The following is a 144179-nucleotide window of genomic DNA, read 5'->3' as shown; positions in this document are numbered from 1 at the left end:
AGACAAGAACGTTTACAGGTTAAGGAAACCTGCCTCTTAGAGAAAGACTCAAAAACACCTTAAGTGAACAAGCAGAACATATTGAGGAATGGTATGATCAGCCTAAATCTCAGCAAAGGGAGCATAAATTCAACAGCGTGAAGCTCTGCAGCTAAGTACTGACAAAAGCCATGCAGCTGGTTTCTTGACAAGTTCAGGATTTTTGTTTCATTTTTTCCAAGAGTATAATTAACTAGGAGAGCAATCTACCATGGTCTGTTCTGTGTTGTCCATCACTGACAATTTAAAATTAATGTTGGGCTTTTTTCTAAAATATATATCATGGCTTAAAAAGGAATTAACACCATAAATCCTATAATCAAGAGCAGACCTTCGGGGAAAAAAAAAAAAAAAAAAGGCAAACAAACCCCCCCCAAAACACCCCTGCAAATTAAAAACAAAAGAACAATATGGGAACTAGCCATTCTGACTTTTTCCCTTCTTAAAATCCCATTGGCTCAAAATTTCTCCACAGAAATCAGAAACCGTGTCCTCTGAAGCAAGCCTCCAGTATGCTCAGGAGGGTCTCTCTTTCCCAATTGCCGAACATCTTCTTGAAGTGAAGTTCCTCAGCTAGCATCACAAATTGCAGTATAAAATAACAAGAACAGTCAAGTACTGAGAAGTTCAGAAGTTATAACTTTTGCCACAGCCTGACTGGCCTTTTTCCAGAGCCTTGACAGCATGATCTTGAGCAAAACACATAAACTGATGCCCAGAGAGTTACCCACAAGAACAACCTCACTCTTTATTCGGTGACTCTTCAAAGATCGTAAGTTTTTGCTCAGGGAACCAAGTTACACAGCAGCTGAGCTCAAGTGATATTTCCTGCTTGAAACACACTCATTTAAAAATAATTCTTTTTTAAGAACACATTGCTATACATATCATAGGCTAATGTATTCAATAGTTGAAAGGAACTGTCACCACCACATCATACAAAGTCCTCCATGACAAGGACCAAAATATTTTATTTCCCATTCAACAATTCAGTGCAATTAATTGCATCAAGCCACTTATTGCAATGAGAATGTATTTCTGAGCTAAGAGTGACTTTTTTTTCATTGTTTCCTGGATATATCTGCAGAAAATGTATCTGCTGAGGCTAGAGGGACTTACCTAAGGATCCTGTTCTCCTTCACACGACTTATCTCTGCTTCTTACCTGTGTTTTGTTCTGAATGACCCCAAACACTCAGAGCAAAACTCAGGTTGAGGCTAATGAAGGAGAGCTGATTTCATATCAGGAGTGTTCTGTACTGTCACCCACCTTACTGAGCACAAATTAATACTAAAATATCCTAAACCTCTGACTCAGTGAACCTGCAGTTACATTTCTGAGCCTATATGACTAACACCTGTCATTTACATGTTTCATTAACATCGAATAGTTTCCTACTAGATTATAGGATGACTCCACAAATGTAGATAAAACAAGGCAGAACCATAGACAACATATCTCAAGTGATTAGTGAAGAGGGAAACATGAAGAATATGCCTCTGAGCTGTCCTGCTGTCTTAATTTTAAAACTTTTGCCTCATTCTATCAGCTTTATTGAAAACTGATTAATTTCTATAGCATGATTCTTTCTGATTCATCACTCAACTTCATTTTCCTCTTCTGATTTACAATAGCTGGTCAGAGGAGTTTCATTCTATTTTCATTTCCATCTTGAGGGCTAGCTGTAATTAATTCTGAATTGTTTGTGTCTTTTTTTTGCTCAAGTTGCCCAGCTTCCACATTTAATAAAAGCTGATCTTTCTTATTTTTGGAGGTTTTTTTAAATATCAACTCCTTTACCTCAAAAGCAATCAAATGAGGACTCACAATATTAACTGAACGGCAGAGGCATTAATGGGTTTTATTTCTGTTAATATTTTTCCATTTTATTTCACCCACTTAAACAACAGCAGCCTGTAGTATAAATATTGAGAGCTAGAAACACCATTTCATGCTTTTGTGTTTGCATATGGCAGAACACTGCCTTTTATAATGTTGAAGAGAATCTTGCTTTCTTTTTTTTTCCCCTCAGATGTAGCAAACTAACTGTATGTTCTCACTTTTCATGTTAAGTACCCCACTACTGCATAAAAGTTGAGTTCACAGAATCACAGAATGACTGAGTTTGGCAGGGACCTCAGGGGTCATCTAGTACAACATCCCTGTTAAACCATGGTTGCCAAGACCCTTTCGCTTAGGACCATGTCCAGATGGCTTTTTAATATCACCAGGGAGGGAGACTCCACACCCTTCCTGGGAAACCTGTTCCAGTGCTCGGTCACCCCCAAGGTGAAAAAGTGTTTCCTGATGTTCAGAGGGAACCTCCTGTGTTTCAGTCTATTTCCTCTGGTCCTGTCACTGGGCACCTCTGAAAAGAGCCTGTCTCCCTCTTCTTTGCACCTTCCCTTCAGGTATTCATATACATGGATGAGATCCTGCTTGAGTCTTATCTAGGCTGAACAGTTCCAGCTCTTTCAGCCTTTCCTCTTACGAGACAAGATCCAGTCCCTGAAACATCTTCATGTCCTTTGCTGGACTCTCCAGTATGTCCATGTCTCTTGTACTTGGGACCCCAGAACTGGACACAGTACTACAGAGGTGGCCTCACCAGTGCTGAATAGAGGGGAAGGATCACCTCCCTTGGCCTGCTGGCAATACTCTGTTTAATGCAGCCCAGAATGCCAATAGCTTACTTTTTGACAAGGAAGAATTGTTGACTCATGGTCAACTTGGTGCCCATCAGGACCCCCAGGTCCTTTTCTGCCAAGCTGATTTCCAGCTGGGTGGCTCCCAGCATATACTGGTGTGGGGGGTTGTTCCTCTCCCAGCACAGGACTTTTGCACTTCTCCTCACTGAACTTCATGAGATTCCTGTCAGCCTGTTTCTGCAGCCTGTCGAGTTTGCTCTGGGTGGGACCATCACCCAGTTTTGTGTCATCAGCAAACTTGCTGAGGGTACACTCTTATGGGTCTCATTCAGCAGCAGACCCACATTTTCCCTAGCCTTCCTTTTGTCACCTATGTACTTATAGAAGCCCTTCTTGTTGTCTTTGACATCTCTCACCAGATTCAGTCCCCACTGGGCTTTAGCTTTCCTAACTGCATCTCTGCATGCCTGAATAGTGTCTCTGTATTCCCTCCAGGTTATCTGTCCCTTCTCTTACCCTTTGTGTGCTTCCTTTTAGTGTTTAAATTTGGCCAGATGCTCCTTATTCAGCCACACAGGTCTCCTGGCATTTCTGTCTGACTTCCTACTCATGAGGATGGACTGCTCTTGAGTTTGGAGGACATGATCCTTGAATATTAGCCAGCTTTCTTGGGACACTTTTGCTTCCAAGATATTATCCCATGAGACTCTTCCAAGCAGATCTTTGAAGAGGCCAAAATCTGCTCTCCTCAAGGCCAGCTTTATGATCTTGTTTTTGTCCTATTCCCTGCCCTCAGGGAGTCATGATCACTGTCTTTGGCCTTACCATCCCCAACAAAACCCTCCTTGTTATCGAGTATGAGGTCCTGCACAGCACCTTCTCCTCACTGGGTCCTATTTCACTTGAGTCAGCAACTTGTCATCAGCACTCTTCAGGACCCTCCTGGATTACTTACGGCCTTTTGTGTTGTCCCTCCAACAGATATTGGGGTGTTTGAAGTCTGCCATGAGAGGGAAAAATGAAGCTACTTCTAGCTGTCTGTAGAAGACCTCATCCACTTGTTTCTCCTGGTCATGCAGCCCATAACAGACACCCACTACAATGTCACCTGTACTGGTCTGCTCTTTCTTCCATACCCATAATCTCTCAGTTATTCTTCACCCATTGCGAGGCAAAGCTCCACACACTCCAGTTGCTCTTTCACATGAAGGGCAACTCCCCCTCCTCATCTCCTCAGTCTATCTTTCCTAAGTTTCCTGTATCCCCCCCATGCAGGCATGGGACTGCCTCAGCAGCAGGAAGCCACAGCTCATCTGGTCTCTGCTCCCCAAGCCAGCAATATACAGGATATCTCAGAGGAAATGACACAACTTGGCAAGGCTAGAGAAAGCTGCAGTGTGGATGCTGGCTCTCAGGCATCAGTACCACAACCCTCTTTACTGAGGCTGGGTGATTAATTTCAATAATCAGAACTACCCAGGTATAGTAATCTCTGTCAAAATAATATGTTGCTGCCACTGCAACACCTGATTTTGCTCCTTCCATAGCTTAGGTCATCCTGACCTTTATGGTGGCAACAGTCCTCTTTGCCAGCATCAGTAAGAAGGTTTGAGCCAAATCTATGGGTGATTAGGACTTTAAGTCTCTTATTATTCATAGTGTCATTTATGTTGGGTTTTTTTTCCTAATCCACTGATTGAAAAATTATTTGCAAGCAAAGTATAAAATAGCTAGTGAAGGTGACCATATAGCTGGTATCATAAGTGTCATTACAGAAGTCTGAAAGCCATCTCTTACAGCAAGTGAAAAAACACACCAAAACAATGCAATCAAGGAAAGCCTGCACAGTACTGAAGGGACTTCTCTGGAGAAAAAAAAAGACCTCCCACAGAAGTAGCAGGAAAGGAGATATGCAAAGTGTGTAAATTTTTTTTTTCATTTTCACTGTAGAGAAACTGCCTTTGCTGGCTAAACAATGGAATAACCTCTACCACTAATGCAACAACAACAAAAAAAATTCTGTAATTCTACCTAAAAATATTAACAATGTCACATATTTGCTAAAATCATTTTACATCTTTCTTCTGCTTCTACATTAACTTGGTTAAAAGAAAACTTCTTTGAAAAACTCCAGCTTTAGTTATGAGTAAAACCAATGAATGCTGGTAAGTATATTGCATTATGAGTAGCATTGCTGCTGTTGCACATGCTGCAAATGTTGTGCTTCCATTTGGAAGTGAAGCTTTCCAAGAACCAGAGAGAGATATGGGCTCTTCTGGGTATGATCAGGTATACTCAAATGGGCAGCAAAAGTAAGTTTTGCAGAGTATTAGTTAGAAGTCACCACTGATACGTATGTTGGCTTGCTCTCCCAGAACAGAAGTCTCTGGGATTTAAGTATTGTCTAGCCACATTATACTGCTGCTATCACCAGGGTTGGAGCACCTTACCGTTCAAGTGCCCCCAGAGAGACAATAGTTTTGCAGGGTATTGAATACTGTTTCCTCACACTAGTCATAGAATCTAAGGTTTGAAGAATTAATTTCAAATTTTCCAGCTATCTGTTGTGCAGCAGACATGTTTCTAACATCCTAGGTTAGTGTCACAGCTAGTGAAACTTTCCGTAATCGTGTATTCCATTATTCCTACTCAGATCAGTTCTCCCATCATCGAGCTTCCATTTTGTGCCCGGATGCATGCTCAGCTGGAAAGTGCATGACAGAACCCTACTGGGCCTTTCTGAATGATGGAAGTGGCATCCAAATACACCTAGTAATAGCTAAAATGCTTCTTCTCATTTACGATACAAAGACCAGTTGCTCACAACTGAAAGAGTAATAGAGAATAACAGTATTCATGCTCCAAAGGCATTGTAAGCAGCTGTAATTGTTTTCCTCTCATCCTCTCCATGAATTTTTTTAAGGAAGTGCAGGCTCCAACATCTTTTCACACAGTGGCATAAATATATACAATACTAACAAGCCTATCATGTGGTATTTTTATATGTTAGGAAAGTTTGTGTCACCTGAAAGTAGTCATTTAAGCAAAGATCACACTTATACTTTCAAGTGCCTTTTCTTTATTTCCCTCTCTTGTTTAATTTTTTCTGCTTTGTCATTGCTCTGGACATGCTATACTCTTCTGATGAAAGATCCACCCTCAAGCCCGTAGGTTTTGTAAAGTGGTTAGGTACTCTGCAGAGCTATACCTTTCGGACATGTAGCAGGTCTCATTACACGCTCACTGGTCTGCAGTGGAACTGACATGTAGATTATTTATTTCTAACCCACCTCATAAAGTCAGCCTCTGTGGAGACATATGCAAACAGTAAGAAAAATACACCACACCCTTTTTAAGGATCCCGTCTGGGAAACAAAGGTTTTCTCTGCTCAAGACAACTCTTGTAATATAACTAGATTCACACAATCCTAGTGGAAATGCGCAACTAAGAAAACAGGCCCGTCTGTTCCGGAAATGTTATCAAGCTGAAACCAGCAGAGTTCACCCTGTCTTTGGTCTTTCCTCATTTTGATTTAAAGAAGGGAACCACAAGTGCAGTGCTTTAATTCCCAGAGGATTCTAGGGAGTCAAGCAAATGGAAAGGGAAGTACACAACAGAGCCTTTTGTTTGTTGTTTAACACTCCCTTTGTCAGACGCATCCCAAGAAGCAATAAACAAAAACAATGGGCTTTCCAGTTCACTTTGGTTTGCTTATTGCTCTTTTTTGTCCATGATTATATGAATAACACTTTCTATACAGAATGAATAACAAATTTTGGTCTATACTGTAATTTTTTAAAAAATAATGCCGTTCTACCCAGTTACCCAACAGAAGTAGTTCTCAGCCTCGGTTTTTGGAATAATATTACAGAATTACACTGTATCAGACACATTTTGGGAGCGCTACACATATCCCCAAGGTGCCTGGAATCAAACAGCCAAAGCACTTTTACAGTAACTTTCATTCAAAGAGAACAAAACTTTGTACAATGTTGTTCAATCCCATGATTTGGACAGTTAAGAACAACATCCAGTATTTAAATCCTCCAGACTTTGATACAGAGTCGCTTTCTTCCAAAGCCTGTAACTGTTATTAATGGCTTATCCTCACTTTTTGAGGAAGGAAATAAATTTTTAGTTGGCAATGTCACATGAGTCAGAGATTTTACACTCTCCTGTTTAAAGTAAATCAATAATATCAGCTGAGACATTTCATACAGGCAATGCTATCTTTCCTCCTTTTCAGACCAAGGACAGTTGTGTCGGGACTTAGTCCGTTGCCTTATCCATGGGTAACATGACTTTCTAAATAACATACCTCTCTCTGTGTGTGGAAGCAGAATCAGTTCACATGCATGGAAACATGTTCAGTAAAGATGGTGGTAGACATATTCCTGGAACACAGAAGAAACTGGGAAAACTCATTGCTTCCTACATGGGCTAGGAGGTAGGTACCAAAAGCAGCCCAACAACTGGAGTCAAAAGGAAGGATAATCTGGGGAGGTGTGGGGGGGAACACAAAGGGAGGACCTGGCATTTATTTAAGAAGGGACATAGAGAAAGTGATCTGACATCCTGGGAAAGAAGGGAAGAGCAAGCTCAACAGCAATGCTCTTGCCCTCCCTCATATTTTGTCTTTCCAAACCACAAAATTTTGCTTATCATAGCTTTTCTTTTTCCCTTCCTTCCTATCTCCTCCTTGCAGTTTGATCCCCAGTGTTTCCCATGTATCTTTTCGACCCAGCCCTCTTTTACATTGCTCACCTACCTCACTCCATTTCATTTGCCTCCCTGCAGATTTCCCAATGGCCCTGCAGAACTGCATGACCGTGAGATGTGATGGTTTTGGGTGGTCTCACACCCTCTGGAGCAGACTGCCTACAGGCAAGAGTAACCCTGCATGGACGTTATGCAGTGACTGGCTGCTTTTCTGCCTTGGTTCTCCCAAGCCATTCCCACAGGTTCACTTGGGAAGCATTTCTTAACTCATGTTTTCTATTTCCCCAGTTCCTTCCTTCCTTCCAAGAATAAAATACTTTAAGAGCTTTAACTCATGGACATATTGGTGCTGCCAGTGTTGACTTATTGTACCTGTTAGCTGAAAAGACACATACAGGCTCACATCTTAGCTCAGATGATGGTCAGCTCTCATTACACATAAACCTCAGTGAAGCTGGCCCCTCCATATTGACCCCACACGGAGGGAGCCAGTGGCTTCAAGACCCTGAGTGTTCATGGCCTGGTTTAAGGTCTTAATAATATGGAAATAAGATAAATGAGGTTTAACATTCAATGCAAGTATATCCTTAAGTCTTGGAACAGTTACTCTACCTCCTTTTACCACTGAGCTTTCTGTCTCCTTCATAAAACATTTGCAGTGTATTCAGTCTGTTTGCCTGATCATTCATTCACTCCTATACAATGAACCATTTTACTTCTGTATTAAAAAGGTTTTATCACTTTCCCTTGAAAGCACCTTATCTAAAGGGATTTCACCAGCTTTAAAAAGAGGCTTTTTAAAAGAAAGACTCAAATGTGACAACAGCCATTCTGTGCTTTATAAAAGCATTTGCAGTACTGCTGACCTCAAGTTTTAAAATATCACATGCAAAATCTTAGAAGATGTGATTTAAAAATAAAATTAATCTGTCGTTCTTGCAATCTGTCATTCTCATTTGTGACCTTCTGAGCTCATAGGCTAGAGTAAGACCAAACAGGGAACATTTTTCTTTGCAACAGCAACAGCAGAAAGGGTTAGAGTCTTTTTATTTCTAGGGACTATTAGGTTCTCATATGTTCACATATCAATAGATCACTAATTTAGCTGTATAAAGAATAACAGCTGGGAACTCTGCCCTTTCCTGTTACTGTACATGTTTTCCTCTCTCGTACTTGTGTGTGAAGTACTCAGTAAACAAAGAGGTGACTTTCATCATACTAGGGAAAACATTATCATAGCTATATTTAGCCAGCCTAAATGCACGAGGAATCCCATTCCCCCTCAAAGACCACAGTGTTGTAGTGTCCCTTTTCCCTCTAGTTCTCCTCAGACAAATCAGTCTTAGAGACTCCTTAAAATTTAGTGTTTATTTCCAAGCTGATTCCCAATACCCTTCCACTCCATTCTTCCTTTTATCCCTGTCTGTCCTGCACTACTTAGGATGGCTTTTTTACTTCCCAGCATCACAAATACTTTGCTTCTTCACAGGGCCTTCACTGTCCATAGAAGAAAGGAAATAGGGAATATTTTCAGAAGGAGCTTCTTGTGGGTCACTTGAGACTCAGGACTGCAAGCATTCTTTTCATGTGTAAAGAGCTTTCCATACACTGCTGAAATCTCAGCCAGTTTATGAAAGTTTTGCTAAGGTTCTTGTGCCCTTAACTAATCTCTTTACACTAGTGAAACTAGCCAGATGGAGAACAAGACCTGATCAATCTTTACACTCAGGCTGGAGGAAAACATACAGCTCTGGCTCTTGAAGGATGAATTGCACATCTCTTTTTGAAAGATTGATTTTCTTTTCATGTAGTGAAACTCTGATCTGATTCCAAGGAACAGGGAGCAGTTCAGAGCCCAAAATGTCATGGAGTAATGAAGAGAGAAAGGACAAATGGACAGGCCTAAACCAGTTGTTTTATGTGTGTATTGCTGTTATAATTAAATAGCTCTGTGAAGGATGTAATTATGTTATCAAGTAGAGGGATTTTCTGATTTTACAAAAACCTAAGTCCATTCACTCTTCCTGGAACTAGTTGTTACACTTGGGTTTTGTAAATAACATCTGGATGTAAAGATTAGAACTTTGGGAGGGGAAAGAAAACTGGCAGAAAAGTTGGACGTTTATGGCTTGCAAGAGATCCATGTGCAAAGGAGAAGGAGCTGCGATTCACCAGTGTTCCGTTCTCAGCATTATACTTCTAAATGTAACAAAGCATAATTGTTGAGAGAGTAAGATTTGTTAGCTTAGCTGACGTTACTGGAAGCAGCAAGGACAATGAGGAATGAATTGCAGCCAACAGAAAGTAGTTCAATCCAACAGTTAAACACAACTTAAATCAGACTTTGCTACCCAGCAAAGTCAAACAGCAGCTGATCTGCAGGAGAGAATAAGCAATCAGATAATCTAGAAGCTGCCTTTCCAGAAAGTAAGATTGTTATTTGTTACACTTTAGGAATATTAGTTTATCTATCTTAGAGTTTTCTTTCCTTCTGCAAAAACATTGCGGCTTGATTCATATATTAAAGTGGTAAAAATTATCTTGTGAAGCCCCAGAAAGGTTTCTCCAGTTTCCGGGTGACTCCTGTTTTCCCTAAAACCCTTTTAGTTTTAAATCCAACCCTTGCTGCTGCCCATCAAATCATGACATTATACAGATAACTGTAAGGAGAATAAGCTTGACTGAATATCCTGGTCTTCTGTCCTTGGAAGACATCAGGACAGCAACATTTTGACACAAGCATCAGATCCATGAGTTCACAGAAAAAAAAGAAAGAAAGAAAGAGAAATGAAGTAAGAGAGAATGGGAAAAAGATATCTGGAGCATGCACAGAGAAGGTTGATTTACAAGAGACCTCAGGTACAAAAGAACTTTAAGTTCTTGTACATAAATTGGTATCAACCTGAAAAAAAATCCCAAAATAAATGTTGTTCAGCCAGGCCCATGGTAGTTTGAATTTAATAACATGTGTTGCAGTAGCAAACACAGAATTTGTGACTTTAACAGAAAATCCTGCCAGAGATTGATAGGTAGATTTTGCTCAAGTGTATAATTTTGTGACTTCTACATGTGCTAAATGCATGTCTTCCTACATGAGATCACACTTTCAACATTAGCAGAGCCTAACTAAATGCACTGTGAGAAACCATGCAACACAGAGAGATGGGTTTGCTTATCAGGCATCCAGGCTGTGCAGAGCCGCCCTAACCAAATGAGCCTTTGTCTATTTTCTTTTCTTAAAGTACAAACTGCCTCTATACCAGAAGAAAATAAATGTCAAGAAAGCACTAGGTCCTCTTTGAAATTCGGACAGGACCAGCAAATCAAAGAAATTGTGAGAAGGGTGAGGCTCATACAAAGAGTACTGTACATAGTTCAGTAATTTGCAGAAATGTGATCTGCTTGAAAACAAGGATCAACCATGTGTTATACACTGCTTTATGAAAGGGTTTTTTTGCTATTAAATAAATGTTTTTTCAGTAGAATAAAAAAAAAACCAGCATGGACATAGTGTCAGAATAATCATTCAGGGCACTCAATCTTTTATGGCCATGCTTTGTGATGGTCCAGTTAAAACAAACAAGCCAAAAAAAGGAAATGTGTAATGTGGAAATTTTCAGTTAAAAATAACAATAGAGATACCTACCTGCTCAAATATTGATTACTATATGTAAAATTCTCAATTCACAAATTCTCGGTCTAGTTTTTTAAAAAAAAGCATATTATTTGCATACAAATGCCAGAACTTTTTGTTTTCAGCCAACTCTTTTACATAGTTATCAAAAAATTATAGAATCACAGAATGGTTTGGGTTGGAAGGGACCTTAAAGATCAACTAGTTCCAACCTCCCTGCCAAGGGCAGGGACACCTTCCACTAGACCAGGCTACTCAAAGCCCCGTCCAACCTGGCCTTGAACACTTCCAGGGAGGGGGCAGCCACAACTTCTCTGGTCAACCTGTTCCAGTGTCTCACCACCATCACAGTAAAAAATTTCTTCCTCATAGCTAATCTAATTATACCCTCCTTCAGTTTAAAACTATTACCCCTTGTCCTATCACTACACTTCCTGATAGAGTGCCTCCCCATCTTTCCTGTAGGCCCCCTTTAAGTGCTGGAAGTCTGCTAAAAGCTCTCCCCAGAGCCTTCTCCTCTCTAGGCTGAACAACCCCAACTCTCTCAGCCTGTCCTCACAGGGGAGGTGCTCCAGCCCCCTGATCATCCTCGTGGCCTCCTCTGGACCTGCTCAAGGAGATCCATGTCCTACTTATGTTGGAGACCCCAGAGCTGAACACAATACTCCAGGTGGGGTCTCACAAGAGCTGAGTAGAGGGGGACAATCACCTCCCTCAACCTGCTGGTCACACCTCTCTTGATGCAGCCCAGGATGCAATCAGCTTTCTGGGCTGTGAGTGCACATTGCTGGCTCATAGTCAGCTTTCCACTAATACCCCCAAGTCCCTCTCCATAGGGCTGCTCTCAATCCACTCATCCCCCAGCCTGTTTTTGTGCTTGGGATTGCCCCAACCCATGTGCAGGGCCTTGCACTTGGCGTTGAACTTCATGAGGTTCACATGGGCCCACCTCTCAAGTCTGTCCAGGTCCCTCTGAATGGCACATCCCTTCCCTCCAGCGTGTCAACTGCACCACACAGCTTGGTGTCCTTGGCAAACTTGCTGAGGGTGCACTCAATCCCACTGTGCATGTCTCCAACAAAGATGTTAAACAGCGCTAGTCCCAATACAGACACCTGAGGAATACCACTTGTCACTGCTCTCCGCTCAGTCACCGAGCCATTGACCGCAACTCTTTGAGTGCGACCATTCAGACAATTCCTTATCCACTGAGTGGTCCATCCATCAAATCCAGGTCTCTCCAATTTAGAGACAAGGATGTCGTGCAGGACAGTGTCAAAAGCTCTGCACAAGTCCAGGTAGATGAAGTCAGTTGCTCTTTCCTTATTCACCGACATTGTAACCCTGTTGTAAAAGTCCACCAAATTCATCAGGCACAATTTGCCCTTAGTGAAGCCATGCTGGCTGTCACTAATCACGTCCTTATTTTCCATGTGTCCTAGCAGAGTTTCCAGGAGGATCGGCTCTATGATCTTGCTGGGCACAGAGGTGAGACTGACTGGCCTGTAGTTCCCTGGGTCTTCTTTTCTTCTCTTTTTAAAAATGGGGATTATGTTTCCTCTTTTCTAGTCAGCAGGAACTTCATCAGACTGCCATGACTTCTCAGATATGATGGATAGTGGCTTAGCCACTTCATGCACCAGTTCCCTCAGGACCTGTGGATGTATCACATCAGTTCTCATGGACTTGTGCAACTTCAGGTTCCTTAGATGGTCTTGAACCTGATCTTCTCCTACAGTGGGTGGTTGTTCATTCTCCCAGTCCCTGCCTTTGTCTTCTGCATTTTGGGTGGTGTGGCTGGAGCACTTGCAGTGAAGACTGAGTCAAAAAAGTAATTGAGTATCTCAGTCTTCTCTATATCCTGGTTAACCATTTCCTTCTAGAGAGGGCCCACATTTTCCCCAGTCTTCCTTTTATTACCAATTTATCTATAGAAGCTTTTCTTGTTGCCCTTGACGTTCCTGGCCGTCAAGGCCATGATTTGATTTTATCAGGGCTTTGGCCTTCCTAACCTGTTCCCTGACTTTTCATACAATTTCTCTGTATCCCTCACAGGCTATCCATCCTTGCTTCCACCCTCTGTAGGCTTCCTTTTTTTGTTTGAGCTTGTCCACAAGCTCCTTCTTCATCCACACAGGCCGCCTGGCATTCTTACCTGACTTCTTTGTTGGGAAGGACCTCTCCTGAGCTTGGAAGAAGTGATCCTCGAATATTAACCAGCATTCTTAGGCCCCTCTTTCTTTCAGGGCTTCATTCCATGTTACCCTGCCAAGCAGATCCCTGAAGAGGCCAGAGTCTGCTCTCCTGAAGTCCAGGGTATCAAGCTCACTGTGCACCCTCCTCACTTCCCTAAATATCTTGAACTCCACCATTTCATGGTCACTGCAGCCAAGGGTGCCCTTGAGCTTCACACTCCCCACCAGCCCCTCCTTGTTGGTGAGAACAAGCTTGAGCATAGCACCTCTTCTCACTGGTTCCTCTATCACTTGGAGAAGGAAAGTATCATCAACACATCCCAGGAACCTCCTGGATTGTTCATGCCCTGCTGTGCTGTCCCTCCAACAGATATCAAGGTGGTTGAAGTCCCCCATGAGGACCAGGGTTCATGAACGTGAGACTGCTCCTATCTGTCTATAGATGGCCTCATCTTCTCAGTCTTCCTGGTTGGGTGGCCTGTAGCAGACCCCCACTATAATGTCACCTGTCTCTGCCCTCCCTTTAATCCTGACCCATAAACTCTCAGTCAGCTCCTCATCCATTCCCAGAGGGAGCTCCATGCACTCCAGCTGGTCATTGACATAGAGGGGGACACCCCCCACTCCTCATGTCTCCTGCCTGTCCTTCCTAAAGAGCCTGTATCTTTCTTTTCCAACACTCCAGTCATAGAAGCCATCCACCACATCTCCATAATGCCAATAAGATTGTAGCCCTGCAGGCATGTGCACATCTCTAACTCCTCTTGTTTATTCCTCATGCTACGTGTGTTTGCATAGAGGCATTTAAGTTGGGCCCCTGATGAAGCTGACTTACTGGCTGGAATTCCTTTGTGCTGCCCTTCAGGTGCTCTCCTGTTGACCTGTGACCTCTCTCCAGGCTCTGGGCATCTATTGTTGTCATTGGCATCAAATTGGTAGGAGTGGGATGGATTGAGATTCCCCTATCCTGGCAAAAAAAAATGGCACCTCAAACATGCTAATATGAACATTCAGAAAGTCCTGGAACAATATTACATTGTCCTGAATGCCCTTAAGTATGTATGTACCTTTCTGAAGATCCATTAGATCATCATACATATGAGCTAATCTCAAACAGAAAATTCTGCTTAGGTATTAGTTTTCATCTGAACTGGAGCAAAGAAAATATATGAAGAGAAGTTTCAAGAAAAATGTTCTTTGGATGGATTGAAATACTTGCTCTGTTCCATTCTCATTTTTGCTTATTTTACACAATGTTGTAATCTGTAATAAAAGCATGAAGTGAAAGTCATTCAGTGCTAAAAGAAAAAAAATCTTTTGATATGGTTGAAAGCTGTTTTTTTCCTTAAATATAATGTTGTCACGCTGATATGGAAAACTTATTTCAAAGGAACAGCAGAATACTTCTGAGCAGAAAAATAGTCCATCAGAAATATTTTGATTGTTGCAGAGCTCCACTGAATCAGCTCACCCCTTGTTAGAGTCTATGGGAATGGTGAGTTGGATACTGTATTGTCTGGCTCTTTTAAAACACAGGATGGAACCACCCATACTTTCACTAACAGTTAAAAACTGGTAATGACCAGAAAAGAAATCCATTTCTCCTGAGAGAAACTGACTGCACAGAACTGAGATCATTTCTCATAGAAAAATAAACAGGAAAGAGATAATTGAATACAAGAAAGGTGCCCATACCATGGCAGCATAATTAAGGATGAAAGCCTACAGGAAAGAAATTACTAGAAGAAAGAACAAATGTGCAAATATTTGTTACTCACAAAAACATGTCCACCTGGACTGCAAAAATTCTTAATGAATTACACCCCTGATCTTTCAGATATACTGTGTGTTCTTAATTTTACATGGATATGCAGATTTTCAAACGTATTGATTTAATTACTTATTGCTTAGAGGACTATAGCCTGAGTTTGGGCTTTTTCATGAACCCAAGGGATTTGTTAACTCAAATCCCATTTATGACTTTGGGTTCTTTTAAACAAGCACAGCTTAAATATATACTCCAATTAGAAGTCAAGTGAGTCTGAAAAGTGTGAGACATTCCCACACTTTGTTGAAAGTCCAAAATCAGACAGCTAACTTGTGTCTCCAGAAATGGCCTGGTAATAGTGGGAGAACCAGAGCCTTCACATGAGAATCTTTCACTTGGGAATGAAACCAAGAAATGCAAAAGAGGTGGAGGCTTGGAATGATCCAGAGGTGATGTCTGATTTGATCCCATACTTTTTTCCAAAAGCATCAAGTATTTGGTCATTTCATCTTGTGTGTCATCTATCATCTTTTCTATATGTATCTCATCCATATGCAGGACACTATTCCCTCTATATAGGTATCAAAGTCATTTAAAATATTTTCTTGATACAATCAATAACAAAAATCAGATGACTTACCTGATCCCATTTTCCACTTTGCTAAATACCTACTCATCTGCCTAGTATGGCTTTTCTGTAAGATTAAAAAAAAAAAAAAAAGTAATCCTTGGTTGCTTTCATCATGGTATCATTCCTGGCCCCAAACTCTAGTCCCAAGCACTATTATTCCTGCAATGGATTTTTGCTCCAGACCCAAAGGGCATAATAAGTCTCAGCTGAAACCTTAAACAGGCTCCTGCATGTCCAACTACCTGCAACTGCCTACATCTATTTGAAGATATTTAGATTTGCCAGAAAAGCATTATTACTAATGAGCCCCCCACTAGATTTTTTTCCTCTATCACCTGTACTGTTGTGACAAAACATAATTATTACAAACCATATCATCTGGCAAGTACACCAAGGATTTTATTACTATAACATTGAACATTTTAGTATATTCAGACTTTGCTGGTGAAAATGTGGTACTGCATCCATCATCTGGAAGAGAAATAGGGATGTTACCAGGAGGCAGTAACTTCTTAATGTCTACAGCCAGGTCTGCCAAAGGTACCCTGCCAGCACCACAGCGCACCAAGACAACAGCCATGCTAGTGAGTTGTTTGGAGCTCCACATAAAAGGTGTGTCTGATTAGACAAGCTTTTAGCTACACATACCAGATCTGAGGATTGACAGAGAAATGCTACTTTAACTTATATCTGCCCTGGATTGAAGCCAGACTTGCAGAACTGCTCAGGTAAATGAGACTTTGACTGTATCAGCCCAGCTCTAACTAGATGAGTCCAGTGGCAGCTAGAAAACAGAAGCAATAGCTGAACTTTGCAAAGTCAGCAACAGCTATATAACAGTTTCCTGAGACACATGAAGTGAAAGACCAGTAGGTGATGGAAACCTCAAGTGACACTGCTGATTGGCCCTGTATATGGAGAAAATCAAAGATACTGTACTGGAACTATGTAGTTAGAGAGACAAATTGCATTTTGTGTCAACAGTCCAGTATAGAAAGTAATAAATAGTGGAGACAATAGCCCCATGGGGAGGGGTGGGAGGAAGAGATGAAACAGGAACCCGACATCATGTGAAAAGCTGAGTCCAAAGAGGAGCACAAGGGTCAACCTGTCAGCCAGCATTTTGCCACATCAAGTGGTTAGAGTAAGTGTCCTGTTCCCCAGGGTCCATGCTGCCAGGCTGAACTGTACCAGAGTGGTTGAGGCTTGATTTCTGCAACTGAGTGAGAGCGTTATAGGACAGAAATCACTGCCTGCCTACAATACACATCCCACTTAACAAACAAACTTTGAATTTTATCTTACTCGGTGTTGGTTCTGTTCTTGTATCTACTCCACCTAAATTTCCTTTAGCAAGTTATCTAGAGAAGAAAGTATCATTTTTTCAGACAATGAGAAATAATAAGCATAATGGTTAATTCTGAAAGGCATTGACTAACATTCTTTGACAAAGGAAAATCTTAAATCTAAGCATACTTGTTAGGTGAAGAGGGTATTGGCATTCCTGATAGAGCTAGTTAGAAAATGTCTTTTCCCTGGATAAATTTCAATACGTCCTTCCATCTGCTTTTGCTTTTCTTCCAAAATATCTCTAGAATAAGCTGGGAAGGGGAGCGGCGGGGAGAGATCAGCAATTAGTTTTCCATGTAGATATTTTAACTTTCCTACCTTTCTAGAGAAAAAAAAGGCTAGACAATTCTCCCATCTGTCCCACTAGCTAGTGCTGCCCAACCATTGCCACCCAGGTGTAATGGTGCACACACCTCACCTGGGAGGTCAAGGTCTGAGATGCCTCACACATGCTAGGCCATTGCTGTTTCCATGCAAACTGGATCATTATTGAGGCTCTGCAGCTTACTGACAAAAACTTGCCTTACTATTAGTCAGGGAACTCAGGAACCATAAATCAGTTTATAAAAGCCTATCTGTTGTTTACACCAGTTTCAGACGCCTTTGTTTAGGTCAATGTGTTCCAGTGGTTTATTTTACATAGTTCAATTGATTTTGTCACACACACACACACACACACACACACACTTCACCCCCACCCCGACTCCCCCCAAAAAGCAAAAACTATTGGAGGAAAAAGAGGCTTTGTTATTTTAATATCATAGGAAGCCCCACAGCTTCCAGTTCCCAAAACACAATGAGAGCACAACATTGCCATTGATGTCTGTTGTATTCATGCAGGAGTACAAATCCCAAGGGACTGAAGTCTCCTATTCCAGGGGAACCTGGAACAGCAGTGGAATTTGCAGCTTTTTTTCTCACTTCTTTCACAAGCCTGCCCATACTATGGTAACTACTGGAAAGGATCTTTTCTACTTTTTTTTAGTATCTTTCCCTTTGGTGTGGCAGTAATAATGAAGCATTTTCTGTCAGTGTTGAGTACCCTCCCTTATGATGAGGGACATAATATGATCAGACACATTTCCCTACAGGTGTGAAAAGGCTTGCCAGTTTATATCAGCTGGACCATAAATAATGACTCATCTGCAGTGTCTGACCTTTACAAGTCCCTGTTCCCAGTTAATCAAATGAATTTGAGGGCTGATTTTGAATAAATGCTTAAACTTTTTAATTTAACCTTCCTTCTCCCTATTGCCTTATGAGATTCCCTTGTGGTAGAGCCAATATCGCTTTTTGATTCATAATTTATACTGGCTTCTTCCTAGATCAGAATAACAATACATTTCCATACGGTGCATCTCTTAATGTGAGAATTAATTTTCTTGAGAAATATTTTACCTGGGCAGTATTTCTTAACTTCATAGGTGCAAAATAAGAAGTCTCAAGCTAAAGAACCTGAGGGTTGGTTACTGCAACTCCTAGGCAGAAATGGTGGTACTGCCATTACACACATAAGGTAATAGCTCTTAAACATCTCTTTGGAGTACCACTCCCAACTTTGGTCTTTGGGAGGGCTGCCATTAATATTGGTGGTGCTAGAATTTCTCTCCTAACACTTGAAAGATTAGACACTTTTCCAGGTACAGACCTTAAAAAAAAATGTTGGAGAAAAAAAGAATTAAGAGCAGAAGTCTGGCCAATATAAACTGGTGTTCAGTTTACTGAAAACAAAGCAAGCTACATCAGCTGAGGTAACAACACATAATGCTTAGTGTATCATTCTGACTCATATTATACTCCTATAAATGAGATTTACTGAAGTAAACAATCCAACTGGGAAAACCTATGTGACCATGTCTTACATGTTCAGAGCCTATGAGGACTCTGCTTAAAATGATTCTACCTTGATTTTACAGGCTGCAGTTTAAGTTGATCTCAGGATGAAGTCTTCAGAAAGGCTGGCAGGGAGCTGCTAGACAGCTGATCTCATCTTCAAATGAAACCATTTACAAAAATGGGGAAGAGGGGGAGACACACAAAACCCAGCATGGAGGATAAACAATACCCATGGAAGGGCGCACTGTAATACCGCTCCTAACTCTTAGCCATTTGATGGAGAACATATGTGTCAGATTATAGTCCCAGGTTCCTATTGTTTTCTAGTGTTCTCTAGTTCTCATTAAACCATGAAGCTCAGAGTTTACATCTTGTACAGCATAGCTGGCTACATAAAATTCCTAAAGTTATAAATAAACACTAGATTTCATGTATAAATGAATTGTGTAACTTGGTACCTGGTTGCAACAGAGTTGCAATGATACACATTTTATAGTAGAAACAGAGAAGTCAGAGATGTGTAAGTAAAATGGTTAGAGGGCTAGAATGATTTCATATGAGGAGAGACTAAAAGCATAGAGACTATACAGTTTTAGGATGAGATAAATCAGAATAGACACAGGAGATATAATAGTTGTTATTGGGATAGTAAATTATTCACTGACAGTCATTCTTTCTTATAGTTCAAAGACACATACAGTAGAAGTCAACGTGTAGGAAAAATGTATTGCACATTTTATGTTAATCACGTGAAATTTATTGCCTCAAGATATCACCATATCTAGATTTGGGGAGGTCTATAAAAAGAGTTAAACATTCAGGTAGGTCTTAGTCAGGTATATGATGACAGTATTTGCATTTAGCAGTACTAAATCTAACTTTCTCCATGCTGGTTATTCCCTAACACTGTACACTTCCCTCCAACTGACTGTTAACATCACCTGCTTCTGATCTCTATACACAGGAAAGCAATTTCAAGTTCCTGAAATCCAAACTGGTTAAACTATTTCAAAAACTATTTGTTTGAAAGTGCATTCAGTTCTCATCCCAATCCAAGTAAAGTTTAGTAATTGACTGTACAATCACAAATCTTAGAGATGTTTAGGAAGTCATGCTTTACAGCCCGGTTTCAGATGGCTTTCTGTGGTTATTTGTTAAGTTTTTATTTACCCAAATGGAATTGCTCATACCTGAAACTTATTCAGCGTCAAATTTATATGTTTCCTTTGCTCAGTCAGAAACAGAATTACAGTATTTTTCTAGCTGTCTTGTAGTTCCAAAGAGTTGAAAACAGGTTTCTGCCTGTTTTTAGCACAGCTTTTTCCAAGCTTCCCAGATAAATTAATTACCAGTCTTTGATATTTCAAAAGTTCCTCCTATAGCATGTGTCATATCTTGCATCCATTAAATGCTTTCATCCAGGAGATTGATGGATTTTACATCTGAATCTTCATGCCAGAAGCTGAAGCTGATTTTTAGCCCCCTTTTTCTCATATTTTAGATAGTTTTGACTAACCTTTTACTAGAGGAGTAAAAGGAAATTTGACAGACATTTTTCTTTCTGTCATTCTGAGACATATAAATGCAAAAGAATAAAGATATTTTATGCAGCAAATTATACAAGTAGTCATGCCACTTAGGTAACTTGTGAAGCTGGGATTTCCAATTGCAAGTTTATTCTAAATTGCCTGGCACTGAGCCACAGAAGATGAAAACTTTTAAAGAGGTCTTAAACAGGATCCACCAAACAAATGCAATACTCAGAGATACTAGATACTTTTGAAAATCCTAGGTGTTAATTGCTGCAGTGATGGTCTTGTGATTTCGGTTTGTTCTAATGTCATCTTTGAATACATCTTTTCATGAAAACAGAGTTTTATTTTTGAACGCCACATGTTTATTTATTGGGGGATGGAGGCTAATTTCCCACATTCATGCTTCAAATTCAAGCAAGGTCTGTGGATGTAACATCAAGACTAATGCAGACTGTGGTTATCACTAACTAATTTTCAGTTGAGAATCTGGACTAAAATTAAAAGGTATCAAATAGATAGCCAGTATTTATCATTTCAGAGCAAGTAATGCAGTAAACTGGTATCCTAAATAGAGAAGTATCTGCTGTCCTAAATAGAGAAAAAAACATGGTTAATGAATGTACCTGATGAACATGGAGCTATATTTAATATTTCCCATATATCAAACACCAGAGCTCTCAGGCCACACTAAGACAACATCTGTTCCACACTGAACTGCTGACACTTTAATCCTCTATGATTTTCAAAGACATTCAGGAGAAAAAGATGGAGAAGAATGTGCAAAATTTTTAATGTCCTTGCTAAAATTCATATGGAGGGCTGCACAGAATCCATTAGGTTTAAGTGTATTGAATGTAAGCATAGGAAGTAAAGAAAACAATGAACTATACCATCACAGATTGCAGATTTTGTACCAAGGGGAAGTTGTGGAGCAGAATAACTGATACAAAACTGCTTGACTGTAGAAAAAAATTACCGTAATCTCTTGGCATTGAGGAATACAGCAGCAGTAAGCAGCATCTACTCTTCCCTGCAGTAAAACACATGCAACTCTTTTGAAATCATTGGCTACTGATATATGTGGCACAGCTATAATTTTTCAGGATTTATGACGGCTTAATTCAGTCCATTAGTAGTTAATGAATAAAAATAGCTATCAGATTTTGTAGACTAGTGAATTTTAAAATAAGCTAACCTCACACTGAACTTCCATTGGCAAACCTAACCATGCCAGCTCAAATTGCAGAAATCTTTGTCTATTTACATAAAGGAGACAAAGAATTAAATATAAATGAAATACAAATACAAGTGTATTAATTTCATTACTTGTTCTTGCCAAATGCCAATTCTCCCCATCCACTAAAAAGGTAACACAAATAGAAAAGCTGAATACCAGAAGGCAGTAAAGAGGCAAAGACTGAGGAGAATTGTATGGAATATTGAAGTTCCAAAATTCAGATTGTCTAGAGTAGTATATTGCTAACAAATGGTTGTGTAAATAGATGAGAAAAGCTTGATTGCAGCAAAGAAAGGATACAAGGTGAATACACAGTTGTTGCCAGTTGCTATACAGGTTTGACTAAATTTTGTTAAGGAAATTAAACTCCAGAAAGGTCCAAAAGAATAGAAGATAAATGCTTTAAGAAAATTGTTACAAAACTGCAACAGGAACAAATTATTTTGCTTGTAGGAGTTTTGGCACATTTTAGAGGACCACATACATGAGAGTCACATGAAATTCATTTCAAAAACATGGGAGTGAAGCACATGCTTCCACTGGCAGGATGGCATACAGATTGTGTCCTGGAAAAATCTGAAGCCTGCATGGAGGAGCCCATAGATTTTTTTGCCAGTTCTATCCTTTATTTTCTAGAAGTACAAAATGTCAGAGGTAATCTGGCAGCTCAGTGAATCAGAGAGCAGCACAGAGTACAAATTGTTCTGGTTTGAAGAGTTACATAAAGACTGCAAAGGATATATTTTGTCTCTATTTGTCCACCTCATCCATCCATTTCAGTGATTAAAGTATTACCTACTGCACACTGCCACAAGAAAACATGAGAAATTATAACTCCTTGTTAAAGCCCCGATGAACTTTGCACAGGCAATGAAAAGGCCCACACAACTACACTAGATAAGTCACCAGATGTGGAACTTGTCCCTTTCTGTAAGCCTCTCACAACTTGATTTCCAGATATTCAAAGTCTCATCACCTTTCAAGACTGGACCACAAGGTCTAGTTTTTCTTATTCTGTTTGATGGAAAAGGGACAGAAAGACAGCTAATTTTCCTCTTTTTCCATTTCAAAGCCAGTTTTCTATATGTATTACTTTGATTCAATATGATGTAAACACAGTCAGCTGAACAAACTGAATCCTTCATACCTCAAGCAGCCTACAAAATGGAAGCAGATTAAATAGGAAAGGTACAACACCTGAATGGTCCAAGACACTAGAGACCTGCTGAGACCCTTGAGATCTGGCAAATCACCCCTTATAAACATTTTCTCCTTACATTAGTGGGAAAAAAGAAGCCAACTGAGTTCCCATATATGCAATCAATAGGCGGCACACTCACCCCAGGTTATTTATTTGTTAACAGCACGGCATTGATAATACAATGTGATGCAATTTATTTGCTTAGTGCATTTTTTTATATATATATATATATATATATATCCACTTACCCAATGCATGGAGCTCTGAATTGTGTTCATTGTACAAGTTGGCTATTGCAGGCAAAGGTGTATTTGGATTAAAATGTATCAATATTGGTGGGAACATTTTCCCAAGACTTGCCCACCTCAAAGAGCTGAGAGCACTGGAAATCCCATAGAAAATTCCTGGGAGGGCATGCTTTAGGGGAGAACATGGAGCAGAGCTATAGCGTGTTTCTATGCTTGAAATAAGGTGCAAAAACTCCATTGAGTGTCAAAGCTGATTGAAGTCCTCAGGGATCAGTGAACTGAGCTCTAAGGAGTTTAGATCAGGCCCAAAATGGCTTCTCAAACCAGTGTGAAATTTCATAAAGGATTTGCCTCTTGGCTTCTATTTTTCAAAAGAACCCACTTACATACGCTTCAGAAATGTTGGAAATCTTCCTGTGGATATCAGTAATGTACTTACTAGGCAAGTCACTTTTAACATGTCTTAAGCTCATGAGGTCTAACATGTATGAATCTGTTTACATTACATTACCAATTTGGACTGTATTTCAGATTCTTTAGCCAAACAATGATATTATTCACTTCATAAATATATAAGGTCTCATGACAAACTGCTATTATTTTTTTAATGAGAATAACTAACATAATATTAAAAACTTCCTGAAAAGGAACTCAGACCTTGCTAAGGAGTTTTACTTCTTAACAGATATATAATGTTACATCCTCAGTGTGCTCCAAAACAACTCTGAAAGACAAATCTTTATAAAGTGTAGTAGATATGAGGTAAAATATCATGCTTTGCTTTGGGATTTGCCAGGCTTCTTGTCTTTGAGCTTTCATTTTTATAACAGTTTGTGAATCACTGGAAGGAAGCCAGGATTGCAAGTGTTTCAAATTACATAAAAACAAATATGTAAACACACAATTCCAGTATAACCTGAAGATTACAAGGATAATCTCCAGTTTGGTCCCTCTCTTGTTAAGACTGCAATTTCTTATGTCCCTACTTGATAAAAACATTCGCTTCAAAATACTTCTTAGTTTTTCATGCTATCAAGGTAAATAAATTTAAGACTTTTAGTACTAGCATAAAAAAGCACTAGTCCTAAAGCCTACTGTAGACAGCACACTCAAAGAGAGCACTAATCAAAACAAGAGCTGTTCAAAACTCAGCATCATGATCTGGGACAAGTCATCAGCAGTTGTAAATCATCGCCACCCTTGGAAGTAATTTACATCAGCTAAGAGCCTGGCTGGAAACATTGATTGGTTTGTGTTTAAAACCTTTTCCTCTGTCTTTGGGTTATGAAGCAAAGCACAAAATCTAAGCAGCAGAGTACACTGTCTTCATATTATAAGCTTATATGAATGACTTCCACTGGCTTTCATCCAGAAATACAGCTCAGGATGTGTTCATGTAAAACACAGCTCTCATTTGTCAATCACAGTTCCAATGCTTTAAAGACATTAACATACTTCAAAGTATGTTAATGATTTGACTGTGTTGTTCTAATAAGTCTGATTCTGGGTTTGTGTGCCCTTGCAGAGCATGTTTCACTCAGTTCTAACACTTCTTAGGCTAATCCAGTCACTTCTGCTGATAGAAATTATGGAAATTGTGAAATTTATTAAATTGTGCCTTGAGAAACATGAAATTTATTAAATTGTGCCTTGAGAAAAATACATATATGTGGCCAAGAAGTAAGGTATTAAATGAGAAGTCCTCTTACCAGGGCAAAATATTTAATTTCTAGAAAAATACAAATGAGTCAAACAACTAAGAAAATTCTCAGACATAGAACATAGCTAATTTAGAATTAGATTAAGGAATACTCTGTCCACACTACATCTGAAATAGTTTCATTTACTATAGTTAGAATATCAACACCAATTTCTTAAATGACATAATTTGTTTTCTTTTTTTAAATAACCCTTCCTTCCTGCATAGCTGAAGACCTCTTTTTGTATAGTTCCATAAACCAAGCCTGAAGAAAGGTAAATAAAATTAACCAATTAATTTCATCCAAGATTTTTCCTAAACAAATCTAATTTTGGGGTACCTACACCATTTGAAAATATCTGTAAAATTAAGTGAAAGCTTACACTTGAAATGAGGAAGAGAATCACAGAATCAGAGCATCACCATGGTTGGAAGATATGTATGGATATTGTCTGGTCCAACCCCCTTGCTCTAAACCCGATCAGCTAGAGTAGGTTGCCCAGGACCAAATACATAATCGCATTGTTAGATAACTTAACAGTTTAGATGTAATTACTTGAAGTCTTGGTTGACAACAGATGAGAATTTACAGCTAAAAACATAAACTTTTCTAAAAAGTTAAATTCTAAACTTAAAACATGGATGCTGAAAATAAGAATATATTTTAGTTTTAATAGGAACTACAATTCTTGAACAGAACACGTTTAATAAATATATTTAAGAACTACTAATTAGAAAGCAGAAATTGGTCAAAATTCCTTCCATTTTAAAATTAGGCTTCCATATTAAAATCAGCTTCTAATGTGGCCATGTTTTTGTTTTGCCAGGCCCATGAGGCCAGTTTCAAGATGCAAGCAGGAGATAATTCATACTTATTTCATAGCCAGGCTTCTATACTCGCACTCATAGATTTGCTGACAATTAAACCACCAAGCAATTCTCACACAGAATCCAAAGGCTAAATTAATCCATTAATTCTTAAGGTATTGTTCTTTATTGGGATCACATGCATATATGTTTTCTGTGTCAAAAAATAGAGATTGTGTTGTATTTCGTACCATGTATATCTGGACTATGGCAATAGCAGGAGTTCTCTACTTCTGAACAGAGCTGCCTATAAGCACTCTTCATGCACTGTTGAAAATGCAAGCATTAATTACAGCGGCTACTCAATACAGATATGTGTTCCCTGAGGAGGAGCAGGAAAGCACTGTTTCTAATTTTAAAGACTGGAAATTTGGAGCAATAAATAATAAATGCAACATGTCTGGCCAAATTCTTGAATAGGAGAGGATATATAATTTAGACAGGACATATACTTGCATTCAAATAGAAGGTGCTACTCAGAAAAAGAGGATTCCTCCTATACCAATTCAGTTTCTGTAATAATTGTGAGTAACAATGATAATCTAAAATGAGGATATACAGCCAATCTTCAGTTCTCTTCAGTGAAAAATTTTGGTAGAGTCTAAATAAGAAGACTTCAAAATAGTCATGTTTTGAATGTGTCCTATATCTTGATACACAGCTGACTTCGTATACTGCTTGAAGGAAGCTAATCAGATTTCTACCACAGCACAAAAGCTAAATAGGGTTGTAGCCGCTACAGACTCTAACCCTATTCTGGAACATCCATGTTTACTGTAAATTCAGTTTGCACCTGCAGAAGTAATCACTCTATGGTGTCACAGTTCTGCTGGAAAAAAGAAAAAGTGAAAAAGGACTGCAAGTGTTGTCATATGAATCATGCCGCCTAGGAAGAAACATGATGGTAACATCTAGAGATGTAGCTGAAAGTACTTTTGTAATGTAAGAAAGTGAATTGAATGTTTTATCATACAGTGTGCTCCTCACATAACCAAGAATGGGTCAGCTTGTTCTGAGAGTCTGGGCCAGATTATCAGAATGTAATTTGGTTTTTTGCATAGTTGTCTTTGCTGGTCATGTCCTATAAAATAAATTCAACACAAAGGGAAAGTCCTCTTGCCTCCAGTTAGTATTTTATTTCACTAGTTCTCCCAATACAATTTCACCTTCTGTTTTGCAAGCAGCTTCATTTTGTATTTAAAGAAAAAGAGAGAGACACAGAATACATATTTGCATGGCATTGCTTTGCTTACAACAGTAAAAATGATAATTATAATCCACTGTCAAACGTTACAACAGGAATATAGTAATTTCATTATTCCATATCAGGTGATGTCTGATTAAGAATTTCTTGTTTGCATGTTTGTTGAAACAAAACAACAACATGGCAAATTTGAAGTATTTGTTCAAGAGAACAATGGTCTTGGCAATAATGCACTATCAAACTTGGTTGTACTGCAGGGAGCAATAAAAAAAAAAAAAAAGTAGTTGTTTGAGTCTGATGAGGGAGATAATATGTTGAAATAATGGTTCTTTTGTTTCCTTACTTCCCTGCTAGCTCCATTAGGACATAAATTTCCCCCTTGTGATAAACTAGTATAGGGTCCTGTGGGTAGCCCAGTGCCAACTGCGAGTCTGGCTTTTTGAGGAGACCACACTATCAGACTGATGGAAGAATCAAGTATTTCGAATAGGGATTCAATCAAATAAGATGTTGCTATCCTTATCTGTAGGAGAACTATAGTTAAGACACTAAATAAAGCTGAAATGGTTCTATTTTACTGGAGGTTTAATCCCTTTAGGATTAGTTTTCATGCTGAGATAGGGGCCTTATTTCTTTTCTAACTTTGTGCTAAAAGAAAACAAATAAGTTTGCTGTTAGCCTCTGTAAGTATTGATTTTCTTTTCTTTTTGACATGTTTTCTTACAGCCACCAAGCTGTCCTTACCATTTTAATGAACCCCATTGGAAATTTTATTGTGGCGATGCTGTTGTACCTTTACACATAAGAATTTTTGGTGCTTTTGTTCTGAAACTGCTGGGATTTATAGGTCAGCTATAAATATTTATTGTGCAACCCCCACTTTCCCTAAAGTGACTGAATAACTATGGGATACTGTCTGTGAATGTACTGAAGTTAAGTGCATTCAGAAAGTCTGGAAGGTTCACAATGGACACATATATGAGCATGTTTCCTTTTTGGAACAAAAATAAACAACTCAAGTAGACTCAAGTTCAGAGGGATCAGAGATCACCCCTTTTCATCTACATATCCAGAACAACATATTAACCATGCAATAAAGACTAAATATTTTGTTACAAGCAAGTTCTTCAGTCATTTCAAAACACTTTTGTCAGATTAGGGGAATCTAAAGCAGAATTTGTCCCATTCAGGATCACACAGTCATTATGAGACTTTTGTATAATCTTCCTGCAAACTACTTAGCCAAACTATTACTTCATTTACATTGTAAGCTTCTAGAAATCGCAATATTGCCCCTTTCTTGTTTAATATCTTTTTTCCACTGCTTGTACATTGTTGTCATATGTCTCATACTCCATAATGAGATGGCATGTACTATGTTCGTTATTACCTCTATAATCTAATGGGTTTGATCTGGATTTTTCTTGGTGCTCTTAACTCAGGCTCTTTCCATTGCTCTTCTAATCTGACAACATTCTTTGTATGCATATTTACTTTAATAATGTCATCACCTATACCCACTTGCAATGCAACCAAACATTCCCCATTTCTTATAGGTTGCTGAATCCTTTCATTTTATTCTAAAGCAGAGAGACAGCAATTTATGATAAGGGTATATAGGTCTGTGGCCTCCTCATCTATTCTGACTTAATATCTATCCCTCTCATATTCTCAGGGAACCATGGAGGTAATCATTTCTGAAAACTGGCCTGTAGATTATATAGTGGTATAGTAATACAGTGAGAAAGATAGAGCAAAAGATATTATTCTGGAACATGTGAGTATCACTTAACCAAAAAAACCCCCATGATTTTTAATGACTCATACAATCAGATATTCTCTATTCCTACAATGGCTTGAAGTTACCAATGCTTTAGATCTTTTTCCAAGCTTCACCCTGTAAAATGCTGAGTGTTTTAATAGATGCCAAATAATAGAATGTTATTCTAAAGTCAGATGAAAATGAGATAACTCATCACTTCACAGAGCTGATTTTTAACACAGATCTTACCCTAAACTGATACTATGATTCCTGCATTCAGCCTTTGACTATGAATTAAAAAAATGAAATTAACCCAGTGTACAACTAAAGACATTTTTTTCCTGTTGCTGGAAACTCGGCATGCAATTCATAAATTAAAATGTAACATTTCCTCTCCCCATGTGGTTGCTAAGAACTATGCATATACTCAGGCTCATCAGTTCCACATAAAATTAACAGAACGCAAAGCCATACATTGTGCTTGGATCCATATACTCAGCAGCCACTGAAAAGCTTTCCAGAACATAATACCTAAAGACATGTGTTGTTCTTTTCAGACTCTGTGACAGAATTACAGTTGATCTATACTGCAGTTTTGCTATCCCCATGCAGCAGTCTGAGTACAGGATTTAAAGCTTAGCTTTACAGCTACTTCTGCTCAACTATGAACTGAAAAATGACAGTTGTTTTGCAGCATTTTCCAAAAGAGAATGGGTTCCAAAGCAAAGACATTATAAACTTTCTGAGAACAGTGAAATATTGTCAAATTACATTTGGATCCAGCTTTTCCATTATAAATCCCATAGGAAATTATAGTTTGCAGATGGGAAGTAAATGTCTCAATGAGATGTGATCTAAGTGGTACAGTGAGAGGTTTTTATGAAAAGAACAAATTAAAAAAATAACAAATATTTTATTGCTTTTCTCTAACATGGTCAGTGTTAGGTTAATGGTTGGACTAGATGATCTTCAAGGTCTTTTCCAACCTTGATGATTCTGTGATTCTGTGATCATCTGCCTAAAACTATTAGCTTGACTTAAATTGTCATACCTTTAATGATTCCCAGAAGACTACATTGGTAAAGACATATCACAGGGTTCTTTCTCATACATTGCAAAGAAGAGAATGGTTCATTAAAACTGTCATTCAGTCCCACTTAAATATTACATTTTTTTAAAAATTATAAAGTTTGTATCACTGATTTTGAACAGCACGAGGGAAGTTTTATGTTCCTTACATAACTGTCTGAATCCATACAGCCAGCTAGTAAAATACAGCTGTTCTCCCCTGGCAGACCACCTCAGTAGACAGGCCTAGAAAATCACAGTGTGGTCTTTGGGTAAGCAGAGTAGAAGCCAAATGAGTAAGGCAGTTCTTAGAAACATAAAGTCAAGCAAGACTAAATTGCCTGAAGTTTATTTGCAAAATTAAAAACTAATTAACAAGAGGAAGCTGAATTAAAACATAAAGAACATGTCTGTATTCAAGATGGAATGAAAGCATTGGACGTAATAGAATTGGAAAAATTTGCAAAGTTGAAAGATTAGTTGGAACATGCAATAAACACTCGAGGGAAGGTGGTCCTGGGAATAGGGCACCAGAGCTAGGCTCAGGAGGCTTGATTCCACCATTAGCCTTAAAGGACCCTAGTTTTAGGAAGCACGAGTATCCAAACTCTGAGAAGCTGGCCAATTTAAGGTAGTAGGAAATCACAGACCACAGTGGTTGATGCTGAAAGGTCCTTTGCTTATGGGAACAAAATATACTCAAGTTACAGTTCTGAATTCATTTAATTATAATCACTTCCCTAGCTCTGTTTCATGTGCCTCTTTCCCAAGAGATACATTAATTTATTTCCAAAAGGGTCCTGAGAGAAGCAAGAACGTCAACAGCAGCACTGCAGAGCAAATAATTCACTGAGCTATCCAACGCTCTACACTCTAATACTTTTAACTGCTGCCAAGTTTGTATCTTTAATATTCAGGAAAAGTATATTTCCCCTCATAGCTGCTCTGTAAGGAGCAAACATTATTTACTATACAACTTTTACACTCAGAAATAAAAAAATCAAAGACATAATTCTTCACCACTAAGTTTTACTTCATGGTTGCTCAGCTGAATCAGTAGAATGGCAGCGGAATAAAATTGGAGTAACTTGATGATGAATCAAACTCCTCGTCTCTGGAAATTTCAGGTGACTTGTGGCCTGTGAAATGGCAGCTGCTTACAAAATCACTGTAGCAATGAATTTTTTTTATCTTGGTTTCCCTACAATTTACAGCATGAATAGATTTATAAGAAAGATCACAAAGAAATTTAGGAAAGTATAAATTTAATGGAAACTGAGGATCATGTAGATTAAGTTATGTAAGCAAGCCTGTGACTAGGCAATAAAGAAATGATTCTCACAATCCATAATAAAAATTTAGCTTTCTTACTGAGAAGTTTTGAAAATGGTGAAGAAAAATCTTAAAAGGAAAGTCAATACCTGATCCACAGTTATACAGGGTTTGCATTTTTGTAAAGTCATAAGTAGATTACCTTTCTAAACATTGTTTCACATAACAAAATATCAGCATAAATATCTTGGTGAATTTGGGGGTCTCTTTAAGCCAACATAGTCCAGCAACATAAATATTAAATCACCAAAATCTTTGATCACCAAAAATGTGTATTTTTTTAAAATTGAAAAAAAATTAATCCAGAAAAGTTATAGAAACATAGATTCACAGAATAGTTTGGGTTGGAAAGGACCATCAAAGATCATCTAGTCCAATCATCCTGCCATGTACAGGGATATCTTGCACTAGATATGGTTTCTCAAAGCCCCGTCCAACTTGACTTCGAACACCTCCAATGATGGAGCATCCACAACTTTTCTGGGAAACTCTGTTCCAGGGTCTCACCACCCTTATCACAAAAAATCTCTTCATTATATCTAATCTAAACCCACTATCTTTCAGTTTAAAACTGTTACTCCTTGTCCTGTCTCTGCACATCCTGATAAAAAGTCTTTCCCCATCTTTCTTATAAGCCCCCTTTATCTACTGAAAGGCCACAATAAGGGCTCCCCTCTTCTCCAGGCTGAACAACCCCAACTATCTCAGCTATTTTTTCATGACCCTCCTTCAGACTCACTCTAACAGGTCCATGTCTTTCTTGTACAATCATTTGTATCTACAGTCCTGAGCACTGAGGCAACCAATTCCTTCTGAGCAAAACAAGCAAGCAATCATCAACTATTTTTCCTCCTAAGTGGCACAATTAATAGTGAGTCAAAGCCTAGGAAAGGGTAAGGAGTACCAAACACCAAGCAGCATTGCTTCATGTGGAAAATTCCTTCTTCAGGGCCTAAGCTCATTCACATTCCGTTTGTAAAATTTCCATCAGTGTGAAAGCCAATTCCTTGTGAGAACGTTAAGGGTAAGATGTGATCCCAAAGGGTTCCAAAAGCTCTGAAAAGATTTTTGATAATCCCTATGGAATGGTCCTGGCTGAAACAGTATAGAAAATAAAGAGGTGACTATCAGAATAAGCACTTTCAAAGTTTTGTAGGCCGAATTCAGGGCTTGACCAGTAATATCACAATTACACATAAATAACTCCAAGCCTATTAAAAGAGGGTTTGGCAACTTGCTTATATTTCTAGGCACCAGATATGTTGTCACCTTAAAGCAAATGCTTGTTCTTTTTAATACTTTAATTTGTATTAGAATTTAATTTACAAGTCCCACTGAAAGTAATGGCCTGAATAACAAGCAGATGCACTTTCCCTTCACAAATATCAATGACAGGTGGAATGACAAAACCCTGAGCTGCTCAGCAAATTACCTACAGTACAACATACAGTAATTCACCTACTCTACCATTTGCTGTTCTTTTTTCACTAGGCTGGGCCAATCCTTTACTTACATATTCAATATTGTTTACACTTTTGCAACTAAGTATATCATTTCTAGTCATCCCACATTTGCAAAGAACAAAGCACATTGCTTAATGAAGAAAGTACTTAAAAATAGATAGAGGTAGTTAGTAAGCAGTAGCTACTTAATAGTAGTTAGTGGTCACCAGAGCCATCCCATCCCCATTCTAGGATCGCTGGCACCTCAGTTACGCTGCAAACATATCAAAGCATTTTGGAAATTAGCTGACTTGTGTAGGAATAAACTTCAAACTGAGTTGGCAAAGCCAGGAGACATCGGTTTTGCTGTCAGTAGCTTTACCTTTGGAAAAGTAGGGGAATGTTGTAGGCTGCATTTGCTAAGAACTCTTCTCCCCTTCTCTACTCTTTCCTTCACCCTCACAGAAATAATTTAGAAATTAGCTGTGTCAAATAAGCCAAACCAGTTCCTTAAGGGAAAATTTCACTTCAGTTTCAAGTACAATCCCCTCTGGGCTAAATGGCAACTTACATTTTTCTATCCCAAGGTCATACTCAGAAAAGCTGGTACTTCTCCTCCCGAAACACCTTCTCAATCTCCAGCAAGGCAAAATGTGGATTCAAAAAACCAAATAAAAGTTGAAATTTATACATCAAGAACAAGAAACATACACAAAAATATCTGCTGCTCCTCCAAATCCAATTTCTTCATTGGATATCTTTTGATTTAGATGAGGGGTTCTCAATCTTTCCTTCACCACAGACCCCCTTTAAATATCTTTTGTGGGCGTGGGCCACCAAGACTTACTTCAAGATTTAAAGCACTAGACTGCATCAATATTTATTTCAATTTTCTCATGACGGGTCTTCAAATTTGGAGAGAAGGGGAAGTAAATTAATCTGTTAATGCACACACTCCTTTTATAATATCTTTATTGCAATGATTCCTGCTTGCCACCCATCAGACCAAATGTTTCTGGGCTTGACATTCCCCACCCCTGCTTTAAGCATTCGCAGACTTCCTGTGATGACCCCCCAGAGGTCTGCAGACCACAGGCTGAAAACCACTGATTTAGATTTCAAGGCAGAAACCTATATGGTCTCCAAAACTAACAAGGACTCCTGTATGCTTTGATAACATTAATATTCTTGATTTCCATACAGTAAGTCAACCTGGTTTTTACTGTCACTAAAATCTTGATCTCAACAACTTCCTGGAGCAGTAAATTCCACAATTTAACAATACTTCATGTGAAGAAGTTCACTAGATTAGAATTTTGTACCTGTTACATCTACCTAATTTTTCCAGCTCCTGTGTTACACACCAGGGAAAATGTGGTTAATAAAAAAATTCTAATTGGAAAACCCAAGACTTCTCACATCATCTATTGTGTTTCATGCAAAATCTGTGATGTATTCTTTGGCACAGTTCTGTCATCAGTGGTTTAAAAAACTTGGACAGAAATATAAATGGAGATTTTCCTACCAACAATGTGAATATACTTTCTTCAAACTGAAAGGAACTGTATTTTGAGCAAAATAAAGCAAATTATGACTATTTGAATTACTGTCAAATCTACTGTGTGTTTTTGTTTCCATTCAGTTAAAATTACCGATCTATTACATCCTCAGAACTCATAAAGATGAACTCCCAAAAAGTATCACTGCATAACTCTCATTTTTTGATCACTAATAAAAATTCCCCAGTAAAATGAATTTATTTTCTGTCATTGTACTGTGCAACTGTCTGGTACTGTAGCTTATGTACCTGGTAAGTGGCAAAAATCTTACCTTTCTTCTGCAGACTTTCATTTTAAAACAACAATAATACACAAATAATTAATTGTTTACTTTACTTTTTTGTGCAAATTTCCATCCCCTCACAGTTGCATTGGTTCACAAACATGTCAAAATTCTCCAGTATTTGTAACTGTGAGTTTGGTGAATATTCACAAACACACACACACATATAGCTAGCACACCAGGACTCTAATTTCTGACTATGGATTCTAGCTAAATGATAGCAGATCATGCTTCCCAGTAGCCATACCAGTTTACATAAATGATATGAAAGCAGGCGAGCATGGTAAGTGTTCTGTGGCCACCATTTCTTACCTTTATATAAGAAATAATTTTGGAAGAGTACTCAGGAATATAATCAGATAAATTCACAGAGCTTCTAAGAGAATTTGTAACATCTGCACTGATGAGTCCAGACCTGTAAAGTCAATACAAAGTGGTAGGCTCCCCTATTCAGATTATTTGCTGTGGGTGTATAACCTGGGTGTCATCCCTCTGTACTGACTGTATTGGCAGAGATACAAAACATGGCACTTTTTTGAGAGAGGTTCAACTCTCTCTTCTGAGCTTAATCGTTATATTACGCACATTAAATAAAAGCAACTTTCAGATACCACAGTGATTAACAGGGCAAACATATCCACCAGGCAAACATATCCTCCATCCTGGTCCATATGGACAAACTGATGCCTAGAAGACCTGGGGAGTGCCTGGTTTGGACTTCAACATCAGTGCAAAGAGCCCAAACCAGGGTAGAGGCAAAGGACATTCACATTAAGCATCAGTGGAGTGATTTGAACATTCAGAAGAAATCAATCCAAAAAAACCTGAGCAAGGATATGGTCAGAGTGAACTCTCCTGCAATTCTGCAGTTTCTTTGGACCCCTACAAAAACACAAGCCAGTTGAAATAAAAATGACCTTTCCCATGAATTACTAAAAGTGATCAAGTGGCTTCTTGTTAATTGCATTGTCCTTGTCAACTGCTTAGATGACTCCTTGTCAATCTAATGCTAGCCTTGAAAAAAGGAATATAAATAGAGCAGGATATAGTCACTGCATGCTTCTGATGTACTGCAGCAGCCAGAAACCCTGCTAACTACTTAAGAGAGAAACACATAACACAGTGCTATAAATATTTCCATTTTCTTCTTTTCTCAGGCACATTTTTTACCCCAGAGAGTGGAAATAAAACTGAGGAGACTGATCATATGTCCCTGGGAGTACTAAAATGAACAGTCTCTGGTGGGAGCCTAATGAACAGTATGCATTGGTGACATTAGCAGCAGTCATTAACTTTTAGCCTAGATCATCTGTGTCAGGAAATGTGTGGCTTGCAGCATGCTTCATAGTTACCACTGTTGTTCTCATATTTGGTTTACTACTGAAAATGATCTTCCATTTTGGAAGACTTGTGCCTCTCTCAGCTACATCGTGTTTAGTGGGGGGAAAGTAAGAGGAACTTGTAGTTTGTCATAAAAAAGGAGAAATATTTGACACAGACCTCTGTATCTGTGATTTCAGGTGTATTTTCTGTTACTATATGTAAAGCTGTAAGACAAGATACTGTAAGGGACAATAAACTGAGATTCGGTTTCAGATAATTTTTTCAGCTCTCCCTTTTCTTTGATTTCTAAATCCCATGTGTTTCCTTCTCCCAAAACAAAACTTTCCAGGAGGCTAATGACTGCTAGCACACACATTAACCATTTCCACAGTATCAAAGACTGATGCTAGAAGCAAATATATCTAGTTTGAAAGTTCCTCTGCAGCTGGCAATATCCGCTTCCCTTTTAATGCCCTTCAACCACCAAAAAGTGCAAAATAAATTTCCCACACTATTTCAGGTTTCATTTTGATGGAACTCAAGTCTCAATTGGGGTTATTAATGCTGAATTAAAAATGCAACATCAGTCAAAGTCAAACTTTATTTTAGTATTGCTCTTTCTCTTTCATCAGTGTCAGAGCTGGATCCAATTTTTGCTTCGTACAAATGTCATGTATCTGGCATGATCCAGCCAAAGGCAGGTCAGTGGATCAACACCTCCATTGACTTCACTGGTACATGAGTAGTTCCTTAAGTCATTTAAGAACAACTCCGGAAAGAACTTTGGAAATGTACAAGCTCACAATCCCATACAGCTGAAGCCATTGAAGATACTGAAATTCTGAGCCAAAATAAACAAACTTCCCAGGTCAGGGGGTTACAGCCACCCTAGAAGTACTGACCGGTAAATTGCATTTTGATAGACATGCACTTCAACTCAGGTTTGCTCTCTGGCTTCAATTAAATTAAAACATTCCCAGGTTCACCAGGTGATTTAGCCCTACTGCTCTTACTGACATTAACTTACAAATATCAAGTGACAGTTGCCCTGCAGATTGCTCTTAAGTAGTATATCAGTAATGTAACTTTTCACCCATATTTGTAGTGGTTTATTTAATGTAATGGGAATGGGACAGAAGCACCTCGTGGTTGTCAGTAATCACAGGCTTGTGAAAATAATATCTCTATGTGATATTATTTTGAGGTGTGAAAGTGTGTATAAGTTAATCAGTGCTTTCCTAGTGTCCAGGTGTCAGAGAGCCTGCGGCACCCAGCCAGGTGAGGTGGTGTGGGGCCAGCTGTGATCAGCAGGCCCTAGGGACAATCCCGGGATGAGGCCTGGCTGGGAAGCCATGCTGTCAAGAAAGACATTGCTAGGCACGGCCTGGCCATGTAATGTGAGCTGAGACTGAGGGCTGAGATTAAATCAGCTCCCAAGCAAGCAGGGAGGCCCCAAGGTGGCTCCTCAAAGCCCACTCCCACACAGCTCCTTCCAAGCCATCCTGTCCCGGCTGGAAGGCTGCCCCTGGCAAGTCTGGCTGGGCACCACCACCACGTCCCCCAGGACAGGAGGGACAAGGCCACAGAGCCCTGGGAGGCAGGGGAGACAACACTGGTCATTCTCAGCTATTCATTTTCAGGTTACATCAGTAGCAACAACATTTTTTTTTTTGTAGGTTGTGTATGCCGACTTCACTATCTTCTCTTTTTTAAAAGGCTGCCTCCCAAAACCCTGTGTGCTTCCCTAAGTGGTCAAACAACACAGCTCTGCTGAGGGAATGGTGATGTCAACACCTCGTGTACCACTACAGGGCTGGGGTTTCTGCAACGGCCACGAGTCCTTCCGTGTTGCAGTAAATGAGAAGCAGCTCACATTTGATGGTAGGAGTCTTCCTCCTGGCTGGACTGAAAAGAATTCAGAAGGACCTTCTAGAGAAGCTTTTACTCTTAATGTCATACTCAGTTTTGAAGTTTTGATCAAGGATATTTACTGCCTGGGCTGGCTATCAGTGAAATGCAACACTTCACAGAAGTCATACATAAAAAGATGACTTGGAAACCCTAGTACACCAATCACAAGTGATAACGATCTACTGTAAGTGACAGATTAATTCTCCACATCAATAAACTGCATTGAATAAGGACAAAATAGAGCCAACTTTTGTTAGATACTCACCATACTGTATAGCTGGCCATTTGTAAATTCCACCAAGGCCAGCTAGGCATCTATTCCCTTAGCTGTATCCTTGAACACTGAAAAAATGCTTCATAAAAAACACCATGAAAAGTATTTTTTTTATTCCAATGCTTATTTTTTGAGTAGTACATTACAGAAGGGGAAAAAGAAGTGAAGCATTCCATTTATAAGAAATATTTGGAAGATCAACAACCACATTTTTCCCTCCAATTAAGTATCCTCATGAGCTAGAATAGCTTATATTCAACAAAGAGAATGTTGCTTCTATTTTTGCCTGTGAGCTGGGTGGTCCAATTGGTTAGTACATTGGCCTTTCTCCTCTAAACACTTTGATTTTAATAATAGCTTTGGGCACAACAGAATAAGAGTATGAAAAATTCATCCTACTTGTGTTATAAAACCTCTGTACAATACTTTAATACACTGCAGAAATTTAGAAACCAAGGGAAAGCATCAGTGTATAATTATTTTTGCATAAATTAATTTTACTAATAAAATGAAAATTTAAATGAATACTTGCATTGATCATCTGATTTTTGACACCACACTTATTACAGCTGCTGTAACACTTCCATCAAGTTTTACATAAACTATTAATTTTCTCATAATTTTATTTTATCAAGGAAACACGTGACTGTTTCTTGTTACTTCTCTTTATACACATCTTTCTAACCTATCTAGAAGTCAAGATAAAGGGGGATAGATAATGTTTTCCATCTTCTAACATGTCATTAATATCAGCAACATTTTAAAAGAACCTTAAATGCTAATTGGCTTATTTCTGGAGGCCAAAAGTTTGTAAGACTCTGCAGTCTGCATTGAGAGTGGAGAAATGCAGTGGTGGAGCTGACTGACATTTGCTTAAAGCCGTTGAGCTAAAATGAAGGTTATCCTCTTTAAAGGAGGGTGTTAAGACAGTCACACACTGAAGTCCAAAAGGAAAGATCATGGAGCAGGTCATCTCAGGTGCCATTAAAAGTCATATAATGGACAACCAGATGATCAGGCCCAGTCAACATGGGTTTATGAAAGGCAGGTCCTGCCTGACAAACCTGATCTCCTTCTATGACAGGGCAACCTGCTTATTGGATGAGGGAAAGGCTGTGGACGTTGTCTACCTTGACTTTAGTAAGGCCTTTGACACTGTTTCCCACAGCATTCTCCTGGTGAAACTGACTGCTCGTGGCTTGGATGGGCACACGCTTCGCTGGGTAAAAAAATGGCTGGATGGCCGGGCCCAAAGAGCTGTGCTGAACAGAGTTAAATCCGGTTGGTGGCCGGTCACGAGTGGTGTCCCCCAGGGCTCGGTTTTGGGGCCACTCCTGTTTAACATCTTTATTGATGATCTAGATGAGGGGATCGAATGCACCGTCAGTAAGTTTGCAGACGACACCAAGTTGGGTGGGAGTGTTGATCTGCTTGAGGGTAGGGAGGCTCTGCAGAGAGACCTGGACAGGCTGGAGCGATGGGCTAAGGTCAACTGTATGAGTTTCAATAAGGCCAAATGCCGAGTGCTGCACTTTGGCCATGACAACCCCCAGCAGCGCTACAGGCTTGGGGAGGAGTGGCTGGAGAGCTGCCAGTCAGAGAGGGACCTGGGGGTGTTGATTGACAGCCGACTGAACATGAGCCAGCAGTGTGCCCAGGTGGCCAAGAAGGCCAATGGCATCCTGGCTTGTATCAGAAATAGTGTGTCCAGCAGGGACAGGGAAGTGATCTTGCTCCTGTACTCGGCACTGGTGAGGCCGCACCTCGATTACTGCATTCAGTTTTGGGCCCCTCACTACAAAAAGGACATTGAATCACTTGAGCGTGTCCAAAGAAGGGCAACGAAGCTGGTGAAGGGTCTGGAGCACATGTCGTACAAGGAGCGGCTGAGGGAACTGGGGTTGTTTAGTCTGGAGAAGAGGAGGTTGAGGGGAGACCTCATCGCCCTCTACAACTACCTGAAAGGAGGTTGCAGAGAACTGGGGACGAGTCTCTTTAACCAAGTAACAAGTGATAGGACAAGAGGTAATGGCCTCAAATTGCACCAGGGAAGGTTTAGACTGGATATTAGGAAGCATTTCTTTACAGAATGGGTGGTTAGGCATTGGAATGGGCTGCCCAGGGAGGTGGTGGAGTCCCCATCCTTGGAGGTGTTTAAGAGTAAAGTTGACTTAGCGCTTAGAGATATGCTGTAGTTGGGAACTGTCAGTGTTAGGTCAATGGTTGGACTGGATGATCTTCAAGGTCTTTTCCAACCTAGACAATTCTGTGATTCTGTGAAAGTTCTTGTTCTTTGAATTCTCCAGACTGCAGAGCATCTCCATCACTGGACTCAAAGGCATTTGAGCCAAGAAAGTGTACTGGAAGACCAGGAAAGATCAGATCCAGAAGTGTATTTCTTTGACTGTTCACAAGAAGAGAATGTAAAATGACTGTCAAAGTCTACACTCCTCTACTTCTTATCACGCTTGTCCCAGAACCTTCTCATCATGACCATAAGGGTGATATTAATCTGAACACTTAACATCCAGAGGCTGAAAACATTAGAAAGTACCATGTGTCTCCATTCAGAGAGCTGGTCCTCCCTGTTACTGCTCTGAGAGCAAAGGAGTCCAACTCTTATCTCTTACCATGAAGTACATTGAGAGAAAATTAATATTTTCATAACACTCTACAAGTACTATACACTTAGAGAATGCAAAGCTCTGCTTGAACCTGTACAATTATTCCCACCTCTAACCCAATGAAATCAAAACTTCCACATTTGAGAGCTTAAAGTGAGATACCCAACTTGAAGGTGACTTGATTTTCAAGTACAGAGCAACTGCAATTCTTAACCAATGTCTGTTTCAACTGGCTGATTCAAAAAATACTGTTCAGATGATGTCGTACTCCTGCCACAAAACCACATCATCTCTCAATCATACTGCAACAGAATTAAAAAAAAAAAAAAAAAAAAAAAATCACCGAATTTGTTCAGCATGGGAGCACAGGACTCTGCAAAGAGACTTCACAGTAAAGAAAGAAAGAACTAGAATTCAGATAAATTGCTTTGATTATTGTGTTTTTAAGAAGAATATTAACACTTTAAAAAAAAACAAAACACCTCAACCCTCACTTACTGCATTACTGCAATGTCTTAGTAGGTAGAATTTTGGAGAATTTTCAGAAGGATGGACCACAACCAACTATATAAAGCAATGGTCTTCAGTAATATACTCATTCACTGCACATAAATTTATATATTAGCTATACAAATCACTACTTGAGGAGGGATTTATGCATAGATCTCAGGATGCCTGTTGTACATCATTGATTTATATGCAACATGCTGTGAGCACATTTATTGTCTTTTGTTAATGATTTTTTAAAATGTATTAATCTGGGAGAAGCAGCTCTCAATGTATTCTTTCTTTACCATAACTTTTCAACTTCAGTTATATTACATACACTTTGTAGTAGATCTTATTAAATCTTTCCATTCTACCCATGAAATGTTACATAGTGTACTGTCTAAGCAAGATCTAAACCTTTATTTGCAAGATTTTCATGCTCCTTGGAGAAGTATGAGATATTTTTAATTAGATTTTTAAAAGACTACTGGTACATGCTTTCTAGGATTCAGGTGTTTTCAATAAGACATAGATTGCTTCTTTCCAAAATCACCTTTTTTATTTCTTCCCATAATCATGTTTTCATGCTGAGTTAACAACAATCAGACATTTTGTCTAAGTTCTCAGTGTCTGCAGCTTTAGATTAATCTGAATACTTTTTACCCACTTTGTTTTCTTTCAGCCAACCAATCACATAGATTTTTTTAAATTAGAATTACTGTCAGCAGAAAATTATAATGACTGACATATTTGGTCTAATTGTACAAGTTCATTACAGAGAAAAAAGGAATGTTGTTATTATTATTATTATCAACTATTTTTAATGCAGTAGAACCTCATCGCTAAGTACTGATACAAGAGATATTGTAATTCCCCCATGTACATTCACAGCTGATGATATTTTCAGATAATTTGATTTGAAAGACTAGATGAATGTTGATCCTTTTCCAGTGTGCATCTAACTCTGGCACTTTTACAGACTGAGCAGCAGTATAATTGAAGAGTATTATCACATTTGCATACACAGTCTTCCAAGTAAACTTTGCCATTATGGTGGGTACTGACCTAAATACTCGTATCTCACGCTAAGGTCAGATCCTTTGGTTTTCAGGTTTCACTTCAGATCAACAGACATTCAGAGGCTAAAACTGTAATACAATAGATAACACTAGGAGAATGTGAGAAGGGATATTTGTGAAAAAAGAAAAAAAATAACCACAAGATGAGCAATGTGGAATTTTTAACAATGTGGCATTTTTAATTCACTGCATTATGGTCTCTGGAATTCACATTACTTAAGCTGCACTTTGTTTTATAAATTTTGCTTGATTAGCTGTGTTTGCTCTCTTGAATTGAATGTTCTTAAAACTTCTGGAACCTAGGACTATTAATTGTAGTAATCCACAGCATGGCAAAAACATTTGACAGACTCAAATAAAACACTGTTTATATTTAGGAAAATTCATAAGTTGATGCAGATCTAGGTCTTTGCTTATTCAAGCATTCATCTAACTGCATTCCTGCTCTTTACAAGGGTTTGGGTTTTGTTTATTTTTAATAAAAGCCTCAACTGGCATAAACTACTTACTGGATCCTTGATATATCTAAGCAAATATTATGGCTTTTTTCCTCAGGAAAATCCTTCGGTTTCATTAGTATACTTTTGCAGTATCGGAAATATTTGTGGCCTATGACTGTCCTTTATTTCTATTATTTCTAAACTGCCACCCTACAGCATAAATTGACAGTACTGCATATTACACAAAACATTGTATCTTTCAGTCTTATAATCTGCCAAATTCACTGTATGTAGCCAGAGGCAGAGTTATTTTCCTTCACTTTTTGCAGTTAAATCAAAATTATTCAACACTATTTCATAATTATTTCAGATTATATACAGCATGCAGATGGAGAGGATCCAGTAATCAATCACCACAATTGAAGGACTAGAATTATACTTATTGGTTTGACTTTCTTCATTGACATTTCTTTCATTTCAGGAAAAGTATATTTATGAGAGTATTTTGCATTAAGTATTACAGCTTTAGTATTACAAAGGTGTTTTTAAATTTGGACTGCTGGTTTTGCTAATCTGCTAAAGAAAGTACTCCTAAAATATGCTATTTTTACCAGTAAAATCAAATTTTTGAAAGACAGAAAAAAAATGGAGTGTCTGCAAATATTCTGCCAACATGATTGTCAAGTACTGGTGTTTCTCCAAAGGTTTTCAGAACTAGTTTTAATGACCAGATTAGTTCCTAAAAAAGAGTAAAATTTGCTGGTAGAACATTTCCCTTTAAAAATAATCCTGGAGTCCAAAAGAGCAAGGAGTCACTCATTGCTCACAGGAAAATTCATTGCAACCACCTCATAAATATTATACTCTAAGGAAATATTTCTCCTTAGAGACTCAAGCTTATGGGAATCTACTTATTCACAACCTCAGCAAAGGTACATAGGTCTCTAATATGCTGATGCTATAAAACTTGTATAAACTCTGACCTCAATTATTAATAGTTTTCCTTAGAAATTATTCTCTTTGTCAAAACCCAGCAAACTGAAGCCTTCCCAAGCGAGGCTTTTAAGTCTGCAGACTGACTCCCAAGCTGAACGAAGCACTCCTACCTATTACAGTGTCCCATTAGGACTAACAGGATTTCCTCTAAAATTTAACCCAGCTCTTTCTTCAGTTTTACTGGCTCTGACCATGACCCTGCCACAACTGTCTCCAACATCTTCAACTAGAGGTGTCCCAGAAGACTAACCAGCAAACAACAGTGACATCTCACCATTTCCTAAACAGAAAGCAAGACACCTACATTTCCAACGTTGGCTGGGTTAATAGCTTCATGCCTTTGAAAAAGTACACGATTGACCTTAAAAAAAGTAATGTACTTTTATACAGTCTACGCTGCAGAGTAAACCAAAACAATTACAAAATATTTATTTAAATAAATAAATAAAATTCTTGATACTTCATAGACTATTTTGGCATTTCTATTTCTCTTTCTTCTTTACCCTTCTCTCTTCACTGAGGTTAAAATTCATGCAAGTGGTGAAGACACTTAAGAATCAATGTGTAACTTTGTATCCATCATTTTATTTAGAAGTGAAGTTTAATTACATTTCTACAACTTACTCAAATCCAAGCCTTTTTCCAGTCATTTGGAATAGGAATGATTTAATGTGACTTCACCTTCAAAACTGGTTCCTATTCAAGTTCCTAACAAAACCACTTGTTTGTTCAATTCTGATAAAGTACATATCTTTGCTTTTACAGCAGTTGACTGAATATAAAAATCCTAACAGCCCCTTCCAGTTCTATCTCACAAGATCTGAGGTAACGGTGTTATAGGAATCTGATCAGACACAGGCATGCTTCAAGACTTGTATCAGTTGGTCTCCCCCGAGTATTTTGGTTGTATGCTTGGCTCTGTGTTCCTGCTAGTGGCTGAAACGTGCTGAAATGGCATATGTGCCTCCAACGGCTGTCACGCGGATAAAGTAGTGGGATTCCTTCTTTGCAGTGATGAGCACAGCACACACCTGACTGTTTGGAACAGAGTGTGTTTGTGCATCAAATGTTGAACAATGCCATTCACGCACAATCATACACACAGTTGCAGTCTCCACAAGGTATATGCAAACTATTACCCCAGCTGGAAACCAGCAGCACATCCCCTTGCAGCTATGTTACAGTCCTGTTAAAGGGAAGGGAGAAATAAGGTAGTTTCTTACATATATGATGGAAATAGGCTTTCTTCAGTTGTTTTTGAATTACTAAGCTGAGCTGTTTGTATGAGGTGTGCAATTAAATGCATCATAGCTTCCTAGGATTTAAAGTGAAGTTTCGCCAGTGAAATTACCTGTGTGTTCCCACTCACTGTCTGTAGATACACATATGCAGTCACTTGGTGTACTCCCCAGGACAGTTCAGTTCATTTCCAAACCAGTCAACATATTTCAGTTTTAAGCAGCTATGTGCTAAAAAGCTTCCACTGTTGTCATTCTGTGTCTTTAATGCTACTGAAACTGTCGGACAAAAATTGCATTTTCCTGCTGCTCTGAGCAGCGGGAGGATGAAGATGACAAAAGACCCATGCTAATGTTAATCATAGAGGGAAGCACAATGGCATTTTTCAAATATATAGGGCTGTGCTTTAACAGGCATAGGCTCTTTATTTTTCCCTTCTAGTCCATTTATTGTTTAAAAAGAATAACTGCAAAGCAAATAACAGCAAATAATAACAAAGAAAAACAATTAGCAAAATTGACTGAATCCTGAAAATTCTCCCTGCATGTATTTCCCGTTGGTTTTTTTAATTGTTGTTGTTTTGAATCATTAGATGTTGTAAATATGTTCTATGTACTCAGTATTCTTTAAGTAACTTGTGATCATTTGTGTTTTTACCCTCTTAACACCCCTCTGAGATTATTCCCTTTTCAGACAGGGCACTGAAGAATAGAGGACTAAGGCACTTGGGAGCATGATTAATGCCCTCTGTCATTTAGATGTCTACTTTGTAGCGACGACTACAGTGAGACTGTCACTACAATCCATTTGATGGTTACTAGAGAGTGTTTCTGACTATTAATCTGACCAAAATCAGGTGTCTCCTCAGAACATGATGAAAATGAGATTAAAGAGACTGCTCTCATGTAGGTACCTACACTTAGATATAAAAACTTACAAAAAAAAAAATATCCCACCTTGAAGGATTCAGACAGAATTCAGATATCTCTGAATGGCAAATCTTATGGAATAATGCCAGCTACACTGCTGCCAGCCCTGCAGGTTCCAAAAAAACCCAGTAACATACCTGGTAGTCTTGTCTGTATATGCATACTCGGGAGAATTTACAAAGGCACATCTTCTCCAGCCCCATGTTACAAGCTGTCTCCAGCCCAGCAATCAGGTCACTGCATTAGTAGGGCTCTATGCATAGGCAATACAATAAGGCACATCTCTCAAAGCAAAGTACAGCATCACATTAATGTGGCTCCAGACACTTTAGAGCAGAGTTAGCTCTCACAGTGAGCACTAAGCAGATTAGTGCCTATATGCTGCCTGTGACCACCCAGGATCCAGAACCATGGCATTTTCTGCCTCCATTCCTTGAGCGTCTTGGCCCAGTTGGTGTTGACAGAATATGCCCGTTATGCACCATTACTATTTGTCTCCTTTCCAAATGTTCTGCTGAGTTCGTTAGAGCCTTGGTCCTCCAGAGCCTCTAGTACTCTCTAGCTCTCAGTACCTTAGATTTCCTACTATGCAGAAAATCTGTTTCTTATCAAGTTCACAGGAGTATTTTGGGGTCTCAGCACATTCTTGCAAAGTTGTGTTAAAGTAACAGAGACACAGATTCTTTAACTAAAATTAAATAGCTTGTGCTATGTCCTGAAGTACTTCTCAGTATTAAGGCAACACTGCATGCTCTCAGGTATTTCTGTCTAAGGACCCACAGAGCTTCATTCTTCCTGTATTCAGAAGTAATGGCAATCATTAATTGCCCTTATCCTCCCAACAAACACAACATTTTGTTTTCCCTTTGGAACTCAGACACTGCAAATTCAGGTCAAGATCTTTCATTGCCTAGGAACCCTCATGCCTTTGAAGATTAAGGCTTAAGCAAAATAATGTCCAGCATTGCAACATTACCTACATTGTCTTGCTGCCTCACAAATTCATACTTCGCATCAGGTTCCAAAAGATCCAAACAATGTATTGGAGCAGATAGACACCTGCCACCAGGATCCACAGATGATATTTAGATAGGTAGAAACACCACCTACACCAGCCAAAGAGATGATCTTAAGTCTCATTCCCCAAGGTAGCAAATGACGATCTGTCAGGCAGAGGGCTTCTCGGCCACAACTAACCTGCAGAAGTTACTAAACCAGGCCAGCCTGAAACACAGAGACTCTTCTCAAATCAAAAATCTGTAAAGGTTAAGTAAGGCTTATTTTCAAATCTCCACTTAGCCTTACCAGGATTGCAGATTCAATCCAAGGTTTAGTCAAGCATTGCTGGATTTTGCACCTGGGATGGCCGGGCACAAGTATAAACTGGGAGAGGAGTGTCTGGAGAGCAGCCCTGCAGAAAGGGATCTGGGGGTGCTGGTTGACAGGAGGCTCAACATGAGTCAGCGGTGTGCCCTGGCAGCCAAGAGGGGAAACTGCATCCTGGGGTGCATCAAACACACAGCTTAACCAGCTGGTCAAAAGAGGTGATTATCCTGCTGATTATCCCACTGATAATCCTACTAATTACTCTACTGATTATTCTGCCCTTTGCATTCCTCTTTGCAAAGGGCCCCCACAAGGCAAATGCATGCTGAAGTAACACATTGTGAAATAATTTACTATAGCTGTACTAATTACATTCCCTTGCTGTGAGGCATCACAGTATGGGAATGCAGTCCCATAAATTGGGCCCCATGATTTAAAAAAGATGTTAAGGTACTTCAGTGCATCCAGAGGAGAACAATAAAGCTGGATAAGGGGCTGTCAGGCATGTCCTCTGAGGAGCAGCTGAGGACACAGGGTTTGTCTAGTTTGGAGAGAAGGATACTGAGGGGTGACCTCACTGATCCCTACAGCTTCCTGAGGAGGGGAAGTGGAGAGGGAGGTGCTGATCACTTCTCCTGGGATCCAGTGACAGGATGCATGGGAATGGTTCAAAGCTGCAGGGAAGGTTTGGACTTGACAGGAGGAAACATTTCTTTACCAAGAGGGTGCTCAGACCCTGGAACAGGCTTCCCAGAGAGGTGGTCGATGCCCCATGTCGGTCAGAATTGGAGAGGCATTTGGACAATGCCCATAGCATGTTTTAACTTTTGGTCAACCCTGAAGTGGTCAGGCAGTTGGACTAGATGGTCATTGCAGGTCCCTTCCAGCTGAACTATTCTATTCTATTCTATTCTATTCTATTCTATTCTATTCTATTCTATTCTATTCTATTCTATTCTATTCTATTCTATTCTATTCTATTCTATTCTATTCTATTCTATTCTATTCTATTCTATTCTATTTCTATCCTATCCTATCCTATTCTATTCTTCTTCCTACCTCCTTCTTTTCCCAAGAGTACAATACTGAGGAAATCTCTGATGACATTTCTCCCCAGCCCTGCACTAGCAGAAGGGATTGCATGGGCAGTCATGTCCCATCCTATACATTGGCTCTGTCACTTTGTGGGAAGGAGACCCTCTGATGAGGGTGAGCGCTATGGATCGTCTCAAGATCATTTGACCATCTGAACAAATTTGCAAAAACATGTGTGAAGTGTGGTTTTTCGAAGTCTTCTGTGTTCATCCAGTTTTGCTGGGTTTCCACAGGATGGCAAAACCACATCTATGACCCTACTGAGGCTCAAAAATCAAGCCCTGAGTCTGAAGTCTGAAGGATGTGCTGCTGAACTAAATCGTTGCAAATCTTTTTGAGGTGAGCAATACCTGTTCATTCTCCTGTGGATTTTTTCATCCTTGTACTCATTTTTAGAAATGCTTGAGCTCTTTCCCTTGGAAAAACATGGTAAAACAGAAGAGTCAGAGAACAACAGTACTCCATCAGAGTGAAAGTCTATCTGGCCCAGTACTTGGTCTCCCAAGTGGCCAGCCATCAATGTCTAAAGGAGAGTACGTGAGCAGTGCAGGTCTACTTCTGCCAGGTACCAGGGGGTGCTCGTAGGCCTCAGTGGGTGGGACTGGCCTCCCCTGGGACCCCGACTCCCACCATCTCCTGCCAAGGGCCCAGGGGACGTGGCGTCTCAGCTCAGCCTGGGGCCTTCAGTCCCTGCCTGGGCGATGTTGTAAGTGTGCCTGTCTCTGCCCCTGTCTCCTGGGTGGGCCTGGGACCTGTTCTGCAGGTCAGAGCTGGTCATGCAGAACCATAGGCATAACATAGCATAACTATTCTATTCTATTCTATTCTATTCTATTCTATTCTATTCTATTCTATTCTATTCTATTCTATTCTATTCTATTCTATTCTATTCTATTCTATTCTATTCTATTCTATTCTATTCTATTCTATTCCTATTCACCGCACTCACCATGACTTGAATAACTATGAGACTGTTATCTGCCTGACATGCCAGGCGGTTTTTAGCTACAAAGACACTTTCAAGGACAAATATCACAAAGGTTACAAGATATGATTTTATGTTATTTTTCTGAACCTGTTTCAGAGCTGATGCTCACAAGCACTACCACAATGCACACATGTAGCCACAAGCAGGCAGATGCAATTCTTTAGTTTAGCTTGAAAAAACATCCCTTGAAGTCTGGCAAAGGAAATCCACAGAGCCACGGAAAGCAGCAGCAGAAATACAGGCCAAGCCATCCCCGTTTCCTGAGGAGTGAGAACTTGAAGAATGAGCATCATTCTTCACACAGAGTAGAAGAGGAGGTGTGGTACTGTGGGGTATTTTCCAGAGTATGACACAGATCAAAGCCAAACACACTTTTTGCCTTTCAAAACATTCTCTGCCACTGTGCTTCTTGGCCAGTGATGCATGAAAAGGGCTCTCACGCCTGCCCTGCTCTTGTATTGCACGCAGGGAGAGCTGGAAAGCGGCAACTCTAGATGGTGCAGCAAGCCTGGAGCCCTTCCAAGCACAGGCTGTTTTGCACAGGCAAGAACCCCTGGGGAAATGGAGCCAAGGGAAACGCAGAGCTCACTCCTGCTACAAACTGGTGATGGGCAAGAGCCCAAGAGAGCCAGAGCACGAGTGGCACCTTGGAGGTGCAAGAGCCGCAGGCAAGAACCGAGCCAAAAAGGCCCAGAGGAGGCCTGACAAGGGGCTGTGCTCAATGCTACAGAGGACAAGCAGCAACCCCTGGGGGCCACACTTGAGGCCCGCCCTGGGAATCTAGAAAGTTTCCTCCCCCCAGATGTGGGGCACGAGGGCCACCTTCATGGAGCAGGAGCAGCAGGCACCTGGCCAAAATGGCCCAAAGGGACCCTGACAAGGGGCCGTGCTCAGTGCTGCAGAGGAAGGCAAAAACCCCCCGGGGACACTTGCTAGCCCACCTGGGGGAAAAAAAGCCTTCCTCCCCGCAGCTGCAAGGCATGAGAGGCCATCTTTGTGGTGCATGAGCAGCAGGCAGTAATGCAGCCAAAATGGACCAGAGGAGCCCTGACAAGTGGTCATGCTCAATGCTGCAGAGGAAGGCGAAAAACCCCCAGGGACCAGTGCCAATCTGCCCCGGGGGAAAATTCCTTCCTGACCCCAGCGCTGGCAATCGGCTACTCCCTGAGCATGTGAGCAAGACCTGCCTCCTCCTCCCACAGGCTGGTCACGCATCCCAGGAGATGCCCAAGCCCTATTCTCCCTCAACCTGGAGCCACCTCAGGAGCTTCCAAGAGTGGCAAAAGGCCCCGGCCTGACCGACCTTGGGGGCAAGAATCCTTCCCGTGCCTGGCAGGGCACCACTGGGTGCTCCAAACCACTGGGACCCCCGGCAACATCTCTGCATCCCATTTCTTACAGCTGCTGCCCCTGGCTCCATGGAGGGCGAGGACGGTGAGCTCTGCAGTGCTCCTCAGGAAGGCATTCCCTTGGTCTTGCCACTGCTGTCCAGATGAAAAGACTTGACAGCCTCAGGCACCTCCAGATCTTCCTGCTTCTTCTCCTCTCCAGCACCCTTGTCCAGCCTCCTGCCTTCCTCCCTCAGCCCTCTCCAAGTAATTCCACCAGCTCTCCAAGGACTTCCTCTCGGATGTTTACAGGCTGCCCCCAGGCCAGCTCTGACAGCAGGACAGGGAGGATGCGGCCTTTTATACTTCCCCAGGGCACTGTGACCGCTGTGTTGATGGGTGGTGGCACTGTGACATGGGAGTGACAGCGCATGTGGTTCTGGCCCCTAGGCAGTCCCTGTGCCGGGGGGGGCCCATGGTGTCCCTGCCCCTTGGGTGGCCGTGCACTGGGCACAGCTGCTGGGCATCCCTGTGAAGTAACCTGGACATCCAGGCTATGTAAAGAAGGGCATTTATACACTACACCTTCATGTGGTTGTGGGGATGTCAGAGGTGAAATACAGGCTTTTGGTTCCCTCTGCATGAACTCTGCAGAGACATAGAGAGTCACTCCTTAGCATTTGCTACTACCCTGTTTATGGTGAGGTCATCCTCTTGGAAAGAAGTCCCGAATTGTTTTGTGTTCTTGACCATCTTTTTTCTTGCACTTCAGTAGCTCTTTTCCTCCTTTGGCCTTCACCTTTGATATCTTTTTTGAAAGAGGTGGCAGCCCTATCAATATTTGTCTTTCTCCTGCATCATCTTCTGTTAATTCTTTGCTGAAGCTCTGATACCCCATGGAAATACACACTTTCACAGTTGTTCAGTAATGCAAAAAATCCCACAACTCACAGAAATTAAGCAATGTCAGCTAGTTGCTTAGGAAGCCTGTCACTTTTCTTCTGGCATAAGCATCACTTGGGATCAACCACTGTTCAAATTCGAGGAAGGATTTTGAACCAGTTATTTTCCTTCTGTTTGAATGTCTGCCTATTTTCCTCTGAGACTCTGTTGTAACATAGAATTAATTCACAATTACAAAATGAGCCAGATTCTTGGTCCCAGATGTGATTTTCTTGGCAATGGAAACAGGCTTCGGGGGAAAGGTAGTAAGCTTCATGCAATAGAAAATAACCACTAACTCTCACTAACACATACAAATTATGTCAAAAGATCCACTAGTTACTATTCTAGTTCCCTATTAATGTACACAGCTGTTAAGAACTGGACACTGTAGTTGCTTTTCTTCTTCAGAGCACTATAAATGTTCCTCCAGATTTAACCACTGAGGCTGCATTAAATTAGCAGTGTCATTTCCTATGTACTGTTTCAACTTATCTGCCTTCTATCAAATATATAAAAAAAAATAGTGGAAGATCACACTTTGGATGGGGAAGACACACAAAAAAAGGTTATATTTTCACATCCAAAGCACACACAGCAGCAGAATACTTCCCCCTCCCTCATAGCACATGAAGGAAAATCCAGTTTTATTCTTTAACTCTTACATCTCTCAGTCTCTTTGAAAAGTTCACACTAGATTTTATTTTCAAATTAAATAGAATCCATTTAAACATGGGATTTGTTTAAAGACCACAATACACATATAGTATTATGATGTCATCAAGGTGACAGTTTGTTCTCCATTTAGTACCCAGGCCAATTTATTTTATACTGAATTAAGCTGGCTGATATCTCTCAGATGACCTGTTGATCAGGTGAACACAGTTTCAAGTGAGCCAGAACTGGCCAAGAATTTGCACCAAATATTTCAATGAGATTGAAGCGAACATGTTTTTGAAAAAGACAAATTATTGCTAAGGGGTTTCCAACTGAAGTTTTGAAACTTGCTTTGAAGCTTGTTGAAGTTTAAAGTAAAATGAGGATTAAAATGAAACTCTATACAGAACATAAAATTGTTTGGTTTTGGCCACACAAAATGCTTAAACAATCTTTTGGATCAAATGAATGGGTTGGTTTTTTTTACTTCACCATTAGTTTTGGTGCATCAAAACATTTTAATGCAGAAAATAATAAGTAGAAAACTAAACCAAAATCCTTAGTACATGTCATTCTTTTTTACATTGAGCAATTTTTGCTAGCATCTAGAGAATGAAGAAGTATCTTCGGAAAAACACACAGGAAACACCTTAGAAAATTAATCATTCTAATATTAGGGTAATGCAAAAACAAGCCGGTGCCTTCAATCCCTGTGAACGGATGTGAGAACAAACCAGTACAGCTACAGGTGTTCTTTATCTATCTACATATAAGCAATTCTAGTAAAGGAGGCACTTCTAATTTGATTCAAGCCTGGAAATACTTCTCATACACACAGAAGTCAGTCTCAAACACTGAGCCAGAATCTTAAAGGAGAAAATCTAACTAGCAGAGATACGAAACACCATTATTTGGCCACTCAACCTGTATTTTATTTGTGTGCATAAGGTATGGAAAAATGAAGAGTCACTTGTAACAGATACTGGTCATTTATAATAGAAGTACATTCAACTGAAAAGCATTTTGTGAAATGACAGAAAAGAAAGGTTACAACACAAACATAAAAATTTTTCTTATTTTGGGCACATGTTCTTTATTTAAACTGTTACATAGGAATAGCTTTATAGAATAAGATTTCTGAGTAGAATTTTTTCTCTTTCCTCCTATGCCTGTTCCAAGCTTTTATGTTCATACATACTTCAGTTCCTACATGTTTCACAGGATGAAGAATTATTTATGTACAAAATTATACTCTGAAAGGCACCTCAATCAACATGACACCTTTATATTTATTTGTAGGACATCACCTGCACAGATTGAAGTGAGAGTGGGGAGTACACAGTGAACACAAGTCGTCAATAATAATAATTATAAAAGATGAAAAATAAAGTCTGGCATATGAAAGTTTCTTCATTACTCCTTAGTATATTTATAATCAACCAATTTCCCCTCATATTTTCCAGCTCTGTAAAATAAGACCTATATATCTTCCCAGAGTTTGTTTGTAAGCTATACAATTCCAAGTAGCCATGCTTAAAGGCATTTTATAAACTATTTTATAACATGGCATGATAATTTCCCATGGGGATAGTCACTGGACACATAAATTGTTCCTTTGCCAGGACAATACTTCCAGTTCTTGATAATGATGTTTTTGACTAGCTTCCAGGAAAAGCTGTCACTTCGTTACATCCATGTTCAGTTCCTTTGTCCTTGTATCCAAGTCACATGGTTCACAGATGAAAACCTCAAGTGTTCTGCACAAAAAACTCAAGAGATGTCATCTCCCCTGCAGTTAATGTTACACCATGCATACATACACTTACATACAGCTTAGTTTACCAATCAGCTTTACCCATAGGAAAGTAACTTTATCCCTTTTGCAGCTAAGTGGTCTGTTTGGCTGGGGACATTCCTGTTTCTGGGAGCTGCCTGTGGATTCCATGATGATGAGGCCCAATGGAAGCAAAGAGCTTTGCACCAGCAACACTGATGGCCAAGCTCAGAAGCAGTGACTTTCAGCAGCAGCAGCAGGCAGCTCTTTGTACACAGGAACACTTCTCTGTCTCAGTATCTCACAGGTTCCATTTCAGCAGATCTGAAATTTTTATGGTGATTTTCTCTCTTCGTCCTCCTCTCTTAATGTTTTTGGAAGAAGGAAATGGATAAAAAGAAAACCCAGAGGAACAACTTACACCAGGATATCACTTCTCTTGCTGCACCATACCACTAGTGTTATCATGGCACATGTCAACATGACGGGGATCAAGATCAGAGTTATGAGAATTTCATCTGGTGGATCTTCCCAGTGAACCTTTTCTGAAGTACAGTTTGAAAAGAATTGTTTATGAATTCCAGTGATAAAGCCCTCTGCGAGGGGGTTTGGCCAAAAGCAACTCGCGTTGTTGGCTTCACGTTCAGTGCACTGGGTAAAGTTGTCATAATACCTAGGAGAAGAAGAAAATTAAGGGAAGTTTAAATAGAACGCATATGCATATCACACTTAGACAAAGCTACACAGGGTTCCATATAAAGTCTATAGAAGTGGGTCTATCATGTAGATACTCTGCTGAAGGACCTTTAATGGAAGCTGTGGGTACCAAATACAATGCAGTGAGCCAGAAGAATTGACTCACATGTACTCATATAACAGAGATTTCATGTGAAATCCTGAGATCCCAGATAGACAGTGGTCAAAACCCTGTCTTTTGGGTGCTGTTACTATAGCCAGGATCTCCTGATGCCACTTAAGTAGAATTAGAAACCCCTCAATAGAGATATCTACAGTATCTTTAAAAAACATACACACAAATGTACCAGAAACAGGACATTTTGATCAAAATATGGATAATCTATGCCTCATCTGCTATTGGACATGATGTTGTGGCAAAAATGATTATGTGATGCTGGAACAGAACCAAAACATGTATTACTGTGTAGAAATTTCGGTTCTGTTGTACCCTTAGGCAGTAAGAAGATAATAGGACAATAAACACACAGAAAGTTAGCTTTTGACAACCTTTATCTTTCTCCCAACTCCAACAAGTGCCCAGCAGGAAAAAAAAATAATTCCTAATTACACATTTTTGCAATGCTCATGAAAGATTGGGAACACCTTATAATACCTAACACTTGATTTCAACACAGCATGTGCTAAAATTTACCTGTCCAGGGATAACTTGTATTTATGAAAACTGGCTACCCCTCATGAAAAAAAAGGAAACAATAAGCCTAAATAAGTAATTGGATGGGTTTTGTAGTGTTATCATAAGCAAAAGAAATTCAGGAAGTGAATGGAGTATGGGGGAGGAGATTGGAAATTAGGAAGAAAAGGGTGTCTGGTCAGTACATGAATAGGGTAAGAAATACGGAAGATGAATTATTGTCTGTTGCATTTAAAAATATTTCTTTCAGTCTTGCATGACTCAATGAACTCACTTCAAAGGGAAATTAAAAATAGAAGGGAGAGAGCAAGAGACCACATGACACCTCAAGGGATAGCATTCTGCACTATTATCTGAAGGCCCCACCCTCCCTTTCAGTATGTATAAATATGGTAACTCCTGATGAATGACTTGTTCTGGCAGTAAGTACCACAGGGCACTAATGCTGACTCAATCCTTTGCTGTGAAGTAGTGGGGGTGAGACATTCAGTGTTTGGGTCAAGACTGAAGTCCACTGTCTATTGTGGGTCTTTTAGGGGAAATGTCTGTCTGCCCATGCTACAAGCACATACATTGAGAATACAGGCTGCACAGCATCTACGTTCTCAGGGCTGTGTCCACAGAAGAAGTAGCAGCCTCACAGAAAAGTCCTTCTGCAACCTACTCATAGTTCTCATTCTCAGGGAGTTTGAGCTGATGCTGCTTTATTCATAAGCAAATACACTGGATGATCTGACAAGTCCATTCCCAGATGCTCTGGCATGCAGATGCATATATGCACAATGTATGTATATTTTAAGCAAAGTAACTAGAAAGGAAGCCTTTATGACAATGTCAGCAGCTGCAGGGAAACAACAGGAAATAAGCTAAAAATAAAATACAAATATTAGCTGTTTCTTATTTTAATAGTCATTCTTCCATGCGACCCGGTAGCATCCATTCTTTATAACCTTGGACTAAATTAGAAACTGAAGATGTCTTGCTCAATATGGGAGAGACAGTCCCAGAGGACTGAAGAAAAATACATCTAAAGGCGTGCCTACAAGGTTCAACAGACTACAATGCAGAGGCGGCAGAGCTAGCGTGCAGTTGCCCAGACAGGTCAGTCTAGCACAGACACCAGGCAGGGCTCCAGAGAGCATCGGGCTCTGCTCCAGCCCTGCTCTGGGCCATGCTCTGGTGAGCAAGTTTGTCCCCTCAATGGCTGCTTCAGCTCCCTGCTGTCACAGCCACCTCAATTCGCCCATCTATTCATGCCAAATAACAAAACAATAAATCCTGGTGACCTGAGCAGACTTCATATGAAAGTATCCTAAACTGAGAGATTTAACGATATAAAACCTTTTTCTTCTTTTTTTTCTTTTCCCTGGGTGTAAAATCCTATAGAAAGTTCACTGTTCCTCCAAGAATTCTGTAGATTTTTTTTTCATAAATGTTAGATGGTGCAAACAAAAACATTTCCCACTGGTTTTGCATTTCAAGTACAACATAGCTAGAAAAATCTGGTTAAACATTGCCAAAAGGCCAGATAAAAATAATTAGGGATATATATTGTATTTGAGAAACTGAATGCCTAAAAGCCAAAACAGAACAAAAATGTTATCTTAACAGTTTGAATTCCTTACGAATTTCCCTTAATACCCACTCTCTCAAAAAACCAAAAAAGCTACCTGCACTGTAACTGTTTTTTCACACAATTGTGAGGATGTAGATAAGAAAAAAATCTCAACTACTTGAGAATTACATGTCTGCAGTAAAGCTCAATTCACTTAAATATTTATATAATTTCATAAAATAGAGTTTATGCACTGCAACACAAAATTAAAAAAATAATCCTCCGCATGGTACTGTGTAACAGCTACCTCAGACAGGAGCAACTGAATCCTCATTACTATGACATGAGTGTTTTGTAGTTGATCAATTGGTTTGCATGTTGTTGGGCTTTTTTTAAGAGGTAGGGTTTAATAGATATTTCATTCCAATTTGATTCTCCTATGCTTAATTATCTTATGCCTTACACAATTCTCTTTATTCAAATGGTAAAGGCTAGATTAGGAAACCCTTCCATTCTGTATAATAATAAAATGACTATCGCAAAGATGCCCTGGCCTCTGACTGAAAATACTTCAACACAAATGCATAAAAAATACACACTTTGTGGAAGAACGAGAAATTACATTTTCTACTTATTCCCAGAACAAGTAATTGGAGACCTGTATAATAGTACAAGCTCCTTCACCTCTTGGATTATAAGGAGGTGCGGGAAGATGATTATTCTCTGTGCTGAGTCACATTTTTGTCTCTTTCAGGATAATACAAGGACCTAATTAGTTAGTTAGTACTCAGAAAAGGTATATTCACTGGGAACCAGGTCACAAGCTTTGGGATCAGTGGGCTGAAAAATTAATTTATCTGTGAGTTTCAACTCAGTTCAGTAGGCCAGTACCAAAAAACAAAAACTAAGCATAGCCCGAGCACCAAAATTCATATAAAGATATGCTTTCCCCTGATATTCTCAGGAGAATCATCATAAGTTTTATTGAGGAACTAACTACTTGGTCATACTGCGTATTATTGAAAATACTTACTTACAGACAACATGAAAAATACTTAATTACTCTTTGGAGCAATCTCTGAGCTGTAACACATTTGTCATGAAAGACAACTTTCAATAATCTAGAACAATACTTCATTTTCAGAGCACAAACACTTTTTCTTCTGTACTTTATGTTCCCACTAAAACAGATAATAACAATTATGTGGTTAGTTTTTGTAAAAACTGTGGAAAATTTTATTTTGTGAGTTATTTTACCCATGAGAAAACATTTACCTATAACCAACAACCTGGACAATAGGCAGTTATCAGGAATGCTAGTGCACACATTTGCCTCAATGGGACAGTGTTTCATGGAGTGGGACAGTGTTTCATGGAGTGCACACTCAAACTATTTAAATAGGTGCCTGGATGTATTACATCTCACCCATCTCCAGGTACCCAGTTGCCTACCACTCAGGGCACTACTCAGTCTAAGTGGGGGCTTAAATCTCATCCATAGTTTCCCACATCCCCAGGGAGGAACGTGGTAAATTCTTGCTCTTTCTTCAACATCCCTAAACAAAAAAACTGCAGAGATGATTGGTTTGCAAACACACAAAAAATACAACTCTTTCCTCCAAATTTTCATGAGACCAAGAAAAAAAATAGATTGTTTAAGACTTTCAACAAATGAACACTTTCCAAAGAAAAATTGTTCTTTCAAAAAATCTCCAACAATTCTCAAAAAGCAGAGTACCATATATCATGTTACTGAAGACAAATTTTTGAAGGCGTTCACAGGCTGCAGCCAGCAGACCCACCGGCAGTTCCAGGAAGAGAATTCTGCCACCTCTCCAGCACTCATGGATAGACCACCCCAGAGACACTATGCACACATGCAATCACGGATTTTTTTGCCGTTGCTTTATGAGCTGGATCAGAAATTAAAAACCAAAACAATCAACACACTTTCACTATCCCATTTTATGTAAATCAGCCTCATCATTAATGATATAATACATACATTATGAGTTAATTTTTGTTATTTTGAGTCCACTAAGTATTCAGAAAATATGGGGAAAATTCTCTCCAGCATAAATGAGTTTTGATGTAAATCAGGTAATAGATACTCCAGGGACACTCACTCCTTCTGCTACTCTGCAGTCCTGGACAGGAATCTAGAGGCACTGTTCCAGGGTAGTACAAGTTATGTGGTATATTTTAATAACGATGTTTTAAAACTCTTTTATTTTTTTCCCCCAGATGGTTCAACCAAGAAATTTCTTTATACACAGTCATACATTAATCAGAGTTCAAAGTGAATGATCATCCTTGTAACCTCCACCCAGTCTGAAATGAGAAATGCTGAAATAATAATAATTATAAATATCATATGATGAGAAAGGCTCTTCTTACAGCATTTCCAGATGAAGTGGAGGCAGGAAGTACCAAACAACCTCACCAAAAAAAAGCCTATTCTTGTGGGATAATGCCACCAGATTTTATAGAATTTAAGGGTGTAACAGTCTGGATGAACTTCAAATAAGGATACAAACCTTAAGATCTCCTGGCGTTTCAACATCATATTAAAGAAAAGCTTTAGTTTTATAATCAGCTATGAGCCTACACATATGGTGGAATATTTCTGAGTTTTTTCCATTCAACATCTCTCCCAAACAGATTTTTGGCTGTATCTCACCATTCCTTTAATCACATATCTTCTGCCAAGAGGAGTATCCTCACAGACACACATCTACCTCCCTAATCAGATCAGATCTGCTGTTGTGCATTTCCAATATAGAATACAGCCAGAAGAAAATAATCCACTACAAAACATAAGGAAGGAAATGAATGTGGGGGTAAAAAAGAAAAAGGTAAAAAAACCCTTGCTGGTTTAATGACAACATCATAAAGTGCACTTTACTCTCATGCCACCAAATAATGGGCATTGTGACAGGTTTACTTGCTTAGATTGAAAAGAATAAATACATTCTTGTGTCCTTTGAAATAATTACAGATCTCCACCCTTGGCTTCACACTAACAGCTGTCTGGAAAATGAAAAATGATTGAATAAACCTAACTGAAAACCCTAAAATACATAACTATTACTAAATTGTTGCTAATTGCCTAAAGATGCAGCAAGAAAATGTAAATATAAAGAGCAACTGTAGATTTAAGCAGTAGTTTATATACCTAATATCCATCTACAACAACAGAGCAACAGAAAGTACTACATTAAGCAAATATAGAACAATGTTGGAAATGTAGCCTGACACCAGGTACTATGTTATGAAGAACAAAATTTAGTAGCACTGGAATTTTACCAAGCCAGAAGCTTCTACTAGCAAATGGGTTTTGCCTGCCACCACTCCTGAGTTATATTTTAATGATTACTTGTAAACTCAGCCCATCTTTGGTGAACCAGTTCAGAGGGGAAGTACTCTCTGAAGCCATCACTACACCACGTCTATAGAAGCCAGTCCCATAACTTCCTTGAATTATACAAAAATCAAAAGGCAAATCCTAATCCCACAACATTTAAGCGTAAGTATCCAACTTCTTATATGCACAGCACCTCTGAAGTAGCCATCACCATCAGTGATGATGTGTGGAAGAAAGATGTACTTAATATACTGAAGAGTCTGTACTGAGTCTCAGTGTCAGCCACTCAGCCACCTCACGAATACCCACCTCTCCAACTGAGACAGAAACAGAGCTACAGGGAATGCGCTGCAGGAAAATGCAGGATGCGAGAGCAGCATGTGGCACTGGCATCCTGCAATCTGAATGCTGAAATGCTCTGTAAATGTCTGGCTTGCAAAAGTTCATTCATGTACTGTATCTTCCAGATAAGAGTTTGGTTTGCTCCTCAGAGATGATTACAACATTGCAGTGTCACTCTGCTCTGTGCAGTGATCTGGCTCAAGAGCTGCGGCTTTAATATAGTTTGTCTAAACTGTTATTTACTATGCTATTGCACAAACAATGAATTATGTGACAATACATTACTTAATCATGAACTCATGAGGGACAAAGACTAAAATGAAGAAGGCTGAACTTCTCCAAAAAAATCCTTTCTGAGATAGCTTTCAGATTAGCAATGAAGAAATACATGCTATTTTAGTAGTAAACATGAATTCTCCTGGAAGTTGCCAAGCTGAGGCAAACCCCTTCACCAGTTTGACACAACTGATATTAAACTATGTTAATTGACACACACATTGGACACTTTGCATTTCTGGCTTAAAGTTATACATTTCTTTATCGTAAGAATAGGGTCATCTGTGACTTACTGTTTTTAAATCATCACTGCTCAGTTTCTAAAGTTTACTTGAATTACAACTGATGATAGAGCAGCTGATAAGAGATCACAGTTACAACTGCAGCTCATTTCTGCAATAAGCTCCTGAGACAGCAAAGTTGCTTGTTAGCAAGTTCCTTAGTAAACAGATGTCCCCAGGTTTGCAGCAGCAACCCTGCTATCTCAATTCAGAATGAGCTTAACATATAACAGTACAAACAGAACTGGGGATTTGGTACTATTTTAGGAAGTCTGATGCCTGCTCTCTGCCCTAGTCCAACACCAACAGCTATTGTAGTAACACTGACATTTGATGGAAAACAGAGAGAATGGCAAGGGGGAAAGAAGGGCCATTTGTTATTCACTGAAAGCTGAAAGAAAGCAGAGTAATTTTTAAAACAGACTTTAGTGCTGTGAGCTAAAAAAGACACCTCCAATTCCCAAACCTTGAGAAGAAAGCTTAACCACAAAATGGTATTTGGAAAGAGAATGAGGCTGTATGTAGAGGAGAAAGAGGATTAATGAAAAATGTACCTTTTTACTATAATGTACCTTTCATTTTAGAAAACTATGATATTACAGCTAATGAAAGATAACAGCAATTCCGGTGTATTTTCTCAATTTTCTCCTTTCTTCTGTCTTCTGTGAAGGGTTGTTTGAAACATATTTGTTTGTTTAATATATATTTTATGAGCGGAGCTTAAGTGTGTAGTGTTGGGTCTGGAGGGACATGAGCCCTTATGAGATCTACAGCAGTTACTGAGAGACAGATTTTTAAAACTAGTGAAATCCCTAAAGACAGTCACTAAAAGCCCTTGAAATCATGTGTGTTATTTGTAATTTCAGCTACAATCATTCCAAAAGTATTTGAGAATTCAGGTCATATAACCAAAAAGCAAGGGTGGTTTAACTTGGCAGAGATGACAAGGTTTCTACAGTCTGCTGTATTCCTCCTCCTCCAGCACCACAATACCCACTCTTCATGAATCAGTTTCTGAACCATCATGCTGTAAATCAGGATGCTAGAGCAACACAAGGAACCGTGGTGGTTTGTCATGCAAATGCTCATGAAGGAGATGTGTTGCCAACCCAACCTGCATGTGCTCATGAGTTAGATATCTCTGTCCTTTATTTGTCCCTCTGTAAAATGAGGCTAAACTAGATTGTCCAGCCTCAGAAAAATACTGTGTAATAAAAGAGAATACAGTCTCTGATGGCTACCTTAATAGGGACCATGTGTCATATACAAATAGTTGGCACCCAGTTTAGATGTCCAATACTTCCTAAGTATATAACAACAATTCCTGTATTATTTGATTGACTGCCTTGTAAGTGTTAAAATGAAGCCCACAGTAGCTGTATCTGTTTCTCATTCTCAATCCTGTTTGCTGTGCTGCTCAAACTGTAGGTAGGAGGTTAAACAAAGCAAAGAAAGCCTTCCCTTTACAATTTCTGCTATAAAAGAGCCAGACAAATTTGGCATATTTTCTGTTATCACTTCACAACATCTGTACTCCAAAACTCACACATGTAAGTACCCCTGCAGTGACAATGAGAGACCAGATACCACTGAAAAATCAATACACAAATAAAACCAGTATCGATAACTGCATAGTTTTGGTTTCAAAGTCAGAGAGCAGTTATGAAACACTAGCTAAAATACAACAACTAATTTCTAAATAAGGGATGGTAACACAAAAAAAAGCATGTAAGACTGCTATTTCAGACACTGGCTTCTACATGCAAACATTTTAGTGGTTTCTATTTTTTACTAATGGATAAAGGTTAAAAAAAAATATTGCTAATAATGCCTATGTGCCATCTAATACCTTTCATTCATTAATTTGCAATTGAAGCAAATGTCCTTACTGTTTTCTAGATGAGAAAACTCAACCATAATACAGAATCACAGTTTGCCCACAGCAGAGTTCATGGCTGAACTGGGAACAGAGCATGGGTCTCCTGGGCTCAGGACCAGGTTCTAGATACAACCCACACTGCTTACGAGGACTCTAATTCTTATTCTGCAACTAAAGTACTAAAACCAACCCGCTCCTTGTGAAATCTCCACTGCTTGAGCTATGCACACACAGAACATGACTAAATATGACTTAATTCATTAGGAAACCAGGCCAGAAAGTGGCCTGTTTTTTCAGAGAAAGTGGAGCTCCAGAAAAGCTCAGTCTTCGGGGATTACTTGGACAACAGAGCACCAGGTCTGCCAGAACCTGACAGAGGGGAACGGAAGGATGACCTGAACTTCTTTCTGCTCTTTCCCCTGCACCTGACATACACAGGAAAGGAAAATGCTGTCCACTCTGAGCTCAGGGATCGGAAACAAAGCACAAAGTTACACCTGAGCAATTATCTCAGAATATACATAAAACTGCAACAGTCTGAAGGAGATCCATGAGTGACTGACACCTGAGCTGCTCATTTGCAACTAAGGAATATATGAACTACCATCTTTAAATCAATGTATAAAAGACACCCTGTACCTCAGTCCTGAGCACATGCAAGAGGCTCTGCTCCTAGAGAGTTCATGCAAGCTTTGATATAAAACCCACTTTCATCTATGTTACTGAAAACTGCAGCGCAGTTCCCAGATTAAGGGGAACTCAGTTACAAACTACTTCTGCATAGTTACCCACCTCCTCTCTCCCTTTTATTTCCACAAAAAGCCAACCTCAGCCCACAGGCCAGATGAGACGCCTGACATGGTTCAGCAGAGCCCTAATAATGGGCTATCAGAAGAGAAACCTTCTGGAGCATTGGACAGCAAGTGAACCACACCACAACACCAGAAATCAGACACAAATGAAGGTGGGACTCATTACATCTTGATTTCATTTCACTTCATTCCCCTGCAAAGGCATCAAGTTTGTATTTTTCACCCAAAGATCAAACCCCTGTCTACCTTCAACAAATGGCTTGTCAATTTTAAGTTCTGTGCAGATCCTGCAAAATTCACTAAAAGAAATTTATGTTACATAGACTTGCATATCCTGACAACTTGAAATCATACTTTTGAGTCATGCTGCAAATAAGTGCATAAAGGTGCAAAGGTAAAACAGATTTAAGAATTCACAATACTTTTGTGACTACTTTAAACTTTATTTTCACACCTACTGTTTCTCCCTTCCACAGTTTCTCATTAAAACAATGACCTCGTCAAAGATCTTTGATGTCTGGTAAAATGCATATTTCATAGCAGAAAATAATAAGTCAGGAAATAAATAGTTCCATTTAACAACAGACCAGACATTTGAGTTCAGCTCAGCCACACAAGAAATCTCAGTGTTCCTTATATACATGGAACCAGAAATGTTCCTACGAGACCAATAGCATTTATGTGCCCTAAAGAAGGTGATCTTTCAGAATAAACTCTGGGCAGATTCCAGTCTTAAATACAGAAAAATATGTTGACACCTCATAATAGTTTACTCCCTAGTACAAGGCAAATTTTTGCTCCTGGCAATACCTGTGCACCAGGATTGCTGTCATCTATGGAATCTTGTCACCTTCAACTCATCTGTGACTATTCACCACCTCTCCAGGTACTGCAAAAAGGGAACATGGTCCTTCACAAATGAAAGGCAGGTTTTGTACCTGCTCATGGGTAGCTAGGTTCTGTATTTTCAAAACATATCAGACTACTCACAAGATGGGTTTTGCAGGCCTGTTTGTCCTAAGATTATATGAAGTACAGCTGTGGTGGGTGTTACCAACTGATACTGTCTTCTACTCTCTCCAAGTGTTACTGGCTTTTTTCTTTCACCCACAATGCAGAAGCAAGCTTTGCTTTTGGAAAGACATACTGTGCTGCTAGCTTTAAAATAAGCAAAATGATGCATGGGAGCAGCTTAAAAGACAGAAACCTGCATGAGCAGCAGCAGAGTTTGCAGTTTGTCTGGAGCCCTGGTCAGAGTCAACTCTCTTGAATAACTAAGTCTCAAGAGCAAAACAAATGCATACAAAACCACAAAGACACCTTCCCTAACATTGTAGTTCCCAGCAAAACTCCTGCTGATTTGCAAAAAAAAGATGTGTTCCTTTCCATCAAACTCTGCAGCAATGAACTAGCCCCTAATCCTTTAAGAATTAATCCCACTATTAAACTAAACTATTATTAATCTATTTCAAAATGTAGATGAAAATCTAGATGAGCATGGACATTAACTGCTTTACTGGCAAACCAATGTGGGAGTAGTCACCGCTAAATTGCAGCAATGTTCTGCTAAACTTAGGTCTAATGAAACGTAGTGTTCCCATAGGAACAGAGTTCCTCCTCCAGCCAAATCACTGAACACACTGAAAAATCCTAACCCTCAAATTCAGCAACAGGAAAAACAAAATTACAGCTAAACCACAGACCTATAATGGAATTCCTCAACATTAATGTTTTATTGCTCTTTAAATAATCACTTCCAGACCTCGATAAAGGAGGTGATGTTCTAGTGGGAACGGCAGTAAAAAAATCCTCCTTGTAAACAGCCTACATAATGTTGTCAAAAAAACCCTACCTTCAATACCATAAAGTGGCAAGGGACTGAACTGTATTAATCCAGCCAAGCAGCAAGATAATAATTTCTCACTAATCATTCCCTGGAAAGAACTTAGGTAACTCTAACACAGCAACTTTCCCTGTAATTATAATTATACAATATTAGTCCATAACCTTTATTCCTATGGTAAATGGGTCCCAAATAAAAAGATGCTTTTTTCAATCTGTAGATCAGTAAACCACTAAACCAACACAGTGCACAGTGGTATACAATTATACCACTGTAACTTTCAGGAAGCCACCCTGAATATGAGAAACAGTTTAGACTTACCTACATGCACCTGAGAACAAGCTCAGGTATCTCATTTTTGCAAGACAGCTTTGCTCAGCCCCATTCTCCTGGACTGGACTGGCATCATTCCCAATCTACCTGGTTTTAAAGGAAGGCAGTTGAGCTGACATTACACTGCAGCTGGTGCAGGAGCTTTTGTGTGGACATGTCCACCGCAAGACTACTGCAACTCAAAGCACATGTCCCTACTCAACTCCAAAACCAATAATTTATATGAATGCAAACTTGTTTGCTCTCATTTGAAGAATGAGGATCTCATTTGCAGAATGGTAGCCAATAGCGAACATCACACCTTATTAGTAAACATATTTTTATGCTTTTGCAAAGTGAGTAGCGTTTCCGCACTACTTGGAAACAAAGAATAGCAAGACCCACATCATCTAGACAAATGGTAAGTGCCCTTGCTGATCAAGTCCTATCCCATTTATATTCAAAGCAGTATCACTGGAGGTCTAAGGAATGCCATAGCAACATTTGTACAAGATTACTGAGCTTCGTTGTTCCAAGATTTCTATAGCCCCTCCAGCTTCTTTCAAGAAAAACAAAGCTGAATATAAATGAATCTAACAACCAAAGGAAAGGGGACTTGATGTCTTCAAGTAAGCAGAGTCGAAGATAACGGAACTAAAGGACCCTGAACAATGTCCATGAAGGCTAAAATTTGAGTTCTTCTGAGTTCAAAATAGTTGTTTTCCTTCCTGGAGTATTCTGATTACACGAAGCACTATCTGTGTGTAGAAAACCTCAGTTGGGTCAAGTTTACAAATTGGCTGTGACACTGCACCCTCAAATACCACCACTCCAATCATAAAACTCTTACATTTGTCATTTATTTCCTGCTCAGCATTGGTCTTTACCTCCCAGCTGAAATGCTGTAACAGATGGCTGTGTACTTCCGATGCACAAACAGGTATTTGCTTGCGAACGTCAGTAGAGAAAAAAAAATACAACTTAACAGACTGTTGAAAGCAAAAATTGTCAAAAGCACAAGACAGCTCAGTGGCTCAGAGAATTTATTTGCATTAAACATCCTAAGTGAGGACAGGTGAGGATTACCTTGATACAAGGACATTATACTGAACAATTCAACAATGTTCAGCAGTGATTGTTCTTTAAGGAAAACAAATAGACAAAAAACACACTTCCCCCAAAATTCAGCCTAATTAATTCACATTATTGTTTTGAAGCGGAATGAGTCTGAACACTAGATTTTGTAAAAGCACTAAGTACTTCCAAACCTGTGTGACATAACAAGGTTTTTGAGGAAAATAAATATTTCGTAAGGACAGCTCGCTCAAAAACAAAGAATGTTCTAGCTGTATTTTGCTGTCTCTAGAATTGGAAAATTTTATCAGTAGAAAATATCTTCAGTGCATGCAAGCAATAAATTTTCAGTTTAGCAGCAAGGACATTACATAGAATTGTTAATTTTATTTGAGGGATCACATGCTGCAATTTGTTAGACACATCTCTAATGAAAGGGAACAGCCAATACATAGAACAAGTGGCAGGGAACAGAATTGCTACAGAAGCCTCTTCTCTCAATTAACATTTAACAGTCTCCAACCACTGAATACTTTTCATGGGAGATTTCTGCTTGGCAAGACCTAAAAGAAAAGGTCTTCTGCCAGCAAACCAAACCTCCTTCAGAGAGCTGAAGGGACTGCTGCTGGAAAGCAGGTTTTTTGTTCACATCATCTATATGACCTTCTAGCTTGTATGGGGATAAAAGACTGCTTCCAGTGATGACTACTGTCCCCCTAAAAATTAAAAAAACAAACCAGATCTATGTCAGTTGTCATCTGTTTTCCTGTCTTATTTATCTTTTAATCTTCCATTTCTTGCCAACATACCTGCAATCCTTATTATTCTTCACATTCCTTGCCAAATTCAGCTTCAGCTATACCTTAGCTTTCCTGATCATATCCCTACATATCTGGGCAGCATCCCTATATTCTTCCCAGAATATACATCCCTGGTTCCACTGTACATTTCCTTCTCACACTTTCGTTTGTCCAGGAGGTCCTTAATCAGCCATGCTGGTCTCCTGCCTTTCTTGCCTGATTTCTTACATGTTGGAATCGAGAGCTCTTGCACTCTAAGAAAAATGTCCTTAAAGAGCTGCCAGCTCTGTTGTGCTCCTTTATCCCTGAGGGCAGTTTCCTAGGGCGTCCCATCCACTAATTCCTTAAACAACGGAGTTTGCTCCCCTAAAATTCAGGGTCCTGACTCTATACTTCATCTGGCCCATATCCGTCATGATTGTGAATTCCACCAGGGCATGATCGCTGCTGACCAGGATCCACCAGTCTTGACCTCTAACATGAACATTTTCCAGTCTGCTTCCAAAGGCCTTGTGAGCAGTGCTACAATCAGAGCAGCTACAGAGATGACACCAGGAGCAATACTTTTTGTTAAGCAAAAGGTGAGGGATGCAATTCTATCTTCAGAGAAAAGAGTAAATCAAGAGTTGCTTTAGAAAGGCACTCAAGCTACTGTCTGTTTCAGCAGCCTAAGTATTCACATCTCCTCAAAGGCTGAGTAGTTGCATCCACTTTAGGTTCTTTTTCTTCAAAAGCTGAATAGATTCTCAAGATAATGCTGTATTTCACATCCTCACATGCACACCTGCAATGCCAACATGCAAATAATATAAATACCAGAATCTTTACACAACGACATAGGTTTTGCTTACAAAAAGATGTTTTAATATAGCTGTTTATCTTGTCCTTTCTCGTTTGCTTTCCAAGACCCGTGAAATGCCAAGTGGCTACATCACTGTGTCTAGTTCTTTAATCCTGAGCTTTAACATCTGCACTTTGGATAAAGCTTCCAAACAACTCTGTCAAGAATTAAGGCCTGTATTTCCAGTGCTCATCAAACACCTTAGTGGACATAGGAGTATTGCTGTCTGGTGCCAGGTTGGCAACACTTTCTGTGTTAACACAGTGACTTCTAAAGCTGTGTTGGGGCCTGGCCCACATCTATCAAGCCTCTGTCCAGCAACCTCAAAGGGGCAAGAAGGCCTCCTGCTCCGAGGCCACACAAATGGGTACCGAGACTAAACCAGAGACCTAATCCTCAACTATAATAGTTGCTCCTGTAGTCATGAACAAACAGTGGAAGCAGAGGTCAACTCAGTTAGTAAGAGAAGAACCAGCTCCTTCTGAGAGGGGGAGAGAGGAGGAACCAGAAGAGGTAGCCTATTCTGCAGCAGGACAGGAGAGGAAAGAGCTACAAATCACAAAAAAAGGCAAAAACTATCCAGTCCATACCCATGACCAAGCTCCAAGACAGGCAAAAAGATTTCACCCACCAAGCAGGTGAGCAAATTTCTACCTGGTTGCTTCAATGCTGGGAACATAAGAGCAAACTATTTATAGCTCAGTGGGCCCATGTAACATTCGGACACGCAGGGAGAGATGCAACATACGTGTGGGCTTGAGATTGAGGGGTGGACCTAACCACTGAAGTCATTGCACAGGTTATTCATGAATGTGAAACATGCACCATAATTGAGCCATGCAAGTAAAGCCTCTCTGGTGTAAAGGACAGTGGCTGCAATATCAGTAAGGGAGGCATCGCAGACTGATAATATCATACTGCCACACACCCACCAAGGCAAACTTCATCTGCTTACCATGGCAGAAGTAACAAGCGGATGGTTGGAAACACACCCTGTAACCCAAACCACTGCCCAAAACCCCATCCTGGACCCTGAAAAGCAAGTTCTGTGGCAACATGGCACCCCAGAAACAACTGAGTCAAGACAATGGGACCTCATTAGCACCTGGGCCAAGGAACATGGTGGGCACAATCCCTATCACACACCAGCCACTGGAAAGACTGAAAGATATAACAGACTGTTAAAGGCCATACTGAAAGGCACATGTGCTGGGACATACAAGCAGTGGGATGCAAATTTAGCAGAAGCCAATTGGCTAATTAATACCAGAGGATCAGGTAACTGACCTGGCCCTGAACAAACAAAACCCCTGCATATTGTAGAAGGAGATAAGGTCCCTATAATGCATGTGGGGAACTGGCTGGGAAAGACAGCATGGTTTGCTTCTCCCTTGGGAAAAGGCAAACCTGTTTGTGGGATTGCTTTTGCTCAAGGACCCAGTACACTTGGTGAGTAATGCAGAAGGATGGGGAAAGCCAATGTGTACCTCAAGGAGATTTAACCTTGGAGGGAAATAACCATGATTTGTCTATTTTAGGAATCACTACAGCAGGAATTGCCTAAAGCAACAGAGAAAGAGCCTTGCAAAATCTGAACAAGCGCAGCTGTGACCTAACCTGAGCTGACTCTGGTTTCCAATAACTGAGCACAACATGCCTTTCCTGTTCAGAGCAACCACCGTAACAGAGAGAATCCAAGTCATGGACTAAATGAACTCAGTGGACATGTTATGGACATTTCACAGGGATGACCTGTAGACTAAGGGAAGATATCTGTGTATAAATCAAAGGATGGGAAGGGTGTATTGGATAGGGATGTATTGGATAGGGTAGTTTCCAAGCAGGATGTAAATGGTATGGAATAAGGGGTGGAGATTGTACTGGGCCTGGCTAGGATAGTTAATTTCCTTCATAGAAGCTCATATGGTGCTGCATTTTAGAATTTTGACCAAAACAGTACTGATAACACACTAATGCTCTAGCTTTTGCTGAACAGTGTTTGCACAGCATCAAGGCCTTCTATTTTTCACATGCTGCCCCTCCAGTGAATAGATTGGTCAGTGTGCAATAGGCTGGGAGGCAACACAACCAGGCAGATGACCGAAACTGACCAAAGAGATATTCCATGCCATGTAACATCATGCTCATCAATAAAAAGGAAAGGAGGGGGGCTTAGGGAGGTCAGCCATATTTTTGCTTGGGAACTATCTGGGCATTTGTCTACCCACAGGAAGTGGTGAGTGATTGCCTTTGCATAACTTGTTTTGCTTTGTATTCTTCTCTCTCTTTCCACCTATTCTTCACTTTTTAAACAATTCAGTTTATTTATTTGATCTTAACCTCCAAGTTTTCTTGCTTTTATTCTTCCTTTCCTCCTTCCCTGCCCCACTGTGGTGGAGGCGGGGGAGAAGTGAGTGAGTGGATGTGCGGTGCTTAGCCTCCCACCAGGGTTAACCCATGAAATCTTTAATATAAATTCTCTCTTCTGTTTCAAAGTAGTATCAGAGTGGGTTTTTTTAGAAAATTGTTTTTAACTTTCGAAAAACAAATATCCACAAGACACCTCATATTTAAAGTACAAGAACCAGAAAATGGAGGAAAGGCAAAAAAATAAGGTAGGGTTCTGAAATTAACAGGGTTAATGTGTGACAATTCCTGCCAGCTGCACAATTAAAGTATCACCTAGGTAAGAATACAACTGGCCAGACAACATACTAGGGAACACCCTGGCCTTGCAGATATGTACTCTACCAGACCACATGCATACCTGTCAAGTGACATCAGTTGACTACAAGTAGCACAAATCATTACATACTTACCCCTTACAGTCAAACAAATCAGGCTTGTGTTTCTGTAAGTGAAATGTAAACTATAAAACTTCTTACTTACGGATTGAGTTTCAAACTTTTTGTCAAGTTGGTAAACTAGTGAAAGCCCTTCATCTTCTTGGGCTTCTCATGATAGGAGACAGCATGTTTCTACAGCAAGCATTGAAACACATCACATGTTTTTGTGTCACTATATTTATCAGTATTTAAAATTTTACATCTAAAATTTTAATCCTTGTACTAGAACATGTGAAGGGAATCAGGAAGTACTCCATAATTCAGACCCAAATGATCAGAACACCTTTTAATTTCTAGTAAATACATCCCAGTGCTGAAAATCACAGAGGCACAATCTCTGCTGCCTCATCTGCTTTGCCTCTCCCTTCAGTCTCATTAAGAAAATCATTATCATTTTCTAGCTCATATCCTCCTTCAAAGGCCAAGCATGAAGGAGATGAGAGCCCTGAGAAGCTAATAACACCATCTGAAGATGCATTCCCACTATTTCTCGTCAGGTTAGATTTCAAAGCAAACTTAGAAACTAGGCTGCCTTTATAGTCAGTGGAGACACTGGAATAATTGTAAGGCATGATATGTAAGATCTCTTTTAAGACACCTACCTTAAGTTTCCACTGACTAGGAAGGGAGTCCAGGACAACAAGTACATTGGACAGATAAATCCCACACCTGTTCTGTGTAGCAAAAAAAAAAGGCATCACAAAAAAAGCAAGCTAGTCAAGAATTACACTCAAATATGCCACTCTCAGTGATGGAGAAATATCCAACCGATATGCTGTCCTTGTATCTACTTAAGCTCAACTGCTTTTCAAAAGTATTACCATCAGAGTCGCCACTGGTTTGCACAATCTTCCCCCCTGGTCAACCCAAGTACAAATGCACTTGATGCATGCAGGTATTCAGGTTAGTCACTAGCATCAGCCATCTGTTGAGGCAACTCTGCTTCCTCCCAAACACATCAGTCACTTTTTTTCATTCACCTTGTAAAGTCTGCTATGAATAATGGCTTATTTGATACCACTTCTCTCAAAATGTTCCACCTCCATGCTAAAACCATTATTCCACCACTGCTTCCAAAATTAAATGTTCACCCAGCTTCAATCCAATCCTCCAACACCTGGAGAGGAGTCAGTCAGGAAGGAAGAGCCAGTCCCCAGCCCAGAGTTGCTCTGAGCTAGCTGTTTGCAGCACACTGTCTGTATCATCTCAGCAGCACAAGGCTTTTCTTTCCATCTAGATGAACCAAGCTGACAGGCAATCAGAGAAAATGTGGCTCTAATCCAGATCACTACTACACAGCTGGGCCTCCAGACAGCAATTCAAAACAGGCACCTGTGAACATAGTTATTTTTCTGACCAGCAGATGAAAACACACAGGGAAAGAAATAACAGAAAAGCCCTCCTCATTCATTCCAGCTTGTATCTACAAACAACTGCTTCAGATTCCATTTTAAAAAGGATATTAAAGTATTATCTGCTGAGTGGAAGCTGTTACTAGGTTCCACTCAGTACAGAGTAGCACAAGCCTTTTATAACACCACAGCATCATTTCTTAAAGTGGAAACAGAGGAAAAAAAAATAGCTGATGATATCCAGCTGTGAAATAGAAATCACGGGTCAACCAGGCTTACACTTTGAGAAACACCCACTGCGGCATGTGCACAGAGTGAAAAAGAAATAAAATAGAAACACAATTCATCTGCTTCTACGCTGAACCTTCCATCATAATTTCCATATCCCTCCTTTACTTAATTTTTATGAGCATGCCAAGAATGTAGATTTTTTTCTGATTATTTATGGAAAATGGGTTTTATATACACCAATAAAATTCCTGTAACTACAAAATCCATTTGCTTTGGGAGAAGAGTGACAGTTGTTTTCTGTTCCAAGCAGAACACAAATAATGCGAGTCAAAAATCAGGAAACTAATTACAGATCTTAAATTTCAGATCACGGCAACTACCAGTTAACGAACAAATGATTTTTGCAGTTTTGTATCATAAACATTCTTTAAAATTGCAATCTGTCCATGGACAGTTCACAAGCAAGACCAAAACTGATGAAAAATTAACCACAGAATCAGAGGAAAAGTAACAACATTAAAAAATAGTTTAAGGTATAGCATAAAGATCTGATAGGGGAAGCGTCATGTATAGAAAAGTCCTACTTAACTACTATTCAAGTACATGGTTATGCTTTAACATGACTTTGACAGTACAGCCTGTATACCATTCAATGTGGATTTTTTCCTTTCTTACATCTTCCCCTCTTACTCGTAGAAGTAAAGACATATGCCCTCTCCTTAAGTAACTTCTTCTTGTGCTTTGTGGCTTCCCAAGACTGTTCTGACATCCTGTACAGACAACAGAAGGAAATGGTGAACCCGAAGGGCCCTACTCCTCCACAACTGTTTATGGAAGGCTTGAGTGTTGCAACACTCCATGGAGTTGCTTAAAGACAAGTCAGCAGCCTCCTAAGCAGGTACAAAATATACTATGGCAGGAGATTTTGGCTGACATTCAGTAAGACTGTCTGCAGATCAGAAGCAGGGGGACTCAGCATATTGAGGGCATCACCTGAGAGAGGCAGCTGATTCTCAAGCTCTGGCTCTGCTGAGTTTACACAACTTCTGGGTCCTGCTAAGCTCTTCCTTAATTTGAGAAAGAACAGTGTAATATGGCACATCACCCATGAAAGATTACAAACCCTTGCCATAAGAAAGCTATTATGGGGTATGTTAATTTTTAAGTAGTGATTTAGTTTTTGAGCCTTTATCTAATCCCTCTTTGAATGATGAAAACACTGCCTTATTTTCAGACTGATGGTAAAAAGCCTATTTTTTTCCATGCATAGCAATAGTCAAAAGCAGAAACAATCTTACATTTTTGTACCTGTATTTTCATAAGTAGTAACTCTAATACCTTATACCTGTATACTACTTGTCAGCCTAGATATGTATTAGGTATTATATAGTCCCCAGTAATATGATGGAAAAATCCATGACAGATTACAGTGCAACGTGATAAATTTTACATAACATAGACCATCTTAATATAATTCTGCTTCTTAAGCTACCTTCCTGCAAATAAAAATCAGACTCAAGGCCTCAGTGATAACCCCTAGTCCCACACGCTCCGTAATGGAAACAGACACAGAACCCAGCTCTGGGTGCCAGAATGTTCATTTCAACATTTTCCTTCCCAAAACTCATCTATGTTATGAACTGATACTCACCTTAATATGAAATGGTACATTTTAGCACTCACTGAAGTGTGTGAAGGACATCTGTATACCCAAGAGAAATGTAAAACATCAGTTTCATGAAAGCTGAAAAGAATGGTGTTCTTAATTGTTCACCTATGCACTATGTCATGGCAACCTTTGCTCTTTCCACTCCTTACACATTCAGCAGTTATCATAGAAAAAAATCTTTAATTTTACAAAGCTGCTGTACCCCTACTATTTTTCATAAGTACCACAGTAATTTCATACATTGCCATCAAGTTTATCAATGCAGCTAGCAACATATATGTCTGCCCTTTACAAATTATACAATAGGCTGAAGAAGGTGACTCATATCTTTAAGAATGCAGAACACTGCATTTGTTGTCTTGGATATATTTTCCAACATTGAATTATATACTGGTTTGCAAGGGCAAATAGAAATGCCAGAGCCTTGTCAATTAACCATGTAAAATACTTTTTTTTTAAGTATCATTATATAATAAACTTTGGTAATTGAAACAAGACTCTGAATACAGAACAAATGGGTAGTATTAATTCATACCTCTTTGTGCTGTCAACAGTTAGCCACATGACTAATACCACACGTAGCTTGAAGCAAGAAAATCTAGTTTTTTGCCTCTGCTGAGTTAATCTGCGTTATTATATGTTCGTGGTTGATCCATTTAGAAAACAAGAATGTATAAACTGTCTTGCAAACCAAAACAGAAGAGCCACAAAAGCTTTTATTAAGTATTCATTTTCATAACATGTTTATCTTTTGCATTTTCACTGCCTCTAAAAATATACTGTCCGTGATATTTGTAGTGCGTAATTGATACCAGTCTCTCAGTTATGCCATATTATTTCACCACCATGTAACTTGAGATGGAAATCTTATGTATTGTTTATTTTGAAGTACAATCTTTAATAATAAGCTCCATGAAGATTGTTCTCTATTGCTGATCTTGCCATTCAAAGAATGCATAAAAGGTGTTGAAACAGCCTATCAGTTGACAGTCATGAGATTTGACAGCAGAGTGCTTTCTAACATCACCTCTAAATTGCTGACATTATTTTTTGCAAGTGTCTTTACTCATTAGGATTATTATATTCTTATATCTTGAGCTATTTGTTGTTTGACTCAGTAAAGTAAGCACTGACATACTGATTCCACCTTGTGGGTGCAAGCTACCAGTCATCAGTCTGATGCATCTACTGCAGTACACATCAATTTGACTCACAGCACCCTTGCTAAAATATTGTAACTGGTATCTTCTGGTGACCTTAACTTCACCAGTGTTGAAAACTCTTACAGAACTCTAGGAAGCAATTATCGATATTTATATTGGTGACCTTTTGGCAAGTGACAGATTTCACTCTTTTTGAAAACAATGAAAACTCATGACAAATAAATGTAACAGATGCCAAAACTTGTTGGAAAAAGCACTTGAAAAACTGAAATCTGATATTAAAAACTGAAGAGTTTTCAGCTATTCATAATGAGAACATCTTTTTTTTCTTCTTAGTATCAGGCTCAGAAGATGCCTCTCTTTTCTCACACTGGCAAGAACTTTCATTAAGATTTGCAAAATTATCTGTTAACTGAAGATCAGGAAGGTCTGAGCTCTTAAAAACCTTGAAGAGATGGAGAATGGGCTGCAAAAGCACAGTATTTTGGTGTGATACAGTCATTAATCATTTTCTCAATGCCAGACGCAGAGTCTCCAGTGGTTATCTTTGATGAAGAACAAGCTCCAATCATCTCCCCATTCCTCAGCAATAGTACCCCTGAGTTAAGGCTTTTGTAGACTGCAGTTACAATGTGTTGTGGTATAACATTGTTTTACTTCACCAAATCTGAGCTCTTTGAAGTTCGTGTATTTAATTCTACAGCCCTCAAAAGACTGGCCAATTTCTCCTTATCCTATTCATTCAACCTGTTTACTGGTTTCAAGGAAGCTCTTCAAAGCAAGGTTTTCTTTGTAAAAAGCAAGACTTTCCAGTGTCTAAAACAAAACCCCAAGAAATCTCGTAAGATCAAAAGCTGACAAGGCTTGTAGCATAGCTATTTCTACAATATGCTGCAGAACAAAGTGATGGCTTTGCATTTATAAGCAAAATGGTCTGCAGGTCTTCACAGAATTCATAAATGCCAGTATCCTTAATACATCACTAAAATTCAGAAGCCATACTTAGAATAATTCATTAAATATTCAATGTTCATAAATCTTTTTCACTATCTTTCTGCATCATGTAAGGTGGCCACAGCAGACAGATTTAGGAGTGCATTACCATAACTTTTCACTAAAGGGACAAAATATACTAGAAATGAGTGTCCAAATCCATAAGCCTATTCAGTCCTCCACCTGGAATTATCAAAGGTGGAGTTCATTTTCACAGCCATGAATTGTATAAGATGTCCTTCCCTCTCCTATGTAGTAAATTAGAAAAATTATAACTGCATTAAGTAATCATATTTCAGCCTCTGCATCTATCAGGAAGAAAGCAATTATGCAGTAATGGGGTATTCTTGCCTGATGTGGAATCCTGGTCTCTGAATTCAAACTAACACTTTTATTCACGTTCATCAGGACATACCCTTTATCTACAGAACATAAAACAAAGCTAATATATTTCATATGAAAGTAATGGAGATTCACCTGAAATGCAGTTCCTCTTAGAGGTATTATAATATAGCCTCATACAGAGAAAAGCTGTGCCTTTGCACTAACTTCACTCACATTAACTTCATGGCTAGAACGGCTGATTGCAAAAAAGCACATGAATGTACAGATTTTCAGCACGGCCTGGCACCTGGCAATCCAGTGATGTTTTATAAACTGTAGTGTTCTTTTTGTTCCATATCTTTAAATAATAGATGGCAAACATTATTATTTCTGCAATGAAAAATTGCTATTGTCAGCTACCAGCATGATGGCAACACAACTGCTCAAATATGACATTCTTTTCCATTGCTTTACTTGCTCGCACCTAACTGATTTGTAAGCTGTTTTTCTTTGCTTTTGAAAAGAAAGGCATGAGTCACAGAAGGAAAATAATAGGTTCTTGGGGGTAATTAGTACCAGTCTGGTTTTGCAACGGCTGCCATGACCTCTAGGAGTTTTCAGAAGGATTTTTTAATACAAAATTACTGTAAGTTTTGATATTTGAAGAGATAAAAGAAATAGACAGGTAGAAAGGATGAAATATCAGCATTATCTGTATTTTACTGAGTGCTTAAAAAAGGCAGCAGCTGTATCTGTATGGAAAGCCCAAAGAAACACCACCTATTAAAGAAGTAGAAAATGCTAGCATCTACCACAGCAGTTCCTGTTTTTCTGTGCTGCAACAAACACTTAAAGGTAAATAAATTACACTGACATGAGGTCACACAAAGTGCAGGCTTCTTCAACCTTCCTTCAGAGACACTAAGCTGACAAACTATTTTCTTCTACAAAATCTGGGCTGACAAAACTGGGAGGGGTTATAGCAGGCTAAATAAGGAAATTTGGTTCCCTTCCACAGTAATTCTTTGGGGAAAAAACAGAATTACTCTTCAGACACATACAGAACATTACTCAAAAACATTGCAGAAGATAATCTGGAGAGCAGGCAACTACAGCGAGCTTTTCTTGTGCAAGCACATTCTTGGGCATGACTTTGCGCAAGATAAAGCATAACCAACATACTAGTCTGTCTATTGGGATATAAATCCAAACACAAATACACACACATGCCTACATGGCACAGCTGAGGAAGAGTGGGACTCCTTTTAATCAGCACTATTCTGGATCTAAAATCACAGATGTACTGGCCACTCAAAGGTTCAGCTCCAAGCAGCCCCTGTTTGTCTTTCATGTGAGAAAATCACATGCAAAAATACAGAATGAGACTTTTCTGACAATGTGGAAAAAAATGAGCCAAAGGGGTCCACTGTCTAATTGTGAGACATGTTACTGTGGGAACCAATTATCTCACATGAATCAGTGCCTCACCTTAGCTGCAAAACAAACCCAGTCATTTGTCTGAGATTTTCACAGTACATCTTTTACAGATGTTTTGCGATTAGCAGCTGGATGCAATCACCGATCAGCATCTAGATTAGAATTCCTGCAGCAGTCAATGAGGAAGATGAAAAAAACTTATACAACCGACCAAGAAAATGACTCAGTTTGGAGGGCTCTTACATTCACACTCAGCCAGCAGAAGTTATTAGTTTCAAGCTGTAAGAACTGGGGGTATATAACTTCATCTTGGATTGCACATGTTTCTTCCACAGTTTGTTTTCCCATTGATCTTAATGTCATCTGGCTTTCTTTTCTTTAATATTTTACTATGTTTCTTTGACAACTAGGCACTTTTATGATTAGTTTAGTTCAGTTTAGTTGGGCTAAACTATAACAGGCAAAACTCCCACTGACTTTAAAATTGAGCAACAGCTTTAGGATTATTTTTCCAGAAGATTAGATCAAATTTGGCTCTAGTCATGCACATCTTTTTTCCTTAATTCCTTTTTCAAATCTTCAACATCTGTACAGAACATGGGTGGACCTCCTTCGTCATTTTCAATGGGATTGAAGCCTATTGCTTCTGTTTATAGGATTTTTTATGTAGAGACGAGATGTGTAAGGATACAACTGAGTAAGTGTGAAGCAAAAGACATATATAAAACATGTAGACAACCACTTCTCTTTAGTGAAAGGAATGTCTTTGATGGAAGATCACTTTCTGGGCTCATTTGCTATCACTGTCCCTAACAACATCAGAGAGAGACTGATCAGCTCTACTCAGAGACATAAAGATGCTCTCTGCACTGTATCTTTCCCCGTCCGGAACCATGCAGAATCCCACCCTCATTTTGATTTCCTGATACACTTGCCTGAGTGATGGCCATAGGGTTACATTCTTTAGTGGCATATGTTGCCCAGTGCCCCAGACACACAATGTGCATCTTCTGCCTAAAAGAGAATACTTCTGGGAGCCAAGTAACTTAAGCATCAACTCTTTATCATTTCAATCAAAGAAAGGAGATGCCCTGTGACTAAATATCTATGCCATGGTCAACTTCACTCTTTCAGTAGTGATCTCTTGATTATTTCTCTGTATTCGTACAGCCTAAGAATTTTTATTCCAGAAAAACTTACACAAGCCCAAATCTATGATAAGGAGATCCACATACATCTAAACAGAGGTGCTTGGTGGTATCTCAACAAAAAACGGATGTGAATGTCAGAGAGCAATGCCATTAGCCCTATCGCTACCACTGAAAATACTTTATTTCTAGATAAAATGATGTAATAAAATCAGGAAAGCTGACTGGATTGTGCTACAGTATAGTTCAGTTTGGACAGGTTGGGTTTTTTTTAACTGCTGTCTTTGAATGGAGTTACTGGATGCCCTTGTTAAAAAAAAAAATAGTATAACTTTTTGTCTATAAGGAATGCAACACAGGATTAACCAATGGCAAAAATTAAAGTTAATCCAACAAGACTTGATATCATATACTAAAGGTTTCTAATTCAAAGTTCTTTATATATGCCTCTTTTTTGGTACTAAAGCTTTATAGAACTGTATTTCTTACCTCTATAGTGTTTGTTCTTACAGCAGCAAATCAACCAGAAATGCATATATGGAGTCCAAAACATTTTTTAATGGATTTTTCAAATTAATCTTTTGGGACTTTTGTGTGAGCAGATACCACGTGCTTCCATATAATGACTGTATTTCCTTCATTTATGTTTAAAGACTGAATGTTTTATCAAACTTGTTTAAAACATTGGGATGAAAAAACCACGAAAAATCATAGTAGCCCTTGAATTAATAATAAATGCAACTGAAAAACTAACAATAAACAAGTAATTGCCTTTTGTGAAGGGCAGCTGCAAAAGTTTTGGCTCAATATCTTAATCAACAAATTGAAGCAAACAAATAATTGTTGCTTAAGCATGCAAATAGTATAGTAAATGATGAAGGAGTAGATGGTGTTGCTGCATGACTGATTTGCACTTACAAATGGGGACTTATCTAAATCATATGCATTTTAAGACTGGTGAATGCAAGATGATAGATCCAGAAACAAATAACGTACACCACACAAGTCACTCTGAAAGGGACTTAAAATCATGTACAGCTTTTAGAGCATGTCCTCCTGGAAGTAGCTAGGAGTGCTAATGCGATACACATATATTTTGGCAGAAGAAAAATGCTGAATACCCTATAGGATTAGAGGAAAAAATAGGGAGTCTGTACATAATACTATGCAAACTACTGCTGGGTGAAATGTTCAATTCTAGACTGGAATCCATTCTCCAAAAGAAAAGCTACCAAACTTGCAAAGGGTTCAAGAAGTCTGAAATGCATGCATTATCATGACAGGCTTTAATAGTTTGAACTTAATTTACAAAAAAAAAAAAAAAAGAACTGATTGAGAGGTGACATAGAAATGACTTGCTTGTATTTAACTGAGAAAAAAGGACTTCTGACAACAGAAGGAATTTTACTGTATCAGGGAAATACGTAAGAAGGTCTAAGTGCTGGGAACTGGAGTCAGGCAAACTGATGAAAATTAAGACACATTTTCCTCTGACTGTGAACAGTGAACCCTTTGGAACAATCTGTCTGTAGATGTAATGGATTAATACTCATTTGGTACCATGAAAATGAGGAGTTGATGCCTTCCCATAAGATCCTCACCCACTTTAAAACCCTTACAGGGTTTAAAATAGTGACTACTGAGCAGATTGCATGGCCTGTATTATTCAACAGTGCAGACCAGATGGCCATAGCCATCTCTCTGGCCTGAAAATTACTGAAATGCTAGTAAATACACTCAGAAACATCTGGAAAATGGGGATGCAGAAGACAGAGGAGATACCACTGCCTGGAAGCAGGCCAAAAACTTAACGAGCCACTGAGAACCAGCATGACCACATTTTGGTCCCGTATTTCCATAGGGGTTAGGGCTGGGAGAGACATGGAGATTTGTTGAGAGACTCTTTGTTCTAGCTAAATTGTTTTCATCCCAATGTTTTAAACAAGTTTAATAAAACATTCAGTCTTTAAACATAAATGAATGAAATACATGAAATGAATAAAAGTATTTAGAAAACCCTTTCATTAGCTAAGAATAGAAAGTAATCTACACAACTACAATAAGCAACATTTTTTCAGGTTCATGTAAGACAGCTCTGGGCTCTTGCTTGAGGAATCTGTCATACCTGGCCTTTCGACTGCAGTCCCACTGTAACCAGTCCAGGATTGATCACATAGAGCATGGTGAAAAAAATCTGACCATTAATAAGGAACTTAGGTTTGTGGACAGTAGTAGATTTTACATATTTAGCTGCTGTAGCTAAATATTAAGAATATAATACAGAAATGTATATGTTACTATATATATTATATATATGAAATGCAGAAATATATATCATATATGTTAGTGTGTATATATATATAAAAATAACAGAAGTATTATACATTAAAAATAAAAAGCTTTCTGCAGTTTCCAGTCTTCTGGCGAACTAAAAGTCTATTTGCCTTCGTTAACTCCCCACATAGCTTTCACCCACACTTCAGACTCTGCTTGTTCACGTGCCATGTACCATAATTTCCTGTCATTTAAACCACTCAGTCACATTTTCATCTTCAGGGCTCCCTCTGAATAGCCTAAAAGCATCAGCAAAACTGAACAGCTGATCCCTTCCTCTCATGTCAATGAATGTCTCCGGCTGTCTTTTGAAGGTTTTACCTTTCTGGTAAAGTATTTCTGGTTGTCCTTCATATTCTGGTGTCCAAGCATGAACCATTGAAACCCACATGTCTAAATGACTTAAAATATTTTAAAATCCCACTTGGATCCCTCATCATATTTAAGCTTTCAAATACCTTTGGACAATCTGACCCAGAGTATTTGTATCCTAATTTCTGTATGAATCCTCATAGAAAAATGTGAAAACTAATAGGGAGAACTTTCTCCTGATAGTGCTTGTGTAAAATTTTACAGTATATATGTGATCATTATACATTTCCAGCAAGACCAAGATCAGCTGTAGAGGCTACAACTCTTATATTGGTTTCCAGCACCAGCTGCCACAGATGAAAGCCTCTTCTATTTAAAATCAGTCAAAAGGCTGCTTTTGAAATTACATGAGTTTGTTAAGAATAAAGTTAAGAAATAAGTAATGGAGCTGTCAGAAAATCTTACAGTATAGTTAAGTTACAGAAAACTGAAGTCACTGAAATCTCTCACAACTGTTTGGCCAAACAGTGAAGCAATGCAGATAATTGCTATTTATAATCCCATAACCAAGGACAGCCATTTACTATGAAGACCTAAAAATCCTCCATAAAATGAAGAGTTTAGAAATTAAGCAGATTTCCATAAATAATTACATTTTGATACAAGATACAAATTTTGCAAGATCTCTGTAAGTGAAAAGTGCCATGCAGAAATTACTGTATGAAGAAGTTTCCTTCATACAAAACTCAGAGTTTGAACCCACTATCTGATCCAGATTGACTAATTTTTACAGCTGGAGGCTAGATGTAAAAACAGGGTAAACTAATACTACCAGGTTTAAATATCTGAATTTTAAGTGACTATGGCTAGAAATACCATTTTTTCATTAATTTGTCAAAATGCTCTAAATAAAGAAGTGTTTCAAGCCCATCCATCAGGGCTGCTCCAATGAGCTGGAAGAAATTAGCCTATAAGATTCTTATATAAAGCATGACGTCAAACCACAATGTTCTCCAAAAAGTAAAATTTTTAAAGGTAGATGTAAATACGCTGTTTCTTCAGTGCAATGAACTCTTAAGATAACTTTGTAATCAGATGGATAATGCTTGATTAATACCTGATTCAGGAAATAAATTCCAAACCAAATTCCTCCCTCTACTTTCTCCTAAGCTAGAACTTGAAATATAAGTGATAAAAAGAAGTTTTATAAAACTGTATATTATATAAAAATGTAAAATATTTTTCTTTGGAAGAGGCTGGAATTCTTCTTTTGGTTCTGCATATGGAGAAAAATGAGCAAAGCCTCAGACTGACCGATTTCTTCAGACAAAACTATCCCCATAGATAGGCAGGAATAAAAGTGACACCGAACGGGAAGTGCAATTGGAAAGAATGAGAGCAAGGTGGATTCTTAACTCTAATTGAAAGTCAGGATAACTCAGACTTCAGTCACCTCCAAACCTTGGAAGAACCTTGCACCAAAATATTTAAACTCTTGAAGAAATTTTCATGCAAGGCTTGCAAAAAGCTGCCTGCTTCTTCACCTGCATTAAAGGTCGAGTCTAATATTTTGACTCTTGTAGGTACCTTTGTCTACTCCAAGTAGTCCCATGAGTTGAGGACACTTATCAGTATGAACAAGACATTAGCAAAGAACTGTTTTGTGATTATAATACAACTGTAATGAAGATCAAATGGAGCAAAATTACAGTGCTTCCTTCAAAATATGTAAAACAACTTGTACGTAGATGAGTTGTAAAATTAGAATTACTGCCCCTTAACATACAGATATTTCTTAAATAAATTTAGCAGTACCTGCATTGCAAGGATTTTCTTTTCCTTTGTATACGCACATTTGAATGCAATTTCTGCCAGCTGGTTAAGAAGGGCTTACCTCTTCTTGCTCTTTCCCATGACTGGGGAGAGCTGCATGAATGCATCTTTCACTCCCGTGCCATGAGTTTTAAGAATCTACATTTTAAAAGGTTGTAAGGTTGTACAGTCATCTAGGGTATGGAAATGAAAGTGCTAAGAAGGAATAGCATCTAAATTGTTAATATGCTGTCAGATTATGAAACATTATCAACAGGTGGGACATCTCAACACAGGTGCCAGATGTAAAATAAACACGGGGAAGTGCTGCAACATAGCACAGCAGTCCAATGTTTCATTAGCTATCATGTTTATCGGTGATCAGCTAGTTAAAATCTTGTATAAGGTGACTGCAAAATCTTGCATCACATGAAGTGATACTAAATAGGAGACACAACCAAAGATCACATGACACAAGAACATAGCCGGGGCTAAATGACGCTGTAACAGATGTGGTGACAGCTAGCTTGTGGCTACCCTGCCAGCTCCCGAAACATCACCAGCAGAGTTTCAAATCCATGAAGATTTTTCTGCTTCAGGCTGGCTCACACCACACCAGAGCGAATTCACTTGAGTCTCATTTTCTGAAGTGCTGAACACCTGCAGTTTCCTCTGATTTCAGTTGGTGTAGAGGGTAGTCATCACTTCTGAAAACCAAGGCTTATGCACAAGCAGACATGCTTTGAAGAAGCAGATGCTCCACAAAGCCAAAAATCCCACCAATTACACAAGCCCTGTGAGTTCCCTTCAGAGCAGAATCTGAAGTGTGCAGCTTTAGAGAGAGATGCAACTACAGAAGAGGAATAGATATAACAAAATAAAAATGCCACTGTCACTACTATCAGTCTTGCAGTATTCTACTCATTCAAATAAAATGGCTGGTGCTCACTCTCTCCATGCTATCTGGCAGGCAAAGAAACAAGCCACAGCAAGTTTCAACAGGGCAAATCATTTTACATTTGGACAAGACAATTTCACACAAGAGGTGGGTTTCTGAAACTGTGTCTGAGTAAGTGTTCCTATCATCTTAGTGAAAAAGAGAAGTCAGAGGAGGGAACTGCATTGCTACCAACAGAGAAAACAGCATGATTCTAAAAGCGCATTGCTTTAGTGGTTTCACAGAAATTTGATTTAAGTAACATTTGCCTAAAATGCACAGAAATATAGATTAAGTATAAACACAACTGTCTGAGGTAAAAGCAAGAACAGATAGTATTGATTAGCCCACTAGTGTTTTTATTGAAGTGCTCTATTTTGTGCACTCTTGGAGTTAAGACCTGGGTCTCTGTGCGCATGTGACCATACCACAGGGACTTAAGAGCTACAGCTGAGCCCTCTGCAACTGGCAAATACAGTTTATCTGGAACACAAACATTTTACATGCATTAGGGATATATTAGGGTGGTAGGTATTTCAGGTGATCCTTTTTTTAAAGGTCAAACACCATTATAAGGTGAGAACTACCAAAACCAAAACTAACTCTTACATGATAAATTCAGTCAGGTTGCACCATTTTTTAGAGTCCACTTTCTTCATCATCTCTTCAAAGGATTTTCCACAGGCAGGCAACTTTTCTAACATGAGAGATTCATTGCAGAGATTAGTCTGTTGACATGCACCTAGGTAAAATCAGAAAGCGCCTTAAATCTGAAACATTGAAACAGAAGAAGCACGAACACATCACTCACATACTCCTTCACATACTTCTGCTTGCCACTTACATCATTGTAAACCTAACATTCAACTTTCTAAACAATTTTAGAAAATAGATAAAATATACCTCTATGTAAATTTATTTAAAAAATAACAGTGTGAAATACTATAGGTTACCATATATAGTATCATCTTTTAGACCTAGCATAGAGGAACCTACCTACTCAATTTCCTATTCTTACTTAGCTTCTACTCATATTAAGTTACTACTGCCCATTTGTATTTTTAGTTAAAAGCTAACTGGAGTTACTGATCATACACTTCAGTGTAGAAAGTACTTCTCAGGCTTACACAGATGCAGCCCGTTCAACTAAATATATGACTGTAAATGTACTTTATCAGACACATTTGTGTATTTTTCATCAGCCAAAGGGCTTGAATTCCCAGTCACAATTAAGCTGCTTCTTTAGTATGGCCACTAAAGGAATTATCTACCATTATCAGATGTTGATGTTACAGCATAGAGCTACTCACAAAGAGTTAACCTTGACTTGATCAACCCTGTGTCTTTTGCAACCTGTAATGGCAACACCACAATATTTAGAGTCAAAGTCAATGGTTCCTCTCATCCAGCCCATGCCTGCACTGGAATACAAAGATAGTATTCTGGTATTTCTTATAAAATTAAAAATCTGAAAAAATTCTATTCAGACTAACTAAAGCATTTGATTTTGATAAGACTGAAACATTTTAAGTAGTTAGATATGTCTTGCTTTACCTTTACAATTGCCACTATTTTGATTGTTCTTCTATATACAAAATGCATACATTTTGTACACCATTAAAAATTACCTGTAAGTATATGTATGCCAGCATATTTAATATAAATGCCTAAAGTAAATTAGTCAGGAAAAAAAGAAAAACCAGTGTGATTTCTTCTTTTTACAGAAGCAAAAATCTGAGAAAAGGATTGACCTGAAAAAAACTGCAAACCTGTCAGGCAATCCTCCAAGAACTCTGGAGGAAGAGCTTTTTTGAAGAATAAAGCCAAGAATAGACCACTTCATCCTTTTTTTAATCATAGAAAAAGGAAGTCTAAGTGGAGTCAGATCTTGAACCTTTTTCTTCTGAACCTACATTTTCACTGAGACCCTAATTTATATCAGGGAGAAGAGGTATTTCTTTTCCTTCTGTTAGTTATGTTGAGAGCAGGATCCCATCATTGCTGCAAATAGTGATTCTAATTTTGTGTGGTGACAGCCAAACACACTGCCAGATGAAGGCATGCAAGCCTTTGCTTGATGAGAAGTGAGGCACAGCCCTCAGTCTCAACAGGGCACTGCTCCTTACTATTTGATCCAAAAAACCTAAGGCAAGATGACTGATTTCAGGCTTCACATCATGACCCAGCCATCAGTCAGAAACTTGAACATCTCCATTCAAAATGGGGCGTGTGATTGTAAACAGGAATGAATGTTAAGTGTCTCACCCACAAAGGAGATGGCTCCTTTGGAGCCTGGGCAGGAGCACCTTGCAATTTAACCCCATAGCTGGGGAAGTCACTGACTCAGTGATGCCATGTGCCAAACAAGAGACACCCATCACATCAGACCAAAGAAATACTTTGCTTTCACATACTTTCCAAGAGCATCAGGCCCATAACTGGACAGCCTATGCCGCACCTGAGACCCTAAGCCATACAGACCACAAACCTCTCCAGGTGTACGGCTGAATTACTGGGACCTAACCCCACCTCCTTCGTCATGTCTGATTGTCAAAGCTCTTAGAGCTGACACTACGGATTCATCCATGTCAGAATAAAATCAGAACCACAGTTAATCACCAGTGATAGAAATTGTGAAAGTTACAAAAAAAGGGGCAGCATAGTTTTGTCCTTGGGAAGTTAACATGATAGCATGGACCCTGCTTATTTAAGCATTCCCATCAATTCATCTGGCAGCTGCAGCAGTTACAAATTATACTTTCCACAGCTAGATCTGCAGATGAACACTAAAGCTGGGCAGAATTCAAATCCAGATATGAAAACTGCATAGCTGGCAACTTAAATCCTGCACTGATGCTTTGACAAAAGTTAAGCAAAGCTGCCTTCCCTGGCAGGGTATTCTAAACAGCCAGCTATCACTTGATTTATAATCCTGTAAATCCAACAGAATACAAGTTTCTCCTCCATTATGTCATGTGCGCAGACAATATACTCCAGCCTCTTCCCAGCAGGATGTTTAAATGGATTTTCCATGGCCTTGGTGGTTTTGGTTGGCTCTCTTTAGAACTTCAATATTTTGCAGTGTTATAGAAAAAGCACTGATAGAGTAATTTGACAGGAACAATCTGATGACATGAGAGTTTCTGTCTAAATCCCTCGCCAAAGGAGTTCAAAATTATGAATAATTCTACAATTTTACCATCACTATTGAGACTGACCTTTACAAAACACTACAACACTCTCTGTTTATACAGCCAATGGACAAGACCAGTTGAAAAAAATGCATGACGGTTGACTAATTGAAATAAGATAGGATGAAAGCACTTCTCAAATGGCTCCCATTAACAAAACAGCAACAGAAGTTTGAATTTTAGAAGTAAAGCTCACCTGCAAATCCAAGCGTCATTAGACCATTAACTAGGGGGAGGAAAAAAAAAAAAAAAGAGATGAGTTAGATACCTCCATACTGTTACATAAAAGAATTAGTGTAGATACAAGCAAACTTGAGCATAATTTAGGTTTCAACAGAATACTTAAAATGTTCATTTGAACAGTTTCGGTTTTATTAAAGACTGTGTCTGAATGAAAAAATGAACAGTTGGAGAATATTATGTTTTTAAATTCCTTTTTAGCTATCATTTAAATGGCTGAGTCATGCAGACTTGTTATGGGTCTGTCCACACAGCTCTTCCCTGTAGCTTCCAACATTAAGGAATAGGGACAGGGAAATTTTTACTTTAAGCTTCTTGAGAGTGAAAAAGTTGGAGATGATAACACATTCACTCAAAATGTAGGTGAACTGCACATTCTAAAGTAGAACAAAAAAAAAATCCTTTTGCTATTAAAATCAAGCAAGCACAGAATCATAAATAAGTGCGTACTCTGTTCACTTAGAAATGTAATGTTGTGTTTCATGGTCTCCACCTTTTGCACAGGTAAGTCATACATTTTGAAAAAATTACGTTCAAAACCCATAAGCTTGTCACGTGGACATTACACTAACACGGGTATGTCAGAAGAGCATCCAAACGGCAACACAGACTATGCCAACAGGAGTCCTCTGATCAGCTATTTGCAGTTACATCCAGATGGATTAAATTAACAGAAGCCCACTGTGTTCACACAGCTCCAGCCATGCTTAGGATTTTGCAAATATAGCTAAGCAGGATGTGGCTTCGATTATTTTTGATGTCACACTGAAAAAAAAAAAATTGCTGACAAATCTTAATAGTGTTAACTTTGCATCAGAAATGAAATGTGTAATTTCACACAGATGGGTGCCTCCTGATCCTTGTTTATACCCTACACATCACTCCAGTAAAATGAATCAAGATACACATAGCAGAATATCAGTCCCAGTCATATTGATCTAGACTGTATGTTCACTAAGCTATGCCAAGCTCTCAACTTAGTTAACTGCAAATTGGTGCATACATACATCTCAGAAGAATTTAGATCCTTCTAAGTAACATATTTTTCTTCCAGACAAGCATTAATCTCTGTCTTAGTTACTAATGAGCCAGAATGTACCGAAACTTTGAAGAGCAGGAATCCATGTATCAGAAAACTCTGTTGCATCCAAACTCACAGAGATGAAACTCCATTATACACTCTGATGGCTGTATCTCCTTCACAAATAGAGCACTTTTCTTTCCAGGCTATTAGCTGTTATACTAGTAAATACACTTGAGTCCCTGGGTAGGTTTTCTTTAATCCTAACTTGAAGATGTGTCTTATCAACTGCAGAAAACTGAAGATTAAATTAAAAGCATACACTGTATGAGGAAGCCAAACCCACACATTCTGAGGAAACAGTCTAGACTCACAGAGATGTGCTAGATGCTCCCCTTGAGGACCACACCAATTCTTATTCTACCAATTCCCATCACTGAGCTCTAGATCCTTCATAGTTATTGCTTCAGTAATCCTCACAAGACCACAGGGAGGCAAATAAAACAGGACTTAGAATGAAAGAGAACCAGTAAGAGAAAACAATGTGTCTGTGTTTTACAGACAAGAGGTTGAGTGACTACCCCAGCATCGGGCAGGGAAGCTGTGATAAACCAAATACCAAATAAAGGCTCACAGGTTTGTGCTCACAAATCCCCCTGCTCACAGGAAAACATGCTTTTTGCATTTTCTGATCTGCTCATAACAAAGTAATACAGGATGTTTTGCACCTAGCCTCTACCGAAAGAGTTCAGATACCTTCAAGAGAAGGGTAAAACAATCCAGACCGCCACATGCTATCATGCCCACCCCTCTTTGTTTTCTTTGCTCCCAGATATTCAACTCATAAAAAAGATTTAACCAGGAGACTACAGCTTGTTGGCCGTGATAGTTTACACAAAAAGTATGACCCTTCCAGCAAGCTCTTTTAAGAAGGGGCAAGTTCAGCTTATTTCTTGAAAGCTTGATGCCATCACATCTCCTTAGAAGATATACAGAGGAACCAAAGTGGGTCACAGTGTTGGAAGATGTTGTCATGATCCTGAAACAAACAGCTGCCATAGATTCCTACCTGAACCAACATTTAAGGGAGGGAAAAGGAGGTTCAGTTCAACTGTACCAGTCGCCTGCATGTTAAATCATATTAATAATGGACCACAGCAATGGTCTTTAACTTTTATTTTCTCCATACACTGTAGCAGCATGTATGATCGCCCCTAGCATTAATGGAATCAGATGCCAAGGGACCAACCAGCTTGGAGCCAGACCAAGAGGTGAAGGAAAGTACCATCAAACGAAAGGTGGGGAAAAATAGGTTTGAAGAGCCTTTGGAAAGAAAAAGAAAAGATAAGCCAAATAGGATAAAGTAACAGAAAATAAGAAAACCAAGAAAAAACCAAGCTTTTAATAACAATTTACTTCAAAATCTTGTATATGAAAAAAAGAAGCTCTGATCCTAGACTTTTACTGTAGCCTCTTTTTATCTACTCTCTACTCTCCTTTTGTAAACAGACATTCTTCTGACATTAAAAAATAATTCAGATTGGGATTCACAGCAATATGTAAATTCACTATTGGGATGCATGAGAGGGTAACTGGCCTATAATTTTTCAAGTATATAAGCTTCTGTTTTTCTGTAAAATGGATAACTATTTCTCAATGCTTATTTTTCTGCCATACTGTTATTATTCACTGGTATTTTTTCCCAGAGGCTTAAATACAGGACTGAAAGTCTCTGTATTGCAACTACTTCATAAATCTGAAGCAGCATATGAATTGCTGTGTTCTTCCTACGGCATGTTCCTCCAAACACTTTGTAAGAATAGTTTTGAAAACCTTGTATAAGTATATAAAAGGGAAATCTTAGCATATTATTTTCTCTTGTCTTAACATTTCTTCAGGATGCTGCAATTATTGACAGGACAGTGAGATTTTTGAGCAGCTCCAATACAGATATTAAACAATCAGAATACAGATATCAAATAATTCTTGTTTTACCTGACCGCTGTATGCAGTTTTTCACCAGCAATTACAGCAGTGTAATCCTTTGTATATTCTTTGAAATTTGTGATATCTGATTCAAAACCATAGTTTTATCAATCATAATTTTCATAAGAAAAAAGTATATGTAATGACATCAAGTTAAACCTCATGTCAGGATCCTACTTCTATATCTCTTTTTGAAGATAATCCTGCCAATTACAGTCATCTAATCTTTAACTATATGTCAGGACATCAGATCTATATTGTAAGTTATGCACTAAACAAACACCTGCCTCTCTGCAGAATCTGAAGTTTTACTGATAGCATCACGTAACCGTGCAAGAACTGCTCCAACACAGAGTTCATGAAAGCAATTAAAACCCTTGTTTGAAATGTCAACTGCTACTCTGCAGTCATGCACCCATGATTTGTTGGAAATACAGGAGAGAGATTAATACTCTATTAATATCATTTTGTCATATTGATTGAATCTCATTATCCACATTTCTTTTGTAAGTCTGATTTTAAATACTGAACAAATCGATCTTACAGAAGTGTACCAATGTCCCCCCAGATATTTAGATATTACATAAAGTTACCTGTTGCATTGGTGGTATTAAAGATCATGTTAAATTCACCAATCTTTTATGTAAACCCAAAGTTATACCATCACAGGTTTTCTGGCAGGAACACACAGACATTTCAGGGTATCTAATACATAAAAAGCTCCCATGGAAATAACTTCACCTATGCTCTCACACAATGTCAAGAGGCACCCTACTGCATCAGAAAAAAAATGGTTACAATTGGGGTAGGGTTTTTTTATTATCTGTCTTCCTGGGCATTTACAACTTCAAGAGCCTTATTTCACTAGGGTCTGTATGAATACAGAAGGAAAGATGAGCTAACACAGGCATCACATGGCTGCCTTCCAAAGACTTCTCTAAAAGGCCTCTATGGAAGGCAAGTCAAATGTATGTGTTCAAGACACCTCAGACTCTGAAGAGGCTGAGCAATCCTGAAACTTGATGGAAAAGCCCACAAAGTTCTGTGCCCTCCTGCTTTGAATAATAAGACCATAAGACAAAACAGTTTCTTCAAATTATTTCACCAAACCCACCTTTTTCTTTGCATAATCTCTATACCTAGGTTCTGCCAAATCCTGTCAATAAGCATTTTTTAAAGGCAGATGAAGGTACATCTCTCTGTTCCAATTTTCCATCATGTTAGGGCACACTTTTGTATCACCAGGTCAAGCACAGCACTGCCACGAAGGGCAGTGGTGAGACTAAGTTAGAATATGGCCATGGACCTGAAAGTGCAGAAACCGGTTCTGATGGTAAGAAAAACATGTGAAAGAACTTACCATTTCTGCCCTTTCAGCTAAAATCCAAGGTTTGCTACACTGGCTGGTGGGAGAAAAGGGGCTGATCATTAACTAGTATAAAAGACCACTCAGTGAGTTTTGACCACCTCAGTCTGCTGAGGAGCTGACTGATACATGTTGATGTACCAGACATGATAAAAGGTACTGAAACAGATTTGGCTTAACACCCACAATGCCACTGCCTGGAACTCATAGAGAAGAGTCTTAACATAGATAGCTGTGGAAGCTTGAAGCAATGTATTTCTCAACAGCCACACATGACACTTGCACAAGTGTCATAGGAAGCTGGCTGGTCCTCACCCTGCTGCAGCCTGTGCTGAAGGATCTAAGCCTTTATCCTTACTGCTCTTACAAGCCTACTTTGCACCCTCACAAACTGCAGCTCTGGGATATTTTTTAAATGATAGATTGCTTCTCTGAGCTCAATTGTTATTCCAGCTAATCACACCAGGATGTTAAACCTTCAACAAGGTGACCCAGTATGTAGGTCCAGAGCACATACAGGAAAACAGCCAGTAAGCCAGGACCACTTATAGTGTAGCTCAGGGCATGATGGGGGACCCAGGCCCACACATGGGGGCGAGGGGGAACCCAGTGGGCTGTTCAGGGCACCGTTAATGCATTGAGTCTTGACAGCATGACAGCAAGTGGACAGCAAAGCGCAGCCTTCCACCCAGGCTCAATGAACATGATTCAAAAACTGGTCCAGCTAGATACCTCTACCTGCTACACAGTGAAATGCATGCATATATTTATGGAGAAAATGAAGCATATCTCCTCAGGTGGCCCACCCTCAGACAGAAAGCTAACACAAATGACCGTATTGTTTCAAGGCTGGAGGCTGTTGCAAAAGTACAGAAAGGAAAAATAACACTATTGGTACAAAAACTGAAGCCCCACCTGCCCGTCTTTAAATAACCCTCACTGTATACAATATATATGGCTCAGAAGCTCATCTTTTGTTCTCAGCTACTAACTGTCCCTTTGACAACAGGAGCAGAATGGGGAGGGGGGGACAGGGACAGGACGCAAGAACGTCATCACACAGTGTGAAAGCAGCTGAGGAAATGAGGCAACCGAAGTTCACCAAGCCAGGCAGTGACAGGAACCCAACACAAAGGAAGGATGCCGAGAATAAACAGAAGCTTACAATAAATATAGTACTTGAAAGAAGTGTTACACTTGCATTAGAAATTGACCCAGAATAAACATGCCTTAGCACATGGAGCGGCAGGAGCAAGGTAAACCTGTTGGCAGGGTGGACTGATCTGTCTCTATGTCCAAGAAGTTCTCTACAGAGCTAGCGTAACACAAAAGTCAGCTTTGCATTACCCCCGGCTTTGATGCTGAATCCTTTTTAATACTTTTTTCTTGTGGCAGCTATATGGAAGATGTATATTAGCCATAGAAATGTAATACTCAAAACTGAAAGCACAGTTCAGTGATGTATTTTATCACAGTTTGAGGCATTACATTATTGCTTTTGAATTGGTAAGGTAATTTCAGACTGTTAACAATTTTGGACATTAGAGTCTTCTTCCTGCGGAGCAAGAAAAGCATGAAAGGAAGCAATTTACGCTTTTTCATTTCATCAGTGCAAATCAACAGGCAGCATTACTGAGGGTATCAACTGTTCAGTCTCATGTTAGTTCAGAGTTCCCCAGCTTTCCAGTGACTGCAAAGAAATGTGACAATTATTCCGAACTCATATTTCAATTACGAATTTTTCAGAGCAGGAATACATCCCTTTGTGAAGTTCTTAAATCACTGCTGGCAGCACATAAATAATACTTCACAATTTCTGAACAGTCTATGTCTGCTTCCAGAGGTGTTGGATGGGTTTTCTGATACTTTGTTTGAAAGCAGTATGGTTTACTTATATAAATATATAACCAGTATGTTCTATTTAAATATTTACTTATTATATGTTAACTATTTATTAAATATTTAAATTACCCATACCAGTTCAATGACATACTTAGAGAAGGGATTACTTAGCAATCGACCAAACACTAAGATCTGTATTGTAACAGAAGTTGCATGACTAAACCTGAAATGTCACGTTTTCTTCACCTCTTTTCTGTCCTGTTGTTTCAGATGAAGCACTGTGTAACTGAAATATAAAATGCTATTTTTTACAGCCACTGACTTTCAGACAGTGGAGAAACTAAATATTCCAAGACCAGATTCAATTGCTTGTAGTAAACTCTCTTCACACTCTTTTAGAAGAATGGTATAGACAAATGTACTCGACAGAAATCCAACTTGAGATCCTTCCAGAGAGTAAAACTGAAGAATAAGAGGAGTACCTTTGTTTCTAGAGTAGAAAGAAAGTTGTGGCATTAGCAACTGTTTAAAGATGACACTCAGCAACAATGCAGGGACCATGATCTGATTTAAGGTGGCTCCTCAGGAGGAGCTACAGCCTACAGCCAACGTAGACAAGCAGAACAGCTTTCCTAACAAACCCAGACCATCTCTGGCTGAATTCACTTGTGTGTGTTCCTCAGTATGTTAGGGAAAAGATTGTTATTCAGGATGTATCTACAGGCCTTTCAAAGGCTTCGTGCTCCTCACTGTCATCTAACTTCTGCCTGCGAGACCTGGTATTCTGGGTCTTGGGATACAATGGTTGGCACACAGATGTATAATCTCTAAACCAAACAGATCATAGCTCTTAATAATTTATGATTACAGATAAATACGCTTCTAGCAAGAAAAGGTGAACATCTTTTTTTCACCCCCTAAACATCTGCACTTCTTCACGTTCATTATAGCCTATGTGCCACTACTGCAGTTTCCATTTTACATCAACTACAGAAATGCTGACAGAACTACTAAGAAATTTGTCTAAGGTCACAAGCAGGAACCACCATCATGTTGAGTACAGTGTGACCCCAATAGTGGTCTTGTGCCAAGACCTCTGTCTCGCCACTGCCTCCTTCTCTCTGAAAATGTTACCAAAGCAACTGAAGAACATGACCATCTCTCTCTGCCTAAAAGATAATTGTGAACTGATGTGTAAGTCATGGGAAAGGTACATCAACAAATGAGGCAGCATAGTTCAGATTTATTTCCCGCAAAAGGCCAGACAGCTTGCAATTACTGTGGAGAGACACATGTGAACTACGATAGCTACTGAAGGTGGTCATCCACATCTAGGACCTCAGTCTGACACTGTACCAGCTGATCACCTGAAAGCACAGATTTGATCTAATGGGTGCTCATTATTGTAACCCAGCTGCCTGTCAATAGTCAAAAAGGCAGGAAAAGACAAAAGAAAATGTGATGTGACATAAGGTTTCCCTGTAATAAGGAAACATAAGGTCAGCACAATACTGACTTTATACCTATCCACCTGTGAATGAGCATAAAAAAACAGTCCCTCAAGGCAAATAGGGACTCTAATCTGCTCCTGTGGAGTAGCCTGAAAGAGAAGACAAGCAACTTTTTTATTTTACTTTAAATAACCTTGGGAAGGGGAAATGACCTGTAAAGGTTTCACAGACGAGGGTCACAGCACACTCCCTCCTGAGGAAGTGTTTAAAACCATGGGATACTTGAAGACATTAAAAGTTTCTTCTTCCCTTGACAGGCAGAACATTTAAATCAAGATACTGCCATCACAGAAGGCCTGGGAAAATGTTTTTTTCCTTTTCTGACCAGACAACAAAAATCCCCACCCTGCACATCCACCTTATCTTGATGCTACGTATACTCCTCTTGCAGGCTCCTGATGCTGTTACATACCACGTCGAGTCATTGCATCAACGTAAGTTCAGTGGAGTCATGCTTTCATGTTGGCCTGATCATTCAAATGTGGCTTGTTTTTCTTCAGCCCAGCTCACCTACCAGTGCTCCAGAGCTCTGGATACTCAACTATACAATAACAGAATATTGTAAACGACATAAGGAACTCACAAGAGCAATAAAACACTAACAAAATCTCAAAGCTTCACATGTCTACTTATACTGCTATATATGTACCTGCTCATAGTAGGTGCGCGTGGCTCTTTACAATTAGCATCCTTGCTCCAAGGAATAAACACTGAAAACAGATCCTTGCCAGACCCGTATGGCAGTATGATCCCTGCACACTGTAATCTTCCCTGGATGGATATCCACATAGGAAACTTTGCACAGCAGCAGACTGACATAGGCCAATCCTGGAGTACATCATTAATCTCAGTGGATCTGAGGAGCAGAACTGAACCCCAGAGCAGCACAAATTCCCAGGTATCCCTTCTCAAGGCTCAGTGCCTAGCTGGCAAGGCAGGGCATGTCTGGCTGCTCATGCAGAACCCAGTGCTTCTCCATTTGGACTTTCTTTCATTTCACATTTCTTAACACATTTCTTTTGCTTTGTTTTTCAAATAGCATGTGACACTAATGGAGTAAGAGAATAATGACAGTGAAAGATTTAAACTTCTCTTTTTTCTTTCCACCATCTACAGTCTTCGTACATTAACACTGTACTGGAAGTTGATTACAATTACTCCTGAATAATAGAAACAAAGCATTTACTAGTAAGTGTTCCATAAAAAAACTTACAGTAACAAAGGTATACGAAAGTAACAACACAGTAAAACCTTTAAAGGTTATTTTACAGCCATTAATAATCTCTGTCCTGTTTTTCTTTCATGTCAGCATTTTATTAAGAAAATTTAAAAAGAGGGCAGTATGTCTGACCTTGTTTTCTCAACCAGCCCAAGACCAAAAGACATTTCAGCAGCAGCAGATCAGCAGTGCTTACATTAACATGGGAAAAGGAAGACAGTGCTAGGAATATGACAGTGAACAAGTATGGAACACAAAAAAAAGTAAACACTTTATGGAAAAATGTTAAACCATATTTTTTCCTGAGCTAAGAGGATTGCTAGGGAGTGCAAAAGAAATCATTCATCACTATTTGTGGAGCCAGGTTGAAACGGTGAACATGACCAACCCTAAAGAGTGAGCTCCTAAGATGATCTTCAGATCTGCACATTTTTGAGCTCTGGGAGAGTTGATGTGTAGCCCCGAGTCCCCTGCTGCACAGCCACCCTATTGTGGTTACTATCCAAACCATCTTTGCAGAGGCTTTTTCTCAAGCTTTCACCCTATAAATAATGAAAATGCCTTCAATGACTTGAGAACAAAGCGAAAGCTCCTTTTGGGGGTTACACAAATAAACATCTGCATAAAGCCAGCTGCAAAAAAATTTATGTCCCACTATTCAAATAAGGCATCAGACGTAACTGTACTATTGTGTAACTGTCACCTCAGCTAACACTTCTCTTTTGTAACCAGGGCTTTAATTAGTGGCATTAGAGCTGGCTGCTTAGTTTTGCGTAAAACCAATCTCCCTGCATTGCTATGGGATCCTTTTTGTAACTCTTTACTGATGTCGGGAGGAGTAAATGATGTGCTTTAACTCACCCTGGCTTAAAGAAAAGAGCACTTGATACACCTACAGTCACTTCATTGCATATTAAGATCTTTCAGCCCAAAAAATGGTAACTAAAATGCAAATGTAGACATAATCTGACCAATATTGGTTATTGTCTATTGATCTATAGAACATATGGGTTTGTTTAACTCAAACACCACCAGTGAAGCTGCAAAAAAGCTTACCTAAACCTGACTGCTTTTGCCGTCTTGGAGATGTTCTTCTGGGGCTAAAATCATCCATAGTTTTGCTCCCAGACCGGGGTGAACTTCTTTTTACCCTGAAGTCTGAGGAAAATCCTCCTCAAGATTTTTGAGTCATGCAAGAAATCAGTAGAAAGGGGAGTAGGGAAGAATGAGGGCTTCTTTCCCCCTCTGTCAACAATTCTTTTCCTCACAAACACCTTTATTTTAAAACCCTGTGGAGTGATACACTCCAAGGCCAGAAGGAATACCTCAGATCATCCAGATCTACCCCTCTTGTAAGAAGGTAAAGCAAGTCTTCCAATTATCGACTCAAATTACAGGATATTCTTCATAAACATTTCCAGTGCAGATTTTGAGATTGCAAGTGATGGAGAATCCCTCACTTCCTACAGGAGGTGTTTATTTTCAATTATTTCTGCCAACACTTTTTATTTCTTTGACAAGCATTTTGTAATTCATTGCACGATAAAGTATGAAGTAGCTGGGAGGAAAAGAAAACCTAAATATGTCTAAGGCATATTCAGCATGCAACAGCCAAAATCTTCAGCAGACCGGTATAGGATCAAACATCCTTACAGTGTTGTAATGCATATTCTACCCATTCTGTACTGCCCCACCAGAAAGGTAAGAAAAAGAGGAGTTGGAACCTACTTTAATTAAAACTCACTGAAAATACCTGGCTTAAAATTTTATGTTACTACACAGAGGGAGATTCCCCCCCCCATTAAAAATATTTAATTAAATGCAAGAAAAAAAGCATTAACATTTATCTCCAAAATCTTAAAATGCACAAAGACATGAAAACACAAATATTTGAGGAGCTTAATTTTCCTTTAACCTTTCCGTCACATTGCTCTGACATTCTTGGTGTTTCTAGTTTACGCTAGAGCTAGCTATAGAGAAACTGGACCAATAGTTATTCCAGCAACATTACCTCTACTTCAGTGTGCATCACTAAGTATTTTATGGCAGAACACTTCCCACCCCAAAGATACCCCTGGAAATATGTTCACCCTAGGTCCACTGGTCAAAAATAAGGAAGGAGATTCCCATGATTTTTTAATATCATGCAGTAAGTTCTAACTTTGACTTATTTTTAAGTATGTATTTAGCTTGTAACAAACCTGTGTATTGATCTGCTTTTCTAAGATTTCATACATACTGTATGACACTCAATGTTTCTATGGAAATATTAGCTTTGAGCATCTCCAAATTGAAAGCCAAAACAAATTTATTTTTCCTATTTCACTTCAACATGTAAGCTTAATGCTGCATCATAGTAAGTGTACATCACACATTGATAAATACGTTTAAAGAAATCTCTTCTAATACTAAATTGGACAAATTATGTTCTTGATATATGAGATCCTTGAGGTGTAAAGCTGGAATAGCTCAAGAACTCAAGGAGAGTAGAAGGACAGCACAACACTTGCAGTGACTCACCAAAAAGAAACATGAAGAGAAAATCTATTCCACAGCCCCATGTGGCTACCAGGCAGCAAAGCTCTGATGCCAAGGTTGAGACACACTTTGAGCAAAGGGTCTGCCCCACTTCAAAGATGCAGAATGTGTCCAGGTACCCCAGAGACAGCCAAGTCTCTTCAGGCAATGACACTGACTGCAAGCACTTGTGTGACCTTTGCACCATCACATCAGGATGACATCTGCCTCACAGCCTTGAATACATTCTTCTGTGCACAGAGGGTGAGCCAGAAAGAGGACTACAGATGAAAGCTAAAGTCCAAGAGCTTAAGTCTTGCAAGAAATTTGGATTTTGTGTCCTGTTGATGAGCACTTGAATGAATTCTATAACATGCTATTTCTGTCCCGATATTTCCCAGTCTCTTCACAATACCCTATGGCTGTGAACTCTCCTTTCCTTTCTACTAAAGGCTGGAGGGGCACACAGAGGAAGAGCAGCACACCCTGTCAAATCCTGAACTATGTATTTTGAGATGACAAAAATGTAAGTCTTTAGCATCAATCTCTCTGCACACAAAGGGATGCAAAAGAAATCTGTCACTTCCAACATTTGGAAACAAAACTCTGAATTCCCATAAGAAGTGACAGTCATTACTGGCCAACGTGAATTACAGTATTTCCTCTCACAACACTGCAGAATTTTTCCCCAGATCATGCTCTCCAAAATAAGGGCAAATTAGTCACATTTATTAGGGTGTGAAAGTAGTAAGACAGATGCTTTATTGTAGGGTGTGGTGCTCCTGCATAGTTCCTTGCTTACTCAGCTTAATCTGGTTAGATGTGAACAAGATGTGTTCTCATCAGCCCGGTGCTGTGCTAGGGCCCCAGCAGTGCCTATCACATTGTCCTCTTCAGATCAGAGTCTCCCTGGCTTGCAGCATAGGTGGAGCAAGTGACATCCCGTCTGCAGAGGGCCATAAATCTGGCTTCGCACAGACAAAATTCTGTATTCCAAGGAATAAACTGACACCACCAACTGTTATGCAGACACGTCCCTTGTTCAAGCCGATATGCTAGGTCACGTCAAGCTGCTCTCAAGACGGAGGCTGGGACTCTCTCTAGCCTTCAGACCATTTCTAACAGCACCAACGCACTTTCTTTAAAAGCCTTTAGAAAGGAATGAAGCTGTCTCCTCTTTTCAGACTGGTTTTAGGGAAGCCAGCATATGAACTGAGATCAAGCCTAAAAGCTTGTGGAAAACAAGGCTTTCTTCTATTCTGCTTTCCTATTCCTTTCTTTTTTCATACCCACACATCTTCCTCCCAAATGACCCAAAAGGTCTTCTGGCAGCTTTTTAGGTTGTTCTACACATACAGTCAAATTAAAATAATGTCATTTGCTTAATTTATATTTTCCAGTTTATCTCAATGCAAGCCTGGCTGTGAAAAGACTCTTCTTTTTTTAAAAAAAAAAGTACAGGCTGTTCTTATAAAACACAAAATAATACACTTCTACACTTCTGTTCTGAAATAAGATGGTTCATACGACAGCTTTCACTAAAACAAAAAGGTGTGAATTAAAACAGGCTTCATTATGTTTGTGAAAATTAATCTCTTTACAAGCCCTAAATGAGAACACAGTTTGTTTTCTTCATAACTCTCTCTCAAACACTAATTTCAATAGCAAAGACATAGATGGTATCAAATGCTGTTTTGTAAGGGACCCCCTTACAGTATTTCTTTTCTTGGTAGGAGAAACTGGAATTTCATCTGTCTGCCTCCAACCCAAGCCATGAATCATCTCTGTTATCAGTAGAGAGGAGGGAGAAACTGAAATAACATACCATACAAAAACTGCTGGTGCTGCAATGTTTAAATCCACCTAATGGGCAAAACCTCTCAGAGTTCCCCTCGAGCCTACCCAGTCATGTTTAAGACCCTTTCCTTAAAATCTCATGTTTTGCATGTATCTGTACCTACAGCAATACCTGTCTATCTCAGTATATATTTCTAGCTTCTGTTCACAGCCTCTGACAGTTTGCCTCGCAGGTTTGGCTAAACAAACCTAAAAGCTAAGGCCTCAGACCTCAAAGGTATTTAAAGACCTAACTACTATATAGGTAGGGATATCTTACTAATTTAAGGACAAGAGTTTACTAGCTAAATGGTTTTCAGGATTGGATCTCATTGCTGTAAATCATGTTCAAAAAGCCCATTTTCTTCCTTCCCACCTTCAATCTGGAGTTACCTTCCAACACGGAGTGCCATTCCTCCGAGCTGCTGGGACCAAGCCAGCCGGAGATGGCATTTGATGCTCTGTGCTACCACCTGCAGCCCGCCTGCAGTCACCACAGACAACTGAACTCGACAGAAAATACTGCCATTCACCCTGCCAGGTGCACGCAGTGTGAACCTGTCTCCCGTTGTCCGCACAGACCACACGAAAAGGGCAACACCTTCCCGAAAAAGGAATCGGGAGACGCAAAAAGAGTGAAGGATGGTGGGAAGGACGTCTGCGTCCAACAGCAAGTTGGAAAGGAGGCTGCATTTACACTCGACGCTTTGCTTTCAGGACAGATGCTGATGGAACCTTCCTGTTTGCCTGGTGTTGAAAATCATGTCTTTCGAAAATGAAGCATTATTTTGGTAGAGAAGTGTTTTTGTTAAAACTCGTTGGTCTGTCTCAAAATCAGATGTTCTGCTTTGCAAAGGTTTATTTGTTTTACATGCATACCCGCCTGGGTCTATTAAATTCAGGACTCCCACAATGGTGTCCCTTTCTTCATTCTACCCTTTGCAGCTGCAGAACAGCATGACACATTCAGAAGAAAATAATGGAAAAAAAACTTGATTTCATTTTCAAACTTTAACCCATTAAAATTGTTTCCCAGTTGTGTTTTTTTTTTCCTCATTAGAGTGCAAACTCCCCAGGAGTTACAGACACCATGTTTCATGCAAGTAGAGCTCAGGACCTTAATAACTTGGGCTTGAATACACAGCTCTTTGATTATTGTTTGCAGGATGAGGTAAGGTTTTCAAAATATAAAGTAAAAATGGGAGCCTGAAACCAGGCTCTGTTCCCAGCTTTCTAACTGTCCAGTTGTTCACTTCTGGCCAAAATGCTAAGCTTCACTAACAGCTGTGAAACAGGATTATGAAATGTGAACTACTATAAACAGTCTTTGAAATCTGCATAGGAAAACTGCTCCAGATAAGAATCACACCATCTCTTTCTATATGGCTATACATACATATACTGAGAAAGAGTCCTCTAGAATTTTAAAAAAATCCAGCTTTACTCTAGTAGCATCTTTCAACTCATATACAAACAGCACCACTGAAATGCAGGCGTTAAATAAAGGATGAAGGAGCAACTATTTGGACAGGGATGCCGAAACGACGACTTGTGTAAAAAACCTACTTAGTCGGCTAAAAGTCTTGGTCAAGCCCTTAAGTTTCTCCTTTTCTCAGTTCCCATACATTGAAATGGAATACAAGAATCTGGTATCATGGTAAATACATAATTACTTCTGAGGCACTTGGATCCTGCAGTAAGTAAATATCTTCTAAGTATCTACAGCTCTGCTAAGCAAAGTACAGAGGATTTCACCTGACAGCTGCTGTTTCCAGCACTGCATCTCACTCCATTCTGGATGTTATCAGCACTTCATAGGGGAAACAGTACCGATAAGGTGCCTGTGTACCAGGTACCTCAGCTCACACATTCCTTCCCCCCAATATACTCCCTCCCCCACACACACAGCAAATCCAACTTCTTCTATAGTCACTGAGCTTCCAGCACACTGCCTTTTTTTGCCATCCTCACTAAGGAGGGACAACAGAGCAGATGGTTCTACATAGTGATAATGTTTCAAGAGCTCTAGGCAGAAAGATATGCAGAAAGCAGTGGTCTGAGGTTACAGAAGTACGGTCCCAGTCCCCACCCAGACAGGCTTCACACTGAGTTCAGTAAGAGCTAACACGGAGGAATCCTGGCAAGAGTTTTACCTCAGTGACAGAGGTCATGGATCTCTGCTTAATCAGAGGTAGGAAAGCACATTCAATTCAAGTAAAAATCCTTTTGAAATAACTGATATTAAAAGTGTGTATTACTCAAAGAAGAACTTTAGTTTTCTACCACTTAAGGCTTTCCTTATTAAAAACCTCAATTTCACATCATAAAACTTTCAGGGCTTTTCTACTAGGAAATTAGTCTGAAATCATCAGTTCTTGATTATAGCTATCCTTTTCAATTCCAAGAAAAAGTAATGCATTAGCAGTTAACAGATATCCTTAAGATCTTTTTTTTGGTGTTATTCCATTAAGAAAGCAACTAGCACAGTCAAAGATGTCTAGCACAATTGATTTACGTGTGTGTCTCTGGTGAAAAATGTCTTTCTGTAGCTTTCTGAGCTACAGGGACATTGTCCCTCACTCCACTCACTCTCTGAAAAGAAATCTCCAGTGAACAGTTTTGCTTTGTAAAAGTCACAGTAACATCAGGATGTCTCCCCATACAAAAAGATTAGAGTCTGGTTCCCTAAATTCAAGACTGCATAAATCCTTCATGTGTCAAGACAGGTGTTCGCCATTTTTTAATTCTTTTTCAGCTGGGAAATAACAAAAAATCTGAGCAAGCAAGGTAAGATTTTAACAGTCCTCAAGCAACAAAGAATCAGAGAATATATGCATTTGACATGTCATTCTTTTGACAGACCAGATCGAGACAATGCTACTGAACACTGTCAATACAACTATCCATTTATTCATGGGTCTTTTCATAGAAATATATCCAGTGTTTACCAGCTTTGTACTTTGGAAGGGGCAAAAAGTTAGTAAACAAAGTTGTAAGTCCTAAACGTATGAGTCCTGATTTCTTCTCCCCTGTCTGTGACTCGTGGGGAATTAACTACATCTGTGGGTCTACTGTTGGGTGAAGATCAGAACTGACTTCTCCCAGAAACTTTTGACGTGACTGCAACATACTGAATCTGGGAGTCCTAAAACAAGCTACCTGACGAGGAAAAAAAACGTAGTTTTTCTAGCAGTAGAGTTACTCTGCCATTAAGCAGAAGAACTGAAAGATATCTGCACTTCTACAACTGCCTGTTTGTAACTCAACCCCTCTAACGGGAATCAACCCCTCGCCTGCAGCAGAAAGCCGTCCCCAAGGCCAAACCTGCCTCCCCAGAATCGGATTTGGGATCCGAGACGGAAAGCCTGGCTGACGCTGGGAGTTGATGAAACCGTTTTTCCTGGGGGAGGGGGGGTGCTGTGCGCCCTGGGTCGCGTTTCGCTCCCCCCCCCCGGGTAGGTCGCTGGCGGCGGGATGCTGGCCCGGACCGGCGGCGCAGATGCTGCGCCCGGTCCCGCTGCCGAAACGCTCCCGCCGCGAAGCCGCCGCTCTGCTCGGGACGGAGAGCCCCGCACGGAAAGCAGTTCCCCGCTCCTCCGCAGCCCCCCGCGGCGCGGCCAGACCCACTCGCAAGGCCCTGCCTGCCCGCCCTCCGGGCGACCGCCGCAAGGGACCCCCGGGGAGAAGCCCCTTCCCCATAGGATGCTCTCGCAGAGGGAGAGGGGGAGCTCACACCTCTCCCCAACTTCGCCCCCACGCCCCGGCAGATGCCGCCGCCCGTGGGGGCGCACACGCCGCGAGGATGCTCGGCCGGTCCCCGCCGCCCCACGCGAGGCGAGGCAGCCGCCGGCCTCCCCGGACGGTAGCGGCGACCCCCTTCGCACACTGCCGGGACGGCCCCGACCCCCCCCCGGCCCCCCCCGCCACTCACCCCACAGCAGCAGGACGGGGAGCTGCCGCCAGCGGCAGCCGGGCGCCTCCATCCCGGCACGGGCGGCGGCGAGGGGCCGCGGGAGACGGAGCCCGCATGGGGCGGCCGGTCCGCAGCCGCGCAGGACCCGGGCCCGCCTCAGCCCCCCCTTCGCCGGGGAGGCTCCTCTTCATGCCTCGGCGGCCAGCCCCGGGCGGCGGAGCAGGGGGGAGGGGGGGGGGCGGAGGCGGGGGCGAGCAGCTCCCCCGCCCCCGGGGTGCTCCCAGCGCCGGGAGGGCGGGGCGGCCGCATCGCGGGAGGGGAGGGGGGGCTGTATGCGCGGGGAGTGTGCACGCGTGTGCGTGCCTCCCAAAACCGGAGCAAGAGGGGTGCCTCTCCCTCCCCACGGGGCCGGGCGGGTGCTTGTGGGGAAGGACACACACCCCCCACGCGGGACGCCGTGGTCCCAGGTGCCTGAGTGGTTCAGGGACTCGAGGCCTGGGAGCCACGACACCCTCCCTGGCCGTGGGGGTGACCCCGGGGGGCGGGAGGGCCACCTGCGCCCGCCCGGCCTGCGCCGCACCCCCGGGGCAGCGCGCTCAGCGCTGGCGGCGGGACGGGGGCGCTGAGGCAGCCTCACCCCGCACCGCCCCACGGCAACCGGCAGCTCTCAGAAACACGCTTAATGGATTTTCGCGTTGCCGCTTCATCTCGGCGGGGCTCTTTTCAGAGAAGGGTATGGCTCCTAATTTTCATCAATATTTAAAGGCTGTGTTCCTGGAGCGCTCTCTCTAGGAAATGAGCATCTCCAGCAAGAAACACCAGACCGAGAAGCCACTGAAGAAGCCTCTTCTTAGCTAAAAATAGCTGTACTGCTCAATAATCAAAAGCCAGAGTATGTTTCTAGGTACATGGATACTCCACCTCAGAAACTGCCTTTCAGTAGAACATTAAATCACTGCTGTTGTTAAAGGTCAAATGTACCATAAAACTTCAAATTTTGAAAAGATTTCCAGCCATACAGAAGAACAAAGGGTACTTGTGTGTATCAGCCAGGTTGTTCCCATTGACTCCATACACTTGCATAGCATGGTGCTTTCAAATGCTTTTGGAGAGCGGGACCCCAACACAACAGCAGAATTACGCACTGAACGTGCCTCCGAAAGCAAACTACTCCATACACAAACTCCGTCTGATTTATGCCGTTATCTAGGCTGAAAGAAATGGAAAACTTGGGAAACCACGGAAAAGGCTGAGAATCCAGTGTTGAAACAGCTCTGCAGACATTTAACTGTGCCAGTTATAATGAACCTCCAATCATTTGTGTGCCACTTTCTCCTCTTCGCTGAAAGCAAATGTTGTAAAATACCATAAACCGTAAATAAACCATAGCTCAGGGAGATCAGCAGCAGGCTGCCACTTCTGCTTTGTGAGGAGCGTTTGCAAGCTGTCCCTGCCAGAAGGAACTACAGTGAAGTGACAAGCGCAAAGGCACATACACCGCAGACTCGCTATAACATCCTTCCTAACAGTAAGATCTTGATTTCCCTCGTAAAATCTGTTATTGGCAATATCTGAAGTTAAAATTAGTATTTTCAAGAATGTGGACTGATCTTCAGGAGGGTTAGGACATACTGTGCTTTATATGCAATATCATACATTAAATAATATACAGTATATAATATAGGACAACATTTTTTGTCACATAGGATATGGAGACAATGCTGACAATTTTCCTTTACATCTTTTGTACTTGTTTTCTTCACCTGTTTCAGGTGACAAACTGGCAGATTTTAGAAGTGAATGTTACTGCTTCCAACTATCAAAATTCAGCAAGCACTTCCCATTTTATGCTGCAAAAGGTAGTACGAAGGTGCAAACAGTATCTTTGAGGTAGAACAATAGCTAAAATTTCTAGGTAAATGCACTAATTTAGAGCGTTGTATTGAATCACAAGCCAACTATGCTAGGTGGTATCTTCAGCAGTGTGATCTAAAATGAGTAAGTCTGATTCACAGGTGTATCTGAACAAAACTGTCACAGCGTTAGAATCATCAGCAAGAGGCAACTTTGGCTGTTTGAAGATTTTCGTTAAGACTGTCTCTCCTCCTCCATTGCAGTAAAGCCAAGAAATTTACTTCAGAAAGGCTGCAAACCTTTTTATTCTGCAAATCTGTCTTGGTAGCATCATGTATCTACACCAGCAGTAGAAATCCGATTCACCTTCAAATACGAATTACTATAAATGCCCTTTGCCGTGCAAAGCTCTGAATCCCATCCCTGACAGCATGCAGTGACAATAACCTCAAAACCAGAGTCTGCTGTAATTTCCAAACATAAAACCTCCAGAGATCACACTAATCCTTTTTCAGGTACCCTGCAGACAGTGCTGTAATCACATTACTTCAGGCATTATTTTAGAACACTCAAATCTGTTAATAAGCCACTGACTGAAAAAAAAAAAATTATAGCAATAGACAGGTAGGTAGTTGTTTCCGTATGGAAAGTTCCCAAGGAGTCTGAGATGAGAAGAGATGGAAGGAGTCAAGCCATCCTGGACAGATATTATCATGAGTGTTCAGGGTGGTGCAAGACAAGGTAATAAACTCTCCTGCTCCAGAGGTTACACTGATCCAGCAGAAACTAAAAGATTAAAAAATAGTAAAATACTTTACTAGAAAGCTGAAGACATTACACTACGGAAAGCGACATTGCCCTTCCTTGTCACCGCACGTATCGGGCCAGAGAGAGCAGCCGCTTGCCTGCATGGAGAGACCTTGCCCAGTGTTGGATAGAAAGTTTTCTTCTTTTTCTAATACAGCAATTTTGTATAAAAAATACATTAAGATTTTAAGACTACGTTTTAGTGAGATTGCTTGCTGGAGTGAGGTTTGAAAAAGTAGGTTCAGTTCATCCGTGGTTTTAAACTAAAGTAGGTCATCTTTCCCATTCAGCACTCCTAGGAGCGTGCCTTTCCTGCTCCAGATATCAAAAAAACTAAAAGGCATCGGCAGGTCATTAAAATAATTTCCTCCTTTATATTCTGCTTGCATAATTCCACACAAATTTTTTTCTCCTGTCTTTTTACACCATCAATATAGGAAACGTACAAACATGCCAGAATAACATAGTTAAAAAAACGGTTTCTTCCTGTGACTCAAAGGCCACGCTGTGGTGTATTGACTGCACATAAAAGCCAAATTGCTTTTAAGTCAGACAAATTTGATGAGCTGAAACTCTTTATGCCTATATTACCTGAACCAAAGGGGGGGGGGGGGAGAAAGGACATTTTTGTATGTAAAGATCTTAATTTTTTTTATGTAAGAGCAGACATGGATTAGGGAAGCACACAAATATTTTGCCAGCTAAAACTTTTTTTAAGCTTTTTTTTAAGCTGTGTGTGAATGCGCCTTGTGATTTCAGCAGGGTTCCCTTGTTCAGAGCAAAGGATCTGAGCAGCGTGTAAATGTTTCAAACTGCACTCTATTTCAGAGGTGCCCAGCTGTGAGTATTCAGCACCTCTAAAGACCATTTTATTTTACGTACCTAGCTATAGCATGACAGTCTTCCCACTAGCACAGCATGTGGGCTTTGTTTGAAGGAACCAGAACATTCAATTACTTTGTTCCCATGCTAGTTTCTAGTATGGTAAATTGCCTTGATGCAAAAAAATTGCAGCCTACTTGTATATCCTGCACCATCAACACCAATACGTACGACTAATAAAAACGGTTCCACAAGTGTCACGACAGAGATCAAGGGAAAGCAGACAGATTTTACGGTGGAATGGCAAATGCCGCCTCCCCTCTCTCTGCTGGAGGGAAGTTCCCCAGTCAAGGGTCCTCCACCAAGACGCCGCCCCTTGTGTCACAGCCCGCGATACAAAAGGCTCTCATCAAAGGACCTGAGAGCGAATCTGTGAGAGCTGCGATGTCTTGCTGATTCCCAGCTGTTTTTCTCTTATCAAAAGGAGCATCCCAAGGCTGCCGGTGACTGTATGTCATACACATCATGATCTCTTCCTGTTGCGCACAGCTATTCTTTTTCCACACCAGACACAAGCTTTAGTGTAACAGAAAGTCTCTGTAATTTGGCTCAGGCATGGGAAACAAATCATGCCTTCCTTTTTAATATAAACATTAGCAAAATGCACACAACGCTCTATTCCTTCTAGACTAAATAAAGCCAAAATTAATTTATGGGTTTTTAAACACTTCACTGTCAGTTACGTCCTAGAGGCCCTGAATTTTTACTCAGAAAATGCATTTATTTTTTCATGACAGGCTGTCTGAGCAGTTTGGGAAATGCCAGCAAGGGAATATGTAGACTGTGTCCATACATGGTTGTGTCTCTGAGAAATAATTCAGCTTGGAAGATCAGGGAGAAAACTACAAGAAGAGAGGTGGAAAAACACACCTGTATTTTTTTCTTTTTAGAAATAATGCCATTGTTACAATTTCTCTTCATACAGAATCTTACAGAGCTGAAGTCTGAAATCTTATAGGATTGAGTCACCAATACTCTTTCAGCCATCTGAAGGAATATTCAAGGATCATTTTATAACCTTTGAAATTTGACTGACTCTGCAGAGATCAGTGAAGCAGGACACATAAACCTACCTGCAACTGAAGCAGCAAAGCCTATTTGAATTCAGTCTGAGCTCAGGATTTCTGACTCCACACGTGGGCTCTGATCAGTGCGATTACAAACCATTCAGCATCTCCTCAGCATGAAAACAGACTAATTGTCCTTCTTAGGTGCATGAAAGACTGGCTTTAGGGCTGAGCAGGATAGATCCTAGGACACTTCTTAGATGGGAAATTCCATAAATTTCTATTCCATGGAAAAATGCAGCACTATATAAAATGGAAAATATTGCCATAGTAAATAAAAAGTTATTTGGAGGCACAAAATGAGTGCAATACATAACATTTCTAATTTTCCAGTCCTAATTCCTACTGTAGTTCTCCTTCTAAGGTAAAATAGAAAATAATAAAATATATTTTCATTAAGGCTGAGTTCAACCCACTACTATATTCACACAGATTTCTGCCATAATAAATCATCCTATTTTAATCTTGTCATCTTTACAGCCCCAAGGCAATGCCAGTTCATGCCCAGATCACTTACACCTCTTTCCACAGACACATCTCACAGCATTTGCTACAAATTGCATAAAATGTGAACCTAGGGACAAAGATTGCCTCCCAGTGCTTTACTTGGGCTATTTCCCTTGCAGTGCAATGGTGCAGAGCTCCAGCTTCTACTACTTGAGGAGAAGACACAGAGAGCTTTCCCAATGTCATGCATTCACTTTGCTAGTACTACCTCCCTATCCCCTGACTGAGAAGCGATGCACAGTAAATACTTTTACTTCTTAATGGGTAATTTGGAGAAAATTCATTGGCAGTGTGCTTAAAGGACATCACTGATCATCAATGCCACTGAAAAAGGGGAGGGAAAGAAAGAACAGGGATGTGTCAGACACATCATTACTTGTGTTTTCCATCACTATCATAGATCTTTCCAGGGATCTCGAATGTATCCATTCACGAGGGTTTTTTCACCCTTTGAGCACATACTTTCATAAGCCTTGGGATTCCCTCCAAATTACTTCAGTAAAGGAGACCAATTATTTCCCCCACATAGCAATGAAACTACTGTTTGCATTTATGAGTGCACCAATTAAAGGTCTAATTGAGTTTATTGCACTTACAGAAAAGACGGCATCTACTCGGATTCTGCTGACCCCAAACAACAGAGAGTAGCTCAGTGTGCCAAGTGACCGTAACTCTCATTTGAAAAAATGACGCGTCTCAAACATCTGCAGCAGCACAAAAATAAGAACAGGACATGGGTGGGGAAGATTTATCTTGGTAGCACTTGCTATCTTCACCCTACATTGAACAGCAGCATATGCTGCTGAGACGGGTGTGCTCAATCTCTGATTCACTGAGAATTAACCTATATTTTAAGGAAATTCCAGCTATTATTAAGAAACATAAAGTGTGTTTATGGATTAGTTAACATGAAATAATATCTATCCTCAATTGAAAGTATAAAATATAGAAGGAAAGATTCTCTTTTCAAATGTTCACTGTTTATAAAAGGTTTTATTCTTCATAAAGTTACCTTTAACAGAGTATCTAGACCTTTGTATTTAATTGATTTGCTGTAAAAATCTCACACTGTTTTTAACTCTAGTAGTACAATGCTCTGCATCTCATGGAAGTATCAGTGAAATCTTACACAGGATCTCTTCTTACCACCACTCCTTTTTGTTTTCAACTTAGAAAAGATCAGAAACAACAAAACAAGGTAGTGATAGTCCCCATAACAAGTTAAATTTACCAAACACTAAATTGTTCCATGGAAAGGAAGTGAACAACTAATATAATGAGCACAAATACTTTAAATAACTTAGATTAACTGAGACAGGCAGCTATTTTGTTGGTAGAGATGTAAAATATTCCAAAGGCGAGCTATCTTTACCATTGTCTCCTGAGATTTCTAAATCAGAGGAAGGATCTGAGTAAGTGGATGACAGGCACAGCAGGTGCTGTACACCAGCACGTATGCACACTCATCTTCTCCATCTACTACATCAGCTGGTTGATTAATTAGCGCAGCTCAATTATTTCAGGTGGAATTTACTTCCTGATGTTGGCAAGGGTAAAAGGAATACTCGAAGCAAAGGCCAGTGTAAAAAGTACAGTGCTGCACTAGGGGAAGTGAGAGGTCTCAGAAAATATGAAATCTCCCCAGCCCAAAAGCCAAACCAAGATTTAAAGTTCACAGTAAAGTCAAATTGTGTTGAACACGTGAAAGGTCGGCTTTTTGCACTGATGTTGCAAGTGTGTTGTTTGCATCAATCATCCATCAGAGCTTCAAACAAATGGGAGTTTCAAAAACAACTCCAAACAAAATAACCCAAACCAAAAATATACTTTCCCAAAAGTCCTTAAAGTGCATGTTGGGGCGGGGGCGCGAAGCATAAACATTTAACCAACACCATATACCTGTGCACACCATAAATTAGGCTACTACTTTTAAAAGACAGCATTACCCCCAAATATTTTTAACTTGTTCTGTCTTCTGCATGTGTCCCAACTGTTCCTCTATCAGAACAATCTCTTTATTTTTTGTCTGCTCTTCAGAACATTGCCATTCTAATTCTGAATAAAACAAATGCCTGCGATTCAGTTTGTGAGGAAAGCTCTGTTCATGGGTTGAGACAGTAATTCCATCTCTTAAAGGAACACATTTCCTTTAACAGATTTCTTGTAACATTTCTTCCTTTCCTGGAAGAAATTAATAAAGAGATCAGAAAGATCATAGTTTCCTGAACAACATTTCTTACATTTGTCTGTTTTGCCGAATATGAGATCAGCATTTGAGTAGCATTGTGACAGTTTGTGAGATGAGCTCAGACAGCCTGAGCATGAAACTGTTCCTCGGGTGAACATTTCCATGGATTTACATTAAATCAGTCTGTGTAAGCAATGGACACAGATGTTTCCTGCAATGACAACATATAGGTTTACTTTTCTCGATTAATTTGTCCTGGAACCTAGCAAATATTAATTAATAGATAGAAGTTTTTCCATTAAACTTCAAAAGATACTGATCTTCCTTAATGAACTATAGAAAAATGTGCTGTCCAAACAGTAACTGAAAGACTCAAGCAAAGAAGCATTAATATTATCTAGAGATCATATTAATGGATTTGCTTAATCAAAGAAATCCTTTGAAAGGAATTATCTTGACCAAATAAGAGAAAGTAATTATTGGCCTGGAGGTTATATGGGTCATAACGGATAGGATGCCAAACTCTACCAGTGAGAGACACCTTGTGGTAGCAGCCTAAACTGTCACTCTTGCAGTCACCTGCAAAGAAACAGCAGAATAAATGATTTAGGATTACTAAATAATAGATTATAAAACCATTTCTTTTAATAATACATGTAACAACAGCACAGATCAGATGTAAATGTGGCAATTTCTGTTTCCAAAACGCTGCTCACAATTTTAAGCTCACAAATCAAAGCACTGATGTATTTTTTGTGCCTTCCTCTCCCCCTGCCAGAGATGACTGTCCATGCAGCTAGAGCTCTCATTCTATCACATCTGCTATTAATTCAATTCACAATAACCACTTTTGCCATCAGTTCATGCACTTCCACCAGCTCATCACATTAGGAAAATCCTACTGCCTAAATTTTTTTCAAATTTCTTTTATTCATTTACAAGACCCTTTCAGAGCCCTCCCCTCCTCTGCCTTTTGCCAAAACCTTTGTACACTTACATGACCCCTAGACCTCTATAATCCCCAAACAAATAAAGGCTATGAAGGAAAACAAGGCTGTAAGAGTCTGTAAGAGCCACAAGGACTCACACCCACGGAACTGACTGTGGCTTTGGTCAGATGTAGTATCATGATGTGCCCAAGCTGCATGATGAGGTCTCCTCACCTCCTCTGCCGTCTGTTCTACTCTGCTGCTCCCACCCAGGGGAGGCCATGCAGCAGACATGCCCAAAAAGGTGGCAGATTAAGACGGCCCCTCTCTGCAATTCAGAAAGCGGCTGGGCCCCAGCCAAATTGCTTGAAAGAAGTTCTGCCCTCAGCAGAGCAGAGATGCTGCCCCATGACCCTCTGTATCTGTTCAGGGATGCCTCCGAAACGGCAGGATCAGGTAGAGCTGCTGCCAGCTAGGTCATTTTTCTAATACAGCCAAAGGACAGTGAAGAAAATAGGGCATTTTGTTCTCTGGAGGGTTTCCTGATCATTCCCATGTGTGTTGGAAATAACCAGTGATCGAGGGACTTTTCATTAAAGCATGTGGTGGCTGTAGCTCTGGGAAGGCAAGAACAAACACTGGTTTATATTTCTTCGAGATCTACCAGACCAGCTAGACATGCAGTCTCCTCCTTGCCTGGTTTTACCAAAGTGGGCTTAGCATAAATAGTTTAATCTTATGGAGGTGGAAGAATGACAGGTTAACCTGGATCATTTTCACAGAAACAGGCTCAGGGGCAAGTATATGTGCCTTTATAGTGGCAGCACCAATGGACTGAATTTCAGGCTTGACTGAAACCAGTCTGACAACAACTAAGATACATAGAAGAAAAAAAAAAAAACCAAGACTTAAAGAATGTGGAAAGATTATTTAATTCTGAAAGCACTAAAAAGTAACTGAAATATTTATCTTATACATATCTCACTTAAATTGTTCCATTAAATATTTCTGAACATAAACAGCATCAAGGTAAAATGTAGTTTAGTAAAACCAGCTGCAAAGCATATGGTTGAGCAGCATGTTGCCTTTACTCTGCTGTCTTACGTTCTACATGGTAGCGCTCCCAGGTAAGACCGTGTTAATGGTCTGACTTCAAATCCTGTGACTCATTTCACTTAATAGCTTGCAATAAATGTCCATCATCTTCCTGAACCCAAATGCTAAAACCTCATGCATTATTCCACCCACATTTCTTATCTTTACAGACAATAATACACTGAATATGTTTTTAAACTTTCAGCTCCCTCTACTGTGCAAACAGTTTTTTTAAAAAAGCTTAGTATTTTGTTATTCAAAACAATGTAGCACTGAAAATATTTAGACCAAAAATAATGTCAGAAAATACTCAAAGTTATTTTCTTTTTGCCCACATTAAGCAGCTAGGCTTTGAGCTTGTTCTGTGCTGATATGCAGGAATCAGGCATCATGAACCTAATCGAATTAGCCTAGAGCATGACATCCCCATAGAGGAAGTGGCCAAGCCTCACTGTAGCCACTGCATACACCTTTAAAAGCTCAGTCAGATGAACTGGACATAAATACGAAAACAACTTCATGCAGTCATGCTGTGATGGGGCCACATCAATATGCTTCAATAGAAATGTTCTGTCTGTGAACAGCTGCCTCTATATATATCATCACAAAATATCAAACCACTGTAAAAAACAGCTCTAAAGACACTTTCATGGACACAAATTAATTAAGAAATGGGATTTTATTTTATGTTATTTTTCTGAATCTGTTTCAGAGCTGATGCTCACAAGCACTACCACAATGCACACATGTAGCCACAAGCAGGCAGATGCAATTCTTTAGTTTAGCTTGAAAAAACATCCCTTGAAGTCTGGCAAAGGAAATCCACAGAGCCACGGAAAGCAGCAGCAGAAATACAGGCCAAGCCATCCCCATTTCCTGAGGAGTGAGAACTTGAAGAATGAGCATCATTCTTCACACAAAATAGAAGAGGAGGTGTGGTACTGTGGGGTATTTTCCAGAGTATGACACAGATCAAAGCCAAACACACTTTTTGCCTTCCAAAACATTCTCTGCCACTGTGCTTCTTGGCCAGTGATGCATGAAAAGGGCTCTCATGCCCACCCTGCTCTTGTATTGCACGCAGGGAGAGCTGGAAAGCGGCAGCTCTAGATGGTACAGCAAGCCTGGAGCCCTTCCAAGCACAGGCTGTTTTGCACAGGCAAGAACCCCTGGGGAAATGGAGCCAAGGGAAACGCAGAGCTCACTCCTGATACAAACTGATGATGGGCAAGAGAGCCCAAGAGAGCCAGGGCATGAGTGGCACCTTGGAGGTGCAAGAGCCGCAAGCAAGAACCGAGCCAAAAAGGCCCAGAGGAGCCCTGACAAGGGGCTGTGCTCAATGCTACAGAGGACAAGCAGCAACCCCTGAGGGCCACACTTGAGGCCCGCCCTGGGAATCTAGAAAGCTTCCTCCCCCCAGATGTGGGGCACAAGGGCCACCTTCGTGGAGCAGGAGCAGCAGGCACCTGGCCAAAATGGCCCAAAGGGACCCTGACAAGGGGCCGTGCTCAGTGCTGCAAAGGAAGGCAAAAAACCCCCGGGGACACTTGCTAGCCCACCCTGGGGGAAAAAAAGCCTTCCTCCCCGCAGCTGCAAGGCATGAGAGGCCATCTTTGTGGTGCATGAGCAGCAGGCAGTAATGCAGCCAAAATGGACCAGAGGAGCCCTGACAAGTGGTCATGCTCAATGCTGCAGAGGAAGGCGAAAAACCCCCAGGGACCAGTGCCAATCTGCCCCGGGGGAAAATTCCTTCCTGACCCCAGCGATGGCAATCGGCTACTCCCTGAGCATGTGAGCAAGACCTGCCTCCTCCTCCCACAGGCTGGTCACGCATCCCAGGAGATGCCCAAGCCCTATTCTCCCTCAACCTGGAGCCACCTCAGGAGCTTCCAAGAGTGGCAAAAGGCCCCGGCCTGACCGACCTTGGGGGCAAGAATCCTTCCTGTGCCTGGCAGGGCACCACTGGGTGCTCCAAACTACTGGGACCCCCGGCAACATCTCTGCATCCCATTTCTTACAGCTGCTGCCCCTGGCTCCATGGAGGGCGAGGACGGTGAGGTCTGCAGTGCTCCTCAGGAAGGCATTCCCTTGGTCTTGCCACTGCTGTCCAGATGAAAAGACTTGACAGCCTCAGGCACCTCCAGATCTTCCTGCTTCTTCTCTCCGGCACCCTTGTCCAGCCTCCTGCCTTCCGCCCTCAGCCCTCTCCAAGTAATTCCACCAGCTCTCCAAGGACTTCCTCTCGGATGTTTACAGGCTGCCCCCAGGCCAGCTCTGGCAGCAGGACAGGGAGGATGCGGCCTTTTATACTTCCCCAGGGCACTGTGACTGCTGGGTGGTGTCGCTGTGGCACTGTGACATGGGGGTGACGGGGCCCCCCATGCACAGCCCCGCCTGCTGCCCCTTGGCCCAGCACCCTTCGGAGGAAGGCCTGTGGGGTGCTGGCCTAGAGGCAGTCTCTGTGTCCAGGGGGCCCAGGGGCTTTCCTTCCCTTGGGTGGCCGTGCACTGGGCACAGCTGCTGCGCGTCCCTGTGAAGTAACCTGGACATCCAGGCTATGTAAAGAAGGGCATTTATACACTACACCTTCGTGTGGTTGTGAGGAAGCCAGAGGTGAAATACAGGCTTTTGGTTCCCTCTGCATGAACTCTGCAGAGATGTAGAGAGCATGCAGGATTTCCTCACCGCTCCTTAGCATTTGCTACTACCCTGGTGTAGTAGGTGAGGTCATCCTCTTGGAAAGAAGTCCCGAATTGTTTTGTGTCCTTGACCATCTTTTTCCTTGCACTCAGTAGCTCTTTTCTTCCTTTGGCCTTCACCCTTGATATCCTTCTTGAAAGTGACAGCAGCCCTCTCAGCCTTTGTCTTGCTCCTTGTAGTTGTAGGAGTCTGGGCCACGCTGGAGGGAAGTTAGTGCAGGCAGAAGAATGCAAGGACGAAGACAAGGCCAGCAAAATAAGGCTGGCAAAAACACAGAAGATAGCAGATAAGTGAGAAACATCTGTGGTCAGCAAAAGTACACAAGTCTGAGCAAAACAGGGTATGAGATAAGGGAGTTTTGGCAAGTTTTGGGCTTTACGTACTAATTGCAATTAACCAATGCAAATGCTTGTAGAGGCGCATGAACAGCGCGTGTAGATAACCTGTAGCCTATTAGAAGATAGATGAGCGCGTGTACGGAACTTAGTAGAATATAAATGTAATCAGGATTGGGAAATAAACGGACGATCTGATCATCATATTGGTGTTGTGTCGTTCCTGTTCCCACATGGAGAAGTAAGGACCCTGGCATTTTGGTGACCCTGACGTGATCTGCTACCGACGTGATCAGGTGAACTTTCCGTTTGGAGCCGATGTGATTTACTATCGATGTGATTTACGATGTGATAGAATCGTCGCTGATTCTGATAGAATCATCTGAACAGAAGCCAGAGGAAGGCGGGGGCTGTCGGCCGGCGTTACTGGAGGTAAGCTGGGCTGCCCAAGAGAGGCAGGAGCGGATCTGCGCTAAGCCGGGAAAGTAGGGGCATAGATACCGACAGCATGGGGCTCGCTGCATCAGTGACAGAAAAGGCTGCAGTTTGAATTTTGATGCAGCTCGCAGAGGAGACAGAGGTGGATCTCAAGGAAGGGGATTTAGCCACGCTGCTTCTCTGGTGTAGACGTAGGACATTAATCACTAATACTGATCAGTTGTATGATGAAGAAGTTTGGAAATCTATTGGGACTGATTTGTGGGAATCGATTCAAGCAGGGAACAAGGAAGCGAGAAAATTAGCACCAACTTATTGAAGTGTTCGATTGATAGTGGAAGCAATGAAAGGTCGGGCTTGTGTCACTGCTGCTGCTGCTCGCGCGATTGCTGCCGCTGAGTGGAAGGAGAGTGACAAGGAGAAGAAAGAGAAGGAGGAAGAGAACTTGTTATTTGATGGTGTGCCTGTGTCCTCTAAAGCTGTGTGTCCCGTGTCAGAAAGGGAATTTTGGGCAGGTCCTAGGATTGAGATCGAACCCTGGGTGCCGCCAACAATGCCCTCTGCCCCACCTTTGCCTGGTTCATCTCCTCCTGATACTTTGTCGAATTCCATAGACCCAGTTAAAGTGCCGCTCCCTATGGATGTGGATGATGAGTCATCTCGAGCAGTCTATCCTAAACCTCATTCTGAACAGCTTGCTAGTCTGTTAAAAGAACAAGAGAAAGCAATATCTGACCTTTTGGATGAAATGCAACGGCTAGATCGTGGGTCAGCCAAACAGGCTATTCCTGAGGTGTATAAAAAGGCTCATCAAGCCATAAGGGATGGTTTGAAAGCAGTTGAAGAGAGCATCTGTGGGCGCCTGGTGGGCAAAATAATTCTGAGAGACCCCCACAAGAGAGTCAGATTACTGAGGAGAAATTGAGAGAGAAGGAAAAAAGAGCCAGAGTTTGGGTAATGCAGTTGTTAGAGGACGGAGAGATGACTCCAGAAGAGGCGGATAATTATCTGAGAAGTAAATTTAGAAATGGGCTTACATCAAAGGAATAGAGAGCATACACAAAATATGAAGAGTTAGAGAGAAGGGAGGAGAAGTTAGTTCAACGACTCCATTAAAATGGGTTGCTGGATGGCTGCAGGGTAAAGATGAAAGAAAAGGACATGAAAACAATGCCGCTTCTTCGGCATCCAGTCCTCCCGTGCCTGATCCACCCCCACCCCCACAGGACCCTAATTACACTGTGGGGCAGAGATGGAAGGGGTGATTGAACATGCAGTTATAGAAGGGCAGATGCTGCCACCTAGTGTCATTGCAATGCCAGTTGTCGTGCAAGGGAACCAGCGGGTGTGGCATCCAGTTGACTGGAAGACTGTGAGTCAGTTACAAAGAACAGTCATGGACATTGGGTATGATAATAAACAAGTTATGACCGTGATACAATCTTTTTTTCACAATCAAGATTTAGTGCCGACTGATATCAGAGCACTCTTGGAGATTATTCTTCCCCCTACTGCTTTTATGATGTTTAAAGATAGATGGCAGGAAAAATGTGAGACTGCAATGGTAAACAACCTCCATCAGTTGAATGGACATGATCCTTTAAGATTTGCTACACTTGATCAACTTATGGGGACAGGACAATATTGTAATGGAGCAGCACAGGCAGCCTTGCACCCTCGTATAACACAACACTCTCAGGCACTGGCCTCAGAGGCGCTTCAAGAGCTGCCTCAAATTGGAAAACCGAGGCTGCCTTATCATCAAGTGAAGCAAAAGCCAGATGAGCCATATATGCAATTTATTGATTGATTGAAAGAGGCACTGGATACTGCACCTAATCTTACACCTGATGCTAAAACAGCGGTGGGGAAAGATCTGGCATATCAAAATGCAAATCAAAGATGCCAACAAGTGATTGCCAGTCTCCCACGAGGTGCTAGCTTGACACAGATGGTTGAGGCATGTTCACGAATGCCACCATTATTGGAGGAGCAAGAAAAGGCTACTATCCACGCAAGAGCTCTTGCTGCAGCTTTAAGATCTGTTACAAGTCAGGGAAAAGGAGATCCTGGACTTAAAAATGCTAGGAAAAAGGAAGGAAGTTTTTCATGTGGTAAACCTGATCATTTTAAGCGACAATCTCCTCAGGCAAAGAAAGCTACCATAACAGCGCCATTTGCCGGTACCTGTAACCAATGTGATAAATTTGGGCATAAGGCCAGCGAGTGTCGATCAAAATTCAAGAAAAACAGGAGCCCCTTGCCGGGAAACTCCTCGCAGAGTGCCTTTCCGGGGAGTGCCAAGAGGAATTCCCCCAAGTGGCAGCTGCCTTGACGAGCTTTCAGCAGCCACCCAAGGAAGTGCAGGCCTCAATTTGGCCGTGGGAGTCGACATCACAATAGTAGATGATTCAGTGCATGTAGTTCCTTCTGCAGTTACAGGACCGTTAGGACATGGACTTAGTGCATTATTGATAGGACGATCCTTGGCATCGAAGCAAGGAATTATGATTATTCCTGGATTAATTGATTCTGATTATACTGGACAAATTGGGATAATGGTGAGAATTCTAAACCCTCCAGCCACATTGCATAAAGGTGACTGTATTGCTCAATTAATTCCGTTTCAAGCACATTAAGAGTCAAGATCGCGAAAGAGGCGATCAAGGATTTGGGTCTACTGGACCAGTGACTGTTGCCTTTTCACAATTGATCACCAACAATAAGCCTATGAGAATAGTCACAATACTTGGGAATGATGGAGTTAAGATCCGCTCTGAACAAGTCATGCTTGACACTGGAGCTGATGTCACCATTATACCATATGCTGCATGGCCATCTTCTTGGCCTTTGATTATGGCATCCAACATGCTTGTAGGAATTGGAGGAGCATCCCCTACACAGCAAAGTACACATTTTGTTACCATTATAGATGACAAAGAAGGTCTCAGAGCACAAGTGAAACCATATGTACTGCATACGACACTCTGGTTATTAGGGCGAGATGTCTTGTCTCAGTGGGGATGTGTATTACAAACGCCTTTTTAGGGGCAGCCATTGTAGCGAGCGACCCCCATCCTGTTTTAAAACTGAGCTGGTTAACTGATACTCCTGTATGGGTGGAGCAATGGCCGCTACCAACTGAGAAGCTCGCTCATTTAAGGGATCTCATGCAAGAACAATTGAATGCTGGACACCTTGTCCCTTCTACCAGTCCGTGGAATACACCTGTGTTTACCATCGAAAGGAAGTCTGGAAAATGGAGACTGTTACAAGATCTGCGAGCAGTTAATGCAGTTCTGCAGGACATGGGAGCACTTCAGCCAGGATTACCCAATCCATCCATGCTCCCTCAGGGCTGGGACATTGTGGTTATTGATTTGAAAGATTGTTTTTTTACAATACCTTTACATCTGGAGGATTATGAAAAATTTGCCTTCTCTGTCCCTTCTACAAATAGAGCAAAACCTTCTGAGAGATATCATTGGGTAGTGTTACCACAGGGCATGAAAAATTCTCCCACAGTATGTCAATGGTATGTGGATTTAGCTCTATGACCCTTTCGAGAACATCATATCGACTGTATTTTGTATCACTATATGGATGGTTTGTTGCTTTGCCAAAAAACACCCATCTCTGAAGAACTGATTCAAGAACTGATAGAAGCTCTAAATATAATGGGACTCATTGTGGCCCCTGAAAAGGTACAACAGACTGAGCCATGGAAATACCTAGGGATGACTTTAACTGAATCTACTGTTAGGCCACAGAAGCTATCAATGGTACAGAAAGTGGAAACATTAAATGATCTACAGAAATTGGTGGGAGATATTCAGTGGATCTGCAGTATTTGTGGCATTACTAACACAGATTTACAGCCTTTATTTAAATTGTTGCAAGGAAACTGTAATCCTCAAGAACCTAGGTCTCTAACAGTGTCAGCTAAACACGCCCTGGATAATATTTCCCTGAAATTGAGTGTTAATTCTGCAGCTCGTATTGACCCTGTTCAAGCATGACAATTGTTTGTATATAATACAGAATCAGAAGTATCAGCTTTTTTAGGACAATGGTGTGAACAACAGTCTAATCCCCTCAGAATTATTGAATGGTTATTTTTATCGGCCAGAGGACATAAAACAATAACATCACATGTGGATGCGATAGCAAGTATTATTCGAAAAGGTGTTCAGCAAGCAGTATCTATTGCTGGAAAGGAACCGGATTGAGTAGTTGTGCCGTATACACTGGACCTAATTCAGGCTATGTGTGAATCATCTATATCCTTCTCACTGGCTGTGATGAACAAATCCTATCAAATTGACAACCATTATCCAAAGCACCCACTATTTAAAACTGCTTTAACAATGAATGCTGTCCCTGTCATTAGTTGACAACCTTTACAGGCTTTAACAGTATTTACAGATGCCAGCAGCAAGACCAAAACGGCAGGATTTGTTTGGAAGGAGAATGGAATATGGCAATCAGAACGCTTTGTTTGCAATACATCTGTACAGATTTTGGAACTTAAAGCAGTGATTGCTGTGCTTAACCGCTGGAACATTCAAGATTTAAACATTGTGACTGATTCTTTGTATGTGGCAGGTGTAGTACAAGGAATCGAAAGGGCCTTGTTAGGACATGTAAACAATCCCACCCTTTTTCAGGCTTTTGTCGACTTACGAAATACTGATAATCATCGTATGCATCGGGTTTTTATCATGCATATAAAGAGCCATACTAGGCTCCCTGGAGGTCTTGTAGAAGTCAACGCTCGAGCTGATCAGTTGGTTGCCGCTTTAGCAGACACGGATAACATTGTTCAAGAAGCCTATAAATCTCGTGCCTTTTTTCACCAGTCTGCAACTGCATTATGCAAGCAATTTAACATCCCTAAGACCCAAGCATGGGCGATAGTGGCTGCTTGTCCAGACTGTGCCACCCTCACACCGCTACTGGTGCGAATCCTCGTGGCTTACAGCCACGGGAAGTTTGGCAAACTGATATCACTGTATTTCCGCCTTTTGGGCGTCTTCGCTACTTACATGTGTCAGTGGATACCTGTTCCTCATTTATATGGGCCTCTGCTCATGCTTCTGCCTCGGCAGTAGCAGCTCGTCAACACTGGACGCAAGCGATTGCAGTTATGGGGTGTCCAAAGAAAATTAAAACTGATAATGGTCCCACATATCGGGCAGCCTCCACCACTGCCTTTTTACAACACTTGGGAATTCAGCTTCTCCACGAAGTACTACACAACTCTACTGGGCAAGCAATCGTTGAGCACGCCCATCGTATATTGAAAAATCACCTTATTATTTTGAAAAAACAGGGGGAGACAGGGGGTTCTCCTCATGAGATATTGGCAAAAACATTATTTGTTTTAAATTGGCTTAATATACGTGGAGGGCAAGATGAACCGCCTGCACGAATACATATGCAAACAGACAAGCATGATTATTCTTTTCAAAAAATTCAAGTGCAATTGTATTCCCCTCAATCTGGGCAATGGGAGGGACCTATGCAGTTGTTAACCTGGGGAAGGGGTTATGCTTGTGTTTCTACAGGTGGTGATTCACCCAAGTGGGTCCCCACAAAGTGGGTGAAACCATGGATCGCAAAGAATGACGACACCAACCCTGTGTCCCGAGGCACTTCAGAACACCAACATCGATTGAACTTGGTCCTGACGCCATTGTTAACGGCACTACATCCAGCAAACAGTGAAGTTCTTTGTCTTTTACCGAATCTGCAGTCATTTTATGTGGCTATTCGAACACAGCCGCTCACCATAAAACAGCTTGAAGAACATGACACAGCTTGTACGGAACATGGTCTAAACTGTCGACCTTGGGTTTTTATACATTATGCATGGTGTGACAGGGGAACTTGGAGAGTCATGCGTGCGCATGATCGGGAAAGTGTGTATAAATGTCACTTGTGTGCTGACTGGATTATCTTTTACACCGAAGAAGATTGGTTGTCTGATTTTATAGGTAGGTCAGTATATCAGCGATTAGCTGTAGGTACAGAAGGACAGATTAGAGTTTTTAGAGAACAACAGCAGTTTTCTAGGGCTTTAAGCCTAATTGAAGATCTTGGGCAAAGAGTTTTAGCAGAAATTAGTTTTGAGCTTTGTAAACGCTTAGCTTTGCAATGTATTAGGCAAAATAATAAGGTAGTAGATAGGAGCTGTAGTGTTGGAATAAACATTCCTCGAAGTTGGCAGGTGCACAAGGATAACTGGAAAAGAGAGGTAAAACGATGGCAATGTGTCAAACATGGGCGATGTTTATTTTGATTTGTTTTATAGCAGGTAGTGAAGGGATTTTCAACATTACACCCAGAACAAATATTTGGGTAACGTGGACAAATACAGCTGGGATGTCAGATTTTTGTTTGAGTTTGTAACAGGTGGATAATCCTTTTCAAACCTGTTTGATTGGCATTCCATTGCAGGAAAATGAAACTGACTTTGACGGGTACTGGAAACAACAGACGGTGGACCTGACTAGTAGCAAAAGTGAAACTTGTTTAAGTCCAAATGGCATCTATGTTTGGCCCACTATGCATAGTGCAGCCTGGCAGAAGAAAGTCATCGAAAATTTAAATCAATCAGCTCATTTACCTTTGCAGGAGCTGGACTTGCTAGCTAGCATTGTGCCTGTCAAGTATGTTGATGTTGCTGCAACTAATATGCAGGACTGTAATGATACAGATCCTCAACTCCAGCCAGTGAATGGCACAGGAGTGGTTTAGTTCGATGGCCCATGGTATGTTTGGTTGGCACGGAGTGGACTACAAGGCTTGTTTATAGGTTGTCAAAATGTAACAGGGCATTCTCCTTGGAATGATTTGAAAACAGGAGGGTTTACCGTAAACACCAAAGGAGGTTTTAAACTTCCACCCAGAGTGTTTCTGATTTGTGGAGATAGAGCATGGCCTGGTATTCCTGTACGACCTGTTGGTGGTCCATGCTACCTTGGGCGGCTAACATTGTTTACTCCGCACATGAGAGAGTTATTGAATGCCAGTAGGAGACATGAGTCAAGATCACGCAGATCTGTTCGAACCTTTGACGACACCTGCAACAACAACGTACAGCTACCTTCATTAGCCACTGTTATAGCTACTTCTTTCTTCTTTCCACAAGGAATGGCTGCCATAAATGCAAAAATATATATGTAGATTAGCATGTTGGAGTGAAAAGCCATTTAATCTAACTTCGCAAATGCTGAGTGCACTGCTTACTGATGTTGATAGTGTTAGGCATGCTACTTTGCAAAATTGTGCTGCTGTAGATTTTTATCATTGGCACATGGGCATAGATGTGAAGATTTTGAAGGAATGTGTTGCTTTAGTTTGTCTGACCATTCGCAGAGCATACACCAATGATTAGCGAATATGCAAGATAACATGAAGCATATTACAGAGGGACATGGTCCTTTTTCAGATTGGCTCGTTGGTCTCGGACTGAGAGGTTGGTTACAAACATTGGTCAAAGGAGCATTGATGGTATTGATAGTATTGCTGCTTTTGATGTTGATTCTTCCTTGCTTGTTCCAATGTTTGCAGCAGATGCTGCAAAGTTTGGCTGAGCAAATAAAAAAAAAAAAGGGGGAAAAGCAGGAGCGGGGGGGAGATGTAGGAGTCTGGGCCGTGCTGGAGGGAAGTTAGTGCAGGCAGAAGAATGCAAGGACGAAGACAAGGCCAGCAAAATAAGGCTGGCAAAAACACACAAGATAGCAGATAAGTGAGAAACATCTGTGGTCAGCAAAAGCACACAAGTCTGAGCAAAACAGGGTATGAGATAAGGGAGTTTTTGGCAAGTTTTGGGCTTTACGTACTAATTGCAATTAACCAATGAAAATGCTTGTAGAGGCGCATGAACAGTGCGTGCAGATAACCTGTAGCCTATTAGAAGATAGATGAGCGCGTGTACGGAACTTAGTAGAATATAAATGTAATCAGGATTGGGAAATAAACGGACGATCTGATCATCATATTGGTGTTGTGTCGTTCCTGTTCCCGCATGGAGAAGTAAGGACCCCGGCATCTAGTCATCATCTTCTGTAGCCCTCCATGCCCCTGATGAACTGCTCAGTCTTTTTCTGCCTTCATCCCAGATGGAATTTACCTTTCTTGAACCTGAGGAATGAGAAAGGTCTCTTAGTGGTACAGGTCAGTTCTCATCAGGGCTTTGCACAATACGCCCTTCCTATGTAAAGGATTGTAGTACTTCAGAAATCTGAGTTTGTTACAGAGGGTGTTTAGAAATTTGCTGGTGTTTATTAATATTAGTAAGTGTCTAGGGGTTTATCTGTTGCATTACTACTATTGATCTTGAACGCAACACTTCACTGACTGCTGCTTCATTTCATGTTGTTGATAGATCAATATAGTGTTTGGATTCCAATTTGCCTTAAGCCTTGTGGACTGAGCAGGTTTTCCCTGCAACACTGAGGAAAAACAAGTAACTGGCTCAGTTGTGCAGATCAGTTTAAAAAAACCTCAGCTCAATACCACTCAAGGAGACGGTACTGTACAGAGGGTAGAGATTGAGAGCTTGACAACAAATCACCCCAGCAAGGTTGTTCACATCCTTGAAATGCAGGACTGTTGGACTCTCTCCCGTAAGGCTTATTTCTAGGGTGGTCTATCAGGGTCAAAGGGAAAGCCACCAAGTTTCTTACCAGAGATGTTGCTGTAGACTGCAGAAGACAGCCCCAGCTGGGTTCCTATCTGAAATGAGGAAACGTTTGTGTCTGTCTGATCAGACTGTCCTTTGAGGCAATACACCGTTATTCACGTTGAAAACAACAGCCGAAAATGCTACTGCCTCTGCCCACTTGTACAAAACAAGCACGATCACCTCTTAGAAACAACCAGGAAAAAGTAATACACACACACAAGCACACACATACCTATACATATACTTATGCCTATACCTAGTTTGTTACTTATGCTGCGTGTATCAGCTGGGCTATTGACCTTATCACCTTTTGAGAGGAACATGTCCTAATTCCTATGAGGCATTTCAAAGGTGTTGCCCTGTGGTCCTGATACATCATCAGCCCCTGTCACTTCTCTGTTGCTCAAAATTCCACCCCCTTTCCCCACTAAATCTATTTTAAAGCTCTCCATGTAAGTCTGGCCAGCTTGTTGGCGAAGACCTTCCTTGCCCCACTTGGTTAGGTGAACCCCATCAGCTCCCAACAAACCTGTCTTGTTAAAGATAGATCCATAATCACAGAAGCCAAAACCCTGAGCACGGCACCAGCCACACAGCCAGGCATTCATCTCCTGTTCAATTTGTCTCCTACTTCCTAAACCCCTTCCTCTGACTGTGAGGCTAAAGAACACCACCTATGCTCCAGATCCTTTTAATATTGCTTTGAGGAACATACAGTTTCTTTTGATGGTTCTAAGTTGCCTTGTTGCAGTATCATTAGACTCTGTGTGGAATAGTAGGAGTGGATGATGATCTGTAGGGGCCACCAGGCTCAGTAGCCTCTCAGTGATATTACAAATGAGAGCTCCTGGAAGGCAGAAAACTTCCCTGTAGAACTTGTCTGGACAACAAATGGGTGCTTTGGTGCCTCTCAGTAAGGAACCTCCAATTACTAATACTTTACATGCTTTTCTGGTGGCACTAGTTCTAATATGGGTAGGTGGATCAACTTTGCAGGGTAGACTTCTGGATCCTGTCGTTACTCACATGCTCTTCATTCTCTAACCCCAGAGTGTTGTATCTGTTATGTAGGGGCACTTTAAAGGGGAAGTGGGAAGATTCTTCTTTCTGCCCCGAGCAGAGACAAGGGTCCCTTCTCCTTCATCTCGTCAGTTACTTGTGCCAGTCAGCTCAAGGTTGAATTCAGCCTAACCTTCCCCTTGTGCAGCCTTAAGACAGGGCTGTCCCTCAGACTGGGACAGTGCACAATATCACGTATCAATCTCCCACTCACATTCTTGGATACTGTGCTGCCTTCTGAGCTCCTCTTGTAAAACATAGCTACTTTTTTGAAGAGTTCTTCTAGCTGGACACAGTGGCAGCTATGTCCTCCACCGTTGCCTTCAGGTGCTAGGGGGACTTTCAGGTGCTGGAGCTCCATGCAGCCTAGGGCCTGGACAGCTATATCAGTCTTAGGAGGTCTGTCTGGCTTGAAACATCAGCATACATAGCTTGCAGTGCTTCTGTTTGGGTTTCAGCCTCAGCCTTGCAGTTGTGGCAGACTGAGACCATTTTCTTTCAGCAGGTCACAGTCTCCTTGCAGTCCTCACAAAAAATGGCCCGCTTACAAAATGGTAGTTCTTTTGAAAGATGCCATCCTTCTAATTCTAATTCCTTGGAGACCTCAAGCTTCCAGGTTGGCTTGCACAGCCACCAGCTAGCCAGAGTGACCATCAGGGCTGCAGCCCAAGCTTGCAGGTGAGCAGAGCAGACAGCAGCTCAGCAACTGGCAGAGCGGGCCACCCTTCTTGCACACCCTTCCACGCAAATTGATGATGCCATGCCCTCCTCATGGCACTCCTGCCTACTGGCGCTTCCTAGGGGCCAGTTACATTTAGCTTTCCACGGTTTGAACTGGCCGTGGTGTTAAAGGATTTCACCAGACTGTGGGTATCTCTAGACTTGCTTTATTAACAACTCAGAGTTCGGCCATCACCTCAGTGAGTGGCCACAGCTAACAAAAAGCACCCTCTATATATATGATATAACATACAATACAAAGAGTCTTTGGTGATTTTCCAGGAACTTTCAGCTCTTAATTCATCATCAATTTCAAAAGCCCATTGTATTCCACAGTTTCGGCTGGTTCTTATTGTACTGTTCTAATTCCTCTTCGGACACCACTGTTCACTGATGCAGTCTTTGGTCATCATAGTTACTTATCTTCTGAACAATCTTCATCATAATTCACTTTTAGACTTCTGAGAAAAGACTCAAAATGTTCTATTTAACATATACTTAATCTATGTCTAGCTTTTCATTACCTAGCTTTTCTAAGTTGCTTAAACTGTCAGTATTGTTCCTAGATCACCTGTGCATAGTACATTGAACTGTCAATATTGTTCCTAGAGCACCTGTGCTCTATTAATTAAATTTTAATTATTAATTATTATTAATTATTCCTGCTATTAATAATAGCCTAAGAGAAAAGAGTTTTCTAAAGCTTGTTCCTTTTACAGTGGGGACCACCAGCACCCTCAAACTCTCACCTGCCCCTCTTGCAAGACCTGTTGCCTGCTAGCTGGTCCCTCCACACACACAGCCCAAGGGTGCTTGGGGCCCAGAAACCTCCTAAGCCTCGCACTCCTCTCAGCGTGAGGGAACAACTGCGGCTGCTGCCAGTGTCAGCTTCCTGCAGTTTGAACTGCCAATACAAGTCTACCACATTTTACACTGATACTGCGTGCAGCCACACACCAGGAGGTCCTTTTGCTTGCTTAACAACCAAAGGGTGTGGTGCATGGATCGCTCTACCATTTTTGTCCTCATACCCTTTGGTCCATTGCTTGGTAGAGAAATCCCAGCTGACTACATCCTAATATTCACCGGGCTAAGTAAGTACACAACCGCTATGACTTCATTGCCCAGTACAGATACTACGCCCTAACTTCCCAACTGTGCATACTTGGCTCTCCAGCATGTCCTCCTGTACTTGGGCTTCCAAGTTTACCCAAGCTCAACCGGTTCTTCAAACATCCTGGTTTTGCTTGCAATTGCCTTGTTTTCTTTCAGTCATTTTCTAGGGCATCCAGGTGTCCAGATTTTCCAGTTGTGCTCACATTTCCCTTGTTCTTCTTTAGCTCACTTTCTGAGGTCTCTCCCTGTATCTGGGCTTCCAATCTATCCAAGCGCAACTGGGTCTTCGGATTTTCCAGTCGTGCTTATAATTCCCCTGTTCTCTTTCATCCACCTTCTAGGGTCTCCCCCTGTTGCTGGAGGCAAGTTAAAAATAACCAGATACTACTTCGATCTCATTGCCCTCTGCCTCATCCTACTTCTTGCTTCTCTGACCATTGCTTAATGTTCTCAGGGGTGAGACACTGGGGTAATTCCTTCTCAGATTCCCAAAACCCTGGGGGGGGGGGGGGGGGGGGGGGCAGTGGGGGTGTCAGCTGGTATAAACACTGTGTGACTGGCTCCCACCGCTGTGTGCAGGGCCACCCTGCAACTCATTTTACCTTTTCCTGCTCTCCACTATCCCTTGTGCAAAACGGCATTTCCTATCAGAGGCCCATGGGTTGTACAATGAGGCGGTAGGAGGCCCAGGGATGCATGAGTCCTAAGTACTTGGAGCCCCCAGAGAGGACAGAAAGGCACTCAAGAGGCCCATGTTGCACCCAGAAGCACACCTGGAAATCCCTGAGGGACACAGAAAGGCACCTGACATGCCATGAACAAAATACACACTGGCAGAAAACATTATCTCTCAAAAGCAGTTTGCAGTGGCTGTGGGTTTTGTAGGTTTCACCACCTGCAATCACATGAGCATATGGACTAGTCTCTCCCTCTGTCACACACACAGACACAATGAATTATTTAGTTGAGGCACAGCTGAAAACCCACCACTGATACCAAGCCACGTGCTCACTTCTACAGAGCTGAAACTCACCCTGGTGATGGGTCAAAGCAGCTCCACTAACCCGCGAAGCTGCGGGTCACCAATGCCACCTTCGTTTACACAGCGTATGAACCAATCTCCCCGTGCAACCCCGTACCCCCGCTCCCCCTGCCCCCCATCCCTCCCCGGCTCTGCTCCCTGACCCGCGGCAGTAACGCCCCAACCCTCAGGCCGGGGGAAGGCGGGCGGGGTGCCAAGGACACACCGCCTCTCCGGCCACCCCGGGGAGCGGCCCCGCTCCCACCACCCTCCCTGTGCTTTCACGCCTTTCTCCAGCACGGATAAGCCCCGCTTAGGAAACACCACCCGGCACACTCGCACATTTACCACAGAACTTCGTCCTCGCCCTGACGAAAACCATCATTAGGCTAAAACCAGACCAACCGAGCCCCACCGCCTGACGCCAGTCTCGCCCTCCCTCAGCCCCAAGGCGGACGGCGGTGCGCGGGGGGGGGGGCGGGTCGGCAGCCCGCCGTGAATCAGCTGGGCACAAAGGAACACGGCCCGCCGCTGCTCCCCGCCCCGTTCCCCTGGGGCCACCGGAGCCCACCGGAGCCGCGCCGGGAAAGCCGGCGACCGAGGACCTGCACCACATCTGCCCGGGGCCCGCTGCCGGAGACCCGGCCCCCCTCCTCCCACTCACCTGCTGAGAGAACGGCGGTTACCAGCGCTCAGACAGGGCAGGCCGGGCTGGGCCGAAGCGAGCGGCAGCGGCTCCCTCCCACACCCTGCGAGAGGCGGGCTCGGCCCCGCTACCCCGCGGTCTGCCGGGAGCAGCGGGGCGCGCCCCGGCCGGGGCTGGGGGCGAGGCACCCGGCTCGGCCCCTGTGGGCGGGGCGGAGGCGGCAGGGAGGCTGGCACCGATAGGCGGGGAGGAGCGGGCTGAGCTATTTGATTGGTGGAGAGGAGAGGCGAGGGCTGGGCTGGGCTGTGTGATTGGCGGGGAGCCCGGGGCAGGGCCGAAGGGAACCTCTGCGGGAGCTGAGGGGGAAGTCGGGGCGGGCAGTGGGCGGCAGGCTGAGTGCCGGAGTCACCGGGAAGCGCAGTCTGCATGGTCTCACAGTCGTCTCGGGGAAGGAGGGCCCAAGGCTTGCGAGGAGGGGCCTCGGGGGTGTAAATGTGTGTAGGGAAAGGTGCACCCTGGGACCTCTTTGGTGGTGCTGTGAGGGGACTGCCAAGGAAGATAGAGATCTGCAAACAGCTTTCAGGCCTAGCCCCTTCTGTGTGGGAGCCCTAGGCCATGGCTCTCCCTTCAGTTCCTGGGCTCTGGCAAGGTTAAGGGTTAGGTGTTAGAGCAAGTGCAGAACGGCCCTGTTGGTGGCGCTGTTGGTGGGGCTGTGAGCGGGGCTTCAAACAAAGGTGAGGGCCACCAACAGCTCTCCCGTGTGGGAACCTTTGGTGGAGGTTTTCTCTTTTGGACCTGGGCTCTGGCTAGAGTGAGACAGTAGGTGAGGGAGATCCTTAGGAGGCAGCACAAGTGCAGAGCCCCCATGTTGGTTGGACTGTGTAGGAGCTGCCAAGGAAAGGTGCGGGCAAGCAACAGCTTTCAGGCCTGGAACCTTCTGTGTGAGTGCAGTCGCTTGACAAAATTAATTTTGGACCTGATCTCTACCTAGACTGAGAAGGAGTGAGAGGACAGCTAGATGGCTAAGCAAGCACAGAGCCCCAGTTTTGGTCTGGCTCGGCAAGGATAGCCAGGAGATGGTTAAGGCCAGCAAGAACATACAGTTCTGGCACCTTCCGTCTGGGAGCAGTCACTGGATGTTTCAATTTCAGAGCTGAGCTCTCGCTAAGGCAGAGGATGTTTAGAACACCAGGCGGCTAAGCGATCGCACAGTCCCGGTGTTGATGGGCCTGTGAAAGGATAGCCAAGGGAAGGTCAGGGCTATCAGCAGCTTTCAGCCCAGGCCACTTCTGTGTCAAAGTCCTAGGTGGTGAGTTTACGTTTTGTTGCTGGCTCTTACAAGTGTGAGTTTTAAGAGGTGGAGCAAGTGCAGAGCCCCAGTGTTGGTGGGCTTGTCAAAGGATAGCCAAGGGAAGGTAAGAGCTAGCAACAGCTTTCAGTCCTGGCACCTTTTGTGTGGGATTCCTAGGTGGTGAGTTTAGATGTTGCTGGGCATGGCAAGAGTAAGTGTTAGGTGGCTAAGCAAGTGCAGAGCCCCAGTTTTGGCAGGGCTGTGAACAGGCTGCAAAGGGATGGTGAGGGCCAGCAACAACAAATTTACAAATTTAGACAGACCTCTACTATCGGTCTAAATATTTTTAAAAGTAGGATACAACAGTAAACAAATAGTTTGATATTTGGTAGAAGCTTCAGATTCCATCGACTCTTATTTCAGTGTCAACTGGGATAGGATAGGATAGGACAGGACAGGACAGGACAGGACAGGACAGGATGGTTCAATGGGAAGGGATCTGCAACAGTCCAACTGTCTGACCACTTAAGGGCTGACCAAAAGTTAAAACTTGTTATTAAGGGCAGTGTCCAAATGGATCTTAAACACTGACAGAAAGACTACAGATGCAGAAGTAGTAATTGGGATTATGAAACAAAAGAAACTTGTTCCAAGGAATTTCTTCCAGAAATATATTTTGAAACAATTTATGAAGAGAAAGTCATTATCTAAGATGTCCTTATAAAAATCTTATGTTCTTGCAAGAGTATCTCAAAACAGCAGCAAGCAAAAGCTAAAGACATTAATATAAAACTGAGTTCTAAGATAGCCCCTCTTTCAGTGTACAGAATTCTTGATTATTAAGTGGCAATCTTCGTAAAATCTACTTTATTTAGGTCTTTGTTACAGTTATAAGATCTTCTCTATTGTCAGTAACACCTCATCCCTTAACTAGAGATGGCAAGGGCAATAAAATCAGAGAAGGGATGTACTTGTCCAGTCCTTAGAACCTTTGGCCGACAAGTATTCAAACAGTTATCTGTCCCTCAGTGTTATGAAATCAAGCAGTTCTTCCCATGCTGTAGTTTCCTTGGTACAGTTTCTCATTTAAGTCATCCAAGGCAGGCATGCTGCCACTAGGGATGCTTTTTCAGGTTGGGTCTGTTGCGTTTGGAGGCATTTTATAAAGTAGGGGAAAGAGAAAGTTGGTGCACTTCATTAAGCGCACACTCTACATTGCCAAGGAGTTTGGGAATCTGAGCATTATGGGCAAATAAAGAGCTTGTACACACCTTAACAAAAAGTGGAGCTGTGTATTCTTACTATCATTGACTGTGCAGCGTGACACTGGCTAGCTGGGTTGCTTTGCAATCTAACATTCAAGCCAGAATGCAGTACTATCTATCTCAGCTTTGCCATGTTTAGATCCTTTCACAGATCAGCAAAACGGATGCTGGAACACTACTAGCGTTCAGCATTTCAGTGTATAAATCTGGTATTTTATGATATGTAAAGTACATAGCTAGTATACAAAGTTTTTGTAGTCTCCACTAGCTCATCAGCTCCTAATTTCACAAGTGCTTGATTCACTACAGAAAAACCTAACCACTTTATATATGACCTTTTTAAAGAGGTCTGTCTTGCTCTAGAAGAAACCTTTATTTAGGACAATTCATTTTGCAGGCTTTAGAAAGATATCTGAGGTGTAGGGAGGCAAGCAAAGTAGTTAGAGAAAGGTGTGATTAATTTTCATGGATTTCACTGCAGAAAGGGAAAGAAAGCATAGTTATGTATCCGATATAGTTCAGGAATCACTTCAGTGATGAATCTAACACAGATCTTCTTCCACTGATACTTCTGGGTGTTCTATTTGTGCTGTGCAGTGTGTTTCTACAGCAGACCTACCTGTGTTACAGCATGAGACTTTACAATCATCCCATACGTGATGCTCCCTAACACATCCGTGTCTCATACATTTTGTAGCTCAGCATAGTGGCCTCATTCCTCAGGGACAGGACAAGGTGAAATGGCCTCAAGTTGTTCCAGGGGAGGTTTAGATTGGATATTAGGACAAATTTTTTCATCAAAAGGGTTGTCAAGCACTGGAACAGGCTGCCCAGGGAAGTGGTTGAGTCACCATCCCTGGAGGTATTTAAAAGACGTGTAGTTGTGGCACTTAGGGACATGGTTTAGTGGTGGACTTGGCAGTGTTAGGTTAATGGTTGGACTCGATGATCTTAAAGGCCTTTTGCAACCTAGATGATTCTATGATCACAGAATGCCTGAATATCCTCATTAACCCAAGAAATCTAGGCAGTGTTCACTGGATTAAATTCAGGGTTGTACCTGTCAGTCTGATCCAGTTTTTAAACATTTCAAAGGAAGTGGGAGTTTGTTGGAGTGGTGTTATAAATAGTGTTACTGAAACACTCATCTGAAATGACTAATTACTAAATTATAATTGCCATTTTGTAAAGATGCCACTGTGAAATGATGGATAGAATCAGCTAATTATAATCAGAAACCAGTTACTGAAAGTGCTGTGATCATGATCTGTTGATGCAGGTAACTCTACTTATCTTGATAATCCCAGCAACTCAAAAAATACTGCTTGTCACAGGCAAAATCTAATCAATTCACAGTTTTTAAATCATACGATTTTTGAAGAGGTTTCTTGATTGATTAATGACTTGTAGTTAACCAGGAGCCACTGAACTATTCATGCAGGATCAATATCAGTAGGTGTCTTAATACTAGACACTAACAAAATACACATCTACATCTAATTTCTAAACACCACCTATAGCTAATTCTAAAAAATTCCTACCCAGACACACACATACACACATACTTTCAAAATTACATGCTTCCCTTCCTCCACAGAACGTGGGTTACCAGCACACAAACCCTCTTCTCCTACTTCCGCAGCCATGCTGTTGGAGGTATAGGTGGTCTAGCTTTATGTGTACCCATGTGCTCCCCATAATCTGCTAATCTGCATGCTAGTAAGAGAAAACCCACAATGTAACATGCATACACACGAGGTGTGAGTCTCTACGTGATGCATACTATAGTGTCAGTCCAGATGCAGGTTAATCATGGCATCAAACAGGGAGGAAGCTTAGCAGAGGTCATGCTGTTGGGACAGTTTCGAGCACTGTTAAAACTGGGTTGTAACTGTCTGGTCCTTTCTACTCCAAGGTCTATCCCCATTATTACAAATTCATGCTTCTTTTATACTTTTTTAAGAGATGATCCCTTCTTTGGTCAAAAAGTCTCTTGGTAATTCTCTGGTTACTGCTCAATCTGGTTGATGCTTATCTCCTTTTTTAATCTTATCAGTCTGAGGCAAACAGCCTTTCAGATGGAGTGTCCCATTCACGTACACTATTTCCACCCACATTCCCATCAATCAGCTGTTATTTTCCCAGTGGTTGGCTATGTGACTGCTCAAGCATGTGCAGTGTATGATGTCTGTAATATCAGAATAAGTATATAATTTTATCATACTTACTTAGCCCTTAATAAGTAAAAGTAGAAAATCTTTGTAATTTTAGAACATTTTTTTTCCAGAACCTACAATGAAACTGTTAGATTATGAAATAAGAAGTTCATCTTCACACAGAGAAAGGAGCACAGAGGGACAATAACAGTCAGGAAACCTCTATAACCTAAATAGAGAAACTGGAGCACTCTGATCTGGCTTCTTCCAGGGCTGTCACAGGAGGACAATCAGCTCCGTTGTCTGTGTGGTGAAAGCCATCAAGATGAGTCAAGTGGATAGGCTGACACCTGACAGACCAAGCGGGGTTACTGCCTATGGGATGCTGGCAAGAGCATCCTGGGATTCTGCAAGACACTTTATAAGATGTTTTGAAGAGGAACCAAAGACAGGGAAAGGGGGAGATCAAGGTGTTTTGGGGTTGAGTAAGTATAAGAAGATAGAGGGATAGGGGTATTTAAAGGACTGGTTGTGTGTAAACAGATTGCTGGTCAGTATGCTCTTCTGGCCATGCCCTGCACCTGATCACTGCAGTCTCTTCTGTCTAATTAAAATCCATTTCTGTTCTCTTGAGTGAAGGAGACTCTATTCTATATAAGTGTATATGGAAGTCCAAGTGCCAGCAACTGGAATCAGACCACAGCTCAGAGAGGCCTGTGTGTCACTGGTGCCAGCAACAGGAGAGACCAGAGTGAATGTGTATGGTATGGGTACTGTATGTGACACTGGCAAATATCAAGCCAGACTAGCTGGCAAGTAGGGTAAGTGGTTTGGAAGTCAGGAACCAAAGAAACCATGCGTCTGGGCTGTATACTGGAGAGACCAGAGGGTATGTCAGTTGGCTGCTGGAGGGATCAGGAGGTTCAAGCCAGCTACTGAAATAGGGCCTGGGGTTGGAGTGAGAGGCCTGTTTGCATGTGTGTGTCTCAGTGCATGAGGCAAATGGAGGAATTCGCTACAGAAGGGATGGGATGGTCCAGTCCAACTACCGAAGACACCGTAAGGTCTAGGAGTCAACTGTGAGACACGTTTGCACGTGTATGTCTATGCAGGAGGCAACAGGAGACGGCAGTGTCCAAGGGCTAGCCGGTGGGTAGGCTGAGTAAGCCCAGTTACTGGAGGGATCCATAGCATGGGTGTCTGTGCATGTGTTCATGCATGCAGGAGGGTCTGAGTACCAGCAACTGGAATGTGGCAGCAGCTTCAGGGGTCTGTATGCCCAGTTGTCAGCCAGCTGGGGAGACGAAGCGTTCAGGGCCAGCTTCTTGGTAGCCTGAGTGTTGAAGGCCAGTTACTTGGGAAGCCACAGTATAGCAGGGGGGGCATGCTGCTGTGCGAGTCTGCAAAGTATCTGGAAGGCCAGGGTGTCCAAGGGCAGTTATTGGATAGACTCTGTCTATTGGATAGACTGCAAAGTCCCTTGTGTGCTTCTGCATGTGTGCTGGGGAGGGGCTGGGAGCCTGTACATGTGTGTCTGTGAGTGAGGGGTCTGAGTACCAGCAAATGGGGCAGGGTTGCAGGCTTCAGGGGCTCCCCCAGCAGATGGGGAGGCTGAGATCCAGAGCCAGTTACTGGACAGACTGTCTAGAGCCAGTTATCAGAGGGATCCATGTTGTTTGTGGGTATATATTTTCTATTAACAGACCTGCATCCTGATCAGCCATAGCAAGGAACAGAATGGGGCTGTTGGTGCTATTTGTGTTTATGTAAGTGCTGCTTTTTCTGTATGCATTGATCTGTGTGGCTGGCCATGTGTTTGTGTATATGTGTAACATGTATCTCTGTGTTTGTGTGCACATGCACACGTGTGTCTATCAGAAATACATGTGCAGCCTCGTTACTGGTTCAACCTGGGGACAAGGACCTACTGCAGCCTTGCCTCTACGGGGCTACCGCATTTGGCAACTCCTAACTAACATGTTAATTCATCACAATAGCACAGATCTTACTGTGAACTGCTTAAAATCCACAAGCTACTTTGCCAAAAGTAGGACTCTAAAGCTAGCCTTTTCTTATTTAAAAATTGGAATCAGTGATTTTAAGAGCACGTAGGAATGTAGATTGATCAGAATAGTGTTAACACTTTAAAGTGATCAGATGCCGTTTGTTGTAAACACAGAGTAAATTGATTTATCTGTTTTGGTTTAAGCTTTCGTGCTTTTGCAGGAGAACTGCATTTAGTCCTGACCATCATTTTCACCAGGGATGGACTAATTTAAGCTTAAAAATTCAGAACAGTGGAAGACTCCCTATGTCAGATTTGCTATTCTACTAAAATTTGAATTTATTAAAGAAACATGCAAAAATACCTGGTCTAGCAATTTCAGATGAAAGGAAAGCTAAGACTTAAAAACATACGTATTTTCATTGTTTAATGAATTTTACATAGTTCTGTCTTCTCTTTATAATTAATAGATAAGCTTTTATATTTTAACCTCCAGTTAGCAGCTATCAGATCTATAGTAATGCTCTGAGACAGTGAGTATAGAGCAATAGCAAATTTTGTAATCATCACATTGTTTCTTGATACAATCCATGTACCTTACTGAAAATAACTTGATAGCATCACTTTCAGTTCTTACAGCTTCTGTGAAATTTTTTCTCACAGCCTGAGTTGTCAATCCAGGATTACTTGTAACTGCATTAATTGGTATTACAGTGGAAGAAATGTTAGCATTAACATGTCAACTAAAATTGTGCATTACAAGGTTAATCTTTGGAAATATGTATGTGTGGGTAGGAATTAAGATTTGGTTATTAGACAGGTGATATAGGTGTCTTCTGCACATATCTACATTATCTTCCTTTGAAGTCAGCTTTACCCATTTTAGTCTTCATTGTTTCTATCTTGAACATTCACACGCACATACTTAGCCCACAGATTTCTTTCTTCCATTCTTAGCTACTTATATTTTAGCAGTACTAAGATGATCCTTCTGCTTCAGACTTTTCTTCATCTCTGTTTTCAGTCATGAATACATCTATACTGCCTTCCAGGATTCGTTTTATGCATACACATGCATGCTTCCTGAAAGCATGCTGCTGAATTTAGCAATAGGTCTGAAAATCTTCTTCCCTTGATGATAAGGCTTGGAGGATCACCCTGTAAAATAAACTATAAATACCTCCTACAGCCAGTAGGGTTTTGTGTTTATCACTTTGCTTTTCTAAAACTTTGCTGAAACTGATGAGACCATTTCTAAGACTGGTCTGATCTTTGCTTCTGTGGTGGTATATTATAGGACTGATGGGCTTCTTCCTTTCTTTACAGGATGCTTCACAGTTTAATGTACTGAGTGACTTGCAGATGCAGGGAACTGGAATTACTGTCAAACAAAATGGATAACAGCATGACAGAAAAAAAAACCGACCAAACAAACAAAAAAGCAATAAGAAACACCATATGCTTTCATCTGACTAAAACTGGAATTCAGTTTTCTCATGAAGGAGAATAACTTCTTGACATAAGCAGAAATATGTAAGGACTAAGACTGCAGTAAAACAGTAATAATAACTACCTTTCTAAATAATTGAATCAGACAGAAGTTAAATGGCTTACCATTACTGATGATATTCTGCACTTCTATGATGTAATGCTTTTCATTAAAGGTGAGGTACAACTCACCTTTATAATGTTTTAGTAAAAAATTTGAGCTAATGAAAGGAGTTCTTAAAATAAAGCATTTTTGTTTTTACACTTGCAATGTGAGTTAACATCCACTTTAAATCAGGGATACATACGTGCTATGTTAGCAGTTATGCGTTTATGGCTCAATAGATCTATTTCGTAAATTCTAAAACCAACTAAAAATTAAGTCAGGCTTTTTGTAGCAACAGAGTCACTTAAGAAAAAGTACAAACCCCTGATATAGAATTAGAAAGCTACACCAGGAAGGTTTTAGAAACTTGTACTGTGCTAATTTATCCATTCTCATGAATTAAGGAAGATTTTATCACTGATATCAAGGAAAACACCTTTCCTTTTGCTGGCATTAGAGATCTGCTTTCAAGCTAACTGGTATTTCACATCTGTGATATTCAGAAAATCTGAAGAGGAATACAGTGAAACAGCATATAAGTGAAATGTTTAAGTAATGACAAAAATAAACAGTTCATTGCAACTGTGATAATTCTCTTTTAAAACAAGAACAGAAGTTACTATACGTGAAGAACGTGAATTTGCTGTCCACATAATTTCTGGATATACTTTCAACTTCAATTTATTTGCATGTTCAGCTTATAATTTGCAGTTGCAGTACTTGCTTATGTCATCTATGACCATGTTCCTCTTTGGGCTTCTATTCTTCTCAGACTTTCTTTGGGCTTTCCTTCTTTTCCATCAGCAATGCATTTAATTCCCTCTGGATACATTGATGGTAAGTCTTCTACTGATACTGACATGATTCCTCAGTCCAGCAGAGCTGTAGATGCTCTTACAATAACTTTATAACCATTCCTCCTGGGGTTTTGGAGACTTACTTCCCCTGCACAGCAGTGCTGCAGTTCAATGTTCCTGTTCTCAGGAGTTCGGCTGTCAGGGCCACTGGAGTTGTCAGCCTGTTCCACTTCTCTGTTCAGCACTTTCAGCCAACAAGCATAAAGGGAGCATAACAGGAGCACACTTCTTGGGCTTTTTGATAGATGTGGATCAGGGGCTTGACACTGCACCAGCTGTCTCCATCCCGATCTCCAGGGTCAGTGCCTCCCAGCCTAGGTCCTGCTCAGAGGAACAGAAGTCTTCCATCTGTCTTCCTCTTCAAAGACTGTGATTCCAGGCATAGTGTTGTACAGCACAGCTGTTTTACCCCATAGGTATTTGCCAGTTACTCTTACTTTTTGTATATCCAGCTCAAAGAATCTTAGTACATATTGCCCAAACCAAAGTGACTGAGTAAAGGGCTGTTACAGTGGGAAAAATAAGGGCTGAGTATTCTGTTTGTTACTGCAGAGGGTAGAAAGGTGGAGAACGAGCAGTCAGTAAACACAGCAGAGCAAGCATTAATGTGCTGCTAGGGTGAACATTAGTGCTAGCACAGTAGAGCTAGCATTAATGTGCTTATTATCACCTGTGAGGCAGGGTGATCTACCAGGATCCATGTGGCAAAGAAAGCTCCAAGCATGTGATTATGATAGTAAATGTTTTATCTTCCAGTATTTTAATTCTAATCAAAGTCTATACCTTTATTGACTTTGGCTCTACAAGAAACCCTGAAGGTAGTAATGAGTCTTACGTTAAAAATTTGGGATGCAGACCAACAGCACCTCCATTACAACCTTCTCTGAAGCTTTACCTTTCCCAAGGAATTCTTGGTTTCCTGTTGTAAACCTTAGAAATGTTGAAAATCTCTTCAGCTGGTTTGGCTCAGTATGCACTAAGTCTAGGTTGACCAAACACTGACGTAAAAATTGCTAGGGCAAAAAAATTAACCAGGAGAGAAAATTTCTCACTGAAACGAAGGATAATATCCCACTCCTAGAACTGAATCATTATGGCCACTCCTTTGATTGGTTCATCCCAAAACTCACACTTGATTCAGTGAAGCTCGCAGGTCCAAGGATGGCTGATATTCCAGGATTGGGATCTAAAGCTGTAATTTGAAAATGTAGTCACGTTTTTGGAGCCAGTGAGCAAGAAAATGTGAACTCACAGTTAGCTGCTATGGCACACTGAGATAAATCTGTCATTTTGTTGGTTGAGGAAATCACAGTGAGTAGAAGTAAGGAAGAAAATTTAACTCTGAAGGGACCTCATATCTGCCCTTTTCAGGAGAACGATGAAAGTCTGGTTCCCATTCTAGCTTCTAGTTGCTGCTGACAGTATAAACTTTCAGAATAAACTATTTCACAATGCAGGACCTCCAGCTAGTCTGGTATTGGCAGACTTGTAACTAAGGTATGATATGTTTTGTATAAGCAAAAGGTTAGTTACAGAATTTACTCCCACTAGTATTAACAGTTACTACTGTTACTGACAGTACCAAGCATAAATCTCATATTTTTTAATTCTCTTTCACTGGATAACTTGTTCATTCAATCAATAACTAATTAAGCCATTTCCCTGACAGACTGGAACAGAAGAAAGAGGGACATTGTCATAATTGTTTTGTGTTGAAGTGAGTGGAGTCACCCACCTTCAACAGAGTGACTAGAGCTAGCTGGTCAGCTAGAATAAATTACATACAAATTCAGTTTACCACAAAGAAACACTTCTTCAGTTCTTTTTTTTTCCTCAGAGGAATATAAACTCCTCACACTGCCCAGTCACTGGAGAACGATATAAACAAACAAACTAAAATCTTTCAGAGTCGTTATCATGAGCCTGAGAAATATGTTCTCATTGCATCAGGTTAAGCAACTCCTTCATATGCAATTCAGTTTTTCCAGATTACCACTATAACTGTACTTTGGTTTTAACTTTAGCTGGTCATCTTTCTGCATTGTTAACAACATACAAACACAACCAGCCAATGTGTCTATTCACATATTACACATATATACACATTCTCTGTCAGCTTCATGTTAAATGTAAAAAGGAATACCAGATGCCTGTACCCCATCCAAACATTTCAAGACCACCGTCGTTAGAATATTACTGCTTTTAAATGGCCCAAAAAGCCACCAGAATCCACATGAAATAATCAAATGTCTGACAGCTGATCATGATCATAGATCTTGATTGCCTCACATCTCTAAGGTATTTCCAGAATATTTTTTTTAAATTTAGGCTGTTTATCTCCCTTCTCCTTATGTTCAGACAGAAGGAGATAAGTGTCTTTCTCTGCTTAGCATCATGCAAAGAATGCAACTTCATTCTCCCATAAAGCCAAGTGGGAACAGCATCTGTCCCACACAGCTGTGTCCATACACTGTTATTCCTTACAGCTGTTATTCCTGCAGCATATTTACTGACACAGAGTGGAGATCAAGCCATTCCTTCAGTTCTCAGCCTGCATATGACTGCAAGGTAAAAAAGTCACCACTTTTAACAGAGATCTTAAAATTCCTCCCAAATTTTCATTTTACGTAGAAAAAAAGTCAGAAAAAAAAAAAAGTCAGTAGAAATTAATACATTTCACAAATGAAGACATGAATGGACTATATACTCTTGGTGGTCTGTAGAAACCAGACATTGACTTTGCACACACTGTCAGCTTGGGTTGCTTCCCTGACTGCCCACTCTTCCTGCTTGTTAAGTCACACCCAAGGTGCCTTCTGCAACAGGAACAATCAAGTCCTGCATCCACCTCAGTAGTGGCTACATGAGCCACAGACAGGCAGTATGGCTGAGACAAACAACTTCAGGCTCTGTTCCCTGTCGTGTGATCCAGTTTTCTAGCCTTTTCCTTTCACACACACCCATTCCCATGCTTCTCTGCATGCAGCACACAGACATTGCATCAGGTGAATATCCTCATGGCAATTGTCTCTCAAACGAAGATGACTAGAAAAAAAAGGGTACATACATTATTGGGGTCTTTTTATGTTTTATGAATGAGGAAAGCTCCAGAGAAAATGCAAAGTTTAAACAGTAAATGGTTTTATGTGGTGAAGACTACCGGAAAGCAGAACTCACTACTGCCTGCAGAGTCTTGGCCACATACAAGATTGTTGCAGAGCAGTTACATGATCAGCACTACCAGCACATCTTCCTGCAGTGCTGGTTAAAGCTAAAGAAAACAAAGACTGCTTAGCTTTAATCCTATGATCAGG

At 40.8% G+C, this 144179-nt stretch overlaps 1 protein-coding gene across 6 annotated transcripts; it reads right to left on the bottom strand.

The window, feature by feature from the left end:
* Positions 1 to 51919: 51919 nt before the first annotated feature.
* RAMP3 (receptor activity modifying protein 3) lies at positions 51920 to 131889 on the bottom strand. Of its 6 annotated transcripts, XM_074830232.1 has the most exons (6): positions 111355 to 111463; positions 110258 to 110494; positions 88387 to 88416; positions 85609 to 85741; positions 71890 to 71961; positions 51920 to 54345 (listed from the first exon to the last, which is right to left on the bottom strand). In XM_074830232.1, the coding sequence occupies exons 3-6, from the start codon at positions 88403 to 88405 to the stop codon at positions 54090 to 54092; spliced, it is 480 nt and encodes a 159-aa protein (XP_074686333.1). In that variant the 5' UTR covers positions 88406 to 88416; positions 110258 to 110494; positions 111355 to 111463; the 3' UTR covers positions 51920 to 54089. The 6 variants fall into 6 exon arrangements, 4 of the variants coding, with proteins under 4 accessions (XP_074686333.1, XP_074686325.1, XP_074686316.1 ...); XM_074830224.1 differs by lacking the exons at positions 110258 to 110494; positions 111355 to 111463 and adding an exon at positions 131716 to 131889; XM_074830215.1 differs by lacking the exons at positions 110258 to 110494; positions 111355 to 111463 and adding an exon at positions 105660 to 105850.
* Between the last annotated feature and the right edge of the window lie 12290 nt (positions 131890 to 144179).

This window comes from Strix aluco, chromosome 1 (assembly GCF_031877795.1).
Source record: "Strix aluco isolate bStrAlu1 chromosome 1, bStrAlu1.hap1, whole genome shotgun sequence".
NCBI lineage: Eukaryota > Metazoa > Chordata > Aves > Strigiformes > Strigidae > Strix > Strix aluco.
The sequence above is the reverse complement of the archived record's forward strand: the minus strand, read 5'-3'. Positions and strand labels throughout refer to the sequence as shown.

What these genes read in the sequence shown, in the direction of transcription:
- RAMP3 (XM_074830215.1), bottom strand. Translation starts at nt 105,711, where the DNA reads ATGGAGGCGCCCGGCTGCCGCTGGCGGCAGCTCCCCGTCCTGCTGCTG. An exon ending in CCCCGTCCTGCTGCTGTGGG is followed by an intron (nt 88,417 to 105,659) that starts GTGAGTGGCGGG and finishes TCCTCCCCCTAG; the next exon opens with TTAATGGTCTAATGACGCTT. An exon ending in AATGACGCTTGGATTTGCAG is followed by an intron (nt 85,742 to 88,386) that starts GTGAGCTTTACT and finishes GATTTTACCTAG; the next exon opens with GTGCATGTCAACAGACTAAT.